We start from the raw sequence: 144,179 nt of genomic DNA on the forward strand, positions 1-144,179 counted from the left end.
CAGTAGGTACTAAAGTGTTAGTTTTCTTCCTGTCACTTATGGTTTTGAAGATCTGGGAATAAAGAGCTGCAGTGAAAATCACTTTTTTCTTTCACTTTTGAAATAAAAGGGAGGCATTTAGTTTCCCAATTCTGTTTCACTTGCATGAAGCAGCTACCTTTCCAGCAACAGGTAATTCTTTAGTTATACTAACATTACTTTTAGAAAAATGAATCTTGTGTTACTGATATGCGGACTTAATCTCTTTGGCATCTTTGAAAGGAAATAAAATTACATTTAAAAATATTAAACACATAAGAAACAAGCCAGCCAGGTAATGCCCCAATGAATCCTGAAAATTTATTACTTGGGAGAATATCAGATATTGATCTTTTGTTTTACAGCTCATGATAATAATCAGAAAACATACATTTTGAAGTGAGAGTCAAAAGAAAAGAATAATTACATATAATACAGACTACAGATATTTTATTTGTACATACGCAAAGCAGTACTAAAAGCATACTTATGTGTCCACAAGTAGCGAACGTGGCAATTTTCTGTTTAAAGCTGCAGCAACTCAAATCCTTGTTGGGTCAATAAAGAAAGACAGGTTGAGCAATACATTTAGGGCTATCACCGTGTCTGGCTGTAAACCTATTTTTTAATCTTTCCCTTCCCCCCATATATATATATGTATATACTTTATTGCCTTTATATTTCTGCTGGTTTAATATAATTAGTATACTAAATAGTTATCTGCATTTATTTGGTTCTAAAAATATATAAAATGCATTGGAATAGAGCTCCTGCAGCTTTCAAGCAGCCACTGTCCCGGCATGGAAGCTATTCTGGAAATGTAAAGCAGCAATACTGAATAAATAGTGATTGTTTTGTCTTCTCCATACAGCTGATGGCCTTCACCCAAAACTTAAAAATACTGCAGCAAATAGTATAAACACGCAATTAAAAAAATGGATATAATATAAAAGTAACACGAGCAAAATTTTATACAATATGGACTAATAAAGACAACGTAGCAGGTAGAAGAGGGATGTGAACACAACACTGTTATTTACATATAAATTAAGGCCCAATTTTTCAGAGGCAATGCACACCGGGAACCGCCCATCTGCCCACGCGCCCGCCACACAACTGGAGTCAAGAGTTTTCGCTTTTCGGTTTTTATTTCCTCAATTCATTATTATAGTTTTAATTTGGAAAGATGTTCACAGAAAAGGTTTCAATAAAGTTTCTTTTTTCTAAAGACAGTTTTGCTCTTATTCACAAAGAAAATTTTCTTTTAATGCAGATAAAAAAATTATTTATGCTCCAGAAGCAAATGCTTATTTGCTCCTCTTGAACACTGTTAAAATTCACATTTCACACCATAAGCCTTATATTTTTACTGTAAGAGTCTTGTGTTAGCTCTGGTTTATGACTAATGACGACTAACTTGAACTATGGGAATTGAGGGTTAGTTTAGTGAGGACTTGGGGAAGCTGAAGCTTCACATGTAAATCCCCTGTGCATCAAGATGAAAAACAAATGCTAATGGACCAAAGTATCTTATAAGAACCACAAAAGGACTGTGGCAGCCCACAGCAGGCCATTCTATGTGGATGACAGATGCTCAAAGGGTCATATATACTAATGCTATTTCAAATTATTCCTTGGTAAAAAAATTATCTTCTAATGTATTTAATACTTGTAGGAAATCACAACAAAAGAATTTGCAGTACAGTAACAAAGAAGTTGTCACCTAATTTAGCCTTTAGAACCTGAATATTCCCCAGATTCAAAATTTTATATTTGGTATTTTTATATACCATTGCTGCCCCTCGCCCCCAATATATCCAAAGATGTGGCACTTAATCTAACTCATTTATATTCACAATGGATAAAAGTGATTAGGAACAACTAAAATATTTTAAAGATGTTCTAGAGAAATGAGTTTTCTTTGCACTATTTTAAAAAAAGACTTAGAAAATATTTCTTAGAGGTGTGCTTCTGGAAGTAATATAACTGATTAAAAAGTACAGCTGCTCATTGTATTCATCAAGTTCATGTTTATATACTCTTCTCATCTAGGAAATAGTATTTTTATATGTAATTAGATCATAAACTCAGATGAAGTTGTCAGAGAGGTTACCTGTGATACAAGGCTGGGGAACCCAAGACCACTAAGGTGGAAGGGCGCTGCCAGTCTCTAGTTATTAATGCTGATAAGAATTTACATCAACAGATTTGGGTACTGACTTATGTTTCTCATGGCATGCCACGCTGAATATATCTTTAGTTTCACACTTTGATTTAAACAGAATGCGATCAGTTTATAAAAATATTTTTCTTTGTGAATAAGACCACGACTTCTCTGAGTAACAGTAACAAAATGACTCAGTACAGGATGGAACCCTTTGAAAATAAGGCGTATGTCAGGCATCCATACATCATTATTGTCACAAAATCTACAAATTACTTTGATTTTTTAATTCTCATAATTTTTAATCATATGTAGATATGAAATATCTATTATAAATTGAGAGCAGATGTGTATAAATTGAGAGCAAAAATGATTCTTATTTAGGTAAAAATCATTTACTTCTCAAGTTATTTGCAAAATAGTAACAATGGCAAGTCAACTCAATAACTCCAAGAATCCAAAGAAAGTAATACCTTTAGTTGAAGTCTGCCATTTAGCTGAACTAGAAAAGGCAACTCTGCATTATCACTTTCAGTTGTCTAGAAGCTTCTATGTATTTTCATAGCCATTCTTATAACTTTCCATTGGAAACCTAAATATAGCAGCATTCTCAGCATTCATTAAAGCAAAAATAAGTCAAATGTGTTAAAACATCCAAAGTTGCCCTCATGCATAAGCTACAACTTACATCTTTTATTGTTACCATGGCATTAATATACTAATCCACCATTACTCTGTTGCATGGAATACAGAGAATGTATTTTTCTGTGAATTAAAAACTATTAATTTCAGAAAAAGCTCTTAATTAAGTTGTACCAAATTCTGATCAGAGGGAATGTAAAAATGGCTCAGAGGTATCTGACCATATCCATTTAGATATTGTGAGTCTTATTAGTTAAATCACTACTCATGGGAGGGGTGCTGACTCATTTTTGGTGTTATAAATAAGAAAATATGTGTACAAATGGAGATTAACGTCCTATAAAAGTCAAGCTCAAAAATGAAAACAAACACTGAATTTAACTTTATGTCCTTGGTAAAAAGTACCTAACTCCAACCTACTTTCTTGCTATTTAAGTGATTGGAGAGATCGCAATAGTCCATAATGTACAGAGCAAATAGTGTGCAAGTAACTAACACCTTACCCGTGGGTGCTGACACCAAAAGACCACACAAATGAAGTGGGTTATTTAAAAAATACATCACTTAAAACAACCTTCCTAAACTAGACTGCCCTGGTCCTCAGATACCTCTAACTTATACATATGGCGACTCTGAGGATCCACGCGAGGAAAACCATAAGGCAGGGCAGAATGTATCAGGAACCCCGCGCCTGTCTGGGTAGATGTTCAGCATTCACATCTCCGTTCAACAGTGTTGGAAGCACTGCAAACCATTTAAACATATAATTTACGTCATGAAAATACTCCTGTTCTGGTATGTAGTCATTCAAATACTGAAAATATTGTAAAGAAAAGATTAAACCCCAGATTAAAAAGAAAAGCTGAATTATTTCACCCAACTAAGCAATGGCTAGGACAAGTTCACAAAGTAAATGTACGTGGGCTCTTTCGGAGTCAGCTTCGACGGCGGAGCACCCGATGACACTTGCGTAGTTGTAAAATCAGCAATGCACGCTGGAGTCTGGCCACATGCACACACAGTCATAATCACACAGTATGTAAGTATTAATAAAAAACAGTAAAACATCAACATTCACACAGTAATTGATTACATGGAATAAATTAAACTAAGCCAGTCACATACTTCTCTTCAATCTTAAGTCACGGTTTTTTTATGTATACACACAGTTTAATACTTCTCTAAAGCTCTCAAAATGCTACAAATAAAAACGAAGGCTTTGCATTACAGCTGCTGGATAAAAATGTCAACACTGTTGATGTGTGGAAACAGTTTCTTTGTTCTTTAGCATCAGTGCACAAGGTATGGCTCCGAGTGGTATGCAATTTAGGACAGAAAAAGATATGGTGGCTTGTGAAATACATCTCTGTTCGTCATTGGCACAAAACAAAGAAAGAATTTTTACTGTCCGTGGTACCTTTATTGGGTCTCTCTCCTAAAGACGTTATACATATATGCCTTCGGGATTGAAACCAGATGAAATAGGATTCTGCAGGATCCGAAGGTTACTGGGGAGCTGCCGAGACGAACCAGGCCGCTTCAGGGACCCAGACTGGAAGGCTGCCTCTAAACAGGAAATAGAGTCATCGGATGTACTCATCAGCTTGAGTACTTAGCAATAGGAAAAATTAGAACTTTTCTTGCCCTAAGGAACATACAGTGACAATTACAATCCCCTGTGGGTCCGGGGGTGACAGAAGAAGGCTAACTCTGCTTGACACTCTCAGCTGATAAACCGAGTTTTCAGTGATTTGAACAGTTAATGATCTTTCCAGAAGGTAAGCAATTTGCTTCTTTCTTGGTTGTTCATACCACATTCATATACTGATTTAGAAGTGTCTTTTATTTATTTATTTATTTAAATTTTATTTTTGTTTAAAATATTACAGATGTCCCTTTTTCTCCCCAATGACCTGTTCCCCCCCGTTCCTTCCCCCTCCCCAGTCCCTCTCCCCACCATTGTCCGTGTCCTTGGGTTGTGCATATATGCATATAAATTCTTTGGTTACTCTCTCCCCCTCTACCCACCCGCCCTCCTCCATCCCTCTGACATTCATCAGTCTCATCTATGCTTCCATGTCACTGAATCTATTCTGTTCATCAGTTTATTACGTTCTTTAGATTCCCCGTATAAGTGAGATCATGTGATATTTTTCTTTACACCATGGAGTACTACGCAGCTGTAAAGAAGAAGAATCTCGTACCCTTTGGGACAGTATGGATGGACCTGGAGAATATTATGCTAAGTGAAATAAGCTAGAAGTGTCTTTTAAATATCAGCTCAAATTAATTAATTTTAGGAGAGGAAGAAGGGACATTAGGAACAGACAGAAGCTAAAACTCAAATAGACTATGACTCATGCAATCTTCAGGAAAATGATATAAGATTTGGTGATTTCATGCTCATTTAAGTAAACAAATAACTTAAATATTATTGCTTTTCCCCAGAAACAGTGAGTACATCAAAATTTTTTTTAAATGCCCCAAGAGAATTAGCTTTGAATTGTTAGACTAACACTTTTACTGAATGCCAGAAGTCTATGTAAAGTTAACTGGTGAGAATAAAGTTGAAAAAAGAAAAAAAAAAAAAAGCAGATTTCTCAACATCTTACCCCTTTCTAGGTCTGCATGTGAGGCCTCTACTTCAATAGGCTCCGCTGGCAAAACGGTTACTTTTGTCCCTGTCTGCTGGATAAACTGCTGGAGATTGACCTGCCGCAGCTCTTTAGTCAACTGCTCCAGTTCTTGTTCTTTGTCCTAGAAAGAAGTTACAATTTTTTTTAAATTTGAGGATTTGGGATTGGCCAGCCATCCTGGTGACAGTCCATCAGCTGCAGGGCTGAATGTGGGATACTCGTCTCACAGGAGAGAATTTAACAAGTCTGGGTAACAGCCATACAAGGGGCTAAAGAGGTCACTTTCTGTGTGCATGGGCCCAAAAATAAGCAAACAAAAGACAGGCTAGCCTGGCCCCTTAAATGTGATGATTTCCTTTGTTAGGAATATATTATGCACCTGATGAAATAAATACATGTCTATAAATATTCATCAATAAAATACTAGTTTCCATCCATTCCAGTGCTTACAGTAATCTTGCTAAGCTGTTAACAATTAAATTTCCCTGTTATCCCCTTCATAACTGACTGCAAAATGAATAGTCCTTTGGTCCATGAGATGCAGAGTTCTTGCTTTCTGTAAACTGTTTAAGTTCTCATGAGATCTGTTACTGAAATTTATAGGATAGCAAGAGGAAAGCACGATTCCCACAGGATTCTCACTATGGGGTTTTTAAATCTTTGGAGAAGACAGTTTTGAGAATTGCAGAGCCCTAAAGAAGAGAGATCAAGTTTGGACAGCTGGAAGAGTCTGAAAGCAAGGAGAGGCATTCTGTGATTTAAATGGATTTTCTCTCCTTCCTCTCCTTTTCTGTACTCGAAGAAAAAGTGTCAAGGCCCCACCTAGGCAGGGTGTGTCTGAGGGTTTGGAAGCAGCAGGAAAGACAACCATAGGGAAAGAGTGGTTGTTTACTTGCTTTGAGGGTAGGGGGTACTTGGAGGTATGTTGCTAGTTTGACTATTAGGTATCTTTCACTAGGTAGTGGGATTTACTAGCAATGACTGTCATAAATTAGTGTTTCCTGTAAGTAATACTGTCTTTTCAAAGGCAACACAATTTCCAATTGTACCCTTGAAGTGTCAAAATGAATTCAAATAGTAAAATACTGACAAATCAGAGGTTAGCAACCTTCTATTGAGAAATTACTGATTTTCAAAATTGGAGGGGGGAGAGCAGTTTCATCTCTCACGACATATAGTTAATGATGGAGAAATCACATGAGATCTTCCTGAAACCTTAGCTTTTTCGGCTTCTGGAATGGTTCATACTCTAAGGCAGCTCTTCTCAAACTGCAGTGTCACAGGTACTGACTGGAGATCTTGTTATAACGTGGACTGTGAACTTCTAGCCAGTGTGCCCGAAGCCTCATGACCGCACTCTGGGCAGCAAGCTTCCATGCCTGCACTGTCCAGTACGGGACGCACTAGACACGCGACGCCGAGCACCTGAAACGTGGCCAGCTGTGACTAAAAGCCACCTTACGTTTACTTAATAGTTGTAAACAGCTTTATGGAATATTATTTAATCTTAATTAGTTTAAATTTAAGTAGCCTGTTATGATCAACTGTGTGTCTTTCTCATATCAACTCCCGTAACATCACCACATTGCCTTTTCAAGAATGGGTATCCAAGAATGTAAGTTGAGTGATCAGGGTATATGTGATGATCTATAAATGTTCTTATACTCCAACTGCAGAGAGGGAGAAAAATCAGAGAGAAGGCTTTGTGCCCCCTCCTCAGGAAGCAAAGGAGGTAACCTGGAGAGGGGAAAAGGGAACGGGACTGTTTCCGTACAGATGAGCAGCCAACTAGCCTTTCGATCCTCGGTAATCCAATCCTTGGTAATCTCTTTCAGCCTCGGGTTTCCCTATCTCTAAAAGAAGGTCACATTCACTATGGCATCCTTAGTGTCCATCCCAGCTGAGATTCCCTTCTCCTATATCGGGATTACCTAAGGCGGCAGCCGCCACAGTAAGACAGCCCCTTCCCTGGAGCAAGGATCAGCAGGGCTTTAGCGCTCACCTTTGTTTTGGTCTCACACCTGAGCTTGATTGTAAATCACAAGATTTCTAAAAAAGTTATACACTAAGGCAGGTGTCTAACTTTAAATGTAAGAGAAAATGGCTAGTCATTAGAGATGTCAAAAATATATTAATTCTTTTTCAATAGATGAAACACATGTACTTACCTGCAATCGCTTGGTGGCTTGTCCAAGAGATCTTTCCACAGCTTTAATGCCATTTTCCAGCCTCAGGCTCTGCTGGCCTTGAATGTCAATTTCCCCTTTGACCTTTCCGATCTTTCCTTTAACTTCTTCTTCATTGACCTGTGCCTCCTGGACTTCCCGTTGCAATTTTTCTGCCTCCAGACCGCTTTCCATAGTCTGGATCTGAGCCAAATAGTCCTTTAATTTGCTCTCACACTCTGTTATTTTCTGTCTTATTTCTTGAAGTTGATCCTTCAGCTGTTTTTCATTTTCCTGTTCAATCTGTAATTCATTTTCCCAAAATTCCTCCTCTTCAATTTCTACATCATTCCTTTTGATCTTTTGCTCCAGGCGGACAATTTCCTCTTCAAGGTTAGAACTGTATTTTTGCTCCCAAAACTGTATCTCTATTTCATTTGACTTCAGCTCTTTCTCAATGGACTGAAGCTTCTCTGTCTGCAAACGGATCAGTTTCTTTAATTCGTCTGCTGTCGTTCGGCAGTTATTTAGCACCTTTTGCTTAAATTCAGTTTCTTTGCCTTTTCCAAAAATGTCCATTAATCCTTTGGCGCCTCCTGTAAATGTTAATGATTTCCTCTTAGGTTCTCTGCGTTTGATTGATTTGTCAACCTGAGGCCTCAGTTTGGCTAAGGGGGGCAAACTCTGCCTGTATAAAGTTCTTTCAGGAATTCGCGCCACGCTGTCGGAAGTGGGCCGCTCACTGAGAGAGGGCCCCGTCCGACGTAAAATAAGCTGCACGTCACTAGCATACTGCCCCCATTTGTTTAAGGATATGATGGGATTTTCATGAGGTGCCAAATGTCTCTCAGTGTCTCTCCATTTTTCTATCAGAGTGTACCTTCCAGTTCGACCTAGACAAGAAAAGATAACAATATACTGTCACATGCGATAGCTAAAAGAATGATATAAATGATGCTATTTGATAGTCTTCTTGATTAGCATCAAGGTCTGATCCATGCCGCCTGTGAAACTTTCACTTGAAGACACTGAACTCTTTGAGATGTGTAACAACACAAACTCACAGGATGTGAACTGCATATACTCTTCAGACTTGCTTAGAAATTCAACTTTATACTTGAAACTTCAGTGAGAATCTTATACTCTTGTCAAGTACCTGATGGCCTAGACCTTCTTGCTCGGAGCAAGACCTCCCTCTGAAACAAAGGAGGACACTAGGATGCCCCCTGGAAGCCGGGAGGGCTGCTCCCAGGAACCAGGTAGCACTCCAAAACCTGAATAAACTTCCACTTTGTAATCCTCTGCTTTCTCTACTCATTAGGACTTGGGGAGGTTGGAGGCCCATTTCTCCACCTCAAAGGAGACAGGAAGCCAGTGGGGAACCTGCTGCTCAGCTAACAGGCAGCTGGACAGGTCTTTCCTGTCTCCCCACGAGGCCTTGGCAAACCCATAGTTTCCACAGCTGGTGTCTTCCTGCACACCTGTGGCAAATAAAATAAATCACCTCACTAAAAACAACCCTTCAAAATAATTTCACATAAAAAAGAGGGGCCTGAAGAAAAGTTTTGTTCCATTTTGATAGTAATAGCTTCAAAGATCCCTCTAAAATATTTAAAAGGCAAAAATAGTATTAAAAGCAAAAACAGAATAAACTCACATTTAAATTAAAAAAAAACACACTGAACCTAACTAGTAATTATGGAAGATTAAGTTTCAGAAGACAATATAATGCCATTAGCATGAATATACTTCCTCAATATTTCCATTTAAGGTGAGTGGTTCAGATGGATTACATGAATTTTGTTAAGGTTGTCCATCAGATGACACCTGAAACTAATATAATGTTATATGTTAATTATATCTCAATGAAAAGAAGTGTCCATTAGTAGTTAATGTTATGAGAAAGAAAAAAACTGACCCTGCTACCTAGCAATTATAATACTTGCATATATAGCTACTGACTGATTTTCCCTGCCTTCTTTTTCAATTTCATGAGCTTCTAAACCAACAGAAGCATTTTCTCAATTACTGTGTCACTAAGTAGAGATCTGGATATGTAACTATGAACACCCATGGATGCAATTCTGAAGCAGCACATGAGGAATGATACTGCTTTGAGCACATGCAATGTGCTCTGTTAAGGGAACCTGAAAAGTTGGAGAGTTGGGGGCAAACACACTGGAGACTTAATTCTGGGTAAATTACTTACTGGAAGCAGCAGAATTTTACTTCTATATGAGGAGAGTAGCAGAGCCTCACAGGTTATAATAGAGTCAAGTGCGGTAAAGCACGTACCACGACACCTGGCCCATAGCAGGTGCTCAGTACATGGCAGCCTTTATTAAAGACACTGTTGCATAATGAAAGGGCTGACCAGGGACCTCCTTTAAATAGGGATAATCTGACTTTAACAAAATCCTGAAGCAACTTTCAGCAACTCCCAACCCTGTAAAGCTACACAGGAGCAGAAGGAAAAACTTTGGAGTAGGAAGGCCTGTATTCAGATCTGCCTCGGCCATCCATTTACATGATTTGCACAATTTATTACATTTCCTTCCGTTTCCTCATCAACAAGGTGAGTGTATTTTCTTACTTGACAGTGTTGCTGTGAGAGTCAAGTGAGATGTCAAATATAAAAATGTTTTGTAAAACTGAAAAGTGCTACACAAATATTAGGTTATTCTCAAAATACCTGGGCAAACAAAGGGAATGAAAAGAAAGCCTTAGCATATTGATTGGTTTGTAACAATTTTCAGGTTAAAAATTACTGGAATCACCCCAAGAAAAGCCACATGACAAATGTGCAAGGAACACACTGCTTCAATGATCACAGCACTTTGTGTTCCTGGCTCTGCTGCTTTTTAACTACTTTTAGGATCCACTCCTGCCGCTGGACCTCTGGGTCCGCATCGGTCACAGGAGGGGTTAGACTAGGCCTATCTAATTCGGTCAGGCCAATGAAGTGTCTTTAAAAAGAAAACTGAATCGTTAAACTATTCAAGCTAAATTAAAAGTTTTAAAGACTCGAATACAGTCATAATTAAACATAAACCTGACTTTTCCAATGCTTAATGGTACTGTTGCCCTTTGAGAATGTCTTGGTAGAAGATTATTTAGAATTACTTTTACTGCCAGTTTTTCCCTTTTGTTAAATAATGCACATTTAGTACAATTAAGAAAAAAAAGAAAAGAAAGAGAAAAGATTCCATCCAGTAATATAAAAAAGGTTTTTAAAAAGGTAAATGAATAGCTTTGATTTTATTATAGAAATTGAGTTTTAGATAGTTTATGTAAGAATTAAATCCCATAATCATTGTTTCTAATACCTATATTTGGCAAGACTCTACAGATCCTATTTGATTTAGATAAATTCAAATTTCTCCTGAAAAGCTCCCTTTAGAGCATTTTATTAAATGGATACATTTAGTTCTACCTTGCATACTACCTTGATGTAGCCTTAAAACTAATAAAAAGGAATATCTATCTATTATCTATCTATCATCTATCTATCTATCTATCTATCTATCTATCTATCTATCTATCTATCTATCTATCTATCTATCATCTATCTATATCATCTTTCATCTATCATCTATCTGTGCCATTTGCAATTGAAGCCGTTTTGGCACCTAGCACTGTGTGTCACATTACGTAATGGTAAATAAAATACTGACTAGCCCTGGCCGGTGGCTCAGTTGGTTGGAGCACTGTCCCATACACAAAAAAGGTTGTGGGTTTGATTCCCGGTCAGGGCACATACCTAGTTTGGGTTTGTTTCCTGGTCCGGGCATGTATGGGAGGCAACCAATCCATTTTCTCTCTCACATCGATGTTTCTCTCTCTCTCTCCCCCCCCATCCCTTTCTCTCTCTCTCTCAAATCAATAAAAACATCCTCAGGTGAGGAATATATACACACTCACCCATATCTATCTATCATCTATCTATCTATCATCTATCATCTATTTATCTATCTATCTATCATCATCAATATCTATCATCTATCTATCATCTATCATCGATATCTATCTATCTATCTATCATCTATCATCGATATCTATCTATCTATCATCTATCTATCTGTCATCTATCTATCATCTATCTATCTATCTATCTATCTATCTATCTATCTATCTATCTATCTATCTATCTATCTATCTATCATCTATCTATCTATCATCTTATACTTCTTTAAGAGAAGGAAGCAGGGGGGCGGAGAGGGAGATGTGAGAAGCACTGGCCGGTTGCCTCCGCACTGCCCTAGAAACTTTTATTAAGTACCTACATTAGGCAAAGCAAGGGTGCAAGAAAGGTAAACAAGCAGGGCACCCCTACTTTGGAGGGGTCTCCAGAGAAGAGGAAGAAGGGTTAGGTACCAAACCCAGAGAGCTCAGTGTAAGATGCGTCTGGAAGCCGACTCCGCTGGGGCAGCTGAGTGCAACACGCGCCTCGGGGAGGAGCGTGCTCGCCTCGGGGCCTCGCCCTGCCCCTGTTCCCACTGAAGGCGGGCGCTCGCCTCGGGGCCCCGGCCCTGCCCCTGTGCCCACTGAAGGCGGGCGCTCGCCTCGGGGCCTCGCCCTGCCCCTGTTCCCACTGAAGGTGGGCGCTCGCCTCGGGGCCTCGCCCTGCCCCTGTGCCCACTGAAGGTGGGCGCTTGCCTCGGGCCCTGGCCCTGCCCCTGTTCCCACTGAAGGTGGGCGCTTGCCTCGGGCCCCGGCCCTGCCCCTGTTCCCACTGAAGGCGGGCGCTCGCCTCGGGCCCTGGCCCTGCCCCTGTTCCCACTGAAGGTGGGCGCTCGCCTCGGGGCCTCGCCCTGCCCCTGTGCCCACTGAAGGTGGGCGCTTGCCTCGGGCCCCGGCCCTGCCCCTGTTCCCACTGAAGGCGGGCGCTCGCCTCGGGGCCCTCGCCCTGCCCCTGTTCCCACTGAAGGCGGGCGCTCGCCTCGGGGCCCCGGCCCTGCCCCTGTTCCCACTGAAGGTGGGCGCTCGCCTCGGGCCCTGGCCCTGCCCCTGTTCCCACTGAAGGCGGGCGCTCGCCTCGGGCCCTGGCCCTGCCCCTGTTCCCACTGAAGGCGGGCGCTCGCCTCGGGCCCTGGCCCTGCCCCTGTTCCCACTGAAGGTGGGCGCTCGCCTCGGGGCCTCGCCCTGCCCCTGTTCCCACTGAAGGCGGGCGCTCGCCTCGGGCCCTGGCCCTGCCCCTGTTCCCACTGAAGGCGGGCGCTCGCCTCGGGGCCTCGCCCTGCCCCTGTTCCCACTGAAGGCGGGCGCTCGCCTCGGGGCCTCGCCCTGCCCCTGTGCCCACTGAAGGCGGGCGCTCGCCTCGGGGCCCCGGCCCTGCCCCTGTTCCCACTGAAGGCGGGCGCTCGCCTCGGGGCCCCGGCCCTGCCCCTGTGCCCACTGAAGGCAGGCGCTCGCCTCGGGGCCCCGGCCCTGCCCCTGTGCCCACTGAAGGCGGGCGCTCGCCTCGGGGCCCCGGCCCTGCCCCTGTGCCCACTGAAGGCGGGCGCTCGCCTCGGGGCCTCGCCCTGCCCCTGTTCCCACTGAAGGCGGGCGCTCGCCTCGGGCCCCGGCCCTGCCCCTGTGCCCACTGAAGGCGGGCGCTCGCCTCGGGGCCTCGCCCTGCCCCTGTGCCCACTGAAGGCGGGCGCTCGCCTCGGGCCCCGGCCCTGCCCCTGTGCCCACTGAAGGCGGGCACTCGCCTCGGGGCCTCGCCCTGCCCCTGTTCCCACTGAAGGCGGGCGCTCGCCTCGGGGCCTCGCCCTGCCCCTGTTCCCACTGAAGGCGGGCGCTCGCCTCGGGGCCTCGCCCTGCCCCTGTTCCCACTGAAGGCGGGCGCTCGCCTCGGGGCCTCGCCCTGCCCCTGTTCCCACTGAAGGCGGGCGCTCGCCTCGGGGCCTCGCCCTGCCCCTGTGCCCACTGAAGGCGGGCGCTCGCCTCGGGGCCCTGGCCCTGCCCCTGTGCCCACTGAAGGCGGGCGCTCGCCTCGGGCCCCGGCCCTGCCCCTGTGCCCACTGAAGGCGGGCGCTCGCCTCGGGGCCTCGCCCTGCCCCTGTGCCCACTGAAGGCGGGCGCTCGCCTCGGGCCCCGGCCCTGCCCCTGTGCCCACTGAAGGCGGGCGCTCGCCTCGGGCCCTGGCCCTGCCCCTGTTCCCACTGAAGGCGGGCGCTCGCCTCGGGGCCTCGCCCTGCCCCTGTGCCCACTGAAGGCGGGCGCTCGCCTCGGGGCCCCGGCCCTGCCCCTGTGCCCACTGAAGGCGGGCGCTCGCCTCGGGCCCCGGCCCTGCCCCTGTGCCCACTGAAGGCGGGCGCTCGCCTCGGGCCCCGGCCCTGCCCCTGTGCCCACTGAAGGCGGGCGCTCGCCTCGGGCCCCGGCCCTGCCCCTGTGCCCACTGAAGGCGGGCGCTCGCCTCGGGGCCTCGCCCTGCCCCTGTTCCCACTGAAGGCGGGCGCTCGCCTCGGGGCCTCGCCCTGCCCCTGTTCCCACTGAAGGCGGGCGCTCGCCTCGGGCCCCGGCCCTGCCCCTGTGCCCACTGAAGGCGGGCGCTCGCCTCGGGCCCTCACCCTGCCCCTGTGCCCACTGAAGGCAGGCGCTCGCCTCGCGGCCCCGGCCCTGGCCCTGTTCCCACTGAAGGCGGGCACTCGCCTCGGGGCCTCGCCCTGCCCCTGTGCCCACTGAAGGCGGGCGCTCGCCTCGGGCCCCGGCCCTGGCCCATGTTCCCACGGAACGCGGGCGCTCGCCTCCCTCGAAGGCGCTCCGGGACCGGAGGCTATGTGTGAACACAGGACAGTTCCGAGTCATCACCACCTTAAATGACACTAGGCACCAAAGGGCTGTGAAGCAGAAACCCTTCCCTCAGCCCCCCAGCCTCTTCCTCCCCTTTTCCTCTCCAATCTCTTGTTAGCTACACACTGGAGGGCGAGAGGGGAAAGAGAGGGGGGCACTGATGTGAGGGGGAAGCACGGGATGCCTCTCGCACTGGCCCCACCGAGGGCTGAACCCGAAACCTGGGCATGTGCTCTGAGTGGGAGGCAAACCTGCTGCTTTGGGGGTGTGTGTGTGTGTGTGTGTGTGCATATATATATGTGTATATATATATATATATAGCTACCATGAGTTGGCCTTAAACCCAAGAAACCAGTCTACAAGTTGCTTCACTAAATTTTTTAGAAACGTGCAGCCAGTCCATACTCTGCTAACAGCATAGCTAAACTTTTACTGGGTTAAGCCACAGAAATTCTGGGGTGGTTTGTTACAACAGCAATTTTCCCTAATTAATAAACCCTCTATTATTTCTTATAGTAGAAAATAGGTCAAATAGTATAAAAGTTTCATCTACTGTTTAGACTGAATACCAGTAACTCTCATTATGAGGCAGATAAATATTTAAGCGTTTATCAGAAGCATAGTGCATTTGATGTGGAGACAATCTCATGGCAGAATAGAAGCAAGGATCCACAGCCCTGGGCTGGCTGCCAGTTGAGTCATCTCTTAGATGAATTCTGAATTCAATGAAGTATTTATGATATAGAAAAAGAGTGCTGAGCCAAGTTTGGAGAAATATAAAACATCCATATTCAAGCTGTCAACTTTTCAAAACAGGTCTGGACTGAGTTCTTAAGGAAGCAAAAAATGGGGAACAGATTCCGTTAAAACTTCTTTTTAGCTTGCTCACAGACAAGTACACTCCTTAGTCCAAATGAATAAACTCACACCTGGTACTTCTGGGCATTTTCCCCTTGAAATTCTGTGTAGAGAATGTAGTTACCACATGAAGAGATGTAGCTTGCCACACTCCTCAAGTACCCCGACTTTTGTTTTTGTTCATTTGTTTTTACTACTGCTCGTGGCTTGATTCTCAAATATAACAAAGTTAGGTTTGACACTTGCTAATCCTAGTTTTCACTAAGCAGGGAAAACACACACACACACACCCTGAATATTTTAATTCAAATAAATTATGTGAAACTCTTCAAAGGGACAAATATTAAAGTTAGTTGCAAAGAATATGAAATAAAATGAAATACCTTAATTCTCCCCTCTTTAATAAATAAGCTTAAGTCCATAATACAGTATTAGTCCCAACTGCAGGAACATTTTGTTAGATGTGAAAGCCTGGGATTTTCAGCACTGTTTGAGACAGGAGTGTGCTATACAGTATTTAAGGCAAAACCAAAAGAAAGCCTCTGTCTCTGTATAGGGCATTGCCAGCTTCTAACAGTGCATCTGCCACAGTGCAGGCGGCACAACTGTCTGTACAAAATGTTAAGCTGACCTGTTTCAATCCTGAGCTAATCTGACATGCTTTCGATATAAACCAGTATGACACAAAATAAACTTTTGATAAGAAGCTCAAACACAAAGAGGCACCGAGCACCTAGCATGGTGCTGAACACAGTTTCCTCTTAATACATATTTGCTGAATAATGGATTTAAGATGCAAATATGAACTTGAACCCACACTGTTGGCTTTTCCAATGCAGGTGTTTATGCCTTCATCATGTTTCAAAAGGATTTAACTTAAAGCAACTAAAAACACACATGAAATGTGATAAAGATAAACTGGGAGTAAATAAGAAGAAAAGCTGCAAAAGGGTAACTGAGTAAGATAGAGCCAGTAAGCACATACTTAACAACTTTGTCTTCATTATATAATAAGATTTAAAAAGTACACATTATCTTTCTAGTGAAGAAGCATGTTATTTAATTTGTTGCACTTTCTTTTCTAAAAGTATAAAGAAAAAACAATAAATAGGATTTTTCCTAATGAGGGTTCTGGAACTAGGACTCTAGGTTTTGACATCTTTAGTTCCCAAAATTATTGTTTAGGATAAACAGCAGAAGAGAAGACAGCACAGACCCTAGACTCAAGATTAGTATAATATGGGGGGAAACAGAAACCAGAGTCTTTACAGATTTACCTAAGCACAGGGAACAGTAAGAAGTAAAAGTGTGCTTGTGAGATGTCTCATGAAACCAAATGAACAAACACCACTAGAGATCTATATTTAGAACAAACGAACAAACCACAACAGGACCCATAAACCATTTTATCTCAGACACCCCGGGATTTCACTTACCTATCGCTTGAGCTAAGGCTATTACGACCTCTTGGCAAGTTGTGACTTCGGTGACCCCACAAACAATCCTCTGAACTCCATCCACCCATACTTTAAGTTCCATGGTGTACCAGCCAGTCACCCAAGGGCCCTGAGACTGGTCATGAAAGGTGTCAGGTCATGTCTGACTATGGAAACACGGAGAAGGCAGTCTGTGTAGTCAGCTAAAAAGAGGAAAACACATAGTTAATGGAGTGAATCTTAGTATTTCTTCTAGTATGTAAATATTACACAAATTTAAATATGTGATAATCTTGTCATTAATGACCATGTGCTTATTTTACAGGACCGAATTCTGCTGCATGAATGCAACTACATCCACCTGTCACAACATTGTTTCATAACACTACTGTTTTCATTATTATAATTGTAATGATAAAGTCACTCTCTATTGGGTAAATAAATCTCATTTACTTGACTAAGCCCTATTGCTCAACATATAAGCTGTTTCTTTTTTTAAAAAAATTATTTCATTAGAATCATTCCTGAGGTTAAAGAGAAATACAAAAAAAGCTTTTGTCATTTTAGGAATCATATGTAATTGAACCAGTTTCTACAGCCCTGGCAGCATTTGTAGAGGTATCTGCACAACTCCACTGCACTCCTTGGCTCCCTGTGGCCCCTCTTCTCTTCCCTGAAGGGCCGAGCGTGCCGTCTTCACCACTCAAACCCCAACACCAAGCGCAGCATAAGGCTCAGGGGGGCACAGAGAGTACCGGCTGCAGGAAATGAAATCCTTTGATGGCTGACAACTTTCCTATATAAGTCTTTTTCTCACTGATTTAATTAGGGTTTGATAATTTCTTTAAATTCTAAGTTATTCCAATAATATAAACCTTAACCTTTTGTTACACCTGCTGTGCTCCCTGTGTTTGATTTTTCTGTTCAGCTGCACTGTGTGCCAGGCAGAGCTTCCACATTCTCCTACAGCCAGATCAAATGCCTTGATTCCTCTATTCATTAGTGTTGTTATGCGCTTGCTAAAGATCAGTTACACACAACTCCTTTTCCTGTGGATTTTGAAAATCTCAGCTCTTCCTGCATTAAATCTGTCATCAACTATGATTTGTTTGTCCATTGTCCTTGTGATCGTCCTGTTTCTTTGCTGTTTTTTAAAAAAGTTAAAGTTTACAAGGTGTAATAAACACTGTTTAATTAGAAAGAACATGAATTTGTTTAGGGGTTTACAACAGAACCGGTGTTGTGAGATTAATGACTTATTAAGAAGCTTATTTTAAAAACCCTAAATTTTTTTCTTGTAAAATAGTATTGACGACAAACAGTAGCTTAGTCCTTGTACATTCTCGTAAAGGTCCTAAGACAGTTCTAGGCCACCTGGCCACCTGGGTAGATGAGTCAGAATACATGTGAGTTGAAGGAGAATAAACCTAATAATACTCCTACTTTCTCCGGGGAAGTCACAAAAATAGTTCTTGCATCCTGAAAACAAGGGAAAGGCCCGGCCGAGTGGTATTTCGCAGCAGGCCACAAGCTCTGCACTGCTAGGTGGCTCCTAACCCCATGGAGCAGAGAGAGGCCCGCTGCCTGGGACAGGCTGGTGCCCGCAACTGCGCCTCGCCATGAAGTCCTGTGAGCTGTTAGTTTCGGGGGAAAGGGGGTTCTGAAGCCAAAGAATTGTAAGAAACGCAGTAAACAGAGTCAAACAAGTTTCTTTACGTGGAGATTTCTCTGAGCCTTTAGTAGGCTGGTGTGCACTCTACACGTCAGGTAAGAGGTTTATACACTACTGTCCCCAGTCCGTTTAGAGGACATTTAAGGAACGGAAACAGAAGAGTTCCGACTTAAAATTTGTTACCTTCTCTGCTAGGCACTCTACTAAAATTAGAATATGTACCATTCTTTCTTGGAATAAAATTAAGATTAAAAAATGGCCAAACAATATATATCGTATTAAATTAATATATTAAAATTAAATTATTTTATTAAAATAAATAAAACAACTGAATTTAAAAAAAACTCAGCTGCATTAAAATCTATTGAATATCTAGTCCCTTATTTGTCATTAAACTTGGGAAATCTAACAAGAAAGACATCAGATCTCATTAAAAGTCTCCCTTCCCCACAAGAGACCTGTCATTTCACAGAAACTTATGAGGCTCATCTTTATTTTCTATACAGGTTTTCGTGTGCTACCAGATACTTTCCCATCTAAATTATCACTGTTTCACCTTGAGCTTTTAATCATTAAGTGAACACAAACAAACACGAAACACACGTCCGTCTGTTACTTATCACAGAGAACAGTGACGTGGGAAACACGGCGTGAAGAGCACTGCCTAGTTAATACAAACGTGCAGGGCATTTAACCACCTGATCAGAGACTTCCTCCCACGGGTCATCGCAGACAAGACCAATGTCTGCTGTTTGGTTTTAACACCACAAGCACCTTTCAACCCTGAATGGTTAAGGACGGTAGGAAATGCCTTCATGGATCAGATCAATGAACCACACGGTCCCAAATTTTATTCCTAGGAGGGCCAGTTTTTAGTACATGGCTTCTGCCAAGGTTGGGGCTGTACTAACAATCATCCCTAGCTTCCTTAAAAATCAGGGTGTCATTCATGAGAATGGTCATTTAAAGAATCTATCTTCCCAGCAGTGGCCCCTAGAACTCCCTTCTAGGAGCTGCCACCCTGCTCTTTCCTTCAAGACCCTCCAAAGTCCAACTCCTAAAGTTCTATTCCCAGCTCCAGAACTAGGCTAGAGGGAAAAATCAAATCCTACATTGTAGGTAACTGTGATGGACTGGTCATCGTTGGAACTAAAGGCTCAGGGGGAAAAAAGGCTTTGGAATCTCAGTTGGAATTTCGCATAATTTTTTCCATGGAAACAGTGACGCAGGTAGAAGTAAGGTTCTACTGTAAGGATATTAATATAGGTGAGTTAGTGTTTTCATTATGAAGTTTCTATATTCAAACTACTATTATTTTAATAATTTTGATAATGAAGAAATAGGTTTATTAAGTAACATGCTACTGCTGAACAAGTGTTCTTTAGCTAAGAACCACTTATTATCTTAAAAGCCTATTGGGATTAAGCACCTGCATTTGGGGAGACAGAGAGAAGGAGACCAAGAGAGGGAGTGAGAGAAACATCAATCAATTGCCTCCCATATGCACCCCAACTGCACGATTAAATGTGCAACCTGGGTATCTACCCTGACTGGGAATGGAACCTGCGACCTTTCAGTGTACAGGATGACACTCCAACCAACTGAGCCACACCAGCCAGTGCCCAAAATGAATTCTCGACAACGGAAGTCCCGTGAGATGTGCATGGGAAGATAAGATTCCACAGTCCAACAATTTGGGAAACATTTCCTAACACTGTCTCTGGGAGACAGTGCACAGCAAGATAAAGGTTCTGAGCCCATAGTGGAGAAACTAACTGATCTTTGTTAAACTTACAGTGACTTAGCATGGGGGGTGGGGTGTGAAAAGGGGGCACAATGCCAATAAAATACCCTGCTGAACTACAGGACACAAATTACCAACTTCTGAAAAATATGCCTATATATAAAATGAGATTTCTGCCAGCCCTTTAATGTATTTTGAGTCATCTAGAGGTGGTGATGGACACAACTGTTTAAAACTTTAGTAGGAACAATATAGAACAAAGGAGAAAATTTAATAGAACCCAAACTTTTCTCTCTCTTAAATGAAGTCTTGACTGCTATGACTGCCTGAGCCAACTCCTAAGGATGGGTTTTATATTTTTCTTTTTAGAGACTCATCTAAATCATAGGATTTTTTCTTTGATAGTACGATTTGTTTGTTTTTTAATGCTCGCCTGAGGATATGTTGTTTTTTATTGATTTTGAGAGAGAGAGAGAGAGAGAGAGAGAGAGAGAGAGGGAGAGAGAGAGAGAAACACTGATGTGAAAGAAAAACACTGACCAGTTGCCTTCCTTATGTGACCAAACCAGGAATCAAGTCCATGACCTTTCAGTGTAGGGGATGATGCTCCGACCAACTGAGCCACCCAGCCAAGGCTGATAGCATGTTTTAAAAGTTCAAAGCTAAGCAATCTCTGCATATTAATTACTAAATCCAATAAACCCATGCCTTTTCCTCTACTCTTCATCATCCTCAGGTCACAGTATTCAAACACATGCAACAATTTAACATTTTCCAAATATTACATGATCAAGTGACCATTCTGCAATTATGGCAAGGAACGGCATGAGTACTTGCTAGTGCTAAGCACGGTATACTGTGTCTCATTTATTCACCACAACACAACAAATGAGACACAAGACACAAGCAAGTTAGGTGGTATTAACCTCATGTTAAAGATGAGAGAAGTGACTCTCAGAGAGCTTAAATAAGTCTCCCAAGGTCAAAAACCTAGTAATTTAGGGACATATATTCAAAACTGGGATGAATAAAGAAACTAAATAATAAATAAAGCAGGCTTCTCCAAAAGGATTCACTGTTCTCAAATAAATGTTTTCAAAATGTCCCAAGTTACACTAAGAAATCTCGTTTATCACCCGCTGGAAATATATTTCTATCAATAACGATCAGGCAACATGCACCAACCTGCCATTGCAGGACAAAGACAAGAGGTAACCCAACTAAATTATGGTAAGAAACTACAGTTTTAACTCAGATGCACATGCCAGCAAAATGAGTGTCTAATGGTCGGGCTCATTTTTCAGCATCAACAAATTATTCCTCTAATTTTGGAAGATTACATCCTTATTTACTTTTATAGAAATGTTTGCATATTTATGATAAATTTTAACTCTTGCCTTAAATACAAAGCAAAGATTTTGGGCATTTTCTTTAAGTTCACAAAACATCACTAAAAACTACTTCCTTGAATAAGCTATTTTTTTTCCAAGGGAACATTGATTAGCAGAAACAGCATGCACCAAGTTCAAATTCTGAGTCTACTACTTTCTGTGACTCAATTCGAGATGCATAACTTTTCAAGTGGCAATTATAAAAAACAGAATGTCTTTTTTTTTTAAAAATATACCTAGTACAGATGGGGCTTGGCAAAAAGTATGAATTCAACAAAAGCTAGTTCTGTGTATGGAAATGAAAATGGGCAAAGGACCGGAATAGACACTTCTCCAAAGAGGACATACAGATGGCCAAGAGACACATGAGAAAATGCTCAAGGTCACTAATCATCAGAGAGATGCAAATTAAAACCACAATGAGGTATCACCTCACACCTGTCAGAATGGCTCCATCAACAAATCCATAAACAACATGTGTTGGCGAGGGTGTGGAGAAAGGGAAGCCCTAGTGCACTGCTGGTGGGAATGCAGACTGGTGCAGCCACTATGGAAAACAGTATGGAGGTTCCTCAAAAAATTAAAAATGGAGCTGCCTTTTGACCCAGTGATCCCACTCCTAGGAATGTATCCTAAGAATCCTGAAACACCAATCAGAAAGAATATATGCACCCCTATGTTCATAGCAGCACAGTTTATAACAGCTAAGATCTGGAAACAGCTCAAGTACCCATCAGTAGCTGAGTGGATAAAAAAGGTGTGGGGCATTCACACCATGGAATACTACGCAACTGTAAAGAAGAAGGATCTCTTACACTTTGGAACAGTATGGATGGACCTGGAGAATATTATGCCAAACGAAATAAGCCAGGCAGAGAAAGACAAATATCACATGATCTCACTTATATGTGGAATCTAAAGAACATAACAAACTGATGAACAAAATAGATTCAGTGACACAGAAGCATGGAACAGGCTGACAAATCTCAGAGGGAAAGTGGGGGTGGGTGAGGAGAGAGTAACCAAAGAATTTATATGCATACAGGCATAACCCATGGACACAGACAATAGTGTGGTGAAGGCTTAGGGAGGGAGAGGGGGTCAAGGGGGGGGAAAAAGGGTCATCTGTAGTATTTTCAAAAAAAAGGGAAAAAAAGGAAATACACAAAAGAAAAAGAAAAAGGAAAGTTATATTTAATAACTTTTAAATATTATAAACTTTTTTTACTGAAGGAAAAATCAATAGAAAAGCAAATTTTTAGAAATGCTACTGTTATTTTAATAAGAACATCTGAAAATAAAGACATTTTATTGTGTCATGTGCCTAGGAACAGCCAACACTCAGTTTTTAAATGGAGACTGGAAATGATAATAGGGAATAGCATCCATATTAAAAAATTTCAATTGCATCTAGTATAAATAAACATGGTACAGATCAAGTTAAAGTTATTGGTATTAAAATATTGATCCTTCTATTAAGCACTACCTTTAAACAACAAACTTTTAAAATGAATTTAACTAGTAACTTTAGTTTTTTATTTAGCATCAAATTTAGTGCTACAAGAGCCATTACCTTTGGTTGAGCTTCTTATTTAAAGCCCATCTCCAGATAGCTTATTGACAATTACAGTATATTTTTCTAAATCATATATAATGTTAAACCCATAACCAGACTTAGAAATGGAGACTTTCCCCATACCCAGGAGTGTTACCAACAGGTCATAAAACAATATCAAAACCTTTTAGAAATACAGTATTTTGCCAGGATGGTACTTATTTCTGAACTAACACTTTGAATAAATTTTGACCTGTCAATTATAGCTCTGAGGAAAAATACAGAATTAATATGTAATAAATGTAATTTAAAAAGCAGGATCTTTACAATTACTATATTAGAAAACAGAGAGATAACTAAGGCCAGTCTCAAAAGCAAGCTCAGCTTCAAAATAATTCCTTTTACCAGTCTAATATACTAATTGACACCAGCAAAGAGTCATTTCTTCCCCTTTTGCTCCCCCACTATGGTAACCATTTGTAAAATCATTCTAACACCTCATGGTAACACAAGAATATGTTTATTAGCCCAGCTAGTGTGGCTCAGTGGTTGAGCATTGACCTATGATCCAGGAGATCACGGTTCAGATTCCTGGTCAGGGCACATCCTGGGTTGCGGGCTCGATCCCCAGTCAGGGGCATGCAGGAGGCAGCCGATCAATGACTCTCATCACTGATGTTTCTCTCTCTCCCTCTGCCTTCCTCTCTCTGAAATCAATAAAGACATATTAAAAAAAAAGAATATGTTTATTAAATTGACTTCTTCTTTGACGTCTAGCTGGCAGAACACCAATAAAGCAAGTGATTTGCTTCAGAATTAAAGCCTGCAACATCATACCTTGGAAAGACTAGAAAAGAAGACACGGAGAAGCCAGAGAGCCATGGGTAGTAGGTGTGAAGGGATGTCACAAAAATGATGGAAAGGAACTGAGACCAACACAGAAACATACAAGTCAGTCTAGGTCAAGGACTCCAAAGGCCCTTACAGCCCTCACATAAGCCAATTCCTGATGGTTGCAATCTCTCTAGGGGCAGTAGCCTGGGTCGACTGAAACTGGAAGGCCACCATTCCACAACACAGCTGCCACTAATCTTGGCACACACATTTGCTCTTGTTCCTTCCTTTCTGCCGTCCCAGCCTTGCCATATTCTTCTTCCCATGACACAGGTCTACAAATATCACCAAAAAATACATTTTGCTCTACTGGGTTTTAAAGAAGCTGCGGATTCCTCACACCTACAGATGCCAGAGGGATGGGCACATGGAGGTACTTTCTTCAGGCATGTAAAAGTTGCTCATTTTAAAGAGTTTACTGAAACAAAAATGGGTAAGATATCTTGCTTTCAGAGCTAGCAACCTACTGGCCATCAACTAGCAGAGTCAATCTTTGGAATACTGTAATATTAACAGATTATTCTGAAATCTGAAATTAAATGACTAAGCTTTACATATATTGAAATAAATTAAGTGCCCAGTATAAATGTTACTGAGGGAGTGGCTCCTGTAAAGAACTCTAGTTAAAATAGACTATAAAATGGGGGTGACACTAATATAAGAACATTAGCATAAAAAACCTGTATGTGGTCTGTTCTTGTTAACTTTCTTAAACGTTTATGGTAGGTGGAACAGTAGGGGACCTTGCAACTTAATTTTACTGGCACAAAATCTCTTAAGAAATAAAAATAAAAAATAAAAATAAAAATAACAGACCACTGGGTTCCATTTCTTGCTTAGAGTACTATAAAAAGCCATCTGCTTTGCAATTATATCTTCTGCTAGGGTCCAGACTACTTTTTGGCCCTTCAGAAATAGTTGAAGGCATGTGTGTAGTGCCAAGTTCTGTGATGGTTTAACTGCTGATAAAGCTCCCAGGACTGGGATAAGAGGCCACATTTTCAAAGTCTTAGCATGAAAAGTCCTGAACTCTGGCATCAAGTAAGTCATGCTTTCTGCTACATGTGCTATTTTATGCTCTCTTTCACAACTGTTAGAAAATTGGCAGTGAGCAAATAATGGTATAATGTGCTTCTACTAAAAACTTGGTATTTAAAAGATAGATTTAAGTACAAGTAGATTTGTTATATTTCTCCTAAAGCAGATATACTTTCACACCTTCATTGTAAATCAACACTTCAAAGGGAAACACGTCCTTGTTTTTTACTGAATCTAGCCAGTAAAAATAGTAAATAGCTAACACTTATTGAACTCTGACTATGTGATAAATGCAAAGCTAACTGTTTACATATATATATATTAGTATTTTTATGTAATCTTTTCTATACCCATCTGTAGCTCTATGTGACATGAATTATTATGAGACAAATGAGGAAACTGAGGTATAGAGAAATCAGTAATTCGTATAAAGTTACTGTGCCAGCAAGAGGCAGATCCAAATCTGGTAATGCTCATAACCACTAAAAAGTTTCTTATCTTTATAAGATAAAGTTACTGGTAAAGTTTGCAAGGACATTGGGATCACCAATCCTGGCTCAGGAGAGAAACTAATCAAGCAGATGTGGCCGTGGGAGCTATAAATTCCAATAGTACTAAGCTAAATAATATATTTGACCGAACTGTTGCCACAGAACTGGGATGAAGCAAAGAGCAGATGTTCCATAATCAAATCAGACTTAATAAGGCATTCATGGCCCCTGAGGTTCTTGCTGGCATAGAGCTTGGACCTGAATCCAAATGTTATCGGACCATCAGTGTCTGTGTCCTTTCTATATGACAATAGGCTGTCTGCAAGGCAGAAGCATTTCTTCTCCAAATCTGAATTATGTGGGCTACTTCATTAGTGATTTTATATCCATTTGAGTGACGGCAAGTTATGTTCAATGCCTTATAGACACCATTCAGGCATAATGAATCTATTTCCTGATTTTAATATTTATGGTATTCTGCAATGGAACCCACCATTTTACTTAATAGAGGATAGAAAGAAATGTATTTTTCATCTATGAAGTCAAGATCACCACAGACTTCTCATTCATAGTATCATAAATATCGATCCCATCAATTCTGACACACAATTTTTATAGTTACGATTACATGTATAAACTTTTCAACAAAACATTTTTTTTTTTACTTATAGCTACAAGAGCGACTTCAAATAGTCAAACTTTATATACCAAAACATGTTCCTTTGCAGGTATATATTTCTAAGCTAAATTAATAGGTAAACATTTCAAAGCCAAAATAAAATCATTTTGGGGAGGAAATAGTAATAAAATAAATTTACTAGTACAGGAAAATTTTAGCTCCTTGGGTCAAAGGGGTTATCAGACTCTAAAACTTCTGACTTTAATTTTAAGATTTAATTAACACAGTAAATAAAGTAGAACAGTTTAAATGTTTTTAAAAAAGATTTCATTACTATACTTATTCAGTGGATAAAGTACTGAATGCTTTACGAGTAGGAAAGCCAGAAATTATATTTGGCAAAAGTAAAGATGCATAATCCCTAAGATTCCTGGTTAAACTGGAGCTATTTTAATTCATAGAAAACTGGTGGCTCTCTCTGTGGAGCACACTCCCTTCTTTCCCAGGGGCGTGCTCTCCCCACCGTCAGCACGCCCAAACCTCTCCTCCCTTTTTCATCTCTCAGGGCCCATCTCTCTCTCTCTCCCCACCCCAAGCTCCAAGGGCCCTGCTTTTGCTATAACTTGTTTCCTGAGCCCATTTCTTCTGCAGCTCGCGTCTGCTACCTCTGTGACTTTCTAAATAAAAAAAATAAAAAACAAAAAAAGGATCCTTTCAAACAACTTGAAAAGGTAGTTTCTTCCCCTTTAATCTTTAAGACTCAAGAATAATTTTGCTTATTCTACTTATTTCCTGAAGAAAATCTAAGTAATTAAATCCCTAGATGAGATGCAAAAATAGATGCGTCTTTTGGTGATATTTTAAAGTAATAGGTATTTTCCATTGTAATAAAATTTTAACAGAGAGGTTACTCAGTGTAATAAAACAAATAATGCTATTGTTCCAAGCTGCCATGCTTTGTTACTCACTCTATCATTAGTGGTCACTCTCTTTAGATACTGTGTGAGCTCTGCGTTTAGTTGGGGCCATTGTGGGCTTCAAATAATTTTGAAAGTGTTGCACCGTTTAGTGGGCATTCAGTATTACTGAAGAAGATAGATACTAAGTTTGAGATGTGTACTGTGAAAGTTCAGGGCAAAAGACCTGATTATTTCTTGCAAATATCATCAGTGATGCTGACTAAAGTGATACTCCACTTGACAATATCCTATTTATAGAACTGGGTTTAGGCCTAGTCCCTGCCCTTTACAGAAACTACAGCACCAGGTGAAGATGGCTCTGACCGGTCATCAGCAGTCAGGCTGAATGAGGAACGCTGAACACCCAACCTAGAGCACACGAATAAATATAAAAGGCTCAGCTGCAGGGTACAGCTCCTGAAGCAATTAACTTTAAAAATCCCAATACACTTTCCAAATCAAACTGCTTGCTTAAGGGGGAAAAACCCCTATTTTTTGTTGTTTAAATTTCTTTGCATTTCATTAGTGTATCTGATTTCCACCATGTGTTTATATTTTACCAAGTCCTACGTTTTCAGAGTAGAGAGCAAAGCTCAAGCACTGGTAATCCAGTGATAATCCTGGCAAAGGTCACCTGCAGAAGTATCAACCCACTCAATGAAAGGGTCAAAAAACATGGCCAAGAGCTACTCCAGAGGCCACTAAAACCTGCCCTGCGCTCCCCTCTCAGTGAGAAGGAAAGTAGTGGCCAGGTAATAAGTCACTGCTTAGATAGAAGGGAGCTGGGGATGACACTAAAATAGTGTGCACTTCTAGGGTATAAGAAAATTGGATTTTTAAAGAAATGTTTTAATTGAAACATAACATACTACAAAAAACTCAAAAAATTTAAGTGTGATGAATTCACAGAGCAACCACACCCGCCTAATCATATCCAAGATTAAGAAGAACCCCTCTCCTAGTCCCAACCCTTTCCCTGAGAGGCAACCATCACTCTGACCTCCATCGTCACAGACCGGTTGCGCCTGTTTCTGAATTTTGTATAAATGGATGCTGGCGTAGGAAACGATGTCTGGTTTTTTTGGTGCAACAGTGTTTGCTGAGCTTCGCTGCTGCTGCTGTGCACAGCAGCGGTTCATTGGTTCTCACTGCAGTAGAGTTGTCCATTGTATAAATACACCACAATTTATGCATCTATCTACTGGTGACGGGCATTCAGGCTGTTCCCAGTTTGGGGCTCTTCCAAACAATCCCACTCTGAGCACTTGGGGCGGAGGGTGCAGCTGCTGCATTCCCCATTGCCTGCCAGCTGACCCAGCCCCTGCCTTCCCATCCTGCCTCTCTCCCCTTGTGTATCCAGTTTGTCCGTTACTGCTAGAGATAAGTCTTCCCTAAATACAGATTTGACTCCACACCCCTGCTCAGGATCCTCCAATGGCACCCAGTGCCTCCAGGATAAAACCCAAACTCCTCCTCGGTCACTGAGGTACGTACGACCCCTCGATCACCTTGCCACTCTCGCAGCCGCCCTCCACGCTCATGTCAAGGCATTTCAGGTCTGTATGTGGCATTCTCCCCACCTCTCTGTGCCGCATGTGCTGTCCCCTTCCTTGGACAATGCTTCTGACTCTTGCACAGCCTTCGCACTCACTCCAGCCTCCATCCAGGCATCTTTCCCCAATCTCCTGGCCCCTCTTCTGACCTGGAGGTGGCCACTCCCCGTGCTTCCAGCCCACTGTGTTCTTGTTTTATCGTGGCAACTCTCAAAGTCCTTATCTGCCTAACCCCTCTGATTCCCACACGACTGCCTGAAGCCCTCAGCACAGGAGCTGACATATGCCACACTGTATGTGTTTGCTGAATAACAGGTGCTAACCGCACAGGGCAGAAACTGGTAGGTTACATTTAACCGGGGCGGGGGAAGACACACACAGAAGCAACGCAAAAGTGTCAGTGTGAACCCAGAGGTGGGAAAACTCGCATTGAAGTACTTCAAGTTCAGTAAAGCCCTGCAGGATTGATTTAAACTCCTGGAATAAATGTTAAATCTTATCATAAGAGATGTTACTGTAAATATTATACCACACTGGAAAATTCTTCAGTATATCCCAAGGCAATACCTGAAGACGGGATACTATTGTTCTAATCTACATTTGTGATTTTCATGTGATCATAAATAAAATGTTTAACCGAAATAACTTTTATGGATATTAACTTTTAAATGTCCAATGAAAGGAAATGTTCAAGTAAATTGTACTTATGAAAAAGTTGATAGGAAAACGACTGCGAAACATAATGTCTAATGTTCAGGAACTGGAAAAAATTCAGAGGAGTATAAAATTCTCCTAACACAGCTTTTTTTTGACATTTTATCACGTAAGCAAACTTTTGCCTTCCTAAAAACAAATTAATCAAAATAGGCTAAATGTCACCAGTCAAGGAAGACATGCTCCACCCTACAAACTCAGAGGATTTTAGTAAAAAGAATGTAAGGGATCTAATGAAATCAAAACAACAGAACTGACGAAGTTAAACAGCACAGCCTTCTCAAGCTATTTTGAGTTTCCGGTTTATAAACTGCCTACCTAAATAACTTGTCTAAGATTATGAAGAGCATATATATGCATACACACACAGGCACACATACATACACCTGTGGTTAATGTTCTCTCCCATTTCAAAGCTTGGGAACACACAGAGTAAGCACAACATACGCTTTTTGCCCAACTGTTCCTGCAAATATGTAATTTGTTTTCTCAGTCAACAAGTTCTCAAATTGCTGTTTAGCTCCTTTAGGTGGGGAAAAAATAAACTAGCTTTCCTGATTTATAACTATATTGTTCCAGAAAAGAGTGAAGTTAAATTTCATTTCATTTTTAAAACTAGACTCTAAAAGTTCTATTTACAATAACCAGCAATTCATTTTCTTAGTATAATTTGGCCACAAATAAAAAGTTACTAATTAAGTTTTGGATATATAAAACAATGCAAATTAAAAGAAAATATTCATTCTAGTTCTGTATCAATACATTTAGTGCTCAGAAAACAATAAAAAGTCACAGTCCACTGAAGAGTCAGCAGTTACCTTACTTATAAAATGGGAATCAAAGATTCAAGGCCTAAGAAATTTACTGAGGAGGGGGACAGGGAGAGGGACATTTAAAGAGGTTTCAGCAAAGTGGAATGAGATTGATGTTTTCATAACTGAGAGGATATCTATCTACAGACAGTTAACTAAAGCACTAGCAGAAGCATAAACTTGGGCTCTTTTTGGAAGTTTTTCCACTGCTCAAAACTTACCTAGCAGCAGAATGACTGAGAATGAAGTTGCTAATATTTTTTTTAAATTTAAATCCAAGCAACCAATTATTTGTACTATTTGTAGCTACTGAACCCTGCCCCCCCAAAATCTTAAGAAGATAAACAATATCCTAATTTCCTAAATATCAAGCATACTAACATATTAAAGTTATGATTCAACAACTAAAAAAGCAAAAACAATGAGAATACTACCAAAAACAAAACAAAAAAGCCACTGTTTAAAAAAATTCAATACTCAAATAAATTTGTGGAATGATCAAAGTCAAGAAAATAAAATTATGATTTAATTTTAAATACACAATGTAATTCACATGCTCTCTGTTAATCACTGTACCACCACGGTCATGCATTCAGCAACACCTGTGATTAAAAAGGAAAAAGCCTCACACATAACAAATATTTTTCCTTTCTATAGTTACTTATTAAATTTAGGCAAATCTCTTGATTTCCCTAAATGATGCCGTTAGTTATACCTTTTACTTAAATAAATCACTCAAAAATTAAGTAAGGAGCACAAGCAAAAGTCATCGCCTCAACTCCAAGTCACAGAGTGATTCCTTCAAAGGTAATAGGGAGCCCGGCCGGGCGTGGCTCAGCGGTTGAGCGTCGACCTGGGATCCAGGGGATCAGGGTTCGATTCCCGGTCAGGGCACATGCCCGGGTTGTGGGCTCGATCAATGACTCTCTCATCATTGATGTTTCTCTCTCTCTCTCTCTCCTTTCCTCTCTCTGAAATCAATAAAGATATATTTAAAAAAAAAAAAAAAAGGTAATAGGGAAAGAACATTGACATGAAAATCGTCAATTACTAGGACTGTTTACACACCATGAAGTTTCCACACAGTGGGCAATGGGTTGTAGTGTGAGAATCATTACAACTCTGAAATAGCACTATTTTTCACCCTGAAATATTCAAATAGTGTTGACAAGTGTACGGTAACAGAAAATTAGGCAAAGCAGTTATCACTATGATTTGTAACAATCCCTTCTCACCACCACTATAAAAATAAAACAAAGGAGTAATTTATCAGGCCAATAAACTCATTGTGACGACACTAAAGTCAAATTAAATAAAACCAGCAAAGATAAAGCAATGTCCTGGTTTTGTGCACGGGGAGTTGAGGCTTCACTGAGCACTAATTATATCTGGTTGGAAATGAAGCAAGTTGAATGTGTTCCATTTTAAATGGTGGTTTTCTGTTGTTGTTTTCTTAAGGCAAGAACATTTTAAAGAACAAAGAATTTTGAATTATTTTCCCAAATTAATCTTGGGAATTAAAGAGTAGGCTATAAAAGTAATTATTTTTCTAATGTGCCCTGGGTAACAATGATGAAGGTATACACTGAAGATGCATTTAAAAGCCAAGTGCCTAGCTCTATAGTTTTCCAACATACCTCAGAAGCTGGGGTTCCAAACACAAAGTATAAAAACACATAAATAATGCCCTGGCCGATGTGGCTCAGGCGGGTGGGCATCGTCCCACACATCAAAAGGTTGCTGGTTCAATTCCTGGTCAGGGCACATGCTCGGGTTTCAGGCTCGATCCCCGGTGGGGGCATGCAGGGGGGCAGCCGATGGGATTGCTGTTTCGCTCTCACATCACTGTTTCTCTCTCTCTCTCCCTCCCTCTCTCTGTAAAAATCAATAAAAACATAAGTAAGTACGCAGCATCTAGGGTGCTCACAGTTGCAAGTGTAAAATACTTTCAGGAAACTGTCAAAACCACCTATTTTACTTTATTCATGTTTGTGGTCTTCACTGCATTTTTTAAACAATATTTCCAAAAGAACTGGGGATGCTTTCCTTTGAGACTTTGATTTTGAAACAAAGCTTCGCTTTAAGAATAAAGGTAAAAAACAGGAAAACATTATTCAGAAAGCAAACTATTCTATTAGTGACATTAGTTTACCCAAAGCACATATGCCTTGTACAAATTGTTTACAGACAATCACAAATCCATATGGTAACTGATAGAAAGAAAATACACTAAAGAGAAAGTGAGATCGTAAGGATATTGTATGTCACAGGCACTCAAGCTCAGTCCACGAATTGAGCTGAGCTTGGTTTAACGCATATCTGCTTTTCTCTATTTTAAAACAACTTTTAAGCTGTTTCACACTCAGCCTGGCTGGGGCATTGTTTTTCCTTTGGTCTTTGATTCTTGGGAAACAAAGCACGTTGGGGTTGGGGTGAACTTTAGGGGCAGCTCTTCATTTCAGAAGGCAGCCACTCTGAAGCCCATTCCCCGCATCTCGTAGGCATGTGCGTGAATGCGTGCACATGCGCCCCCCAGCAAAATGAAGAGGGGCCGCTGAAGTAGCCTTGACGGTCCACCCACCGTACAAGGGCTGTCCATGCTATGAAATATATTTGCTTTCGAAAACAATTACCTAAATTTACTGTGCCAAACTTATTTCAATGCTAATCTGATCGCTGGTTATAAAAGTCTAATAAAAAACAAGAAAATTATTTAATGAAATATAACTTGGTAATAAAATGTTTAAAAATGGGGTGAAGATTTAACAAAAGATGTAATAAAATGGAATCTTGATAGTAAAAAATTATACATTTACTCATATACTTAACATTTTAAAAAAAATAAGTGCTCATTTTATGGGGGAGAACATCAGAGAGGATTGAAACGATGAGAATATAAAGCCATCCATAACCTCATTCCTCTAACCATAAGGTTCAAACTCAGTCTAAATAGCAAATATCCTGACAACCAAGAAACCCAGTTCATTTCCCCATCCATCCATCCATCCATCCATCCATCCATCCATCCATCCATCCATCCATCCACCCACCCACTCATTCATTCCCTCACTCTTAACAGTGGTGCCTCAGTTTTCGAATGTCTCCGCTGATGAACATTTCGGTTTACAAACACCATAAACCCGAAGTCAATGCTTTGGTTTCCGAACATGCCTCGGAAGTCCAACATGCCACAGGCTTCCGCTGAGGGCAAGGTCCTGAGGCCCAGCTGTTGGCTGTGGATCCCTCGGTTTCCGAACGTTTCAGAACTCGAATGGTCTCCCGGAACAGATCACATTAGCAAACCGGGGTACCACTGTGTGTATCTGGGCCTCTCTTGCTTAAGTCCATGAGTGTTCTCGCTGACTTTAGGTGAAAGCCCGTGTTCCTATCACTGCCCATCACCTCAGCCCCTTCCTCAACCCCCCCCCCCCCCCCCCCCCCGTGTGCGAGGCAGCCAGGTCTCCCTGGCCCACTCGCACCGCCTTCTCGGCTCAGAACATCTTCCCCCTTCCTGTCACTGCGCCAGGCTAGCCCCGGGCATCCTGCTGGCCTCTGCTTGATGAGCTGGTGATGGGGAGGAGGCACCAGCAGATGCCCAGAGCTTCCTCTACGCCAAGCATGAATGCTAACTTAAAATAACTCACTGAAGAAATACTGTCATGCCCATTTTACAAATGAGAATGTAGAGGCTTTGAAAGGTTAATTAATGTGCTGCAATACAGCTAGTACAAGAGGGACCTGGGATTTGAACTGAGTCTGGCTCTAGTCCTTGCTCTTAGTCTTTACCTGGAGGTGGCAAAAAGCCCACAGGAACCAGGTCGATTTGCATATTGAATGCAAAGAAAAGTTTTCACCATCACAAAGAAATGTCCTTTAAAAAAACACCACATGGCCCTTTGGGTTTCTTTCTTTCACTTTCACCTTATCTCTATCAAAAAAACCAACAGCCCTTCATGCTATTCATTTTCCCTCCAAAATAAAAATTGGGCTATTTATATTAATGTCATTTTGCTAAAGAAAACGTTCATATTCTAGAAAATTTTAATGTGCTTTAGGGTGAAAGTGTGAGATACCTTACTGAGCGTGAAGAAGGAATATAGTGGGAAAAATATAAAGGATATGGAAAAGCTCACCATTCTTGTCATTTTATAATGTAAAAACCAAAAACGCTATAAATACTTTGTGATTTTTCTGTTGCAATATGAAAGATAACAAGTTTTACTTTTGAAGCTCTAAGTAAAACTTGATATTTACATGAGTAGATACCAAATTCTTTTGATCAAAGGATGTCCAACATATTCTGTATCAGCCTGAGACCTGAGCCACACATTTTTAGTAAAAATCTGATCTCCAACTGATCCCATTCTTCCTCATTACAGACTATTTGGGGTTAAACCAAATTATTTTCTTTTTTTAAAAAACATGTCTTTATTGATTTCAGAGAGAGGAAGAGAGAAGGAGAGAGAGATAAAAACATCAACGACGAGAAAGTCATTGATGGGCTGCCTCCTGAAGGAATTGAGCCCGCAACCCGGCACGTAACCTGACCGGGAACTGAACCATGACCTTCTGGTTCATGGGTTTATGCTCAACCACTTAGCTACGTTGGCCAGGCTAACCCCAATTCTTTAGCAACATTTAAATTGTCCTTACTTTTTACCTTAAAGGAAAGTGAAATTTCAAGGATGGCTGAAGTATCTCACTCATTAAATTTCTAACACACGTCTGCTTTAAAGTAAGATCACACAGAGGAAGTGCTCTCTGTAGCACATCTGTGGTAAGCAGCTCTGCTAACTGATTATGTCATATTTTAGTTTGGGTTGTAAAAGATTCCAGATGTTTACTCTAACGGCTTTTGTAGACACGCGCGATTCATGTTTGACACAATCAGTGGTGTTAGAACAGGACCAATGTGTGTACAGATGCTGTTTAATTGTGTTGGCACCCCAGGCATTTCAAACAGCAACAGAATTTCTCAGCTGGTACTCCCATTACTAATTGTTTTATATAATTATAGAGTGGTGACGAAGTTGGGCATTGCACATGCTAATGAAATCTATCTACTTCCTTTTACTTTGAACAGATTTGGAGGTTTTTATGAATTAAAATTCTCTTATACTATACACTGCAGGCAAATACAAATGCTGTCAGGAAATATTTTCTTCGAAATTCTTTGCTGAACACCAATGTAGCAATTTCCATATCCTTTTTAATTATTGTTCTCCTTTCAAAAAACTCATCCATCCCAAGGGACCCTTGGACTCAGCCATGAAAGTTCCCCGCGAGCCCTAGAACCTGCCTTTGGGATACACCACTCTACACACAGCGCTAGAAGTCTGTTTGGAAGGAACATTCCAAAGTGCCTCACCTAGATGGTTCCGCACAACCTGCTGTGAACCTAACAGCACGCCGGCATGGAGAATTGTTTTATATTAATGACTCAAATTTCAAAACCCCACTTCTTCTTAGGAAAAATGAAGCAATGATATAAATATTTTTCCACATTTTTTCTAAGACACATTTAAAAGTTTCATATGTGAAAATAAATGAGTAAATCACTACAAAAATGGCTGGGCTGGGCTACTAAAGCACTACAGACTATCACAGAGGAAGGATCTTTTCAATGAAGCAAGCTCAATGGAAAAATTCCTAATCCAGCTTTCCAGACATAAGATTTCCCAACTTCCCAAGACCTTATGTTAGTCACTAGCTCTCCTGGGATATGGGAAGTTTCCTTCGTGTGCTGTAGGCTGCTGCTATCATAGACATAAATTTAAACTATACACACAGAAATACACATTTCATTAAAACAGCATATGACGAGAAGCAATATATTTTGGTAAATTTATTTGGAACACATATGTAAAACATATAAAAGATACTGAAGCATCTTTTCCGATTTCTTGACTTTCTCTATATAAGAAATGTTTGCAATAATGATAGGAATTGTGTGGTTTTCCATGCATAGCTGATGTTGAAATCTCCACTAAGTGCTCTTCTCTGCAGCTCTCCCACCCCCACTCTGATCACTCAGACTCCACTGAACAAGCACCTTTTGGAAGCACTCATTTTCCAGACTTTTCTTTTAAAATCTCTCAATCCACTGACTGCCACTTTCACTGCCAATAGTTTAAAACCTTTCTTATCTCAGGCATACTTTTATAACTGCGACGCCACTCTGCATCCACCTGGCACACTGCCTTCCCCACCAACACCCACCTTCCCCTCAGCCTGCCTCAGAGCCAGCTTGTACCTCCATTACACACCTGACAGAGGTTTAACCAAAAGGGTTAATCCAGCTCAAGAACTCTATATTGTCTTCATACTGTCATGAAGGGAAAGGATGGGTCTCAAGTGTAACACAGAGCCAAAATATACTGATAATCCAAGTAAGTGATACAGTTAAAAAACACACAACTAAACCTAGCATCTTAAAGTGTTGAAATTTTAAAGGCTTGGTAGTAAACGAAATCAAAGGAACCCAGAAACCTAGCACAATGACACTCCCCAAATTCACATCTGAGGTACAGAAATTATAATGCTAGCAAAATCAAAATAATACGGAAAGGAGCCTAGCACTGTAAAATGCTTCATTAATGTAGTGGCAGAAATATCATAGTCCCAAACGCCTCAAAAAATGGAAGAAAAAGCCTGCAAGTAAATTAACTGGGGACCTAGCTACTGGCTGTGAAAGAAAGCTTCCTGCATTGCTTTGTCAGGTCAAGAATCTTCATTTATTCTGAAAGCAGCACCAGTCAAGCCGGTCAGAAGTCAGGTATTTAAGACGTGCCCCTGTATCTCCTACTGCTCCAACTCACTATCTCTATGACCATGCTGCAGGGGTCAGCAGGCTATGGCCTGCTGCCTGTTTTTGTGAATAAAGGTTTATGGGAACACAGTCATGCTCATTCATTTGCCTACTGTCTGTGGCTGCTACACGTTACAGCGTAAGAGCTGAGTAGTTACAACAGAGACAATGTGGCCAGCAGAGCCTAAAACACTGACTGCCGGCCCTCTACAGGAACCCTGACGATGCCCTGGCTGCACACTCGAGGTGAGAAGCGCAGGCATAAGAGGCAGCGGGTAGGCCATTTTTCCTCTCTTCACATTAAAGAGCGTAAAGGATTTTCTAACAGTATGTTTCAATAGCGAATATTTTTGGTAAGAATAGGAAACAAGTCATTAAAACACAATTTTTTTTTATTTTTAAAAGTCTGTAAACACAGAACTTGAATGTATGCTTTCTGCATACTCCACAGTATTAATATTAGAGAGAATATCTATACTTTATAGATTCACCTCCATGGTACTATTTAATACTTTGTAGAAACACACTTGTGAATATTGAGTAATTAGTACATTGTTTCCGTAACCAACTATTGGAATCTGTACTTTTACTATGGGACATTGAAATACCATGTTTCTATGGAAATAATATATTAAAGTAGTGTATCATATATATGTTTTAAAATAACATGTCTTAGATTATCAGTAGAATAATGGTAAATGGTCGAAGAAATATAATAATTAAGCACAGTTTGGCCTTTGACTGTTTTGCTTTCTTTATGCCATAGTTTTGGTATGTTTTGTGATACACAATTAACCTTAAAAACTAACCATTTGTCTGTAGAGAATGTGTGAGGAGATGTTTCTTGAGTCTTCACTTTATTCCAGACATTAATCTGGGGCTGCTTATCTATTAAAATCTAACTGTAGGAAAAAAGAGGAAATCAAAGACACCTATTTGGTTTACGAAAGAAATGGAATATTACTCATTAGATTTATACACTTTTCTACTCCGTTTAGAGTAACATGGGGATTTCTGTTTCATACCAAACACCTCAGCAAAAATGTCTATGGCATGAGTGATAACTCTGCAGAGCATCACTGAAAATAATTATTCTGTGTATGACAGACAAAAACTCAGCATTTTAGATGACAAAAGCATAGAACCCATCTTATCTAGACAGGTGGCTTATAAAAGTCATCCTACTGAACCTCATAGAAAGTTCTTTGAAAACAAGTATTATTATGCAGAATGAATTAATTTCTGTTTCTTACAGTTCCTCTTCTCAGGATTATGAAGCATGAGAAACAATGCACATTTAAACTGTCACAGAAGCCCCGCGGGTGGCTCAGCTGGTTGGAGCATAGTTCCCATACACCAAAAGGATGCAGGTTTGATCCTGTCTAGGGCGAGTATGGGAGGTAACCAATTGGTGTTTCTCACATCGATGTTTCTTTCTTTCTCCCTCTTTCTCTCTCTTAAAAAAATCGATGAAAAACATATCCTTGGGTGAGGATTTATGTAGTAATAATAATAATAAAAATAAAACTGTCACAGAAAAATCTGAAAACCATGACTCCTGGACAAAACAGGTTTTTTCCTCCTGAATAAAGCATGGTTTTGATGATGACGGGAAACTACTAAGAATTATTTTATCATTTAGTGTAACTCTACTAATTACTATAACACTTGTCAATTACATATTAGAAAATAAATGGATTACATCAATGTAATATTGGTTAGAGGGTTGATTCAAAGATAAATAGTAGCCAGAACTATATGTCAGACAGCATAGTTTGAGAATAGCTTCTTTAACCAGTAGGTAAAACTGTTTTTCTAATTAGAATGATCACTAATAAGAACAATGATTTAAACTAAAAGTTTTAAGTTTTAATAATATAAAAGAGTCCCAAGAAGACAGTTGTGTTAAGAATTACGTATTCTGTTAAGAAAATATTTGGATCTTGAATTAAGGCCAATCATAAATACAGGACACAGCTGATGAGTAGCAAAAGATGCAGCTTTTAAACAAGATGGCAAAAGACATTGATTTACTTGGAATGAGTATATGGGACATTATAAAAAAATGACAAAGCATGAACATATGTACACAATTTGAGCAGAGATGAGATAATTAAAGTTTTATGTCTCTTGAATTTGGGGCTTATCGTTTCAGCCACCAGAGGTCACCCCTTCCCCAGAGAGATGAAAAGCAGGGTCTGTGAAGCACTTGTCACTTACTGTGTATGTGTTACAAGGATACAACAAAACCCCCATGTGTTTATAATCTTCTTTCTCCACCCAAACTATATTTAAAAATGCACCCCCCCTTTCCTTTAATGCAGACATATAGGTAACGGAAAACAGGAGAGCTGAAAACAGCTTGAGAGGCTAAAATGATGTATCAACAGTTGAGTCAAGCAGGGAGGGATGGGTAGAGGGAATGTAGAGTCCTGGAGAAGAGATTTGTGGAACAGCTACCATGCTGCTGCGATAATGAAGAGAACTGGATGAAAGAGGTTTCAGGAATTTTTACTGTGTATTATAAATACAACCATTCCTGGACAACTTTCAGCTAAAGGCTGCAGTAAAGATTTATATTGCTTTTTAAATTAGCTTTGCACTTAAGTTTTGTGTACCAAATCTGGCTTTAAGGAAAAGGCAAATTAGCCAGGGCTCCTTCAGGGTTCAACATATATATCTGCAATTAAATTGAAAAGAAAGAGACCCTTAACTCACCAAAGTATCTTGAACAAAACATTTGGTCAGTAAAAACACTCCTCCTCACTCATCCCAGCTCACATATAATACAAGGAGCTGACAACCAAAAGTTTCAATCTCTTGTTTCAATTCTATTAAGTAAGGAATGGCCCAATTCTCTCCACTTACTGCCACTCTACTGCAGCCAAGGATGGAAGTAAAAGTCAAGTGTTACAGTAGCTTTTCATCACTTTACGTGGATTACACTTTAGCATAGGCCCTTTATAATGACCCAGGGGTTTAGAACCTTCCAACGCACATCTCTCATTTCATGCAGCACCTAGGAAATCCCAGAGACACGGGTAGTTAGCCCAGCAGAAGTCTTTTAGCAGTCTGTGAAATACCTGTTTAGAAAATGTTGTTTTGTACTCCAACATATTGGCAAATAAGGCTATTGGACATTATTACATCTTTTGGATACCTAACAATTTTCTTTCTCAACTACAAAGGCAAAATGTGTTCATTACGGAATGTTTGGCAAATGGAGAAAGGCAACAAGAAAATGAAATTACTTATAATCCCACAGAATATGAGGAAAGAGAATAAAGTTCTGAATGAAACACATTTTTTAAATATGCAAAAAATTAAATTTACATATGGCTTCAAAATTCTGATAGTTATAATTCATCTCCATTCAGCTCACAAAATCTACTAGAATCTGTCCTCCCTACACCAACGAAATCCTTCCAACAAGGTCACCAAGAATCTCATGCTTGGTGGGCTGGATTTGCATACCCGGTTTACTCTGTCCTGTACCCCCTCCGACGTCTCTGCAAGCGCTGGCACGGCTGACGTTCCTCTGCAAACGCTCTCCTGTCCTGATTTCTTACATCCTATTTCCGTGGCTCGTCCATCCACCTGGTCGTTCTACACCGGTCACCAACGTGGGCTGTTCTTGTTCAGGTTAACATTAACTACTGAATTTCTGGCTCTGTCTTTTAAGCCACTCATTTACACCCCTCCCCTAGTGATCAAAGTAATTCTCACAGTATCAACTACTAGCTACATGTTGATAGGCTTAACACACAATAGGTGCTTAATAAATGTTTAACTTTATTAATGACTTAATGACATTCAAACCTGATCTCTAGGAACTTCTCAGCTCCAAGACCAGAACCACACGGCAGAAGCCTATTATCCACTGCAGTTGAGAATGGTAAATGGCTGGATAATTGTAAAAGTGAGTTAAGCAGTGAATCATAATAAAATGATAAATAATTATCCTACACATTTAGCTCCAATCACATTAAATGTCCAATCACTTGCCAACATGTTTAGAGTCAAGGGCATTATATAATGTAATGGGCCAATTCACCGGGAAGATATAACGATTACACATGCACTGAAAATCTCAGCATCTAAACGCATGAAGCAGGCGTTGACAGAACTGAAGGGAGAAACAGATAACAGTGCAATGAGAGCAGGGGACTTGGATATCCCCTGTTCCACAACAGATCACCTCGTCGATGAAAAAGGAAACCGAGAATCTGAACATTATAGACCACATGGACCTAAAGGCATATAAGAACATTCTACCCAACAAACAATAGTAGAATAAATATTTCTCAAGTGCACATGGAACATTCTCCAGGATAGATCACATGTTAAGTCACAAAAAGTCGTAAATTGTAGATTGGAGTCATAACAAGTATCTTTTCTAACCACAATGGAACGAAACTAGAGATCAATAGCAGAAGGAAAACTGGAAAATCCACAAGTACGTGGACATAAAATAGACCTCTCTTAACAACGGGTGGGTCAAAAAGCAAAAGGAAATTAGACAATATCTTCAGACAAATGAAAACACAATATATCAAAATATATTAATGCAGCAAAACTAGTAAGTACTAAGAGGGATGTTTATAATGATATAAACCTACATTTAAAAAGTTTCAAATAAACAACCTAACTTTTACACCTCAAAGAACTAGAAAAAGAATAAACTAGGTACAAAGTTAGCAGAAGGAAGGAACTAATAAACATTAGGACAGAAATAGAGAACAGAAAAACATTAGGAAAAACGTAATAGTTTTTTTTTAAAGTTAACAAAGTTGACAAAACTTTAGCTAGACTAAGCAAAAAAGAGAAATGACTCAAATAAAATTAGAAATAAAGAGGAGATATAACAACTGTTACCAACTGTTACAAAGGATCAAAGACTACTATAAACAATTACGTCAACAACTGGAAAACCCAGAAAATATAAATGAATTCCTAGAAATGTATAACCTACCAAGACTGAATCATGAGGAAATAGAAAATCCAAACAGACCAATAATGAGTAAGAAAATGGAATCAGTAATAAAAAATTTTCCAACAAAGAAAACCTAAGCACTAGATGATTTCAATGGTGAATTCTACCAAACACTTAAAGAATTAATGCCCATCCTTCTCAAATGCTTACAAAAAAACTGAAGAGGAGGGAACACATCCAAGCTAATTTTACAAGGCCAGCATGACCCTGATACCAAAGTCAGACAAAAATAGTGCAAGAGAAGAAAATTATAGGCCAATGTCCACGATGAAAGTAGATACAAAAACCCTCAACATTATACTAGCAAATCAAATTCAAAAGCATCACACACGCCATGACCAGGTGGGATTTGTTCCTGGGATGCAAGGATGGTTCGAAATACAAACATCAATAAATATGGCATATTACAGAAGTGAGGGATAAAAACCACATGAAGTAATAGATGTAAAAAAGCATTTGACAAAATTCAACACCCTTTCATGTTAAAAACTCTTAACAAACTAGGAATAGAAGAAAATTACCTCCACTTATAAAGATCACATATGAAAGCCTGCATCTAACATCAGGCTCAATAGGGAAAAGTTGAAAGCTTCTCCTCTAAGATGAGGAACGAGGTAAGAATTTTACTCTTGTCACTTCTATTCAACATGGTACTGGAAATCCTGGCTAGAGCAATTAGGCAACGGGAAAAAAAGGTATTTTTTTTTTTTAAGAAGTAAAACTATCTGTGTGCAGATGATATGATCTAGTATGTACAAAACTCCTAAAGAAGACACACACACACACACACACACAGAGTTAGAAATAAATTCAGTGAAGTTGTAGGATACAAAACTAACTTAGAAAAATCAGTTGTGTCTCTGTATACTGACAATGATCTATTTGCAAAAGAAATTAAGAAAACAATCCTATTTACAATGGCATCAAAAAGAATAAAATACTTAGGAATAAACTTAACCACGGAGATGAAAGGCTTATACATGGAAAACAACAAAGCACTGATGAAAGAAATTAAAAATACACACAATAATGGAAAGGCATCCCATGTTCGTGTACTGGCAGGCTTAGTATTCTTAAAACGTCCAAACTAACAAAAGTGATCTACAGATTCAATGCAATCTCTACCAAAATCTCAAGATCTGGATAAAACAAACCTAAAATTCATACAAATAATCATGAATAGACAAAAAAATCTTGAGAGAAAACAAAGCTGAAGGCATCATCACACTTTGTATTTCAAATAAAATTGGACCCTTATCTCATACCATACACAACAATCAACTCAAAATGAATTAAAAGCTTGTATGTAAGGCCCCAAACTGTAAAAGTCCTAGAAGATAACACAAGGAAAATGTTTCTTGACATTAGGCTTGGCAATAATTTCTTGGATATGACATCTGAATGACAGGTAACAAAAGCAAAAATAGACAAGTTGGAGACATCAAACTAAAAAGCTTCTGCATAAGAGGTAAAAGTCAACTAAGTGGGGGGGGGCAACCTACAAAATGGGAGACATTTGCAAACTATATATATATATATATATATATATATATATATATATATGTATATAATCTCACTCATGCATATTCTTATTAATTTTAGAGAAAGGAAGGGAGGGAGGGGGAGAGAGAGATAACACCAACTTGTTGTCTTCTGTATGTGTTCCAACTGGGGATCGAACCCCCCAACCTAGGTATGTGCCTTGACTGGAAATTGGAAATTGAAAATTGAACCTGCAACCTTTTGGGATACGAGATGATGCTCCAACTGAGCCACACTGGCCAGGCACAAACCATATATCTGATAAAGGCTTAACACTCAATACACAGTGGTGCCTCGGTTTTCAAACGGGACCCCCTTGACGAACATTTCGGTTTACCGACGTCATACACCTGAAGGAAACGCTTCGGGTTTTGAACCCGCCTCGGGAGTCGAACATGCCACAGGCTTCCGCTGAGGGCAAGGTCCTGGGGCGCAGCTGTGGGCTGTGGATCCCTCGGTTTTCCAGCGTTTCAGAACTGGAACGGTCTCCTGGAGTGGATCACATTCGAAAAACGAGGCACCGCTGTATCAGGAACTCTTACCACTTTGCAAATAAACAAAAACAAAAATGGGCAAGGGACTTGAATAGATAATTTTTCAAAGATAATATACAAATGAGCAAATCGTATGAAAACAAGTTAAACATCACTAATCATCAGGGAAATATAAAACCACAATGAGATATCATCTAATAACTGTTAGAAAGGTTGTTATAAACAAATAAACACGACACAAAATAAGTGTTGGTGACAATGCGGAGTAAATGGAACCCTTGTGCACTATGGTGGGTGCAGTGCTGTAAAACGGTGCAGTCGCTTAAAAAACGGTATGGAAGTTCCTCCAAAAATTAAAAACAGAACTACCATATGACCCAGTAACACTACTTCTAGGTATTTATCCAAAATAACTGAAATCAGGATCCCAAAGAGGTATTTTTACTCCAATGTCCATTGCAGCAATATAACCAAGAACTGAAAATAACCCAACTGTCCATAGATTAATAGATAAAAAACATAATATATGTATGTAATCAAAAATTATTCTGCCATAAAAAAGAAAGAAATCCTGTCATACGCTACAACATGAATGAATCAGAAAGACATTATGTTAAGTGAAAAAAGCCAGTCACAGAAGGGCAAATACTGCCTGATTCCATTTATGTGAGGCACATTTAACAGTCCAACTCACAGAAGCTGAAAGTAAAGTAGTGATTGCCAGGCGATGGGGGAGGGGAAAGTGGGGAGTTGTCCTTCAATAGGTATAAAATTTCAGTCATGCAAGATGAAAAAATTCTAGAGATCTGTTGCGTAACATTGTGCTTATATTGTTAACAATACTATAACATACACTTGGAAGTTTGTTAGTGTAGTTGTCATGTTACTTTAAAAAAATTTTATTTTAATTTTTTAAAAAACTTCCTTTAGAATTACTTGCACGGAGAATCTGTTAGCAACAGATTCTTCCAAATTTTGTTGATGTGGAAGTCCAAAATCAGTTTCAATTTTGAGCCCAAATCAAAGCATCATCAGGGGCGCGCTTCTTCGGAAGGTTCCGGAGAGCACCCTTCCTGGTTTCTTCAGGCTGCGGGCAGCCCCAGGCAGTCCTTGGCCTGCGACCAGAGCGCTGCAATCTCTCCTCCCCAGCTCCATTACCTCAGCATCGTCTGTCTCAGACACTCCCTCTGTCTCCCTCTTGTAAGGACAGAGATGATTGTATCAGGGCCCATCCAGATAATCCAGGAAAAAAATCTAAGATCCTTTTTTTATATCTTTTGCCATATAAGGTAACATTTACTCTTTTACCATGTAACATGACAAGAATATACTTGTGATATGCACCAAATGAGATCCCTACATTCACTTTTTTTGCTGTTATGTCTTAGACAAATGCCATAAAGCTGCAAATTTTAAACTACAGCCCTGAGGCACCTCCAGAGACACAATTTAAAGATCATCATCAAACAATGGATATCGAGAAAATTAAATTCCCCTTTATAAGAGAATTAAAAAAAATTATGGTTAAAAACGTGATATTAAAGTCTAAAGTACACTTTACTTAATCCAAACATTCCTTTAAAAGAACAATACTCAGGGCATGTCTGCAAAATTATCTTTTTCTACAATCAGGAAACTTTTTAAAATTCAAGACATCTTTTGAAATAATTTAGTAACACACACACTCACACTCTTCTACATTAAGCCCATGCATGAAAAACATTTATATTATTTAATCTGCTCTGGGAGGCAAAAGTTTGGGTTTTGTTGCACTAAAGCCATTTCTGAGAGTTATGACTATAAAGCAAAGAGACTGCATTTTTCTTTGATATATAATTGCATACTTCACATGCATATGGGTGCTGCACCATTAGTGTAGGCAATTTGAGAAATTATACTTATTCGTATTTTGCTAATTCTCAAACTATATTTGGAATTTTTTTTAGAAATTTCTTCTATGTCAGTTTACTATACACCAAAGTGTCTTATTTTTAATGGCCCTGCTTTCTTCAAAAAGTTTTAGTTTAGCACTCCTAAACTCACTCATAATTATTATTCACTGAACTTGAGTTACCTCTTATTTTTAAAAAGTAAACTTACCCCATGTCCCATGTGACATATTTTTGCAATTACTAAGATTGTTTTAAAAGAACACACCACAACAGAGAAAATGCTGCTCAATTCGAGTGAAAGGCTAGCACCAATGCTGGTGCACTGTAAACTGTGACCAATTTTGTCAAGAAGATCTGCTGGTCATACTGGAGACACTGTCCAAGGCATAGTTGTGACCACAACATAAAAACCCGAGCTGACCAGCTCTCCAGTCACCAGTCCATCCCTGTCGCAAGGGCAACACCATGTCACCACTATGGCCAAGCCAAACCAGGGAGAAGACAACAGTCTCACTTTGCCATGATGCAAGAAAAGTTCAGATTCTCAAGAATTTAGTCAAGTTCTTAAGAGAAAAAAAGACTTAGTGGGCAATTTTGGATATATTTACTCAAACCATTCATGAAGTAGTTATTCTAAATAACTTAACTGACTACACAGGGGCCAACATCAGAGAGCAGATCTGGGACTGGATCTGATTTTCCAAATTCAGTGAAAGGGTCTTCCGGTAGGTAGATCAATACCCTTGGTTTGGCCCAGGATCCATTCAATGCCCACTCTCCTCTGGGGGTGGGTAGAACTAGAGCAATGCTGGTCCACCTACAGCTACTTTCTGCTGGTTCTCCCATATTCCCCAATTTCTGCTCAGTGATTTCAAGTTTTAAATAATTTTAAGTGTTCCATACATCTTTATGATTCTCCAAGAAATTAAAGCCATGTTCTCTGGTTGGCTACTCATGCTGAGATACATACTTTGTTTTAGAAACTTTTCTTGCTTTTAGGTTGAGTCTTTTTTAGCTCATGAATTTTATTTGTCAATAAGTCACATTAAAGCAGAATGTTATAAAATTTCAGTCTAGTTATATAATGTCAAGAATTTTTAAATAAGTTTTTAGAGCTATTTTCGAAGTACCTGAAGCAAGAATGAAGTCTTCAAAGGCGGCTGACAATGACCTATGTAACATTTCGTGGATGTTTGTATTCTAGCGGATACAGGCAAGCAGCATGATGAAATGAAGCAACTCTTACTTAAAAATAATAAAAATCAGCTTTTATAGCGACATTCTTGAGTACTCTCCTCAAGAGTAAAGATGTGCTCTATAGCATTAATACATTACATTAGAAGTTAAATAAACCCATATGTCTAACAATCCACATGCCTTTTACAGACATTTTAGTAGACGTGAAATCAAGCGACCTCACAGACGACTATCATAGTCCATGGAAAAGGGAAAATGGCTTTTGTCACGGATGATCTAACAGGTTGTGTTATTACTGCTTCTAAATTCCAAATTAATCCTTTTGGCCTGCCTGCTCTATGGAAATGGATCTGGGTCCTCAAATACCTTTTCTTTCATGATTGCACCATGTCAAGAGAGGGCACTGGAGAGACACACCAGAGAAGGCCAAAGGGGGTTTCGCTCCTTGGTGGGTGTGTTTCTGCAGCAGCAGCTCCCATGGCAGGGCGCGGACGGCCTCCCCAGTGTGCAGGTCTTGCAGAAATGCAGTCTCTCCAGTGCCCAGCTCCTGCGCTGGAGAGGCCGGTATGATGGGCAGCTTCCCCAGCGCCAGCTCTGGGTGGTTTTATGGTTTCGTGCTTCCGGTAAGATACTTCCACAGCAAGTTCCAGGGGGTGGATTTCGGGTAAGTTCCATCAAGGAGGCACCATAGTGACTTCTCTGCCACCCAGGGAACCATAGCCAGGTTCTCTGCAACAAGGTGTGAATCTCAGTTCCGAGAGGCTTTTTCTTTGAGTATTCTACCTCAGCCTTAGTTAGGGTAGTAGCTATTAAGAGAATACCTTGTTATCTGCTATCTGTATCCTCTAGAAGTCTCTATCTCATCAATCTCTTACTTACGGCCCTCTGTTATATTTACATTCCTTCATATTAGACTTTCCCTGTTCAAATGACCATGCAATGCAGTTCCTCTCTCCCGATAAGACCCAAACTTGTCCAGCAATAGAAAGCTTTATTTTACAATTCTTCTTTGTGTACCTTGGAATAAAATATCTCTACTAACAATTAACAATACTGATGTAATAAAAAGACAAAAGCAATGAGAAAAAAAGCTTTTTTGTTAAAAATATTTTATTTATCTAATCCTATATGGATTTTCACTCCCAGATGAACCAAAGAAAAACAAGTAGGAATGTTTTCTCAGTTAATATTATTCATCTATATGGAAAAAAATTCCAGCTGAAATATTAAAATTGTGAATTCATTACTTTCATGAAAAAATACCTGTTGTGCATTGTGCACAGCAGAGAAAGTTTTTAAAAAATCAAGTAAATTTTATAAACCACTAGAAATTAAAAGAGAAAGGTATTAACAAATGAGCTTCAGATAATATTTTCATTATCTATCCTGTCTTGTTAATGTGAGTAAATTATATAAATGAACATCTATATAATAGGACAAATACAAATCAAATAGCATGAAGCAAAAAAATGGGAAAGGAAATATTTCCACACCTCATTAAATGGGCTGACATAAACAACTGCCAACAGCTTCATAAGCAACTTAAGTTCTAAAAAAAGGCTGTTAATTTTATATATTATCTTTATAACTACCTAAAGCAATTTTATCATTCAGTATAAAACCTGCACATGACTTTGGAATTTGTAAAGCTCTTTCTCACAGACCATTTTATGTAGATAACAGTGTTGGTTTTTTAAAAATTCCTCCTAAAATGAACCATCAGAAAGAAAATTAAGATACTTCCATTTATGATTGCATCAAAAAGAATAAAATACCTAGGAATAAATTTAACCAAAGAGTTGAAAGACCTGTACATTGAAAACTGTAAGACACTAATGAAAAATTTAGGAAGACAGAAATAAATGAAAATAAATTAGAATAATTAATATTGTTAAAATGCTCATATTATCCAAAACAATCTACAAATTCAATGCTATGCCTATGAGAATCCTAATGGCATTTTTCACAAAAATAGAACAAACAATCCTAAAATTTGCATGGACTGACAAAAGACCCTGAATAGCCACAGCAATACTGAGAAAACAAGAAGAAAGCTGGCGGCATCATAATCTCTGATTTCAAACTATACTACAAAGCTATAGTAAGCAAAACAGTATGGTACTGGCACAAAACCAGACAGATCATTGGAACAGAATGGGGAGCCCAGAAATAAACCCCCACATATATGGTCAATTAATTAAGACAAAGGAGCCCAGAATATACAATGAGGAAAAGACAGTCTGTTCAATAAATGGTGTTGGGAAAACTGGATAGCCACATGCAAAAGAATGAAACTAGACTATAGCATATACAAAAATTAACTCAAAATGGATTAAAGACTTGAATGTAGGACCTGAGGTCATAAAACTAGAAGAAAACAGGCGGGAAGCTCTTTGACCTTGGTCATAGTGATGGATTTTTTGGAACCGGCTCCAAAAGCAAAGGCAACAAAAGCAAAAATAAATAATTGGGACTATATCAAACTAAAAAGTTTCTTCACAGCAAAGAAAACCATCAACAAAATGAAAAGGCAACCTACTGGATGGGAGAAAATATTTTCAAATCGTATATCTGATAAGGGGTCAATATCCAAATACTCAGACAACTCAACAGCAAAGAGCCAAACAATCCAATAAAAAAAAAAAAAATGGGCCAAGAATCTGAATAGACATTTTTCCAAAGAAGACATATAGATGGCCAGCAGGTCCATGAAAAGATGCTCAACATCACTAATCATCAAGGAAATGCAAATCAAAACCACAATGAGATTACACACCTGTTAGAATGGTTACTATCAAAAAGGTAAAAAATAACAAGTGCTGATGAGACTATGGAGGAAAGGGAGCCCCTGTGCACTGTTGGTGGGAATGTAAGTTGGTGCAGCCACTATGGAGAACAGTGTGGTGGTTCCTAAAAAAAAAAAAAAAAGAAAAGAAATACTGTATGATCCAGCAATTCCACTTCTGGTTATTTACCCGAAGAAGGTAAAAACAGTAACTCAAAAAGATAAATGCACACCCATGTTATCATTATTTATAATAGCCAAGACATGGAAACCACCTAAGTGTTAATTCATGGATGAATGCATAAAGAAAATGTGGTTGCCAGAGGTAGGGGGTGGGCAAAATGGGTTAAGGGGGTCAAAATGTATAAACTTCAATTATAGAATAAATAAGTCATGGTGATGTAATATACAGCATGGTGACTATAGTCAATAATACTGTATTGCACATGTGAAAGTTGCTAACAGAGTAGATTTTTTTTTTTAAATGTATCTTTATTGATTTCAGAGAGAGGAAGGGGGGAGAGAGAGAGAAACATCAGCGATGAGACAGTCACTGATCAGCTGCCTCCTGCACGCCCCCCAGTGGGGATCGAGCCCGCAACCTGGGCATGTGCCCTGACCGGGAATCGAACCGTGATCTCCTGGATCCTAGGTTGATGCTCAACAGCTGAGCCACGCCCGTCCAGGCTAACAGAGTAGGTCTTAAAAGTCCTCATCACAAGAAAAAAAAAAATTGTAACTATGTAAGGAAACAGAGGTTAACTAGACTTATTGTGGTGATCATTTCTCAATAAATACAAATAGAGAATTATGTCATACACATGAAACTAATATAATGTTATGTGGCAATTATACTTCAATAAAATATTAATATGTAAAAAACACCTTCCTTCTCCCACACCCCCACCCATGCCATCCCTCATATTCCAAACTGTGACTTTCTAGAACAGACAGCAAGGATACCAAATCAGATTAATTAAGGTTACATTATAAGAAAAATCCTGGACATGTGAGCTATGGTCCAAAATTGCTGAGAGATTTTAAAATGCCAGGTGAGGAAGAAGCTAATCCTTAATCTAAAGGACCAATATAAATGGATCAAAGAAAAAGCACCAGTTAGACTTTAGAACCAGGAAGATTCATTATACAATCCAAAAATAAAACAAAACAAAAGTACCAACCAATTAATCCATCAAACAAACCCCCACAACAGCCCTTAATCACTTCCAGGCTTTTAAAAGTTTAAAACAAATGAAAATGAATACATTTTCTATGTGTTTCAAGGGAAAAGAGGCTCTTCCTGCCTCTAGTTAAACTCTTTAGTTGAAGGTTCTGATGCTCCAATTTTGGAGAATACGACTGCTTGACAGGCAAAATATAGGGTGAAAAAATAGATAATAGTAATTTGGTAACAAATTATAAACTCCAACCGGCCACTAGCACGTCCAAGTAATCATTAGTCAGAGTTAGTGGGTCTGTGGTCTCAGTGTTATAGAGAAGCACTGTCTCCTGTGTTCAAAGTATAAATAGCTAGGACCTTACCTTATCGATAAAGAAAAAAGAGAAACGTATTACTAAGAACAAACAGAGTGACTATAGAAACACACTACTAATGAGTTCTTTCTCTTAATTTTATTTATTTTTCCAAAAAGCACATTCAAATCAGCATTTCTTTCAATGCAATAATAGGTCATTTAACATTAGGTATTATATAATTTCTTCTCCTAACTACCATCAGTACAAGAATACATAAGGAAAGTTTTCATTTCTTTTCAAACTGAGATAAGTAACAAAGTATAATGTTACTTAACTTTAAAGATACACACAAAATATACGCAATTTTCCATGATCTCACACGTTCATTTGGATTAAATCTCACCTCAATCTCTTTGCTGGTCAGTGGCATATCTATGGAAATATATTTTGATATAAGTTATTTTTCTGTTTCTCAGTTTTGTGCCTCAGATTTCAAAGGGATAAAAAGGAAGAGCACATTTATTTTCCAGAAATTTCAACACTAAGGAGCAGGCAGGAACGGCAATTTATTATTATAGATATGACTGCTCTTTGGCTCAAACACTCTAACCCTGAATCCTGTGCCAAGATGTTCTTCAACGGTCCTACAACAGTGGGTGGAGCCCTTTACATCAACCGGTCAAGAGGAAACACTGGAACATTTATTTGACCATATGTGATATTTTATAAAAATGCTATCTTCAGTTGAAGTAGCAGTAAGGTAGGTCTGAAAGGAAAAAGGACTGAGATAAATAAATGAATAAATAAATAAACCGAATCCTAACAAGTTTTTATTCCCACAATTGCAGCCATAACAACAGCTTTAAATTTAATTCTTAAAGGATTAGTATTTTGATCTATGATAAAAATTTAATGAAGACTTCACAGCCAGTTTCTGGTCTCTGTATAAAAAAAATCAAATTTCATTATAACACTCTATGAGCACCGTCAAAATTTTTTATTTCAAATATCCATTTGAGAAAATGTTCAAATAAATAAATATTATAAATCAGTAATCAACCTGCCTAAGATTTTTTTGACATGGAGGTGACTTTTATATCCTATTTAAAATAGAATTTAATCTGCATTAAATTCAATTATCCAGACCAATCAAGATTTCTATAGAAAAATACTGCATGCCTGTTTCTGATATAGAACATGCAATAATTTACATTATTTATTATTTTCCAAAAGCAAATTGGCCCAATTTCAACACACACTGGAATTTAGAAGAAAGTTAATACAGATACATTTACAGTCAAGGATAGCAGATATGTTTTATCTTGCCTAGTACGTGACTGATTACAGATGCCAAGAACGCAGCGCTGAAAAGGATTATTGGTATTATCAGCATGAACACACCATGATCAATTAATCATGTCTGCCATGGGCACAGGTGCCATATACATGACATATTTTACCATCCCTAGTATGGGAGCTATTGGCCAGGCAGCCTTGAATTCAAATCCCGATGTTACCATTTAATATTTAGACAAATTACTAGTTTCCTTGGCTGTAAAATGGGAATAATAATCCTTAAGTTTGTCAGAGCTAAATAACAATAACCATGAAGACTTAAAAACAACCTGACATGAAATAATTACTTAATAAAAAGTAGCTATTGCTAGTATTACCACAGGACTTCGAGTGTTTCGGAACTCATTTGTGACCGACCACTGAATATGATCTTGACACAGGCAGGTCCCTGCCAAAGTTTGCTGCTTAGTGAGTGAGCTCTCAGCAAGTCATGGGACACATGGCACCAGCCAGCTGGGGCTGCATCTGCTGAGCCGGGGCACTGGCAGCTCAAGCAGGCCACGGACACAACCCCACGAAGCAATAAAGGTCCACTCTCAAACTCCTGAACCAGTGCTACAGGTCTGAGGTTTGTCCATGCAGCAGAGAAATGTGCCATTTGCTTAGAGTGAGGTTTAGAAAAATAATGGTTTCAAAATAGAACCACTTTATTCTTCCTGAGACCACTCACCCACCTAGCAAGTATAGGACAAAAACTGGTAATTACACTCTGTAGAGAATTTCAGGGTCTTAATCTAGGCCTACTCAACACTAGCCACATTGAAAGAAAACAGACTTCTATCAACATGAAATCACTTTAGTGACAAAATATACATGTAATGGGGAAAAAAAACCCAACCTTTAAAAGTTAAAGTTAGTTTAAAAATGCTTATACACATAACCAGGAAGAATGAACAATACAGCCAGAAGGAAACTACATCTTTTTATTAAAAATGCGAAGTTTTCAATAGTTAACAAGTGTCAAATCTTAGGATATTATTTGAAGTTCTAACTCGATGGATATAATTTCTAATGAACAAGTGGCTTGGCTACTAGTCCGGGTCCTATTGCATGATTTTAGTGAGCTAAGTGAATCTGACTGGGAAGCAAAAAAACTGGAAGGACACAGGATTTCAAGAGTCAGCAGACCTGGGTTCACTGCTAATTTTAACCGTGTAACCCTGACCTCCCTTAAACTCAGGCAGGGTCATTTCTTCATCTGTACAACACTGATAAGAATATTTTTCTCTTCAGTTTGCTTTTGAGCATCAACCTACACTCACCTATTTAAGAGTTTTATGAGCACTAAAGTGCTGTCCCACCAGGTGGCTCTCACTAAAGAAGCCACATTTTCCCATGGTTTATAAAGTATACTTGAATTACCGGAAACGAGAGAGAAGCTGGGAGGGAAGTCCTGTGGGCACACCACATGAGAACTCTGCCCTTTTTATTGGGTAAAAAACTGGGCCAAGCTCCCTGAGGACGAGCGCATGCCAACAAAGAACCCCATGGGTAACATGCTGCTGACTACATGGAAATTTCATCTTCTTTTTTTTACTCTGGGAGATACAATTTCTTTCATTTTTTTGATTCTATAAATTTGGGTGGAGGGACAGAGCACCAAGACAGAATACACAGCTGTTAAAGCTCCCATGGAAGGAAAGATGGACACAGGATGCTCAAGAAAAAACAAATGTGGAGACTAACCACAGTCCCCACCAACTTTTAAAAATTCAACTCACATGATTAGTAATAATATATAATACATGAGCACAGTTCCGTTTGGTTGTCAAGAGCAATATACTGGTGAGAGGCCAGACAGGGAGATTCCTCTTATTCTTCTGTCCTCAGAGACACATGAAGCCATTTACAGCCACCAAAAAAAAGGGTGAATAACTACAATTCACGTAATCAACACTAAGATATTCACTGGCAGTTATAATGTTATTTGGGGAAGAAGAGATTTGGTTTTCTCACTTTTTAAAAAAAATTTTTTTTCCTAATATATCTTTATTGATTTGAGAGAGAGGAAAGGACAGGGAAAGACAGAAGCATCAATGATGAGAGAGTCACTGATCGGTTGCCTCCTGCATGCCCCCGACTGGGGATCGAGCCCGCAACCCGGACATGTGCCCTGACCGAGAATCGAACCCCGATTGCCTGGATCCTAAGTCGACGCTCAACCGCTGAGCCACGCCCGGCTGGGAGGTTTTCTCACTTTTAAAATATTAAATGCCTGACAGCTTTTCAAAGAGTCATTTCTAATACTTGGTACTTACCATATACCAGGAACTGTTCTAGGTGCTTTGCATGTACTATTTTATTTAATTCTCATAATAATCTCAAGGGATAGGCCCCATTATTATCCCTACTCTTAGAAAAAGAAACCATGGCAAAGAGAAGTTCTAAACTGTGCCCAAGATCACACGCCCTCTAGGGGGAAGTCAAGATCTGAATCAAGGCAGTCTGCAACCAACGCTTAAACCCTGAACTAACTCTCTACCATCTAATAAAACAAATAATTATACAGGATATATTTTATACTTGTTTCAGAAGCTTTAACTAGGTTATCACTGAAGTTCATGCGTCAGTCTCTATTAATTAATCAGTCACGTCGTCACATTTACTTGATGGACTCAGGTGTCTCTGGGATTGAAGGTGAAGAGGAAGACGGGGCCTGGAAGAGTAACTGACACTATCAGAAGTCACACTGCTCGTCAGGAAGAGGGCAGCTATTCCGGGAAACATCTGGCTAATCTTTTTGGAAAAGAGGTTCTGAGGAAATTCTCAAGGGGCCTCTTGATTATGGAGTACTGACCAAAGTCAAGTCTACCGTTTTCAGTGGGGACTTCTTTCCATGGGCATGCGGCCGAGTCAGCTCTTAGAAATAGGGCTGACACAAACCAAAATGTCATCAGGCTGCATCCTAAAGAAACTGCAATAAAAACTTCTGTCTTACTGCTACCAGATTCATTCATATGGGGCTGCAATATATAAAGATATAAATTATGCAGGGAAACACCAAGATATAAAAACTAGGATCATTACTTCATCTGTAATTAGTCATGGACTCCTTGCCATTCCAATTTTCACTGTGAGCCACTTGGAAATAAAGAAAATTTCCCCACTTTTAAGTTCAATAGTCTCTTCCGCAGTCTCATAATTGTCAACCTTTCTAATTACAAGAGGATCGCTGGCCCTATCTCTAACCACCTCCATCCCCTCTAAGTGTGTCTGCTGCTTGCCCCTCGAGACACCTCCTCTTGATGGAAGTCCTTCAGATCCGTCTTTGTACATCGCTCCCCGCTGTTCCTTCAGGTGACTACTTATCTTGTACACAATCACATCTGCACCATCTCTACACGTTTTATCCTAAATGTTCTTCAGATGAGAATCTGTCCACTCAAATAGCGTGGTCAAGACATCCGTGATTCTCTGTTACACCTTTGCCACTGCAGCTCCCTCTGAGGACCATGTCCACCATCCCAGACACAAAGCCCCGAGAATTCTCTGGGTTCTGTGGATGCTGCTGGAGGCTTCTGGTTTCTGAGGTACAAAGATGGCTAATTCCTCAGGAGATCTCAGGAGATCTTGGGCAGAACAAGAAGTTCAGTTCTTAGGGGCCCACAAAATAAGCGATAACCACCTCTGGATTCCAAAGAGGGAAAGACATGATGGTACCAGGGCCCTTAAAACACTTAAAAGTGACAAAAGTACTCATCTGGAGAGGGGCAGTTTCTAGTCTGGTATTCATACGTAGGACTGAGCCTAACCAGTCTCCCTTTTATCTCCCAGTTCCCTCCCCCCTGCTTCTTAGGTATCCAGAAGTCCCTCATTGTTACCCTCTGCCTGGTCATCCAAAGGCCCAGCCCACCATTCCCTGCTCTGCCCCATCACTAACGGTGCAATGCTGCAGCCCAGGACGTTTTTCTTCTTCACCAAGTCTTCCTCATGTTCGCTAACTAACCAAAGTACATTAAATTAGTCTCTAATTGGTAACATAAAAAGAGATAATTAGGGCAAGAGAGCTTTCCTACTGTCCCTTAAAAAAACGACAGCACCCATTCTCAGGGCCAGGGGGATCGGGGTGCAGCAAGCTGGGGTACCTAGGGTGTAAATGTAAGGAGGCTCCCTTCTCAAATGCCACCACTGGACTTGCAGGACTCAGAGTGAGTGCCCCGTACGCCCTGTGGGCGCCTCGCTCCCTTATCCTAAGGACCTGCGCCATTCTGCTTACAAGTCCAGGGGCTAAAATGGGCCCAGTGCACAGGACGGGAAAACTGCAGCTGCTTCCGAGCTGCTGCCTACGGAGAAGCAATCGGTTCTACTCTACCTTCTATTTTTCCACTAATTTCTAATTTAGTTTCTGGCTAAAATCTAAGCCCTTGGCTGGTGCCTGACCAACTTTCCTCAAACAGAAAAGGAACAAACACTGGAGACTGAGAAAGTCTCCTGTCCCTGGGCCTCAAAATCCACGTATCAGCTATTTCAGGCTACGTGACGCCAGGTGCCTGGAGAGCCAGTGATGTGGTCACAGGCGCCCCTCGTATCAGCTCCAGCATCTCCGCTCTACCCCACTGACTGCTGTGCTGGATTAGGGAAGGAAGGAAGGAGCATTATGACCCATCTTAAGACAAAAACAAAAGAGCTCCCTTCTGACTTTACTCCCTCTACCGGCTACCTCCCATTCCCTGTCCCCTTTTCATTTTCTCACCTCCCACCTCAACGGAGCTTATTTCCATCAGGCTCGCACCTCCATCGTGCCACTAAAGCCACTTTTGTCAGGGTCAACCAGTCACCTCCACGTTGCTAAATCTGAGCATCAATGCACATCCCTCCCCGTTCCTGATGCACTTTCTGCGTTCGGCTCCAGGACTGCATCCTCTTGGTTGTCCTCCAGCCTCACCGGTGTTCCTTCTCAATCTCCTATTCCTGGAGCTTTATTGATGTCTGAGCGTCCCCGATCTCCGTCACTGGTCCTCTGCTATTTTCCACTTATAGTTACTCCCTGATGATCTCATTCAACTTGATCATAACTTGAAATACCTGACAATTCCCATATTTATATTTCTGGCTCTCTCTGACTTTAGTCTCACTTTCAGATGTCTAAGTCAACCTTGCCATTTTGATGTCCAGTAGACACCTCAAACTCAACATGTCTTAAAAGGAACTCTAGATCTTATACCCCTGGTCTCTTATACCCACGCTTTTCATTTCAGTAAAAAATTACATTCAACTGTGGTTTTTCATTAGGTTTTTCATTCACTCCACTGTGTGGGGCTGTCCTGTGCATGACAGAATGCCTGGCACCTGGCACCCATTCATCAAGTGCCAGGAGCATCCCTTCAACTACTGTGACAACCAAAAATGCCCTCACAAATTTCCCAGACACCTGATGGTGGAACCACTCTTGCTTAGAAAGACTGCTCTAGAAATGAAGTCTACGATCCTACAGCAAGTCTTGACTCTGTAGTTTTATCAAAAGAAGTGTGGTCAACATACGGAAAAACACAAAGTGCCATCCACCGTGAGTGTGGAATTCCAATTCATTCAGGAATATCCCAGCATATCCATCGGTTCTCAGCCCAGAAAACCCCCTTGTCTTAATGTGTTGAGGAGCTTGGCTTTCTTGTGAGATGAGGGTAGAGTCATGATAGCCGGCAGCTACGCCTTATACATACCTTGAAACCTTGGGAATTCTGCTGCTATGGAAATCCATTTTGCAGTAGAAAATCAGATGAGAAAGTACCAGTAGATAGGAAAGAACACTGGACTGACTGGAAAGAATGAGAGTTGTAATTCAAGCTCTGAGAATAAAGAGATATATTCACCTATTGGACTGATCTTTCTCTACTTGCTTAGGCAGTGGGACCACAAAGATGAGAAGAGTTTTTGCCCTAAAGACTATGTCTAGAGGAAGTAAATCAGTCTCCAACTCAGTCTTGGTTTCTTTACCATCAAAGCCAAATCTCCAAAGTGCTTTTCAAGTGAAAAATAAAATTACAATTTTATGTATATGCTTGAAATATGTGGTGGTGTAGCATCGGGAAAATACAAAATGAAGCAGGCAAGACAGTCCTAGAGCTCAGGTGAAGTTACCCACATGACATTATTTTATTTTTCACATCAGGATATAAATATTACTATATAAAATTACTGTTTTGTTAACAGTAAAAATCACAACTTACATTTCTACTTCTTGGTGTAATAGAAAGATTGAGAGTGTACATTCAAATGATCTTTGGGAGCAAAATGGAATAAAAATAACAGTTAATATCAGCCTGTTTTTCTAAAAGCATTATTTGCTGTACCCCCCCCACCCCAAAAGCAATCTTTAATTATTTCTCCCTTTACACAATTCATATTCTGACAAGGCAAAATATGCAAAAAATTGTCTAGTGACTAGAGCAGCTCACAGGAGAAAATATTAACAAACTGAATGGAACATTGAATCAACTTGCTGGAAACAGTATAGCTTTTAATGTTACCTATTTATATCTAATTTTACAAGGAAGAACATTTTAAAGTAGCAATATCTTCTTGAACATGAGAATATGTTACATATTTAATTTCTTGAGATTATACACAAATTATCAAGAATAAAAAGCATGAGTTACTTTTCTGCTTAGAGATATCTGAAGTTAGGTTACTCCCAATCATTAATACTTCTACTTATCCTCCAACTAGAACTTTGTCTACTTCTAAATAATTTTGATCCTTTCAATTAATTACCATAAATCCCAGAGCCCCTAAAAGAGTGTTCCTATAAAACTAGAATAAGAATCCTGTCTTTTAAGTTAGTCATCTCCTTCCCATCTACACTCGTGTTCACACCCAGCTGCACTTATTTGTCCCCAGACACATCATGCCCTATGCGCCTTTCTAGGCTTTGCATATACTGAGTGCCAGGCTGTTCTAGAAGGCCTTTTCCCCACTCCCTAAAAACCTACTCACCTTTAGACACTTGGCTCAAGCAATATCCATAAGCAGCCTTCCTTAACCTCTACACAGTTAAAGTGCTCCCACAGCACCTTCTTCATTCCACTATTGCATAATTTATGACATGACTATACTTATTTACTACCTGTCTCGCTCGCAGTAGATTCTCTGTAAGCCTAAAAACTGGGCAATGTCTGGTGTGAACACAAATTTGCTAATGAAGGGAACTATGGAAGGTAATGTTTGATCCTTTCACAAATGATCCAAACCTTGAGGCCTATTACTTCCTCCAGTTTTGTAATATTAGAAGTTATTTACAAATTATAAGAAAAACACATTTGGTATGTATATTATCAATTATTCTATCAATTTTCAAGGTTCAGCTAGATTCTCCCCCCCCAAGGAAGTAAAATACCTCTGTGGCTGATGCATAGAACACATGCCCTTGATTCACACAGTCTATTAGATGCATAGGAAAATTCATACTTGAAATATTTACCAAAAAAAAATTCTCCTATTTAGACTATGACTCATCTAAAAAACAGGAAAGCACAAAAGAAAAAAAAACATACCACAGGAGAGTTTACAGGGACAAGTGGGTGCGGTTCAACCATATCATTCATACCTTTCAATGTCAAAAAATTCAAACAATGGAGATCAACCCTCCACTCTAAACTGAGGAACCACCTGTGCAGTTAGTTATGATCACCGCTTACAATATCTCGTCTGATGAACTATAAAGATACATTAAGGAAGTGTGGGAAGTAAGTACACAACACAGCAGAAACACCTATACATAAAACTTATCCAATAGCATAGCTGAAGTAATTTAGAGAGACAGACAAGAGAATTAACAGGTGTGCAGTTTCCAGATACATTAAACATAGGGACACAATGCTCTTTATCATTCCAGGGATGCATGATATAAACAGATGTATCACTTCCAGGAAGCACGATACCAAATGCACCGGTACAGACCATAGTCGAATGTGAATGGCAGCCAGGAATGCAGTCTGTTCAGCCCTGCCCAAGGACTCTAAGGATCCCCTTGTTATTAATTTCTGTGTATAGTCCATCACAAAAAAACACGTCTTTACAGTAAGTATATACTTGTCAAAAAGGCATAAAATGAAACCTCAGATATTTGTTTTTTTTAAAAACTGAATCCATTTTCAACTTTCTGAATATAAATATGTTTGTTTTAGAAAATCTATAATAATAATTTAGAGTTAACAAATATTATTATTTCCCTGTAGTTCTTGGAAATAATCATCATTAGCACTTTTGTATATTGCCTTCTTATTTATTTTCTATGTAAATATACTTTAAAAAATATATGGCAATATAAGGACATTATAATTCATATCATGCCCTTGTATTGTCACTTTTTAAGTTACTATACTTTTTCCATTTAATTAAATAGTTAAACTAGATAAATAGGTGGGTAAGTAAGTAGCTAGGTATGGTAGACGGACAGACAGATGCTATTACTGGCTGCAGAGCAGTCTACCTTCTAGTTGCATCATATGAGCATTCTTACTTCTCCCACTGCCAACATTAGGAATTACACAGGTCTGCTTGTGTTACATTTTATGTATGGGTCACACATATGGGTTATGTACATGTTTTTGAATCTTTAATAATATGATTGGTATACCAAATATAATATTTCTTTAAGTATTAAGGTTGAACAAATCTTTAGGCTACATCTGTTTACATTCCTTTTAAACTGTCTACCAAGCACTACAAATGAATTTCTAATTGGGCACTGAGTATTTCCTTACTAATTTGAAATAATTCTTTACATGTGGGTATTAACTCTTTATATATATATATTACATATAGAGAGAATACTTTTTGTGATCTGACATATACTAAATTTGATGTATTTTTAATGTAATTATATATATGAATCACTCTTTTTTAACCTCTGCTACTATATTTTACTTTATCTTTTCCTAAATCCAGCAGATGCTCATGGACATTCTCTTTTAGTATATTTATTACTATACTTTTTATATGATTTATAATGGCATTTTATCAATACAACATTTTTCCGAGCTTTCTATTCTCTTCCAAATATATGTCTATTTCATGAACATCATACAGTTTATAAAATCTAGCATTACAAGTTCTCCTTCATTATTCCTCTTTATATAAGCATTTTGTGGCTATTTTTTCTATAAAAATGAAATTCAGAATCACTGATATGTAAAAAATTACTTCTGAGATTTTGATTAAAATTATATTATACTTACAAATAAATGTGAAGAGAATGAAAATAATTAATGAATTGTCTTCGTATCTAGAAACAGTATCCACATCCTGGCAGTGAAGTTTAATAGTTTCCTTCCCACATGCCATTGACATTTCTTACAAAGTTTAATCCTCAGCATGCGTTTTGTTTCTACTATGAATGGGCTCTTTTTTCCTCATATTTTTGAACTGTTATTACTATGTAGGTCATATTACATTATTTAAATGGAACCTCACTACACTCTATTAGTTTCAGTTGATCGTCTTGGGATTTAGTATTATCTATAAATAATTTTAAACTTTCTAATACTTCTCTCTTTTAGTCCTCTTTTCCTAATATGCTAGCTTGATATTTCGGAGCTATTTTAGACAGTAGTGATGACAGCTGCTTATAGAAGATAAAATCCTACAGTTTCATCATTCTTAGTATTTTCATTACTGACAGCTTGATTCCAATTTTGTTTTAAAAAAGTACAGATACTTCTCATAAAATATTAACTGTAGAATTCTCTAAACAGTGAGATAACGAGTGATTTTATTTCCCTTCACATTTTGCCAGTAAATGGATTGTTTAGGTTTTCTAAATCTATCTTTACACTTTTTAAAATTTAAATTTTGTTGATTTGTGTTTTTAAAAGAATCACTCATTTGATTAGGATTCTCATACATATGTGGAAAAGCACCTACAAAAATATTATCACTTTTTATCTACAGATAACTATAGTTATATCCCATAACTTCTAATTTTGAATATTTTTATTAGACTAGCCACAAACTCTTCCAACTTATTTTCCAAGTTTCCTAAAGTGAATGGGCACACACGTCCTTACCTCCTATTTCTCTGAACATTCCTTACTTATGGAGAACATTTTTAACTGCAAATCTTCTTGATTAGCAAACAGTATTTTGCAAAAGGCAAGAGAGAAGCAAAAGATAAAAAGCTTTTTATTTAGGAAAAACGTTCTACTGTCCTTTGTGAAAGACGGCATACCTAAAAATAATGCCTGGATACAAATTTCTCAAAGTAAACTTAACTCTGCTAATAAAAACGATACCTCATCTTTTTTTATTAAAATACACTTGTGCTTTAAGACAACAGGACAAGAGGCCATCAAATAAAAATATTAACAATTTGATATTAGGAAAGTAAAAACATTCCCAGATCAACATTCCATGAAAACCAGATTCCAATATTCTTACTATTAAGACTTGCATTTAACAAATGTATGTGGCCATTTCTTCAAACCCCGTTTCTTTCTTCATTAAGTAACGAGTATACTGAACCTGTCTTACCATCTGAAATGAGCTGGAGATACATTATCAAAAAATGTCAACTTCAAATATAAACAGCTAAACTTTTCTTTTTCACTCTACCAGGGAAGTTTCAAAATGTTACAAAAATGCAAACCGCTGCCCATGTTCTAAAAACAGAAATGAAACAATTAGGTCACAATAGTTGGCTCCTCTCTTGGAAGAAGAAAAAAAAAAGATGACGAATGTGACTGGAATGTTTATTGTCACTGAGATTCTTCAGGCCCGGGTTCCAAGTACGAGGCAGGTTACTATGACAACTTAAGTTTCAGAAAACGTCCCCCCTCCTACCGAACTGTTTTCTCCATAAGATCATCTCAAGCCTCCTAAAACCTGTGCGCACGAATTACCTGTAACAATAAACGTCTCTTCACCACTTTTACTCAGGAATGCCCTAATCTAAAGCATGAAAACCAACTATAAGCATATAAAAAATAAATTCCATTAAGTCTACATGGGTCAGAAAACCCAACCTGAAAGCGCGCACATACACTGCTTAAAATATGAAATGTTGAGACTATTCTGAAACTGCTCCTCACTACCAAAGGCACAGTATATCACCCCCATCGGCTTCGCCCCGGAACTACGGGGATGACCTGCAAGGCCATTCTGAAAGAAGAGCACAGAGCTAAACCCTACTTACCATTATTTCCCCCTCACTAATGGTTTTATAGGAAGGTACCAGGAAAGGGGGGTGGGGAAGCCCTAGTACAAACAGAAAGAGAAGCAAATAAACAATCTGTAAAGTCTTATTTGTTTTACCCAATCTGTGGGGTTTTTTTAATAGAAAATATGGGCTTTAAAGTTTGCTCTCACAGTTCCAAATTTATAAACCTAACAAAGATGCCTTGCGATAAACTGTGAGTTACTCTCTATTATCATGCTTTAAAAGAATAATGGCTTGGGGAAATCTGCATCTTTATGGAGAAAATGTGATTTAGTAGAGATAATCTGATTGCATGGCATTAAAAATTAAAAGTAGCTCCATAAAAAAAAAAAAAAAACTTAAGTTCTTTTACAGTGTAGTAATACTGAGAATCGCAAGCTGGCTTTGCTCATCAAAGTTAGCATGACTAAAATGAGATGCCTCATTCAGAAAGACGGGGAACTCACATACCCTCCCCTTCTACGAGTAAGCTGGGTTACTTCAGTAACCAACACAGGCAAAAAGTTTTATAAGTTTCATGCATAGCTAGCTATACCCTAGCCCAGGAGCCTTCATTTATGTAAAACAAACAAAACTTAATTTAAAAAGGAAAACAAAGCAGTGTGTTAAAGGAGCCTCTTTGCACTTGAGGTCAATAATGAAAGTCATTGAATTTTTAGTGTACTGAGCCTTTGAGCAGAAACAGCAGAAAAAATAAAAACTGTTCAGCAGCAAACTCCAAGCAACTTACACATCTTCCATAAAAGAAACAAAATAATTAAATTATTCAAACTCAAATGTACAAAATCCCTTAACATTAAACTTGAACTATAGTTCCTTCTTGGTCTAACTTAACATATAAATCCTCTTAAACAGAAATAATTCATGTATAAAAGAAAGGTTTATGGAACAGCTTTATTGGCAATGGAAGCTAAAACTAAAATTTAAGTGTGTAATCATGGAGAGAACTTTAGTCAGTTTAGCTGCATAAGACATTTTTTTTCCTTATGCTTTTCCTCGAGACTACTACAAACAGTATGACGTTAAAAGGAGCAGGGCCCAACTAGGAATTTTCAGGTCTCACAGGGACATAATAAAATTGCCTTATTACAATAAGACTATCATTTACTCTCAACACATGTGGCCTTCTAGTCATGGTTTTTCCTAATCCACAAGCAATGTAGCAGAGCCCACAGAACAACTGAACCAGGGAGAATGTGGACTAGTGCTTTTAGGAATCCATTCCTTCCACATAGTCTAGTAATTACTGGAAGGTTCTACGGTTATACTTCTTTATTCCAGGGAGAAATTAACGTATGTGAGACCTTCGAAATTCATCAGCTAGGCAAAAATGCAAGCACATAACTTGCAAATGAGGGACTATAAGTAATTTATGAGAGAGCACGCTGGCTGGTGCCCTTACACAGTTTACTCACCTGTAAAATGTGAACAGTTATTTATAAGTAATTCACTTACTACAAACAAGGTCAAATTATTTTCCCTCTTGGGACCAATAAGTCACTCTAATGTTCAAGACGTAAGAGATAATGCACATCAGACATACAAACAGCAAGTGGGATATTCTCACCTCAAGGGATTTTGTGCCCCTCTTTACTTAATGGAGCCAATTCTTGGCACTACTAAAGAGATGGAAGCGCAAACTACAGGATATATTTCAGACTTATCAAAACCTAGCCTTTCACTTAGAAATATGTAAGTGTCTGCTTTAAAAGAGGCTGTCTGTCCATTTAAAGCATTAGTAGAATAGTATCCAGGAAGCCCTAGAGTGGTGATACAATCTGTAAAATTTTGCCTCAGACTCCAAATTTGGAACCCAAAGTAGTTTCATGATGCTAGTAGCGTCAATCCAATTTGAACCTAGGATTTACATTACAGTGGCAAAAAGATAAAATGTTGCCCAGCCAGTGTGGCTCAGTGCATTGAGCCTTGTCCCATGCACCAAGAGGTCGCAGGTTCAATTCCTGGTCGGGGGAGGGGAGGGACTTTCGGGCTCCATCCCCAGTAGGGGGCATGCAGGAAGCAACCGAAAGGTGATTCTCTCATGGATATTTCTATCTCTCTCTCCCTCTCCCTTCCTTGCTCTCTAAAAAAAATAAAAAATCAATAAAACTTTTTTTTTTAAAAAAGATACCATTGTTAACCACACTGACACTTTCCTAAATAAAAGGCTTACAAATGATGATTCTTAAGAGTTCAATAGGGAACACAATCTATAAAAGTCTCCCATACTTTAAAAAAAAAAAAGTGTTTTTAAAAACACATTATAGGGACTTAAAAAAAACCACATTTTTTTTAAGTCCCCATAAGTGATATTCTAGGATGCAGTAAGGAGTACAAATATACAGACTCACCTTGTCACGCTGGGATCCTCAAGCAGGAAGAGTGTGAGGTAGTCCTGAGGAAGGGCAGAGCACCAGGCACAGGCACCTGAAAAGGTACACAGTGTTCTTACAGGCCTGGCTAATTTTTATCTTAAAAATGCTAAATCACCCCGTTGCAACGTATAATCATTGAAGAGTAAAAATACGCAAGCTTTCGGCTTCAAACAGTTTTCCCAAGAAGACTTCTTCCTCCCCTTTCTGACCCTCCCCTTTAGTCATTTGAGCTGCAGTACTTGTGGAGTGGGTTTGTTTGGTTTGGTTTCAATTAGTATTTCTGTGCCTTTGAAAAAGGAATTTCAGTTGTTTCTTAAAAAGGTTACTTGGTGGGCCCATGGTGTTCTAGGAAAGACTGCGTGCCTTCTTCTCCTGACCAAGGCTCCCTGCAATACCACAATAATTTCTTGAAAGCAGTTTAACAGTTAGACATTTGGAAAATTGCCTAAGGTCAAGGCCTGAAAATGAAGCTGGAGGAGAGAGCTCAGGCTTTTGGTGCTAAAAAATAAAAACAAAAGCATGCTGCACTTTTCCTTGGTGAGTACAAATTACAACCACTGGCTAACTAAGAAAGAAGGTGACTTGGCACCAGTTTTTTGACCACTCTATGGCCTAATGCTGTGAGAATGTGAAACTGCCATGACGTTAGTTACAAAGAAAGCCTAGGAAAGAAATCTTGGCTACAAGGCGAGAATTGACGCAATTCTTATGTCTGCTACATTCAGACTATGCTCTTAACAGATGTTTCTGCATTTATTTATAGAAGGGTTTACTTTAGTAACAAGACCATCTTCCGTCAACCATATTTTTAATATACCAAGAAACTGAAGTACTTTTATTATGAAGAGAAAATGCCACCAAAAAAGTTACAATCAAATTCTTAGTTATGAAATAGTATGAAATATCAAATAAGAAATAGTGTAAGAAGAGCTCGAGGACCCCAAATCTGATGGAAGCTATCAGAAAATATATAAATTTCACACACAACTGAGGAAGGGAGACGTTAGACCAAAGTGTCCCCTTCCATACCTGGGTTCTCCCTGCTCAGCTACTCTAACCGTGAATGGAGACATTGTCCCCAAATCTGGTAACTGGACTAACACTTCATATAACTTAATAGTTTTTATAAAAATGCCATTCACTTCCGGATTATTTTTTACATAGTGTTATAGCTGCAGTGCAAAGGTGCACTAGAGTGCATGCTCTCAAGTTTTACAAGAAAAAGAGACTAGCAGTCACATTAAAACTGTTTCTAATGAAAATGAAAAGGCTTTAAGCCAACTAGATAAATCACAGAATTCCTGTTTTATCCTCTTAGATGGGTTAGAGCCTTCTGGCTTCAATGGACTGACTTATCTCCTAAATAAGCCAGAGGAAAGACACATTTGAGGCTCATGTGCTGCTCAGTAAAAGGGGCTGTCCAGGGAGGGCGATGTCATGAGAGAAGCAATGAAGGGGCAACCCTGCTGGAAGAGAGGACTGGGTGGCGAGTTCAGAACCATGTGAGAAGACACAAAAGAGACTGACCACCTAACTCCCACCCTTGGGCCTGGAAACTATCTGGAATCCAGCCTATTTGGCAAAGGGATTCTTATTCAGTTAAATCAAAATCTCTTTTCCTACCCATCTTTTCTTCTTTAAAGCCTCACCTCTCTTTTTAGCTTTGTTTTCAAGGAAATCTTTTGGAAGTGGGAAGTGGGCAGTTGACAAGGAGTTTCTAAAATTGGCATAATCATCTTTTGTCCATGAAATAAAGTTCTTACTACCAGAGCCAGACCCTTAAAGGCCAAGGAGGTTATGACATCTATTGCCTCATATACAATTCAAAATGATACTGACACATATGCTGACATTAACATCTCTCCTTTTTAGATTTTTATAATTGTAAAATTCCGGATGAGTCAAGGCTCTTTGGGATAGGATGGGATGGGAAGTGTCCCAGTCCTGCCGGTATCCTGGGAATGTGCTTGGCTGCCTGTGGGAAATGCCGAACCTGACAAGAAGGGAGGGACTCGGGCTCTTGGACACGTGTCCTCACCTCTCAAGTTCCTGAGAGGCCTCAATTGTCTCCCATGCCAGACCTTACCAATTTTTTGTGTTGAACAAGCTCCAGTTTATCCTCCAAGAGTCAACTCAAATATCTCACACTCCCTGCAAACCTTCCCTTATCCAAACTGATTATTCCAGGTGTCTCCAAGAGACTGGCTAACAGTACTCACTGGCACTGTTTCCTAAATCCTCACAAGCCTATGAGGTAGGTAAGTTGTAATAAGAGAATGTCAGAAAACTAAATAGAAAGGTTGCCCGGCCGGGCGTGGCTCAGTGGTTGAGCGTTGACCTAGGATGCAGGCAATCGGGGTTCGATTTCTGGTCAGGGCACATGCCCGGGTTGCGGGCTTGATCCCCAGTTGGGGGCGTGCAGGAGGCAGCCGATCAATGACTCTCTCATCATTGCTGTTTCCCTCTCTCTCTCTCTCCCTCTCCCTTCCTCTCTCTGAAATCAATAAAGATATATTTTTTAAAAATATACAGAAAGGTTAAATAACTGGTCCAAGGTCATACAGCTATTAAATAGGAGAACCAGGAATTGAACTCAGGCAAATGGACTTCAGAGCCCATGATCTTAAACAATTGAGCTCGCCATTTCCAGTATGTATCTCCATTGTCATGTTTGCCTTTGCTTGAGGGCAGAGACATTTGCTACTGATACCGGCATTCACATTGCCCAGCACATAAGAGGCTTAATGAATTCACAGGGTTTTACAGTATAGCAGTGGGTTGTTCAGTGAAAACCTTGTCGCGCTAAATGATTCCTTCTATCTAGATATAATTCTCCCATGGCCACATGTCTGGAAGAGAGATATCTGTTACATAAGCAGTTGAAATGAATCATTAATGAGCATATACCAACATGCAAAATTTGGAGTAAACGGAAGGGGTAAAAATTGGAAACCTCTATACTCCAATAATTATATTACGATATTTCTGATAAAATTAAAAGTATTCACTGGACACTTCAAAATATGGGCTAAAGATAAGGCATTCTACTACTTTGGTAGCCAGCCTCTAAGACAGCCCCCAGAGATCCCCAGGCCTCCTGGTCTTCATACCATTGTGTATTCTCCTCCCACAATGAGCGAAGTTAACTTGCATAGCCAGTAGGATATCATGGAAAGAACATATGACTTCCAGGCTAGGTTATGAGAGGCAATGCAGCTTCCATCTTCCTCTCTTTGATCAACTGCTCATGTTATACGAACGTATCAGCAGCCCCACGAGGAGGTCCACATGGTAAGGAACTGAGGCCCCCTGCCAACAATCAGTTCAAATCTGCCAGGCATGTGAGTGAACCACCTCGGAAGTAGATCTTCCAGCCCCAGTCAAGTCTTCCCATAGACTACTTATGATTTAGAATGACATCTGGACTGCAACCTTATGAAAGACCCTGAGCCACAGCCAGTCACCTAGGGCATTCCTGGATTCCCGATGCAAATAAACTAGGTGAGATAAAAAATGTTTAGTTTAAGTCCCTAGGATCAAGGCAATCTGTTATGCAGCAACAGATAACTAATGAATTTATTGTCACCTCCTCCAAGTCTTTACTTAAATTAGTTTAAAGAATGCAAATAGAAGTTACTGATGTAAATGAACACAGTAACAGGTTATTGCAATTTTAATACACTGAACATAAGCAAAACAGAATGATTAAGAACTCAAGAGCAAAGTAAGTTACAGTTTCCAAGAGGTAGTGTCTTTTTTTCCTTTTTTTCACAAATGAAGTGAAGGATGCAGGCCTTTCATTTGCTTGTTAATGTCTCTTAATGACTACTGATGTGGTATATTCTCTTCTTTCAAATTAGGCCCAGCAGAATGGATAATCAATGGACAACACTGACATTTTCATTACTGTAGAAATCAGAAAAGAGCTTATTGCTCTGGTTGTTCAAATCTTTTAGGTCATATAAGAAAAAGTCTAAAGGTTTTGGAAGAAGCCAGCTACTCTCTACTCTGTGACCCTGAGATGTTCAAAAGTTAAAAAAGCGCAATCTTTTTTACTGAAAAGAAAAAAATCCATACAAATATTCAACTATAAATAAATATTCAACTGTAAATAAGATGTTACAGTACATTTTCAAAAGCAATATCCGTTTGCATCAATAAAATAAATTAAAATCGTGAATATTATGCAAATTTAAAATTCTCCTAAGCCCGGCCGGGCGTGGCTCAGCGGTTGAGCATCGACCTAGGATCCAGGCGATCGGGGTTCGATTCCCAGTCAGGGCACATGCCCAGGTTGCGGGCTCGATCAATGACTCTCTCATCACTGATGTTTCTATCTCTCTGTCTCCCTCTCCTTTCCTCTCTCTCAAATCAATAAAGATATATTTTTAAAAAAATAAATAAATAATAAAATAAAATAAAATTCTCCTAAATTTTTAGTTTTTCTAATAAGGAGTAGGAACAGTCAAGGGGTTTTTCCTTCTTTAACCTCAAAACTCAGAGACATTCTATATCTCTGAATATAATTCAGTTCTGCTAAAAGCAATATGCAATGCCAGTAAGAAAAATATCTTAGGTTTTACATATTCCCTATGAAATGTTAGAATAATAAAAGTTCTGTGGAAATCAATCCATTATGATGTTATCAGCTATATCAGTTTGCAAAGCAAAGGGCAACAGGAATAAAAAAGAATTATTCATATAATAATCATTCACCAAGTCCTTACTATATTTAAAATATAGTAGGGATTATAAAGGTAGATAAGATACGGGTTTCTTTCCACTAACTATGCAATACTTACGAGACACAGATAACACCTGTTCATAATAATACCAAATACACATTTGTAAGCACGAAAGAGAGGAAAAACGACAGCTGAGCGCCTATCCTGATGGAAGCCTTCATGAAGTAACTCTTTGCATTGGCATGTGGCTGTAAACTTTGAGCTTTTTTATATGAATGCTAAAAGTCCTAGTATACAGATGGCAAAGCTGAAGTTCAGAAAGACTGATCTGAACCCAGTTCCTGCCTTTGAAGTAATAGCAGGCACTCAGTAAGTGCGTGCCAGGAAACACGCTGCACAACTCAGACACTGTTCACAGCCCTGTGAAGGCAAATCCTACAATACTCATCTTGCAGATGAGGAAACTAAGTTTTCAGAAAGATCTGGTACCTTTCCAGGTTCACATGGCCAGCGAATGGTGGAACCCTGATTTGAACTCAGGTGTTTGCTTTTTTCTACCAGACTCCCATCCCTGGTTAGTTCACATAACCCACACTCTTTCCTGCACCTTTCCCTTTTGGGCTAATAAACTGACCCATAAACCATTGGAATTGAAATGCATTGTTAGTCTTATGATTTGTAATTAAATGCCATGCAGGAAATCAGGAGAGCAAAGGAGAATGATAAGACAAGCAAATAATACGATCAATTATTTTTAAATAGCCAAGCAATCATTTTTGTTTAGATCAGTTTGAAAAATGCATTTAATAAACTTTACTAGACAAGTTATCCATTGATTACTTGGATAGGGTCTCCTTTCCCTACCTAACACTTTAATATCGCATACACCAGGGAGCTGTGTTTCAGAGTTTTGATCAATATTCATCAAATTATCTAGGTGTCTTTATTGAAGATTACTCCAATTTGAGTCAACCAAAAGGACCACTATTAAGTACATATAGATTAAAGAACAAACATAAACATATTAATAGAAGCTGTGTTTCTCTACAGAACACACATGAGACAAATAGGACATTAGGACATCAAGCAAGCACTGACAAAGGAATAGTGTGATCTTTGGTGTGGTCCAGTGGTTAAGAAAGAACACATGGCTGGGCCAAAGTTTAAAGAGAAAACATTGAATTGATGGTAATGTTGGGAGGGAAAAAGACCTGAGGAATAGAAAAGGAAGTAGGTTCCTTCTGCAAAGGAGACATTATAAAGCTGTCTTTACTGTGGCTTGGAAAGTACAGGCTCTGTTGGAGGCACAGTGCATCTGCAGAAGAATTTAGGTAGGATGGGTACACCCCTGGAAGAGCTGCTTTCTAAGACCAGGGAAACGTCAAAAAGATAACTGTTTTTTAATTTAAATAAAGTAAACTACAAAGGTAATAAAATCGATAAAGTCGTAAATAGTCCAACAGATAGTTTCTCTAAACACAATAAAAGGATTCTCTGGAGGTATCGAGTGTTTTGTGTTACATATTAGATCCATTCCCCTGCTGTACCAGTGAATCCTGTCTCATTTCTTCTTTGCAGTCCCAGCACCTAGCACCAAATTTGGCACACTCAGTAACTGAGGATGAAGGGAAGGCCAGGAGGAGGATCTAGATAAAGCAGGAATCTGACATGCTACTTCCCAAGATGGCAATGCAGACAGGCAGCTAATACAAATTTCTCCTTTCCTTCTCCTCATACAAGGAAGGATTTATTGGGGGATAGGAGGACGATTTTTTAAATGAAAGAAAAAAATTTAATTAAAAAACAAACCTGTGGCTTTAAGTTGTATTTTTGTATTAACACAAATGAAATCCTAAATATTGATTTTGGTCACCACTCACCCTAGAAATTTTTCTAAATACTAAACATCGCTCTAGTTAACCTCTTCTCAGCTTATCAGATTTCATGAGCCTGCTTTCCTGCTGTCAATTAACCATGTTTCAATATTGCTACAAGACAGTAAGAAAAATCCCAACACTGCTGTAAAGACCTGGCGGCTCTGACTGGAAGGTTGTCTGCACGGATGTTTTAAAATTTCCCCCATTTTTTTTCCTAATGGTCTCAGAGAACTAATGTTAAAAAGACCTTACCAGAATGAAGAGTAAGTTCAAGTGTGCAAAAGGGATTCGTTTTTAAAATAACACTAATTACTTTCAAGTGACAATGATTTTCATTCTCTGTTTAAAACATGAGTTGATAGGCAAATTTCAGCATACATTAAAAAAGGGAAAAAATAGAGAGGGTAAAGAATCTTCTGCTTCTGAAGTTGAAAATTACTATAGTATGTTGGCTCATTCAAGTATGCTTTAAACAATTATCTAATTTCCTAAATTGAGCTGTTTCATAATGTATGTTAATCTTGAATAAATGTCCTCATTTCAGTTCAAAGAAAAGCATAAGCAATAAAGCTACGTTAAGTTGAGGAAAAGAGTACCCTTATCTTTAAACACTATTTACGCTAGGCACTGGTGCAGATTATACTTTACATATTTCTGGAACCTTATCATTTCCTGCCTTAGTGCCTAAACGAAGGAAACTCCTTAGATCATTTCTGGAGTTACCCAATTTTTTGTTTAGTTTGGTGTACTCTTTTCCCTTGCTGAGACATTACGATGTTGAATGTAATGCTGTGTTAATAATGTTCAGTTTGGCTGAGCAAAAGAGAGCCAAGAGGCAAGACTGAATAGTTCACATGATGTATTGTGGATTTCGGTCAGTTCATACCACATTCCAGTTCATACCAGTTCACTGCCTAGTAATGGCTCTAAAAGTCAACAGTCTACTCCTGACCCCCAGGTACAGGAAAAATGGCATAAACACATAAGGGCCAGTGTGTAAGAATAAATAAGAGGGGATAAAAAAGGGAAATGATTAAAGCAAACCAAAGGGGAATAAGTCAGAAATATGGGGAACACACAGAAGCCAATGGACATCTAATACTTGCACAATTTAGAGAGGAACTGCATTAAGAGGAGTGGTGAGCAGAGGTGCTCACAGAAGAGGCAAGCTGCCCTGGCATGAAGTGGAAACTGGCAGCGGCCTGCACATCACAGGCCCCAAAGGGCACATGGAACCCATGAGCTTCAGTGGTTCAGTTTACATATGTGTGGACCCTGAGAAAGAAGATACCTACACTAAGGGCTCCTGGTGGCTAACTGGGCTCAAAATAAAAACAAACAACAACAAAAACAGAGTCTAGCAGCCATTTCTGAATAGGGGCCTCTCACGCAAGTTACACTTCAGGGAAAAGCCTGCATTGAACTGCCTGCCTGCACTGTGTTCCTGCCATCCGAGCCAGCCCTTAGAAAGGAGTTCCAGAAATTATATTTCAACCAACAGGACTGAGGCATTCCCTGTCCAATTGGAGCCGTGCAGCTATATCCCCAGCAGCACCTTCAATGACAAATCAGGGCAGCTCCATTGTGACCAATCAGGACATTAAGGACCAAACTGAGGATTTGGAGTCCTCATTTGCATGAGGACAGACCAACCAGGGGCCCTGGGTGGGACTTCTCTCTATATAAGCCAACTCCCCTCAGCCTCTGGAAGTATAATTTCCCTTTCCACTGAAGACAGAAGACTGCACTTCCCCAGCTGGAGCTGAAACATGAAAGGAGTCTTGCTAAAAGCGGGCAGGTGGAGGGGGCAGACAGGTGCTGAGCAAGGCAGAGCAGCGCACACAGGAGCAGATGGAGCCGAGTAGGCCGCCTCACAGCCGTGCTGCTTCATAATTGAGCTGTAACACTACTGAGCTGTTCCACGGCCATGCTGTATCACAACTGAGCTATTTGCACTAAATCTAGTTCCTTCTTTATTACACCCCAAATGGGGGATTCCTGTTGGTTTTGAATTGGTGCCAGCAACCATCAGCTGACACAAGAAACATGAGTTCATTTACACTGTATGAAATCAGGGCTCCAAAAAGAAAACTGGCCTTGTTCTCTACACGTTCTGGAGGTAGCATAGACAAAGCAAACACCCTCATCCCAGCTCTGCTGGGAAGTGAATTTGGGACAGTCATAACCTCCTTGAGCCTCAGTTTCTTACCTGCAGAGCTCTTTGGAATAATTGCACCTGGTGTGTCTCTGTAATAACTGACACTGGCAACATCTCCAGGGCCCTGGGAGATGCAGGATCTTGCAGAAGGATGACTTGATTAATAAAAATAATCAAGGACACTCCTACCTTGGGATGCTGGGGAAACCAGACTGGATATAACTATCTTACCCTTTAAGACTGAGGGCAGGCTCTGCTACGAGGTCACAGAGACCAGGAGAATCACCTGCTACAAACCAGAGCTAGAAAAAAAATTTGTCTAAACACTTCATTTAATAGCATTTTCTATGTGCCAAGCCACTGTTCTATGCATTTTATGCAAATTAATTAATTCCTCATTTTCTAAGGAGGCAAGAGGCACAGGGTGACTAAATAGCCTATGACCCAGATCACCCAGCTAGTAAATGGCAAAGTCTGTATATGTGCCCAGCCCTGTCTACTGCAATCTGTGCTCCTAACCACTCGGCAACACTGCCTCTAACCAGGACTCACAGCTTGCAGTCCTGGCAGGAAGGTCTTCTCTCCCCAAAATATAATCTTTAGCTATCCCCTCCCTAAATTCCACATCTGTAAGATGGGAATAAGACCATTTCCTTCCCAATGAAAAAGAGTACTTTTATCTGAAAATGCCTAACAAACATACGAAAAGATGCTCTATACCATATATCATGAGGGAAATGCAAATTAAAAACAAGGAGATACTACACACCTATTAGAATGGCCAAAATCCAAAACACTAACACCACCAAATGTGGGTGAGACCGTGGAACAACAGGAAATCTCATTCACTGCTGGTGGGAATGCAAAATAAAACAGTTTGCCAGTTTCTTACAAAACTAAATATACTCTTTCCAGCAAGTGCGCTCCTTGGTATTTACCCAAAATATAGTATGGATCCTTGAAGCTGGGATTGCTATGCCTCCCTTACATACCACAAATCAAATCTGATACAGACATAAGAGTAGGTTAAAGTTCACAAGGAGAACGCCTTGTAAAACTATGACATAGAAATAATCAATCATGCTTTATATGCTGCTGACAAGGAAAACCCTGACTGCAACAGCAGAGATCTTTTAGGAAAAGCTGAGAGTCATTCTAAGGTGAAGACTGGTTTAGCCTTTGTTCGGCGATTAATTTTACAAGCAGCAGCAAGGTCATGCAGCATACCTGCCTGATTCCACCTCCATGAGAAAGGGACCAGCAACTAAAACAACATTAACATTATATAGGATGACCATGTACTTTATCACCCAGGAGGAAAGGTCCTATTATTAGGCCAGAACAACAGGAGTGAACCAGGACTGATCCAGTTACCAGGACAAGTGTCACCCTAACAACACACCTCTTTTTTCTTTTGATAAAGCAAGTGCCTCAGGGTCTCCTTATACTGACCATAAAAAGTATCCACTGCCTATTTTCTACTGGACAATATCTAAATTTACAGGATAATATGCTAGTAATATCCTTCAATAACCCCCAAATATTATGTTTAATATAATTTGTTAAAGCAGGTAGTCTGACATCCTTCATTTTTGAAATGAAAGTTTTAATAGATTTTAAATTATATAAAAATTCAATGCATTATCTCATGTCACAAATTTTTTTTAAAAAAATTAGCTTGAATTTAAATTATTCTTGCAAGGAGAGTGTCAAAACAGCCTGACAGCTGCATCTCCTTCTGTGCAAAAATGTAAATCAGGGCATTTGTAACTACTGCCCGTGCCTGCTCAGGAGTAGCTGGCTGAGGCTGCTAGGTAACAAGAAATCCTCTCTCACAAGCTTAAGAACTTAATACTACCCCCAGGAGCTAATAGGGAGACACTGCGATACAATCTGAAGCACACATCCACCTACTAGTAAGTGTTTTGTTTGGCCAACCTAGGGTTTTTGATGTTTTTAAAAGGATGGAAATCACCCCAAAAAATCCAGATATATGGCTTCTTTGGAAAAAAGCAAAACACAAAAAACCCCTAAAGATTTCCCAGAAGTTGGTCCACCCACATTTCCTAAGGGGAATCAGCTGGAGCTGAGTGGGGCCCGCCCCTTTAGCTGATTCAAGTACTCTCTAATTTGCCATACTCCTAACCACTCATCCTTCACACCCAACCCACTTCACCCCAGTGCCATCTGCCCTACTGTTGTGATGAGTTTGCAAACGCTGTCATAAAGCACTTGTAAATAAGCACACACACCCCCATATACACGGAAGGCTAAACATACCCATGACAAGGGCATTGTATACTCAGAGACTCTGGGGTTGTGGCTGATTGATCTGTCCAATGTGTCACCTCTTGCTCACTTGCTCTGCTCTCTTCATCTCTTTTTCTCCCAGTGTTGGCCTCATACTCTGAAATTAGCTCTTCCCACTGGGTTCTTATTAACTTTCTGAAGTTAAAAAATAACAGCTCTCTCCAAACCTATTTTTCTCATTCATAAAATGAGTAGATTTACCTTGCAGAGTTGTGAAGGTTAAACGAAAATGTGGGTGAAAGGACCTAGCACAGCCCTACACATATTATAACCACTTAGTTATTTAAGTCTGAACAAACTCTAACACAGAACAAATAGTGAGCTAGTGCAATAATAATAATAGTAACTTTGTTTATGGAATTTATTTTGAGTTTTTAAAAGTTACAATTTTCTTGCTTTTAAAGAATGGGTAACAAAACTATTACATACACAAGAAATAATAAATTCAGCTATATCACATAACTTAATAGAGAGAGGGCATCTGTAGCATGCAGGCAGTCACTGAGAAGGGGCCTGTAAGATTTCCAGCATTCTCTTGCTGATTTCCCTGTTCTCATTTAAGCAACAATTTCATTTCTTATAAGGTGCTTTCAATGAAAGGCACAGAAATGATTATGGAGGAAGGGTCTTTTCCACCCTATACAGGAGGCATAATAGATTGTGTTGATGTAAGAAAGTCCAAACCTGTAGAGAATTTTTATGAGTTTATTTGAGCCAAAATGAAGACAATGATGGAAAACAAGATCTTAAATGCTCCACAGAATGGCAGTTTGCAGACTCTTTTATGCATTTGGAATTAAGGAGGGAATTTAAGGAAGATTACACATAGGTTGGATTATAGGATAGTTAAGATTATGTGCTCTCTAGAGGATGGTTAGGCCTTCAAGGGTATTTATTACTTCTGGCATTTCAAAGGTTTGTTAACCTAGATGCACAAGAACAATGGACAGGGCTTACTTAAAACCTTTCACTAAAGAAGTTATAGGCCTGGGGCATGACTACCCACCATGACCTGGCGGGTTAGGAATTTATGATTTATTACAGTACCCCTTTTCATCCACAAGTTACAGCATTTATTTTTTTAAATGACTGTTTTTAAAGCCCAAATTACTGCCCATTTTGTTGTATATATATGTGTGCTTTTTCTTAAAATAGAGTATGTGAGGGAAGTCTTTGGTTTCCCTTCTCTAAATATAATGCTGCATGTAATTACATTATTAGTATTACAGCATCACGTTCCACCTAGCCAAAACAAATAGGAACAACAATAATCTGTTCACATTTGCAAATTAAATAGGACAAAGCCACTGGAGACTTTTAAAGACCCGCTATATCTGCTTAAATCAATTTTTAACCATGGGGAAAGGTACTTAGAAAATTTGATCAAAACAGAAGTAGAGTTGATGAAATCCAGCTTCTCATACCTATATTTTTTTAAACCACCACTCTGAATTTTGTCACTCTGAATCTCAGTTTAAGAGGTCACTTTCCTTAAGAGACCTTTCCTGATTCCTCCCTCCCACCTCCAACAATTAAACTGGCCACTGCCTTCCTGTGCCCTGACTCTACCTGCTATACACTTCCATACAGCACCAAAAACTACACGTGTTGTTGATTCATCTCCCCTACTAGCCTTGTAAAAATTCCTCAAGGGTGGGGACTATCTTTGTCCCCATCACCCAACACAGTACCCAACCTCTCTCCTCTACAGTGAAGCTTCAGCATGGAATGGTAGTTAAAATCAATAGTGGGCAAGCCACCCCTGGGTTAGAATCCTGGCTCTGCCCCACTCTTCCTACCCATGTGAGTTTGGGCAAATTATTCCGTGCCTCTGTTTTTGTATAGGTATAATGGGGCCTGAAAATAGTACAGACTTTACAAGGTTGTTGAGAGATTTAAATGAGTTAATACATGTAAAATGCTTAAGACCTGGAACAAGCACATCTCAATTTTATCAAAAATAGCAATGTAACTTCCCTAGATATCTCGACAGCCTAGATGTGTTTCAATATCAGTAATTTATTTTTGAGTCATTTCAGCATAACCACCCTGTGACATTCTGTGATGCTGTTTAGCTTAAGCAATAACTCTGATAGTAACGGGGTGCACTGTCCAGGGTGGAGCTAGTGGGCTCAAGCAGGATGCCCATACTTCAGAAGTGGTTACAAAAGACAAACGCTTTGGGCATACTTTGCTCATTACCTACTGGATGGATGTTCTTTGGTGCAATCAGCAGCTTGCAAATGAGCATGATGGATGTTAGAAATGGGATCACACTGGTGAAATTAAAGGATTCAAGCACATGGGCATGCTGAAATGTTTTAGAGACACTTTTGCCCTTGAACGAACAGAATATAAGAGTCTGGTGAAGCCTGAACCCCTGAGAGCAACTAAAAAAACCAGGAACCTCTCCCCTGCCCTCCTGTTGTGTGCTTCAAGTGTTCCTTGATATTGTGCATCAGAACACCTGAAACACAAAGACTGGAGCTTTCATCAAGCTTATTAGCCAGATTGTATCAACCCTTTTTTGGCTTCTGGCTAGGGAATGTTTATCTAAAAGTTATCTCTATGTGTGCACTAGTTTAGCGGAAACCTGCTTTCATTATTAACTAGAAGTGAGTTTGTAAGACAGCAGGTAACTGCCGCCTGCTTCAAGTTTCTTTGGTACGTACCATCACCTACCCACTCCCCAAAAAGACACCGAGGAGTTGGGCAAGACCAAACGGGCTGTGGAAGAATGGTCTGGACACCTGTCATAAGAGACAATGCACAGTCTTTCCATGACTTAAATTTGCATGGAGAATGTGAATGACATTTAGTTTACCACCCTCACAGGTTTGCTGTGACAACCAAATGATTTAAAAGATGTGAAAATGATCTGAAAACTGTAAGGCACCATGAATCATGTGCAATATGATTATAACCTTTGACTACACTTGAAACTAAAGAACGCTGGCCTTGCTGTCTTTTCTGTGCACCAGTTGTATCTACGCGCCTGTTTTTCAAGGCCCTCATTCTGTTGATTTTTGACCTCCCCAACATATACATGCACACACAGGTTTTATGCTTATTTTTAACACAGGTAACATAATTAATAGGATGCTGAATAGGAATGAAGATAGGAATGAGGAAGCATGGAGGTTTTCTGACCACCACTGCAGATACTCTTATTAGTCTGACTTCCAGGTACATAAGGGTATTATACCTGGGCCCTGACCAGATAGCTCAGTCTTTCCCTTCCCTTTCCTTCCCCCAGGCATGTTATCTTTGCCTTTCTCTCTCCTAAACTCAAAGAGCCCTTCGTTTGCTTCTGTAACTTGTCTCCTGAACCTACGCATCCCAGTTTGTTCATTCTACTACCCCTGTAACTTTCTACATAAACTTTCTCTTATAATTTAAAAAACAACAACAATGCATAATGCCTTGGAATGAAGTCCAAATTCCTCAGTGCCGCATTTAAGGCCCCTGCCACCTGGCCCCAGCCACACTTCTCTCTATTCCCGGCACTGAGTGATTCTAGATACCATTCTACCTCCCAATGGTTCTCTGCACATCCATGCTCCTGGGCTAGCCTCCACCATGGTCCTCCAGCTGAGGTGACTTCTTTCCAGTTCCAAAGCCACCGTGCCCCACTTTTATACCACTATCCACCAGTCATATTTTTGGGGGCCTTTGGTCCCTGATCAGGGTGCCCTATCTTCTAAATAAATCTCTACTTCCCACAGTTGTGACAAGTCCATCTTGTTACCTATCTTTCCATAATAGGGCTTCTGAAAGTTCAAGTTCTGCTTTGCTAACTAGATTGAAAGCTTCTTGAAAGGCAGAGGCCAGTTCCTATCTTTGTAAGACCATCAACAGCAGGTATAATTCCTTTGATAGAATATATGCTTAATTAATGACTGTGGACTGAACACAAACAAGGTGATCTCAATACGTTGTACTGGAAGACACAGAGCAGTACTCTAAGCCCCACTTAATTATAAAGCAATCTCAAATGTAAAATCTGAATAAGTAGAAATCTTGATTCGGAACAGAGACAGAACAACTGTGCTTCTCATACCCAATGAGCAAAAAGCTAAACAAACTTTAGGATAATGTGACATCCTTTCCCCCATGGGTGGGGGGAAGAATTATTCCACTCCTTGGTTCCTGCACTCCCCCCCCCCCCCCGCCAACTTTAGTGATATTAAGACTAGTAGTAGTTCACCAACCAACCCTGTTCTCCTTACAGGTTCAGGCTTTGTGCCCAGTTTTATCTGTATGGAGTACCCTCTCCGAAAACGCCTTTTCATTCTCAAGTCTTAGCTCAAGAGTGAATTTCCCTTTTAAACCTTCCCAGATTTCTGCTGGCAGACTTAGAAAGATGTTTCCAGAAGCACTCACTTCTGACCCCACCCCAGTAACCCACATCTACATTTTACCCATTATCACATTCCAAAAATTATTTCTTTAAATGCAGGGCCCAGATAAAAAGTATCTGGGAGATAAGGCTTTTAAAAAGAAGCTTTTTTTCATATCCAGCCCACAAGCAGTCAACAGATACTGTTTGAATAGAACAATGATGAGTGAAGGCGCCACTCAATCTACTAACATCATTTATCTACAAATAGCTCACCTCTCCCTACTGGGTTCACGATGAAGTGCTTACTCATCACTTTATTTGGAAGAGGTGGGCAAGCTCGGAGTGCATCCTCAGCAGTTTTCACTGCACCTGGGAATTATTCCCATAGAAACAATTCCAGCAATGAACAGGGTTACAGGCCGGCCCATCAAGCCCTACACTACTTAGTGGATCTAAAATAGTTAAAACTGCTGGTGATTTTAGGACTCTCGGAGCTAGAAAATATTAGTAAAAGATCCCCACGTTTTGTAGGCTTTTGTGATCTAGACTAAAATCCTAGGGCTCCCTTTTAGAGTAAATATCCTTGGAAAAAGACATTCGAAGTTCCAGACCACCATGGACTCTTGTGACATATTCACATTTTAAATCAGAGGCTTCTTTTGAATAGTGTTGTCTTTGTAGATTAGGTATTTCTCATGTGTCAGTGGGCTTTCTTCCTCCTTCCCTTTTCCTTCTGTTTCTACTTTTTCCATTGGTATGATCAGGAAAAATCGGTTTAATATCAGTCCAAATAAAACATAATAAACAAATATTTTGGGGGGGGGGGACCAATACACTACATTGATGTCTGTGCTCCAACCTCAGACATGGGCCCTTAGCACTGCCAAGCTCTCCCTCCATTCTCCCTGGGCCCCTTCTCACTGAGCACTTAGGGGCTGCCTGCCCAGAGCTTCTCTGCTTTGAGCTTCTCGAACCCCCACCTCAAAGCCATGTGCTTTCATTTACAGATAATCATCACCCCTCACTTCCTAGAGAAAATTAATGGCAACTGAACATAACTTACCTCCTTGAGCATCCTCCTCTCTAATTCCCATTTTTAAGTCAAGGATCTCACCATCTGGCAGACTTACTTACAGACTCACTATCTCAAGCAAATCCTCACGACCAGTGTTATCTAAGGATGATACCATTACACCCAGCTGATAAACGGATGAGCAAGCTGAGGATCAAAGGGACTGAAGGAGTGCCCAGTCCCATGACTACAAACCGACAGAACATACAGAATCTTGCTCTCCTGTGAGCTCCCACTGCACATCTATGCATCTGTTTCAGAACAGCCACCACTTATTCTCTTCAACGCGTGCCACGGTCCAGCTGAACTGGCCAACTCAATCTACTCAAGCTCTTTGCAAATAAACTTGCCTTTGCCTCTTGAAAAAAAAACACAATCTTTTTCTGATTATAAAATACATACTTTTGAAAACATTAAAAATATGAAAGCATAAGAGATGATCTATAATAATAAGAATGACCGATCTACAACTATAAACAATATGGATGAGTCAGACAATGCTGAGTGTGAAAAATCAGACATAGGAGTAGATGCTGTATGAGTCTATTTCCATGATGCCAAAACTGTGGAATGCCACCAGAAGTTGGGAACACGAGGGGACCTGTGGAACGCAGATAATGTTCTATTTCTTAACCTAGGCACTTGTTGCATAAGTATGGTCACAGTGTGAAAATTCAATGAAGTGTATAATTATGATAAGTACACACATATATGTACATACAGGGTGGGGCAAAAGTAGGTTTATAGTTGTATGTGAAACAGAGTTTTTATTCTTGTGTTGTTATTTATCAGTTATTTTTTTATACAAACAACTGTAAACCTACTTTTGCCCCACCCTATATACACATATACATAGGCATATACACATGCACATATGCATCGTATACTTGAAGTCAGATGCAATGTTTATATTTTGGTGTGTTTTCTTACTGGTGCTTAGCGCATCCTCATTGTTCAATAGTAAGCTTTCCAAAACCACAGACCATATCCCCCTCCTCTTGTCCTCCACAGAACCTACTCTTGAACATGGTAGGTACTTAATATTTGTTGAAGTGTTTTCAGAAGCCAAGTAAAGCTTCCATTCCTAACCATATAGAGTTCAGTATCACCTCAGTCATCCATGTAATATGAATGCTTTAGTCAGCTGTATTCCAAACTCTTTGTTTAGTCTGCACAGCTCAATGCTTAGAGGCAGTTTAGCAAGGTTCCCCTTGAGGGTATAAATACTAGCCAGCACAGTGAATTCATTCCACAACTAACAGTACCACACCCAAGGATCCAATGAGAATCAGACACATTCCTGCCATCAAAGAGCTAAAAGTTGGTAGACAATTAAATATGAATCCTGCTTCCCACAGTCTAGAAGGAAAGGCAACAGGAAACAAATCTTGACCCTTCCACTCCTGAGCTGTCAAATCACAACTGTCCAGATGGGAACAAATACTCGCCCCAGAGCCCAACTCTGGAAACTCTGCCTGGTAGGTGCCTTCACGCTCCTTAGTCTGCGGATGGACGTGTTTGCTGTATTTAAAATATGTTTTGAAGTATTTTACAAACATTAACCCCATCATATCTGATAATGCAAAAGTATAGCACTATTTAAAGTGGTAGTAAAAAAGAGACACACAATTATGATAGAAACAAAAGGAGAGCTTAAACAAATAGTTGTGAGTGATGAAAAATATTTTTCTTTTCTTTTTTTTTTTTTTCCTTTTGCATATGGAATACACTGGGAAGAACCGTGAAGGGCAAAAAATGAATGGGGCTGAGCGAGGGTGAAAAAAAGCTAACCTACACCTATAACCTATCAGTAATAATCAGCCAGAACAGAGAAAGGAGATCCTCAGACCTTTTTCCATTTTGAATATGCAACAGAATGATCAGGGCCAAAGGTGGAAACTTGGCCCAATGTTAGTTCAGGAGGCCAGGCTACTGTTCTAGAACAGAAAGCCTGAGCACAGCCAGGGCTGAGCCCACTGAGGCTTCTGCAATTCAAGATGAGGCGTGAACTTGGACACCAAGGGCTACTAAGGGGCTCCCCAGGGCTCCAAAGAGACCAGGAAGGAGCCACCTGCCTCAGGAGATTTTTCATGTAGACAAAGCTGCTCCACTTTAGAAAAAGATGCCCTACAGGACATCCAGCAGCAAGTGCAGAACTGGTTATAAAGCTTCAAAGAACCAACTTACACTCCTTGAACTGCATCGGGGGAATGCAAACTTAAAGTCCTCTTAGTCACTTTGAACTTGTGAACAAATGAGCTTAAGAAGAGCCTCTCAGAAGCTCACCTGTTTGAAGTAGAGAGCTCCTGAAATGAAAATGCAAAGGGAGAAGGGAAACATGCATGCATATGGGACAGGAAGAAGGCAAGGTGGACTCGGGAGGGAGTGAGTCCCTCCTTCAGGAAGAGGGGAGCCAGGCTGGGTTTTAGAGCTATAGAATATTTTGGAGGTAAGGGAGAGCTTGAACCATTTTTTTGTGTGTGACCAACAGCATGTTTAAATATTCAAGCATCAATGCATGAAAGAGCTTATTTAGTCTTGCTAGAGCCTGGCGCAGGAGGACAAGTAAGGGGAGAGAGCTGGAGGGCAGCCAAGCAGGGAGGCATGACAGCCACCTAGCCAGCCCAGGGTGGGGGACCAGCACCAGATTTCAGAGGGTCTGTGTGCTTGCTGTAAGAGTCTGAACTCAACCCTGCAGGCAGTGGCAAGCTAAGTTTTTAGCAAGTCAGTGACATGGTGAGATTTGTGCATCCAAGAGCTCATCTGGTGGTGTGTAAAAGATGCATTTCAGGTGGGGAGGCCGGTGAGGTGGCAACAATCTAAATGAGAGGCTAAATTAGAGTAACAAATGGCAGGAGAAATGGAAAAGACTTCCTCAGCTGTCCAAGAGGTAATATCAGAAGGTACAGATGAATTAGTCAAGGTGAGGTGGCACAGGGAGGGCAGGGTTAGGAGACAGGTGGATGATGGTGCCACCAATCCAGGCAGGAAATAAAGGAAGAAGCCAGGGGCTGCTGATCCTGAGGAACCGCTGCAGGGCTCAGTCGAGAGGGGTCCAGAGGTCAGAGCACTGTAGGAACAGAATTGGAAGCATCACCATACACACTGGAGTAAAAACAATGAAAGTGGGTGAGACCACTCATAACAGGAATTTGTATGTTCTCGGGATAGGACAGTTTTGAGAACTTAATGACAATGCTCAGGCCACACCTAGAATCCAGGAGATTGTGGTTCAATTCCCAGTCAGGGCACCTGCCCAGGCTGTGGCCTCGGTCCCCAGTCAGGGACGAGCAGGAGGCAGCTGATCAATGACTCGCATCACTGATGTTTCTTTCTCTCTCTCTCCCCCTCTCCCTTCTTCTCTCTGAAATCAGTAATATATATATATATATATTAAATGCTCAGGCCCCATAATGTACATTAACAAACAATATTTTGGGGAAAATATCAGGCAGCTTATAGGACTCCTGCTGTCCACATAGGACTGCGGGTTAAGAAATCCTGGGCTGGGAGCAGGGAGGGTATGTGGGAAAGGGTCTAAAGCAGGATTTCTCAAGCAGAATGCTGCTGGCAAATTGCAAGGGACAGGTCCTCACCCCTGGCCCAGCCCCTGCCCACTAAACACTGGAAATATCCACAACCTAGTCTCTGTGACAACCAAAAAACGTGCCCACATATTTCCAAATGTGTTTGAGAGCCTCTGGTCAAATAGGAGAGAAGGAGACAATAAAGTCTTAGAAAGATCAGCGATGGGACAAAAAGCAGATCTAAGCCTCCAGTCAACAGGCCAGTCCCGTATCCAAAATACACCCACCATGTGACCCTTCTCCCCACCTCCACCACTAGCACCTCATCTAAGCCATCCTCGCGTGAATTAACGCAATCATCTAACTGGTCTTCCTGCTTCTAGTCTTTTCTTGAAAGTCACCAAGGTGTACATTATATCCCAGGACTTATTTATCTTAAAACTCTATGTCTATCTTTTTACCCATTTCACCCATGCACCATCCCTCCCACCCACTATCTGCCTCTGGCAACCACCAATCTGTTCTCTGTATCTATGAGTTTGGTGGGTTTTTGTTTGTTTTTGAATGCACATATAAGTTAGATCACACACTATTTGTCTTTCTCTGACTTATGTCACTTAACATAATGCCCTCAAGGTCCATCCATGGTGTCGCAAATGGCAGTGTCTCCTTTTTTCCTGACTGAAAATACAAGTGTGTATACATACCCCATTCTCTCTATCAATCATCCACTGATAGATACTTAGGTTGTTTTCACGTCTTGGCTTCCTGCTTCTGTTCTTAATTCCCCTTGACAAGCCCTTTCCACAGGGCAGCAAAGTGTGGCTTTTCAATTTTACTGATTTTATTTAACAGGCTCTTTTATAAAACTATCTGCCATGCTCTGTTCTTTACAAATATTAACTCATGTAATCCTCACATCACTATGAAATAGATATCACTTTTATTCCCATTTTACCAATGAGGCAGAGAGAAGTTACACAACTACTCCATGGTCCCAGAGCCAGCAAATGTAGAGCTGGGATTTTAACCCAGGCAGCCAGCTCCAGAGTTCATGTTCTTGCCTAATACTCCATGTCACCCTCCAATTCATTCATTCCTCTAAGGCCTGCAACTGTCTTCTCACTCCAGAGTAAAAACCAAGATCCTTGGCACAGCCAGGACCTCTTCTACCTTACCTCCTGCTACTGCTCCATGACACCTCCCAACCTCACTGGTCTGACTGCTATGATGTGGGCACCCCTGTATGCACCTGCTCCAGGGCCTCTGCACTCACTACTGTCTCCTCTATCTGGAGTGTCTTCCTCCAGTCATAGAGGTAGCTCCTTCACTTCACTGGTTTCTATTTAAATGTGCTCTTGAGTGAGGACTTCCTGCCCATCCAATATCAAATAACACACTCCCACCACCAGCATTTTCAATTCTTCCACCTTGCTGCTTTTCGTTTTCTCCAAAGCATTTATTATCATATAAAAAAATGTAGAATCACTCATTCATTTATTATCTAACTCCCCTCAGAAGAGTGCATGTTCCATGAGAACAGCAATTTTGTGTGCTTTGATCTCTGCTATAGCCCTATGAATGGAAGGGCACTGTAGTTCATTTTTGGGTGAATGAATAAAGAATGATGACCAGAAGTCAAGAAGGAGAAGTTTCAACACAGAGGGAGACAGCCCAATAAAGTACAATGCCACAAAAAGGCTTCGGTTATATTAGGGGTGAAAAGTTTCCATTGATTTTGGCAATTAAGATATTGGCACATGCCCTAGCCAACTTTGCTCAGTGGTCAGAGCATCGGCCCGTGTACTGAAGGGTCTTGGTTCAATTCCGGTCAAGGGCGTGTACCTCAGTTGCAGGCTCGATTCCCAGCCCTGGCCAGGGCACATGTGGGAGGCAACCAATCGATGTGTCTCTTTCACATTGATGTTTCTCTCTCTCTCTCTCTTTTTCTCTCTCTCCTTCCACTCTGAAAAGCAATGGAAAAAATATCCTCAGGTGAGGATTAAAAAAATATATATATTGGCACCTATGGCAAGAAATGTGTCTTAAGAAATGGTATACCTGGCTAAGGAGTGAGTTGGCAGATAGAATAGTAGAAGCACTAAGCACAGACAGCTCCTGTAAGAAGATAGCTGATAAAGGAGACAGCTAAAAGGAGCAGCAATGTCAAGAGAGACTTGAACATATTCTTTCCAGATCAAGGGAAGGAGCCAAGGGAGGGTGAGATTGAAATTCAACACAGAGAAAGGATTACTGATGGAGAAAGGCCTTGGACATACCCAATTCCAGCTGTGGGGATGAAGATGTTCTTCCACGCTGACCAGCAAATGTTCTTCTTCCACCCCTGGATGCTCTACACTGACAGTGTTCTCTCCAACTCAGGTGCTTCTCAACCATGGGCCTGGGCAGACTGGAGGAGTTCGTACCCATCCTCTCCAAAGAGCACCAAGGCCTGCTCAGACTCCCAGTTGGGACAGACATGTATACTGAGCTCACTGGAATTGGGTGAGGGGGGAAGGCCTAACCCTTCACCGAGATACTTCATATACATTCATTTCCCTACATGGACACATGTAAACATCTCTTTTATTCCTAAACAGCCCTGAGGGATAAATTAGTAGCCCCATTTAAAGATCAGAAAACTTGAGGCTGGGTGAGCTTCATAATTTCTCCAAGGATACCCAGGTCCAGCCAGGTTTTTCACTGAAGTGAGCATTCTTTCCAATATATACAGTATGCCACTACTCAACAGACTGTGATAGAAGAGAGATCATCGAGACTAGAAAAATTAAAAAGAGGGAGTGATAGAGGTTGCGAGATTTTCAAAGAAACAGTGAAATAACTGTCATTCACAGGAAAGATAAGTAAAACTTAAAGAAAGGGATAAGTTGTATATGTCCCCTCATCACCAGATTTTATTATAAGTATAGTAAATAACAAAAAGAGAAAGCAAAAAGGAATGTTTGAATAGAAAAAGGATTCCATGAAGGCTATAGTACAGAAACTAGAAATTTTATTAAATGTGACAAAAACACATTCATTATCAAGTATTGAATTTAATTACGTTTCCTTTAGTATGTGCTACACAGCTAAGAATGTCAATTGATACAATAAAAAGAGACATAATAGGCAACTGAATGTTGACAAAGAGGTAAAGGCAATTCAGTGGAGAAAGAACAGTCTTTTTAACAAATAGTGCTGGAACAATTAGATTTTCATATGCAAAAAAATGAACTTTAATCAATAACCTATCCAATATAAAAAATTAACTCAATGGTCCAAATACCTTTAACAGACACCTTGCCAAAGATATATAGATGGCAAATAAGCATATGAAGAACCCAATATCGTATGTCATAATGGAAATGCAAATTAAAACAATGAGATATCACTACATACCTATGGGAATGGCCAAAATCCAAAACACTGACAACACCAAATGCTGATAAGACTGTGGAGCAACAGGAACTCTCATTCATTGCTGGTGGGAATGCAAATGGTATAGCCACTTTGGAACACAGTTTGGCAGTCTCTTACAAAACTAAACATACTTGTACCATATGATCCAGCAATTGTGCTCCTTGGTATTTACCCAAAGAAACTGAAAACTTATGTCCACACAAAAACCTGCATATGTATGCTTACTGCACCTTTATTCATAATTGCCCAAACTTGGAAGCAACCAAGATGTCCTTTGGTGGTGAATGGACAAATAAACGGTGGTACATACAGACAACGAAGTGTTATTCAGGGCAAAAATTAGCTATCAAGCCATGAAAAGACATGTAGGAAAGAAATATAAGTGCATATTACTAGGTGAAAGAACCAATCTCAAAAAGCTACATATTGTATGATTCCAATTATATGACATTCAGGAAAAGAAAAAACTATGGAAACAGTAAAAAGACTATGGTTGCCAGGGGTTAAGGAAAGAGGGATGAACAGGCAGAGTACAGAGGATTTTTAGGGCTGTACAACCACTCTGTATGATGCTACAAGGTGGATACATGTCATTATACTTTTGTCCAGACACACAGAATGTACAACAGCAAGAGCAAACTCTAATGAAAGATGGACTCTGAGTAATCATCATGTGTCAATGTGGGTTCAGCTGCAACAAATGTACCACTCTGGTGGGGAATGTTCATAATGGAGAAGGCTTTGCATGCATGGGGCACGGAGTACAAGGGCAATCTGTACCTTCTGCTCAATTTTGCTGTGCACCGAAAACTTCTCTAAAACATAAAGCCTCTTTTAAAAAATTAACTTAAAATGGATCATAGACGTAAATGCAAAACTTAAAACTATAAAACTTCCTGAAGGAAACATAGGAGAAAACCTTTGTGACCTTGGGTTAGGCAAAGATTTCTTAGACAAGACACCAAAAGCATAATGTATTTATAAAGAAAGTCATAAGTTGGACTTCATCAAAATTAAAAACTTCTCAACAGTCACTGTGAAGAGAATGAAAAAACAAGCCACAAGCTAGGAGAAAATCTTTATAAAGCATATATTTGATGAAGGACTTACTCAAAATATATAAAGAACTCTCAACATTCAACAATAAAGACAATCAACCCAATAAAAACATGGGCGAAAAACTTGGGCAGACCACCAAATGTATAAAGATAGCAAAAAATACATAAAAAGATGCTCGACTTCATTGGTCACTAGGGAAATGCAAATTAAAATCACAATAAAATATCGCTAATGACTAAAATGAAAAAACCTGACTATACTAAGTGCTGACAAGGATGTGAAGAAACTAGCATGCTTATACACTGCTGGTAGGGAAGTAAAATGATATAATCACTTTGGAAAACAGTTTCTGAAAAAGTTAAACATACAACTAACATGATCTAGCCATTTCAATCCTAGGTGCTTACCCAAGATAAATGAAAGTACATGTCTATACAAAGATTGCATGCAAATGTAGTAGGTTTATTTGAAAGAGCAAAAAATTAGAAACAACCCAAATGTCCATCAATAGGTACAAAGATAAACTGTTGTGTATATATAGCCATACAACAGAATACTATTCAGCAATGAGAAGAAATGAACCACTGCTACATACATCAATATGCATGAATCTCCAAATAATTATTCTGAGTGAAAGAAGCCAGACCAAAAAAAAAAAAAAAAGAATACATACTATACATGATTCCATTAATTTAAAATTCTAGAAAATGCAAACTACTCCTTATATATATTACATATACTATAATATATATACTCTTTACATATGTTTTTTATATATATGTTTTTATTGATGAGAGAGAGGAAGGGAGAGGGAGGGGAAGGGGGGAGAGGGGAAGAGAGGAAGAGAGGGAGGGAGGAAGGGACGGAGGGAAAAACATCAATGTGAGAGAGAAACATAGATTGCCTGCAACCAGGGCTTGTGCCCTAACTGGGAATTGAACCGGTGACCTTTTGGTGCATGGGATGATGCTCACCCAACTGAGCCATACTGACCTGAGCCAACTACTCTTATAGACAGAAAGCAAAGCTGTGATTTGGGGTGATGGGATGATGGAAAAGGAAGGGTTTATAAAGGGGAGTGGGGAAATTTGGGGAGTTTGCTGGACATGTTCACCTTTATTGTGGTGATGATTTCATATTTATATACATAGGTCAAAGCTTCTCAAATGATACACTTAAATGTGTTCAGTTTATTGCATATCATTTAATCTCAATAAAGCTATTTTTTGAAAAAGAAATATAAGGGGGAAAGTCATAATATTAAAAAAAGAAAATATAGTACAAATAAGCCATTTTAGGTTTCCTGACATCTAATGGCATCAGGTATTAGAATTTGCTTTAGAAATGGCCAAATTTTACCTTAAACATTGCAAAACATTCCCAATCTATCTTTCAAAAGTATTTCTACAGTACGGTTTCAGAGATTATAAATCTACTCAAATACTTTTAGCAAAAATAAGAGTAAGTGCTTACTTTTCTGTACAATACCTATCCATTAAGGGAACACTAATTTTTCAATGTGTATACTTACATCTGAAAGAATAATTTAATTTTAAGTAATTTTCCAATAATAAAATTTCTACAATTAACAATAAGAATGACTTAGCACTCAGAAGTCAATGACAGTTAACAAGAGTAACAAGGCACATCAACCCCATGCATAAAACCTGGTGGAAACTATCACAACTCTTCTCTTGTTACAAAAGTATCTGATTTCTTATGAAAACAGAGTAAAACATATGCTACTGAATAACAAAAATATTTTTTACCTTTCTTTTCTTTTTTGTTAGAAAAGATTTATTAATCAACAAGGCACCAACCAAGAAGATGGGAGATCTAATGGTGCCTCAAATCCATCTTGCACACTAGACTAGGTTAAGGGTTTTTAAGGGGTTGGGGGAACAGTGCTGGTGGGGCAAGTTTTAATTGAAGGAACTTGGCATTTATGATAAAAGGTGTCAGCCCTGGATCTTTCTGGAAAATGGACCCTTGGTTTCTGAAAGAGTTCCAGTGTTCAAGTTCTGGTTAGGTTTTGCATGGGGGTGGAGTGGGGCCATGACTTTGGTTCTGGATGCAGCTGGGGGTCAAATTTCTCTCCCAAAGTATTTTTCTAAATGCATAAAACTTGCACAGCACTAGAGATAATTGTAATAACCTCTGTGAAACATCTGAATGTGATAAAAAAAAAATTTGCAAAAAATAAGTCTTCTAAATCTTACAGCAAGGCTGAGAAACAGATAGTATCATTGGTGCTAAAAAGCTCCAGGCAACTTGTTCAAGGTCACCCAAAGTAACCACTAAGCATATGTACAAGAGGGAAAAAATAACAAGGGCTCCCAACCATAACTTTCTTCTCCAGAGTGGTGGATACTCATGATGCAAATGTCCTGGGGGCACGGAGGCCTACCACAAAGGCAAATCATATGGTTTGTCTCTCTTTGGCCCCACTCCCAATAGTTCTCTACAAATAAAGTCAAGTCTAAATAAGCACCAAGACAACGTAAAGGGTCTGGCTAGAGAGGACATCTCAATCTTGCCATACCTTCCTGACTAGAAAATAAAGGGTGGGGAAATGAGGGTGTCACAGGAACAATTTCCTTGAGTGAAGCAAATGTATGAAAAGCTTAAGGTTCCTTTTTGTGATTTCGAGCAGGTGAACTACTTACTCCCCTTTTGTGAGAACACTTTGCCCAGAGCTCAGCACATAACAGGAGCTTAGAAATGCTGCTTTCACCCTCCCTGTTCTCCTAACCCAAGGGCAAAGAGATTCTGGCTGGCAAAAACTCAGGGTCCAGACCACTCAGAGCAACAACTTTTTGGGGACATCCAGAGGTTGTGAGCAAAGATATAAATCCTGAAAGAACTAGAATCAACTGCCAAGTTCCCTGTATACTTAGTGACCTACAAGATACAAAACTAGAAAGTAATTGGGATTATCCTCTAAGGCTTTGGGGGAAAATTCTAAAAGGAAACTAAAGTCCTAAAAAACAAGTCAAAAGATAACGTGGGTGATTATGTAAGCAGTAGAGACTCAAAACATTAATAATAAAGACGGGTACTTCAGAGTTATAGTGCATCAAACTAATACTGTGTAAAGAGCAACCACATGATAAAAATACTCAAACAAAGCTTTAAACCTTCTTTGGCCTTGGAAAGTCATGAGACTTTTTTGGCTAAAACAAGAAATGCTTTAGTGAGAAAGGGAAAAAGGACTTCTGGACCTCTAGGTGGCTCCCATTTTTAAACTACTACAGTACTCCTCTACCTTAACTAAATGGTCAAGTAAAATCTATTTATTTATGCAAGTCACATCAACAGCTGGACGATACTAAACCTTAGAGTTAAAACTCTCATTTTTCCACCACAGTTTTCCCTACCTCCCTTTGAAATCTAGCACTGAACAATCAATAGCTGCTGACTGACATGTTACCACATGACATGTGTAAAATAATATGACACGGTAAGATTTTTTTTCTTTCAGTAATCCTGTACTGATAAAAAAAAAAAAAAAAAGCATAATTACTTTAATGATGTACTTAGAAAAAGAATTATCTACAAAAGAAAATCACAGGGTAACACTAATTGAAAGGTGTCTCGATTTATTATTACAAATTTTTTCATAGAGCCCAAATGCATTGATTTTACCTGATATATGCAAAGGTTGTTTCACATTATACATAAAACCAGTCTGGCTTTTCTATTATGAAAAGCAGATTTAACAGTGATAAGAAGACAATCAAAACTCAAATATTAAACTGATATTACTATCTTATTCATTATAACAATAACTATTTATTGAGCACCGACTGCACATGCGCACGCACACACACCAGACACACAATGCACTGGGTATAGACTGCTGAACAAACCAGGCATTATTGTTGCCTTCAAGGGCAAGAGAAAAACATTAAACAATGAAATAATATGTAATTCTAAATTGTGGAAAATATTAAGGGAAGTGATGATTATGCTATGAGGGAAAAAATAAAGGGGTTCCAAGTTACCTGATGCTAAGGGTGGCCTTATCAGAGAAGACTTTATAAAAGGATATTTGAACCAGCAGCCAGGACAAGAAATTACTCAGTGACATGGTCATAAAACAGAAAGGCCAACAACAAGAGCAACAGCCCTCAGGTGAGTCCGCTGGAAACTGCCAATGGGGCTGACAAGAGACGAAGACGGTGGGCAGGGGCCAAGTCATGCAGGACCTTGTAGGCTTGTGGAGGATTTTATATTTTATCCTAAGTGTAAATGTGTTTCCTAAGAGCTCTGAAGAGTTTAAGCAGCAAGTGACTTCTCTTTTTTCCTCGGGATGTGTGGGTAAAGGGACGGGAATGGGTGCAGAGTGAGTGCATGCAGGAGGCCTCTGCAGTGGGGAGGGGTAATGATAGCTTGAACTAGGGGAGTAACATAATGGAGACTGAAAAGCCAGACAGGTTTGAGAGAGCTTTCGCCAGAAAAGTGGGTAGAACTTTGTGACAAACTGGCTGGTTGGAGGGTGACAGAATGAAACAGAGAGTGACGGGAATTCCAGCCTTCTGGCCTGAGCCACTCTTTGGATGGATGAGATGAAAAACAGCAAAAACAACTGGAAAGGTTCGGTAATCAAGAGCAGTTCTGAAGACGTCTGAGACACTGCCATTCGTTGGCTAGGATGTGCCAGGCACTACATCAGGTGTTCTGCTTGTCCCAGCATCCCGATTAGTAGCAGTATCCCCATTTTACTGAAAGCAAACTGTAGATCACGGAAGCTGAAGTAGCGTGGCCAAGCTCATTCAGCTCGGAGTGACAAAGTCACACCTGCCACCCAAGGCTGGCCGGCTGGCTGTGGGGTAAGCATTCTTCCCACTATACAGAGTTCTTGGAAACTATCTCTACGCTTTGAATTTTGAAGACTATTTACGGCTGGAGCAAGCCAGCACCCAAGGAGAGTAAATAGGTAATACATTATTTTTTAAACCCAAATCCTCAGATTTAATGCATAATGGCTTCCTTTCCCACTCCCATCCCTACTCCATACCTGCAAAGAGTCCTGCAATCTTTTGGACGCTAGCAAGATATCTAGGACCTTAATGTTTTACCATAAATAGCAAAGCCGTTACGCCAGGAATCAACCATAACGAAAAGAGCAACAATAGCCAATAGCAAACAGTATTTTTACTCTCATTACATACACCAACATAAGACAGACCAATTAATGAGCAAGAACTCTGAAAAAGTAATCATTTCTCAAAATAACCAAGGCATTCAAGTCAAAAATGCAAGCTGTCCCGGAGGGAAGGCTACAAAAGCCAAGCACTGACATTCACATAAATAAAAAAACTGAAACCTTAAAAAAATTAGGTGCCCTGGGCACTGCCCCTCAGTTGGTGGGCGGATATCCCTGGCACTGAGAGGTGACAGGTCAGGGCACATGCCTGGGGTGGTGTGCTCAGTCCCCAGTAGGGGGCATGCAGGAGGCAGCCTGCTGATGTCTCACTCTCACACCCATGTTTCTCTCTCCCTCTCCCTTTTTCCTTCTCTAAAAATCAATAAAAAAATCTTAAAAAAAAAAAAAAATTAGGCAGAAAGAAATGACACCACTATGGCACAGAACTTAAAATCTGCAATTCCCAGATACCTCAACCAAATGCCAAATTCAGTAAACATGCACCCTAAAAACAACTTAAACATGCAGTCTTCTTTTAAACTGCTTTTCCCTGCACGTGGGCACTCTGGCCAACTGGAATGCCTTTCCTATGGGCACAGTCCCATGGTTTGTGCTCCCTTTCTCTCTCTCTGAGCTCTCTGAGGTCCCCTTCAAGCTATGGAAACCCAGAAATTAGGCTTGATCAATGAGCCTAGAAAGAATGAACTCAATACATTACTGCCAATTGCGTCTATTATTGAAAGTACTGGCCTGAGACGCTTAAAAGGAGAGAAAAAGAGGGAGAGGGTGATTTTTGAAAGGTTTTTATGATCCACATCACAAATGACATCTGGTTGGGTCTGATCCTTCAATGGGATAAATCATCAAATCATGTTCAGTCACATGTAATTTGTATGGCTTGGGGAGAGTTCCCCATGGAGATAAATAAAATTAAAAGTGCCATTAATAAGCCCGCTAAAAGATAAACACAACCACCCTCCTGAGTGGCAGCGCTGCGCCCTGCGTCCTGCCCCTGGGCCACCTCCCGGGGCAGAGGGCTAGCTGGCGGCCGCCGCCTCAACCCCGCCAAGGGCAGGACGCTGAGAGCCCGTCACGGAAGCTTCCCTCTTTCTGTTCCTTCATAACATGGTCGCTAACTCCTGGCCACCCAAGGATGAAAGAAAATAAAGAGGAAAACTACCTGAGGTCTCTACCAAAATGAGTCCTTAGTCCAACTGACCCGGAAAACAGAGGTCTGCACATGGTAAAAGGCGCTTCCTGGGGACACAACCATCTAACGAAGAGCTGCGGAGCCGCATTGCACTGGGAAAGCCATAAATGTTGGTCCCCGGGTCACCAGGCTGGAGTAATTTTTTTTTTCCAGTGCCGTGCTTTGATGTATTGACAGTGCTAACCCGACGGGTTTGAATCGGCTACGAAACGTGCCCTGCATATCTCTTTCCCTTCTAAATCCCTAAAGATCAGGGGCAACGCTGGCCCGCAATTATATCCGATGCTTGCACAGCTCAAGATGCCATTTGATGCTGAGAAAGTAGTGGTTTAGCAACACCAGGCGGCTCTGTGATGCTAAAATAACAACGCAACGCGGGATTGCAAACCAGGTACTGGGCTTGGAGGGCTCAGTGCCGCCCACGGACCCGCGTTCGGAGCTCAAGGTTCCTCCGGGGGCAGTCTTAAGTTTTCTGCGATTCACCCTCTCGGAGTTTCTGGTGTGCAAAACGGAATTACTTTGAAAGTCACCTCCTCTGGACCCCTCCCTGTACGTATCGGCGGCCAGGGGGAAGAGAGCCCGAGGAGGATTCTCCGTTCAGACAGAATTTAAAAACCTATAAACCAATCATTGTTTCAGAGGAGAAAACGAGCGTCTCAGCAAACCGCCACCCGGCGAGCGAGCCTCCGGTTTCCATTTGGAGGAGAAAATATGAGCGAAACCAGACATGCATTTCCCTTCCCAGCAAAAGTGGCCTCTAAACTCCCCTGCCAAGGGCACCGGAGGAAACGGCGCGGCAAGGAAGGGCTCGCACTTTTCAGGCGGACGCGCGCGGCGGGGAGGTGGTCGGGAGGAGCGGGGCAGAGCCGGCGGAGAGCCCGGCTGCGCGCAGGGGACCGACGCGGCGCTCCGGGCCAGGAGGGAGGGGTCCCGCGCGCAGCCTAGAAATCGCGGCCGCCGAGTAAAGTTAATGCTCAATACTCACTCAGTTTCGCAACTGCGCCGCCCCCGCAGGCCGCCCCGCGGGGCCGGCCGGGGCGCTGGGGACGCGGCGGCGCCCGGAGCCCGGCGGCCGCCCAGCGCCTGCCCCCGGCCGCGCCGCCCCGCGCGCCTCCTTCCGCGGGCTCCGCGGGCCGCGCGCCCCGCAGCCGAGGGAGGCCCGGGCGCGCCCTCCGCGCACCTCCCCGGCGGCGCTAGGTGAGTGCGGACGCCCCGGGCGGGGCTGCGGGAGTGTGCGAGCGCGCGGGCAGCGGCGGCGCGGCGGGCGGGAGGCGCCCCAGCACGGCCGCCGCGGCGGGCGGGAGGGCGAGGCTGGGCGAGGAGCCGGGCGGCGGGCGCGCCGCGGGGCACCGGCGAGCGCGGGCTGCGGAGTTGGCGGCCGGCTGGCTCCCGCGGCCGGTGTCTCTGGGCTGGGGGCCGGGCTGGGGGCCGGGCCGGGCGGCCGGCGGCTCCGCCCCTCCGCCGTGCGGCGGTCTGAGCGCGCGAGAGGAGCGGTGCGGGGGCGCCCCCCTCGGCCCGGCGCTCGGGTTACAGCCGCCGCTCGCCCGCCGCCCCGCCCGCGCCTCGCCGGGTCGCCGGCGCCGGGGGAGACCTTGTAACGGAACTGGGACGCCAGCGCTGCATTGTGGGAGCTCCGGCGGCGGCGGGGCGAGCGGCGGGCGGCTCGGGCCCACCGGGCGGGCTCGGCCGGCCCCCGGCCCCCGAGGCCTGTGCGCCCGGAGCCTGCGGGCGCGGGACCGGCGCCTCGCCCACTCGCAGCGAAGCAAAATCTTCCGTAGCCCGGGGCGACGCTGGTAAAGCTGCCCTTTCCGGTCACCCCGGAAAGTAGGCGGCTTTTCCCGCAGACCCTTTTGGGGGGGAAAAAAAAAAAAAACAGAAAAAAAAAAAAAGCCCTTCCAGCCCCCAAGGACTGGGTTTGAATTGAATTGCTTTCGTCTGGAGGGGCAGTGATTCAGCCACTCAGCAGCAGCAGTGACAGAGACAGGACTCACACGCGCTCTCAGCAAACACGGGAATGAATCAGACGTGAGTAACCAAGTTAGAAAGAGCCGGCTCCCATTCAGGACCCCTCGCCCCCTCCCCCCCCCCACACACCCCTTTAAATACAGCAGATAGCCGAGGAAGGAAACGGTGCTTTCATCTAGAAATGCAGATATGTATGTTCGCACTGGTATGTTTTCCCTATTCCACCTTCCTTTTCTTTTTTGGCATGCAGTGAGTCTAGCCCAGGACACAGTTCAGCCTTTGGTCCAGCTTGTGCTCACACTTGCCCACAACTCTGCAACAGCTATTAATTTGGAGGGAGTTGGGGTGAAGATAACGGGTGAGATGCAAGGAAGCTTTCCAATGATCAAATGCCCTTTTAAATTCTCTAGGTACTTTTTTATTCATCATCAAAACAAGGATATTAAATTTGAAGCACAGCTTGTTACAGCTCATCTTACTCAAGGCCCGATTTGTTTTGTTTGTGTTGAGTTTGGGTTTGTAGTAGGCCTTCTGTTTCTTCCCCTTGTTTTTTGACCTTTAGTTACTGCACAGCTCATTAGTTCCTCTACCTCGGAGGTTAACTGAGGAGAGAAATGGTGAGATTCAAATTTGGCTGATCAACATTTGGAGGATTTGGGGAGGAGAATGCTCTTTGATTCAAAAGTAAAAACCAAGGGAATTTTATTTCAAGATGTCTTTGTAGGGCATGGATCCTTTCCCCAGAGTTGTCCATCCTTAACGTTACCATTTTCTAAATTCTCATTGTCTTGTCAGCCTTCACTCCACTGAACATCAGTCACCACCTACTTGCCAAATCTAATGGAAAATTTTAATCCCCATCTTGTGCCCTTTTTGGCATTTGCAAACGTTGACTTCTCTCTCCTTCCTTCTTAGAACTTTTCTCCCCCCCCCCTTTTTTTTTCTTTTTGCTGTGATAGTCATCCCTCTTTTTCTTGAAACAGGGGTGAGTGATAGCAGGGAGGAGTGTGGCTCTTGTTAAACCAGGATTCTGGATCTTACCAAGTAGAAGAACCTTCCTAGAGTTTCTCTTGGTCACAGGGAGGGTCCTGACATCAATTTTATCAGGCATCCAGAGGTGAACAAGTTGGCTGACTCATGACAACCAACTTTCATGTGACCAGTGCATAAATCAAGATGAAATTTACTATGATTAAATAACCGTGCTCACTAGTAAGGAGAAGCGCTTACTAGGATCGAGGTACCTGGTGAGGTATCCCCACCTGTAAACCAGAGTGTGCCTTACCGAGATGGCTGTTGAAGTCAGTGAGTTTACCTGTATCCAGTCCTGGATAAACTCAGATAACTCTGTTCCCTACCTCAGCCCCATGCGGTTAACACATTCTTTCTTCAGCACATAGTTCAATTTGTTTTAAGCTTTCTTAGCTATAATCATATCCCTGGTAAGCCTTCCTGCGATCACACCAAATGTCCTTGACAGGAGTTGTAAACAACCTTTATTTCTGGTTTCTAATTATATTCCCAAAAAGTAACCTAACTAGAAATCAGTGAGTGTTCATGCACTTCAAGCCCTGTGGCATAATCAGATTTGAGTTTTAAGAGAACAGTCTGAGAGGTTAGATTCAGAATAGAGGAGACTACCACGGGAGAGACTCTGACTTTCGTGGAAAGCAGTGGGAATGAATGGGGGGACAGCACCTAGAGATACATAATTATGTGTAACCGGTTTCCTATTGCTAACTATAAACAAGTTACCATGAACTTAGTGGCTAAAAACAACATGAACGTGTTATCTTACAGTTGTGGAGGTCAGAAGTCCTAAAGCCAAGGTGTGGGCTGTGTTCTATCCGGAGGCTCTAGGGGAGAATCCATTGCCTTGCCTTTTCCAGTGTCTGGATGCCGTCTGCATTTCTCGGCTTGTGCCTGTTTCTGCTCTCTTCAAAGCCAACGACATAGCATCTTCAAATCTCTCTCTGTTTGTCACCTCTGCTTTATGATGAGGGGGCCATCTCTTTAGATAGGCAAAGAAAATGGGAATTTGATGTAGATACATTTCTAGCCCTCTGTGCTGTGAACGGAATTGAATTATTTGCAGGAAGAGATGCTGGTGTCTCTATTACTAGTCAAACCGTCAGTGGGATTTAACCGTAAGATTGCTGCAGTGATGACTCATTAGTTCAACTAAATCATGGATCCCCTCTGGTGACTTACATAACTGAAACCCAAGGTATTAACACATTGAGAAAACCAGGTTCACATCTGCAGCCCCTGGGTGTAAATCCCTTTCTCTGGAAATCCCTGGTAAGTCATATTGCCGAGTTTGAGAACTATATGTTTAGATAAGCATTTCCCAACACCCTGTAAGGTGAAGCACCACCCTGTAAGGTGGGACACTGGGAAGACAGTTGCTTCCATGCTTAAATATAGTCCATGGAACACAGCAGTGACTACAGTTTGGCCAGCCTAGAAGCTCATCAATAGGTCAGATCTATCCAGGGCAAAGTATTGGGAAATCCTTTCATAAGGACGTCCAAGAGAGAGACAAACATTGTGCCACAGCAAATAGATATGTGTGCTGGGAGGAATAAATTATGGACTTCTGCATACAACATCAGTTCCTTTATTATGTAGCCTCTCCTAACTTTCCTTTTCCCTACATCTTTCCCCACCCTGCTCCACCCAGACTACTTAACAGCTCCCTAACCTCTCAAACGGTGATTCAGGACCACTTCTCAGTTCTCTTACTACACTACCCTGAAATTGCTCCTTTACTTGTAGAGCCCTCACTATCCACCCTCAACCTCACCCTTACTCATTTCTTGAAGCCAGGGACTATGTGGTACTTACTGTATCCCCCATGCCTGACACTGGGTCTGGCTCAGACTGGGAACATAGCTGAAATAACGAACGAGTGAATGACCAAATAAATGGAATAAACTAATGCCACCTGCTCACCTGTTATACTTTTCTTTGATCTTCTTCCTTCTAACCCATTACTAGCTAAGATTTTCATTTTCTTCTTTAATTAAAAAACACACACAAAAAATAAGCTATGGTATTGTGCTAGGCTCCAGGATTACAAAAATGAATTTGACATCATTTCAACCTTCTATGAATTCAAGTTCATCTAAAGAAACATGTCCTAAAAGAGAAGGCAGATAATGCTAGTAGCCTATCCCATTCCCTTTCTTCCTTCTTTCTTAGTAACAGAAACCTGATTTTGTGCCCAGGGAAAATTTTTATTTCACAACCTTCCTTGCAGATAGGTGTTACAAAGTATAGCCCAATGGTATGTGGATGGAAGGTGTTGATAGGACTTGAGGAAAACTCCTTATTTGTGTGTCTGGTGGTGGGATACTGGCAGGGCAGACTCAAGCCCTATGCTTGCATGGAACTTGAGTGTGATAGCTGGAGTTACAGCAGCAATCTTGTGAAATCAAGACTCTCTTGAAGCCCAGTCATATGCTAAAATTTGTACAAAAGGGGTCATTTAGAGTGATTCAGCCTATCTTACCACGCCTTTATTTAGTCACTAGTAGTGATAAGTTTGGAAAGAAGAGAAAAAAATGACATCTATTCCCTTTGGTATATGTGTGTGTGGAAAGCAAGTAAATATGGTATTCTTTCTCATTCCTGATGAAAATCTTATATTTTCTTATATACTGTAGTTTTTCTTTTATACTGAAACACTACAAAGACCTATAAATATTGTGATTCATTTGACCAACATAAAGGGGCTTTTTAGAAACAACCAACAGTTCTCAGGTCTGTAGAAATTTTTTATGTAATGATAGTTTCTTCTTTAAAAAATGTTCAGTTACTAAATTATAAAGAACCCCTTAAAAGACCCTCCAATAATCTGATGGGGAAGGAGGATAATGATCAGTGTATTTTGTTTAACAATCAAGTACAGTATGGAAAGAAAAGAAAGCATAAACTATAAATGGAAACTACAACAGGTTCTGCCAAAAGGAATACAACCAAATATGTTCAGAAATAGGATTTAAAATATGATTGGATCTTTAGATAGATGATTTTTGGTAGGATAATCTCATAAAAATGAAACAGTCTTGGTTTTTTTATTGTAGGCTAGAAGAGTGGATTTAGTCAGCTGAAGTTAACTATAGGGGAGTCTACCAGAGCTTATACTAGGATCAGTATATTGGGGAAATCAATGAATGTAGTACCCGATGTTATTAATACATGGAGTAGAATCTGGTCTAACTGGCATTCTTTCAACCGGAATGCCACTCGCCAATGTCCCTACACTTCTGTAGTACTTTAATTGAGGTTTATCATGATGACCCTGATATGACTTCTGAATCATAGCAGAAAGATTAAATTATCTTCTGCTTTGCCTCTATGTATTTAATTATATTTTTATTAATTGCAAACTGGAAATCTGATCTGTTTAATAACACTGCTAGACTAACCAGAGCCTCCTTGTCAAGGACCCAGTCATCTGTAATAGAAGATTCTACAGTTCATGGGAAGAATATACAACTGATTAAAAATGTGAGATTTATACGATCATAGCAAGAATAATAATTGCAAAATAACTTAGAATCATTCAGCCACAAGAATTATCACAAAGGTATTGATTAATAGTAAATGCTACATAGCAAGGAAGGACCTAAGGATGTTAGGAAAATTTAGGCTAGATCCAGAGAGGCCGGGATGGAACAAGGGACCCTTGGGTGAAGGCCTGTCTGAGGCCTACTTGCCAGTCTCACCCTTTCTATTCTCCCACTAGCCATAGAAATACACTTATCTACCTCTCTTTCCTCTGCCAGTCTCTTTGCTGCCAACCAGGATATCTATCCCCGCTGGCCTCGTCTGGAGCTCTATTTACAGTCTATCTTCAAACAGCTTCTCTGCCTCTCTTCATATAACAAACATTCATCTTCAGCTTCTCTGACATTTTCTAGTAATTTAATAGTAAATATGATGGCAGCTGTGGGGAGAGGGAATAAAGTAAAAATCCTTCCAGTGCTATTCTCCTCCCCAAATTTAGCCCAACTAGCCAAGCTCAGCATGAGTGTTACTGGTGGGTATTTGGGAAAAACAGAGGCCACGTAGCTGATTCACCTGCATTCCTGGGCACCACCCAGAGACTGTTCTGGAAGGTTCTGGGTGAAGGTTCTGGGGTGGAAGTGAAGGAGGCAGACAGAGCTTCAGAGGAAATACAAGAATGGGCAAGTGGTACAGGAGCAAGGACAAGTCAGTGTGCATAGTGTTCCTCTAGCAAAATCAGGGACTTTCCTTCTTTTCCCTCCCCTGGCCCTTTAGCCCCAGACCGGCTGAAGACATCATTTTGGACAAATGCAAGAAAAGTTGACAAATGAGAATGGGTGTTGGGCAAGAGTGGTGAGATACTGGCTACTGAAGACTTTGAAGGAAGGGAGAAAAATCAAATTTTCTTTCTAATCTAGGAAAGAAAGAGATGTTCCCTACTCTAAGGCTGGGGTAGAAATGAATGCTTGCGAGAACTACTGATACTGAAATTGTAAATACTACCACTTTGGCCTGAATCAGAACGACATTTCCTGATAACTGTACTCAAATAAGCAAGAGGCTGGATGTGGCCTGCAGCAGCACAGCCCAGGTGAGTGCTGTGTGGCTCAATGGAAGGCAGGGGGTGGGCAGGTTAAGACATTGATAGTGTCGTCATCCCACGCCTGACACCTTCCGGGAGAGACCATTCCCGTCCTGCTGCTGCCCTTCAGCCTCTGAGGAGATCCCTGTCTTCCTGACCTATATGGGAGGTATGGCAGTCCATTTAAATAAAAGAACTTTAAAAGAACCCTAAGCTGCTTTTCTTAGAGAGATTGAAAGACACCAAGACAGACCTTGGTTCAAGTCCCAACTCCGCTTCTCACTACCTGGGTGATGTGTTGTTCAAGTACTCAGACTTTAGTTTTCTTATCTGAGAAAAAAAAGGGGGGTGGGGGAAGAGAGGATAATATTAGCAGCACATAAAGAATTATTGTGATTCACTGGCCTCGTGTGGAAAGCCTTCACTACAGTGCCTGGTACATGTCATCATCTTCAGGCTGGTAGGTGACAAGGTACTTTTCAGCAAAGCCAATAATTATAATTGTCTGTTTCAGTATACTCTGTGGCAGGCACTGTTCTAAATGCTGTTCATGTATTAAATTTTAAATACAACACCTGTACCAAGTAGATACTCTTATATACCCATTTTATAGATTAGGAAGTCGCAGCACAGAGAGATTAAGTAATTTAGTCAAGGTTCCATCATTAGATAGTAGCAGAGCAGGGATTCAAACCCAGGAAATCTGCTTCAAAGCCTGCATTCTTTTTTTTCTTTTTAAAATATATCTTTATTGATTTCAGAGAGAGGAAAGGAGAGGGAGAAAGAGAGATAGAAACATCAATGATGAGAGAGTCATTGATCGAGCCCACAACCCGGGCATGTGCCCTGACTGGGAATCAAACCCTGATCTCCTGGATCCTAGGTCGATGCTCAACCGCTGAGCCATGCCCAGCCAGGCCAAAGCCTGCATTCTTTACCACTGCAGTTAATAAAAAGTGAGGCAAGAATAAAAAATAACAGAGAATGAAGCATGGAATTGGCTCAGGTTCAAGGTGAAAAGATTAGAATGAGATCGCAGATTGTGATCTGGTTTCGGCAGGTTCCTTTCCCCTGGTATCTAGAGTGTGCGGAGGGTGTGGGATGGGAAGTGAGGACAGGGCAGGCCCAGCAGCATCAGTGCCCCCTCATTATGGACTGTACACAGCAAAATAAGTTACCCTTCTATTTTAGAATGATTGATGTTTCCAAGTTAATTTACAAGCAAATTGGGAAAGTAACCCACAGAGGACTGTGACTAAGATAACTATGTGCATTTTATTTTTTATTTTTTTAAAAATTGATTTTAGAGAGAGGAAGGGAGAGAGAGGAAGAAACATCAATTTGTTGTTCCACTTATTTATGCATTCATTGCTTGCTTCTTGTATCTGCCTTGACTGAAGATCAAACCTGCAACCTTGGTGTTTTGGGGCAGCGCTCTAACCAACTGAGCAACCTGGCCCCGGCCAGCTATGTGCATTTTAAATGAATTCCTGGTATTCGGTCTTCTACCAGATAAGGGACAATCCTAGGAAGTGAGCCAGCAGGAGCTAGTTCTGCTTCAATGAACTTTGTGACCCAGGGCAAGCCCCTTTGCCTTCCTTGACCTCTCTAAGATGGGAGCATGATTTGTCAGTGGTTCTTTGAACCCCAGCATTAACTGGCAGATCTGGCTGCCTAATGGGAGTCCCCCTTTCCCTTCCACTGTTCCCTGTGTGTCCCTATGTGTGGTTTTTCCAAAAGGCCACATTTCCAGGTGGGGCTGCATTGTTCTTGTGGCAAGGGCTTATAAAATTACCTCAAATGTCACATCTAAGCTCTAACATTCTAAATAGATGAATCATCAATTAAAATACTGGGTGTCATTGAAAGAGAAGAGACATGGCAAAGTAGGCTTGCTCCAGCTCCTAATAATGACCCACACAGCAATTCAACAACCAACTTAAAAATCCAGAAAAAGATGTAGGTGAGGCTTTAAGATAGGTTTGCACTAGGAACATAATCAGTGAATATAATTCTATTATGCATTTTTACTTTATTTTATGACTTCACTCCTTACATTCATTTTAGATATCAATTTGTGAGCATCAGTTCCCAAAAAAGTCATTATTCAGAGAATTCTATGTGCCACTGGAGCTTTATAACAAATAAATGAACAAAGGGTGGCTACCCTAGGAAGAAAGAGCCTCACGTTACTTGTTGCCCTCAAAACTGGGAAGTCCATGTACTAATAGGGGTCATGACAGAATGCCGAAGTGAAGAGAAAACTGCATAATACTTCAGTGATTCTAGACACAAGTAGATAATCAGTTCAGCCCTGGGTAGTTTCAAGAGAGTAAACTAAGAAAAGGAAATCTTGTTCTCCTCAGGGCAAAGATGTTTTTGTTTTAATTTTAGCACCTGGTGTTCCCTAGGGAAGTGTTTGCTAAAACAAAAACACTTTTATTAGTATCTGAGTGTTAGAAATTAATCAAAGATATAGTAGCATGTCAGAATCCCTTCTCTTATAATAAGCAATCATGATTGTACTGTTGAGGTCCTTGTAGGTAAGGGCTCTAATTCTATCTGGCTTTTTAGGAGCAAATAAAGTGATAAAAAGGAGTTACTAGGAAAAAGTTAAGTAAATGCAAAATGATACATGGGAACCTAAAATTCTAGACCTTGGCAGTGCACACCCAAGCCTGAGGGCTGTGCAGCAAATGGAAACCAGCGGAGGTCCTGGCAGGTGACTCTACTCTCTTTCCAAGGCTGGACTCAGAAAATGGAAGAAGTGATTTGGATGAGGAACTACTTTGTACATAAATATTTATTTTACTGTGAGATCTCAAGGACATCCTTAGGTCGTATTTTAGAGATAATGCAGAATTCACATGAGTGATTCAGATCTCTAAAATTGAGAGAGAATAGATAATTTCCTAATTTTTTAATATAGGCAGAAGAGAAGATGCGTTGGAAGGTAACTTGGATGTGAAAGAAGTTTAAAAGGCTTCAAGTACTGGGTTATAATCCTCCTAGCACATGGATGACATCTTAGAGTTTTTTTCTGTTTTATCTTTTTTTAAAAAATATTTATTGATTTTAGAGAGAGAGGAAGGGAGAGGGAGAGAAAGAGAAACATCGATTGGCTGCCTCCCATACACACCACTACTCCTGTCACCCCTACCCCCAGAATCAAACCACTACTCCCGTCACCCCCACCCCCGGAATCAAACCGGCAACCTTCAGGTGCATAGGATGATGCTCAGCCAACTGAGCCACACTGGCCAGGGCTCTGGGCTCTGTTTTTTTCAAACCTACCCTTCAGCAGCAGTAGTCAGTTCAGTAGTTACTATGCACGTAAGGTGCTTGAGTGAGTCTTTTTTGTTAGAGAAAGGAAAAGCAAATTGATACACTTTCCAGAGCTCTCTTCAGAGACCTGAGCCTGATTAAGGACAATTATAAAAAAGATAGACTATTTGCAAATGAAACATTTAAATCTCATGCTGTCTTGTCAGTTTTTAACCCTTCTTTCTCCTGGCTACTCTACCCCCACCCTTGATGGCAAGAAGACAGAGCAGCTCTAAATGGCTCCAGGCAAACTGTGAAGTGTGTGGATTAGCATCTAGAGTGGGGATGGTGGTGCCCGCTTCCAGGCAATTTATTTAATCTCTTTGGACCTCAGTTTCTTCATGCGTAAAAAGGGTTGTTGATGAGTTTTTACCAAATACAGTGTCTGAAAGATTAACTGTGTCTGACCTAGAGTAGGCCTCAGTTCAAATTAGCTCTAGCCCTTAATCTTCCCACTGAATCAGAAATTTTGGGTTGGAGGCCTTATTGTTTAGGCCAGAGATGCTTTCCTTTATATGGTGTCAGATGGTGGGACAAGGAGTGGGGAGTGAGACCAGAAATCCCTACCTCTCGGTTAGTAGCAGAGAAAAGAGGGAACTCCATGCCCTGGCAATGATTCAGAAGTCAGTACCAGTACCAGTTGCAGCTCTGAGCTCCCAGGTGGGTGAATATTAGACAGAAAAGTTTCTCCATGTCCAGTTGTGTCTGTTTTTGGTCCATTCTGCTGATAAATACCCTCACTTAGACGTTATTACTGCAGATGAAAAGACTGGTAAGTCAGGTTTGTGTAATGTTGGAGCTTTAAAAAAAAAAAATCAGTGTTTTATTTAAAATCTGACCCAAGCTTGGCATTATTCTAAATGAGAATTCTGTGTGGCCGGGCAAGGGTTTCTTGGTGTTGACTTTGAATACTTGTTTGTCACTTTGTGAAGTTGGCTTAGCACTGTCAGATTGTATAGGAAACCTTTTTAAGAGTCACAGGGCAGCTTTTCAAAAGCCCTTTAGATGTGGACATGGAATTTCACTGGCCTCACCCCAATCCAAGTGGCCTCTAACAGAAAGAACCAGAGCAGCTGGGAGGGGCAGTACTTCATAGGCCTGAAGCAGTGTGCTCTATCTTCGAGTAATCCAAGACTGCCAAGAAAACTTTCTGTCATAGTGCAAGTGAAGCTGAAAAAATCTGAATTATAGCCCATCGAGCTACAGGGGGTCATCTCCTCCAATCCCTTCAATTTCCAGTTGAAGAATCAAATCCAGAGATGTCTAGGGACCTGCTCAAGATAATGCAACTAATTAGGCTCAGATTTAAGACTCAAGACAGAATAGAGAAAAAAAATTATATTTAAACTTTACATAATTTCTCTCCCTTGCCTCATCAACTTTGATCTCTCTGCAAAATAGTTAACACAGCAATTAGCTGGAATAAGAGAAATTTGTGAGTGAAATTGTGCTGACATGCTTGGGATTGTATTAATATTCTCTAAAACCACAAAGTGCACTTATTAAAGAGTTTGCAGCCAATTTGAGAATTTATGTTTAATTTCAAAGGGTGCTTTCATTTTCAGAAGTTAAAGCAATCTTTGTTCCCTGTTAGGCTTTAAAGGCTGGGCTCTCGAAACCCAGGGCGATGGTTCATTGTTGCTGGTGCCACCATTAGACCCAGTACTACTTGGAAAGCAATTCGAGGCAATTTTAGAGGAGCTCAGTGCCATGCCTCTGTGATTATAGTACGTGCAGTTGTCAAGTGAGAGAAACCAGTATTCCTTGGTGACTTCCACAATCAGTGGGCTGTGAGCAGTCAGTCAGATGCACAGAGAACAGCCCTCCACTTCAGACACAGGACTCGCCCCCAGATCAAGCTGCTCAAAATTGCCTTTTTACTCAAGATCAAGCACCTTCAGAAGTCATGTTGTAAGTAGTAGGGGAACCGTTAAGTTGTACTTGAGTGGAACAGTTAGAAAGAAGAAAACAAATGTGTAGTTGAAAGATGCAAGGAGCTAATACTGGGTATATTTATAGGGCCCCTGTTTGGATGTATCTTTTCTGCCATGGAGATTCTTCTAATTTGCATTTTGGTATGTTTTCCCTTTCTTAATTTTATGGGTTTTGTTTTTTGTTTTTAAATCCTTACCCAAGGATATTTTCTTCCGTTGCTTTTCAGAGACAGTGAAAGGGGGAGAGAGAGAGGGAGAGGGGAGAGGGGAGAGGGGAGAGGGAGAGACCAGGGCTGGGGATCGAGCCTGCAACCAAGGTATGTGCCCTTGACCGGAATAGAATCCAAGACCCTTCAGTCCCTGAGCCAGTGCTCTAACCACTGAGCCAAAGTGGCTAGGGCCCTTTTCTTAATTTTAAACCATGAACTTTTCTTATGCTAATTTAAAAAAAAAAAAATAGAGGTCAGTCACTCCCTAAATTCCTCTCGGCTGGTGAACATTCTCTCTCTCCACGTGGTCACTTGCTGCCTCTTCTAATCTGAGACACTCACTGCAGTCAGCAATCAAATTCCTGGAGGTTGGAGCATGGAAAACTCAATCCCAAACCATTCTCATCTTTTCCCATAAAAGATCATGCATATCTTAGTCTTGATTTCTTTTCCCCTGCTAATGTCTTTCTACAAATACTTGTAGATGTGAGCACATGAGACTTTTACTCCCTTCCCTTACGTTTCCTGTGGGGGAAAAAGGGGTTCTATAGGAAGTAACCTCATAGAATAATCTGATCGTAAATTCCTAACTGAGCAGGTCTTGGTGGGTAGTCAGACTTAGGCACCTAACTTCTTTACTGAAAGGTTTATGTTTGCCTTAAGCAAGGCCTGTCCATTGTGTCTGTGCATCTAGGTTAACACACCTTTGAAGTGCCCCCTTCCGGGCCCCTCCTTGTAATACCTGCCCATCCTTTCAGACCCCCCCTTCCAAAGTGTGCAAGAGAGCACACGTAACCTTAACTATCCTGTAACCCGATTGCATCTCGCTTTCTCCCACTTACATGCAATCTTTTTTACATTCCCTCCTTAATCTCAAATGCATAAAAGAAACTGCAAACTGTTATTTTTAAAAAAACAACACATTTATCTCAGTCTACTGAGATCTTGCTTCGGGGCATTTCTCTATTTGGCTCAAATAAATTTTTATTAAAACATTCTCTCCAGGTCTGGACCTTCTTATGTTGACACCCCCAAACCTTTCCTGGTTATTTGTAGAATCCTCTCCTCCTACACCACTCTGCTCGTTATTTTCTCCCTCCCATTTCATTCCCCCAAATCTATAGGTAACCCATGGCTGAGCAGCGTTTTCATTTTGCCTGTGATAAACCCTGAAGAAGGAAAAGGCAAATCCACACATTTTGGTGTGTGTTCGACGTAAAGAACCACGGCCAGGAGATGCTGGAAGTCCACTTTGACTTCACATTAAAGTATTTGTTTCCCCCCCTCCCCTTCCATATCCTTCTCTAGTTAAACTTAATTTCCTTATTAAAAATATTTTAAAAAATTACTTCTAGCCAACAGTTCCGTTTTGAGTGCTGCAGCGCAGTATTGTCCACTGTTTTTCATCGCAGAGGTCCCGCAGGAGGTAAATGAGCCCCTTTGAAATCATATTGGAACCTGGCCATTTTTATAACATTCTTTTTATGAGAAAATGAATTCCCAGTTTTTAGAACATGATTTATTTTAAGTTGGGTATTTCCTCTGTGTGTTTGGTAACAAAAATCTTTTTGATGTGGTGACATAAAGTCAGAGACCTGCCTTGGTTTTTACCTTGTTGCATATTTTCATAATAGAAAGAAATTAATCCATTTATTCCTCATGTTTTTTGTGTGTTTGTATAACCATCTAGAGACCTTGCAATGCATATTGTTGGCCATGTATAATTTTCCACAATCAGAGAGCATATAGAGACTGTAGTTGCCCACTGTTTCTGACTTTCCCCTCCCCTGGGCACAGGGACAGGCTGTGTTTCCCAGCCTCCCGTGTAGCTGGGTGTGGCTGAGTACAAGTGATCTGAGGAACTTCTGCCTTATCTTGCGTATCCCTGGCCCAAGACTCCCTCTCTTTCCCCGACGAAGCCAGCTGGAATGGTGACGGCCAGAGCAACCCTGCAAGCCAACCGCTGATGGCAGAGCCGCTGCCAGCCTGGGCTCCGATGACTGGAGCAGAACTGCCCACCCGGCTGGAACGCTTCTCCTGGACTGTAACCTGGGAGACAAATAAACTCATTGTTCTTCGAGCCACTGCATTTGGGGTCTGTCTGTCTTACGATAATAGCTTAGTCTATTCAATAATACTACTACAAAAATTATTTTACAAGGTTTCCTATTGTGAGGTGTTTTACCTCAGTATATTAAATAACCAAACCATAGAAGCAAAAAAGTAATTTTCTTCAGAAAATAAAACTCTACACTCTTCAGCTGTTTTCCTTTGATTCTGACAGTGAATTTCCCTATACATTAAGACATTGATAAAGCTAATTTAGTCTTCCATTCAAACATGAAAATCTGTTTACCAAAGGGTTGTTATTTGAAAAGGGTAGTATGCTTTGGCCACACACACACACACACACACACACGTATATACAGGAGCACATTTCTTTGCTAGAGCACCCTGTGATAATCCCATTTTAATTAGGAGCAAATTCTGTTTCTGATCAAATGTACTCTCAGGAAACAAGATTCTTCAGGGGTCACTCTTATTATAATACAATAATGAAAGAAGCATAAAGCAAAGTTAACATGTAATTTCAGAAAAAAAGCATAAGTTGAGTTGAGGGTAGAATCACACACGCACCTGTTCGTGGCTTGTTTTTTACGCCCACAACTGTCGTCATGCCTTATGGTGCTTCTTTACTGAATATTTTTGTTTGTGTTTGTTGGTTTGCTTTGTTTTCCTCACAAAGCAAAATAACACGTATAATTTAGGCTTTTTGTAAAGTTTTTTCATTAGGATAGATACTAAAGTATGGAAGTTAAAATAAGTAGTGCCAAACTGGCTTGTGGCTACAAAACAAACGTGGGCTCAGGACCGATGAGGATGATTTCCTTACAATTCTAAAATTGGAGAGGTAGGAAAAGAAGTTATAAAGGAACCTAAGCCCTTCATAGCCTCCTGAAAGCGAAGTGACTATTACAGTATTCTTAGAGCTCTGTGGGAGTTCAAGAAGATGCAGATTAAGAGGAAAAAGTAGGCATCAGCTACAGGAAAATAACCCACTCCCACACCATATTTGAACTAATAGCAAATGCATCTCGCTTTTTGCTTTTTCTTTATTTTTTTTAATGCAGTACGGGGCTTTCACTCTCTTCGCCAGTGCTGAAATTATGACAGTTGTTATCTAGATCTTCATTGTGCGTATGAAGATTTCTGCCTCACCCTATGGAACTTCGCCTTAGTAAACATTGTTTCTGGCAGCCTGACTAAGCTACGCTGAAGCATTGTAACCGGGGGGACTGCAGTGTTATACGGATTGTAGATCTGAAAAGAACCTCGGTAGGTTTTCTGCGTTGAAAGATATAAACCACATATGATTGCCAATTAGCTGCTGTGTGACAATTCATCTAGAGTCTTGGTCCAAAAAAATCCAGAGAACTGAGTTCTATTGCTGGAGTTAGCGCTTCTTAACTCTGACAAATCCCAGCTGGGCCTCAGCTCCCTTCCCTGAGAATGGGAATACTGTAGCGATGTGTTTTCCTCAAGCCCACCCTACAGGAAGTCTGTGCCTTCAGGAAATGGCACAGCACACAGCTCTTTATTTTAAAATAAAAATAAAGACAGTCTTGAAGAGGAAACTGCCACAATGGGGAGGGAGGAGTGAATGGCTGAGGAACATGTAACTGGGACAGGAATCAGCAAACTGGACTCCGAGGGTCAAAGCCAGCCTGCTGCCCATTTTATTTTAAGAATGACTTTAATTTTTATATATATTTTTTTAGTCCAAAGAAGAATACTATTTTTTAATACATGAAAAGTATATGAAATTCAAATATCAATGCCCATAAGTAAAGTTTTATTGAATGAGCCATGCTCATTCATTTACACACTGTACCTGCCTTCACACAACAACAGCAGGGTTTAGTAGTCATAACAGAGGCCATATGGCCTGCAAAGCCTAAAATATTTACTATCTGTCCTTTCTAGAAATAGTGTTACGACCCTTTCTCTAGAATATCCAAGGTAGAAATGTCCAGTGGGATTTAGGGTTTGGAATGCTCCACAAGAAGCAGTCTTTTAAAATGTGCAAGTTGGTGAAGTCAAGAAAGAGCAATGAGGTTTGGAGAAAGCACCTGGTGGAAGATCCCCTTTGACAGCTGGGAGAGGAAGGAATCCCTGAAGGAAGCAAAGAAGGCGCAGTGAGAGCAGCTATGTTTCCCAAACGCCGAGCAAGGAGCGAGTCCAAGATAAGTTGGTTGGTACGAGCAGGCGTCAGATCAGGTAAACTGAGTAATAAAGCAGTTCATTGGACTTGGTGATTAGAGCTTATGGGTGGCCTCCGAGAAAACCACTTCTGTGAAACCGTGTGGCGTTAGCCAGTTTTCAAGAGGTCCTGCAGCAAACAGATTTACCCTGGAAAGGAAACCAGGAAGATGATCATCTGAAGAGGCTGCAAAACCAAGGGAAGTTGACTCTTGTTTGCTTGTTTGTTGTTTTTTTAGGCAAGTACTGAGAGTGTTTATAGGCCTAACCAAAGCACAGAGACAAGAAAAGACAGAGACAGCTGGGCAAACTCCGGGAAAAGGAACAGAGAAGAGGTTGAAGGGATGACTAGATGTTGAGTATGGAAGGGGCAAAGCTCCCTCTGAAGCAGTAAGGAAGAAAGAAAAAAGCAGAAGCACAGAAAATTTGAAGGGGGAGGCACAACAGGGTGTAACGACAGAGATGACAAGGTCACCCACATCAAACAAGGGAGCCGGGATTATGATGGGGCGTTTCAGGAGGGTAAACCAATGACTGTCCTGCATGAAGCTGTATAGTCCACTGACAGGTAGGACTGTTGAAAAAAAAGTATTTGATACAGTTTTGTAATCTTTCCTAAAATTTTTGGTAGCCTAGGTGTTAGAAATAGGAAAGAAAGTTGAGATCACCAGGGGCTGAGATTACTAGGAGATTACTCAAGAAAAGCTAAGGGGTGGAATAAGTGTTCAAGAAGATAGTGTTTAAATAACTTCTCCAAACTGCTTGGTATGGCAAGAGACACCAGAAGAACCTTGATCAGCTAGGATTTTAAAAAACACAGACAAATGAGACCAAAATGCCGTTTCTGTAAGATGGAGTACAAAGGAGAGAAATCAATGAAGATAAAATGAAAAGGGACCCCTGTTTATCACCACCACCAAATTTAAGATCTTGGAGTATTCAAAATAGGACCATATGCTTTATCCTGGAAAGCTCAGGACTTTTTTTTTGTTTTTTTTTTTGTTTTTTTTAAAACAACAGAAATTTACTTTCTTACAGTTCTAGAGATCGGGAGTCCAAGATCAAGGTGCCAGCAGGGCTGATGTCTGGCAAGAGGACAGCCGCCTCCTTGCTGTGTGCTCACATGACCTTTCCTTGGTGTACACACGAGAGAGAGTCTCGGGACAGGCTTTTGTTTCATGGCTGCCTCCCAGGGTCCTGTAGGTGGAAGGTGATCATAGACCAGATAAGTGGTGTCTGAGCTGTTACCAATGGGACCAGATCACAAAGAATATCCTTAGCCAGAGAATCCTAACTTCGCCCTAAGGCTGAAACCGAGTCGTCCTTTGGAGTAGAGCTGAACAATGAGTCAACTCATTGACTCTGGCTCACTGGGCTCCCTTCCCTTCCCTTCCAGGGAAACAATTTGAATGAATAATAGCTGTGAAATACTCCCTTGAGAACAAGACTCCTATACACTAATAAAATACTAAATGCTTTCATTACAACTTAAGTGAATGATTTGCTTGCCCTCCCCCCAAGTGCCTCGTAATGAATGGCACGAGAATCACATTTTTCCAAAACGTTACACATTAATACTAATTTGCTGTAAAATCATGAATGTCTACCAGTCTGTTGATTAAAAATTAATTTGCATAAACATTTGAGGAATGGTGGGAGGGAAATTAATAAATACCAGAACCATCCAATTATTTGAAGTACCTAGGCATTAAAATTTACTAAAGGATCATTTCAAGTGTATTTAACAAATTAAATAGTAATATTTTGGGGTCATTTGAAATGAAAAACATCTTTTTTTTTCAGCTCCCATTTTACCTCTTCTCCCCTTATCCCTGCCCCCCCCCAATTCCTGCTGCCCCTAAATATTCCTTCAGAGATTCAGCAAATATAGAATGTAAAAGATTCACATACTCCTGGTCTTCATGACACAAAAATACTAGCTCTCCCACAGAGAAACAAATTGGATGACAATTTTAGGATAATTGAATTGCTTGATGCTTTTCAAGTTGTTGGGAAACCAGTGCTGTGAAACCGATTTTTTTTCTTCAGTGCTACCTGTAGTTTCCTGTGATAAGAGATTTTCTGTTTACCCATTAAAAACAAAACACAGAGCCAAGATTTGCAGATCTGTGAGTGGGTTTGTTATACAATGATTGTGAAAAAGAACCACCTAGTGAACTAAATGAAAACAAACTGAGTTGCCTGAATTTTCAGTAAATCAGGCATAATAATTAGGAGTGGACCAAAAAAAAAAAAAAAAAATCTATACAAATGAAACTTGTAGATCCTAATTTTAAATCATTTAAGGGTAAAATAGTTATTTTTGTGTCCCTTTTTGGATGGAGATTGGGACTTTCAGGTATGGAACAATTGATAATGACACTAAATGAAATGATTGGTCATCACAAAAGAGACTAAAGTACAAACAGAAAAGTCTCTGGCGGAGACAAACCACGGGACTCAACAGAAATGCAATGATTTAAGCTTCTGGTTCTTGAACTTGAACGTGCCCTCAGAAGCACCTGCGTGGTTTGTTAAAACACAAATTGCTGGACTCCACCCCCAGAGTTTCTGATTCAGTAGATCTGAGGGGGAGTGAGGAGGGGGCTGCGAATTTCCATTTCCAACAAATTCCCAGAAGATGCTGATGCTGTGGGGCCTGGCACCATATTTTAAGTACCAAGTTTAGGTTAATTTAGGGCAGTGCCTAGAGACAGAAAGGTTTAATAAGGAACCGTTGAAGACAGTGAGAAAAGCTAGAAGATAACTTACTGGAGTAAGCTAAAGGGAAGAAAGAATTAAGATTAAATTAAACTTAAAATAATAGCAAGGGAAGGTAAACTTTAATTGAAAGCAAAGGCCTGTCTGCACCAGGCACCTTCCGCTCACAGTCCTGCCAGGTTGATAAAATGATAGCAGCCAGAAGAGGAACCAGAAGATGCTCAGAAACTTGGCAAATGTGAGTGGATGGTGATGCCTGTAGTACAATGACTTTCCAAGGACAACACAGTTAACAAGTGGGCCTGATTCTAAGCCACTTAAGAAGCAGTCAAGGAACAGGACAGATGGAGGTCAGAATACCATACTTATTACTGATTAAGGCTGGGCCGGATAACGGGGCTTCGGGGTGCGGCAGCCGTGGGTTTCCTAATCCTGCAGCCCAGAAATAGGCGGACTTATTCATCAGTTCGGGCCCGCTGGACACGTGTCCTCCCGCGGGGCTCCCCTGCTACAGCTTAGCGTGGAGGGGAGGACGCGAACATTCGCATGACTGCAGGCGCTCCTCAGGAAGGAAAGGATGGCAGTCCTGCTTACTCTTCTCAGATTTCCCAATCAAAGAATTTGCTCCTTATGCCCTGAGGCAGAGTGTGATTAAAGAGTGGCGAGGCCAGGAATGCTACAGAGCCTGAGGTCTCTCCAGACACAAGAAACACCAGGAGCCAGGAACAGAGAACCTCCCTGACACGTGGGAGAACCTAGGGTAAAAGCAGACGGTTTCGCTCTACAGCCTGCGGGATTCTGCTGCTTCTAGAAAGAAAACATGCCGAGGCTGGGGAAAAGGGAATGGTATTTTAAAAGCTAAGATTCTTTGAAATCTTACCGTTTGGCTAAGTGAACTAAGTCAGTCAGAGAAAGACAAATACCATATGATTTCACTTATATGTGGAATCTGAAGAACAATGCATGTGAACGAACAAAACAGAAACCAACTCAGAGATACAGAGAACAGACTGGTGGTTGCCACAGGGGAGGGAGGTTGGGGGACTGGGCGAAAAAAGTGAAGGGGTTAAAAACTATAAGTTGGTAGGTACAAAATAGTCGTGGGGATATGAAGTACAGCATAGAAAATATAGTCAATAATACTGTAATAACTACAGTGGGTAATGGAAATATTGGGGGGAACACTTTGTAAAGTAGATGGTTGTCTGAGCACTATGCTGTACCCCTGAGATAAATGCAAAATAATATTGAATGTAAACTGTAATTGAAAAAAATTACTTTAAAAAAGCTAGGATTCTTACTAAAGAATCCTAGGAAGACTCAAGATGAAGGAAGTGCATGCTGTATTTCAGTAACACAGTAACTTGAATCCCTGGTGCTCAACAACTTTTCACTGCCTGTAAGATTCGGTGTTGGAACTGGGGCTGGCTGGTGGCTGAGTCAGGAACCCAAGGAGAGGCGGTTTGATCTAAATTTCCTACAGGGCTTCCCAGCCTGTTCCTCTCTGCCTGTGGCTGTTTTGAGGCCAGAGGGCACAATAGCTAGTTTTCATTTTTCGTATATTGATATTCATTAGTTTGTTCCTTAAAACTATGGCTCGAATTGGCATTTGGACACGCTCAGAAAGGAAAAGAGGAACCAAAGAGCAAGAGAGTTCTACCCAAACAGGATGTGTGGCCAGGTGAATATTTCCAGGGGTCCAACCTGCTACGAGCGAGTCCCAACTCACCCCATCACCACGGGTTTTCTCTCCATTTCCCACACACTTCAAGAGGCTCTTCAGTTCCCATTGCCCTCCAGTGGGAGTTTCACCTGCAGTACACACTCCCACGTGCAAAGGATGGAGGGGAGGGTGCCTCGCGGAGAGCTCTCACCATTTAATTTTCCAATGTCCTCAGGCTCCGTAGAGCGCCTCTGTGAGACAATGAAGAGTTCTTTAAATTGGGCTGTGTTGAAATGCCTTAGAGGCACATTTTGAAGCTGATATTTTGATTATATACCATCAACCGCTGCCACTTCTATGTACTTAAATTGAGTGCCTTACACTTAGTTCTAAAGCCTTAAGGATTTCATCACAACAGGTGAAGTTTTACGTACGCCGTGAATTTTTGTTGTTGCTGTTTAAGGAAAAATGTTTGAATTCTGAGATTCTTTGCTGGGAACACAGACGAGGAGCCAGAAGATGCCCAGCAATTCAGTAAATATGAGTGGCTGAAGATGAAAACAGGAAAACGGTATCTGAACTGACTGAAGTACAAAAGCCCTAGATCCTTCACGCATTTTTAAAGTTGCTGTAGGCGTTCCAGTTTTACTTGGTAAGCCAGAGGGTTTCTATTGGGATATTACCTTACAGTTCAGGTGATCAGAATACTTAAACCTGAACTCAAACCTATAGTTGGTCAACACTTTTAGCTGAAAACAAAAGAGAAACTAACCCCTTTAATATAGCTTCTAGAAGTTCCAAACACCTATATAAAATTCTTAGCACTTTGAAAAAATCAGTAGATTTACAAGTATTGATTACCATAAATCTGTCTTCCTGATTATTTTCTTAAAGTTAGTAAAATGTCTTCAAAATTTTATTCTCCTCAATACTCACTGAGGTTAGTGAGTGTTCAGTCTAGTTTATAAATGCTCATTTAAACACAGAGCTAGGAAGAAAATGAGATCAAGCTTCTAGTCTACATTCCGCCATAAACCAGTGGCATGATCTTGGGCAACCCAGTTTTCTCATGTGTAAAACACCTATTGTTTAGCACTCAGAGTTACCTATAAAGCTACAATGAGAACACATATACAAAGCACTGAAGTTTGAAGTGTTACATGAATTTTAAGTAATATTACTGTTCTAAGTGGATGAATAGCATAAACTGAAGATGTTTAGCTCAGTAAGGCAGAAGTGGTGAACCACAAGCGTCTTCTGATATTTGAAGGATTGCTCAGTTGATCTATAGACAGACTTTGAAAGCTGGTGGAAATTACTGTCCAGAAGTTTTCAATGCAACGTAAAAAAGAACCGCCTGCCACAGTGGAGCGGATGCCTTCGTTAAAGAGAGATCCAACTGTCCATCATGGTGTATACGCTGAGTTCCTCTACTGACTATGAGAGATGCCTTTTATGACATTAGCTGTTCTAATTTAGTATTGGAACAAAAGATCTCTAAAATCCTTTCCACCTTTCAGAGCCTTTGTTCCTATGTTCATCTGACAAACCAATCAGTGAATTTTGCGGCACTTGATTTCATGGACTATGTTTATACGACATGATGTAATCAAGTGGGAAAATATATTCACTTAGATGTACCTTAAAGAGCAAAATGCGTTCTCCAGAGAACAGTGTATTATGAGGGCCATATGCTCCATAGATATTCCTTAATCCTCCTAGGACTGCCTTCACCGAGCAATACGTTACTGTCATATTCTTGGCCATAGACAATCATTTGATATCAGCAATAAAAATCCAGTGGAAGATAGTATATACTATGTTACACTATATATTATTCTTTTCTCCCCATGAGAAACACTTTTCAAATTTAAAGTCAAGGAAAGCCTTTCCTTTTCTGAGGAACTAGGATATTTCCTTACTCCAATGACAAAGTATTGTAATTTTGTGTGCCCATTGTTTTGGTTGCCAGGAAGCTCAAGACAGAATTGAAAGAATGGCGGCAACTCTGACATCGCTCAGGGCTGGCATGTTTACATTGTCTCCTTTTCCTTTGGTCTGAATTTTCTTTTTCTTTTATAACATTTTGAACTGTTAAGATGGGGGGAAAAAAAGATCATATTTTAAAAATAGACACTGGAGATATCTTCAGTTGATTTTGCTAAAAAGACTTTCATGCAGTCCTTTCTTTAGCCAACCTTGCTACTTACACACACACACACACACACACACACACACACACACACACACACACACACTATAGTCTTTTCTTCTTTTCAATATATGCAGAAAACAAATTTTAAAGAACACAGTAAAATTATTCTCAGCTTCGAAGGGTTTGATAATCAAATAAATCTGATGACTATGTTCTGGTTAGAGATGATGCCATGTTTACCAAAAGATCGGGATAATCTCATTTCTTGGTCTTTAAGGGTTATTTACTCCTAAAGTAAAATATATTACTTTACAGCCATCACCAAGTGTTGGCCAAGACAGTGAAGGACTGACGAGTCTTCTGCTGCTGATGGCAAATGTGAATTTGAAGTTCCAAGATTCATAGTCTCTGCCAGCTTTTCTTGCCATCTTACTTATTCAAATTTTATTGCCACCCTCCTACCTGCATTCTTAGGAGAGCACTTCACCCTGTCGTGAAAAAGCCTCCTCTTGCCTCGTTAAGCTCCCTTGGAGCCAGCTCCTCGAGGTCTGGCCTTCAACTCCATGACTGCTCTTGCTCCGGAAAGCGGGCACCTCCTTTGCGCCCAGACCTGCCGCGGACCTACCGGGAACATTTCTGTATCATTTTGAATACCATGTTCTATATGCCCTCTGTCGTAAGAAACTCAACTCCTTTGAAAAGAAGTTATCTTAGAACGATTAAACAAACAGACAGACTAATAAATAAGTCCACCCAATCCTCTCGTGTTCAATTATACAGCTCTTGGCATATGGTTGAATTTTAAATCTAGGGGCTAGATATACAGTTACTGACTACGTGTTATTTTATTTAAATTGTTCTAACTCTGATGTGTGTGTAAGTACTGGCATTATTATTATTATTTTTAAATATGGAAGTTATTTAGCAGGTCAATAAACTCAGTTTTTCTGTTGTTGGGTCTACTTAAGAATAGGATACCTAATTTTATAGGTGATTTCCTATTTTTGCCCCATCCCCATACAAATTTTTGCCTTTATGATATATTATGTTTTTTAAAATTACATGAAGCCTTTTAAGAAGTGTCAGTGCAAGGTTTACAAAGATTTTTGACTCTATTTAAAATTATATCATTTTAAGGTATGACAATCATAAGTGTAACAATTAAAAATGACAGTGTAAGTAGCTTGCTTTCTTCTTTCTTGTTTGCTTTCTTATTTGCTAAATCGTTTTGCAAATGATATTTTAACTGCCCCTGCTACTGTCATGTTTCTTGGGGCATGTAGGTTTCTTGTCTCTTATGTCTTATAAAGATTTCAGAAAAGGGATTCAGATGGACCTAATGGCCATTCATGAACCAAACGCAGACGAGGTTAGCTTCCCTTCATCAAATTTGGGAGGGGGAATTTGAATCCTCTCAGTGATATTTAAAAACACAAAGGCAGCAAGGTTGCATAATTAATTCCGGGTTTATTTTGGTGATTTTTCCCCAGTGGTAAAGTTTATAATTACTCTTCTAAACGGAAACAATTTTCTCTTTGTAGTTAATATATGGGGAGATACTTTGAAACTAGGTAAATTATGCTGCTTCTCATCAAACTTGAACCTAGTTTTAGTACTCATTGATAATTTTTTACTTCGATCATTTTTTTTCTGTATTTATTAGTTGGCATTCTACTCTAAAGGAGCCCGTCTTTCCCTCGTTCTTTCCTTCTTCCTCCCTCCCTCTATCCCTCCCTCCCTCCCTCCCTCCCTCCCTCCCTCCCTCCCTCCCTCTTGCTTGCTTTCTTTCTTTCTTTCTTTTGCTTTCTTTCTTCTTTCCTTCTTTCTTTCACCATAGACTCATGGATTCTTATATTATTCAATAATCCATTACTATCACCATTTATTTTGCTGCTCAAATTGTCCTAGATTGGCCAGTGGGAGCCCCAGTGGTTCGTGTCATTTTCATATACCCCATCATTTTCTGAGCAACCCTTTACTTTCTTGTGGAATAAGATGTTCCGGGCTCACTGTGTACTTTTCTCTGCTCCAGCCCTGAAATCAGCTATTTCTTCAAGCAGCTGTATTTTCTCTTAATGGGGAATGGTACCAAGATTTGGGTGCTAGGTGTGCTCATGTTACTGGCATGTCATTGTTTCTAGGCCCTCTCATAAGAAGGAAAAATAGATAGATGGATGATAGATAGGTACATAGATAGATAGATAGATAGATAGATAGATAGATAGATAGATAGATAGATAGATACATAGATACATAGATACATAGATACATAGATAGATACATAGATACATAGATAGATACATAGGTAGGTAGATACATAGATCGATCCTGCTGGACCATGATAGCTCTAATTCCAGTCCAACACCACAAACTACTTTATAGTCCAGCAGAGCCTAATGGATACAAATATGAGCCACACATGTAACGATTAACTTTCTAGTTACAATGTTTAAAAAAGTAAAAAGAAACAATTGAAATTGATTTTAATATTATACTTAGTCAACCAACTATATTTAAAAATTTATCATTTCAAAATATAATCAATATAAAAAGTACTGAGGTTTTTTTACTTTTTTTTTTTTTTTGTACCAGGTCTTCCTAATCTAGTGTGTATTTGATGCCTACATCACATCCTCAATCTGGGCTAGCCCCATTTCAAGGGTTCAGAAGCCACATGTGGCTAATAGTTACCATATTGGACAGCACGGGTTTGTCTTCTTCCTTTCTGTATTTGTTACCCATTCATCAGCAGTGAGAAACCCGGCTCCCATTATTTTCAAAAGGCTAGAATTTTGCTCAAGCCTAGAATACACAGGAGGTAGCCTCAGAATGGCTAACTTAAACCGCTGAAAAAAAGCAAACGTACTAATGAAATTGTAACGCTTGTTTTCATTTAGATCAAGAGCATACAGAAGGCCATAAATGTTACGAGCTATTCAGTGAGTTTTAATCAGTGCATATATCTGTGTAATCCGCATCTCTAGCACTTTTATCAAGCCAGAAATTTCCCTTTGGGCTTCCTCCTAGACAGTCCTCTGCACCTTCCAGAGGCAACAAATCTGACTTTTTTCATCATGGAGTAGATTTTCCTCTTCTAGAACTTCACGTAAGTGTAAACAAGGTATTTTCTATTTTGTGCATGTCTGGCTTCTGTAATGTCTGCAAGAGTCATCCATGTTGTTGCATGTATCAGTAGTTTATTCCTTTTTATCACTGAAGAGTATTGCATTATATAAACACAATTTGTTTATCCATTTCACTGTTAATAGATATTTGAGTTATGTCTGGTTTGGGCTAATATGTATAAAGCTGCTAAGAACGCCTTTATTCTAGTTTCTGTGTGGACACATGTTTTCATTTGTCTTGGGTAAATGCCTGGGAGTGGAATTACTACATCAGAGGGTAGATATAATGATTTTCTTTTATATGGTTAAATAATGTTAATATTTCATGTTATTATGTGCTGAAACCATTGATGACACTTTTGTCTACATTTTGACTTTAAAAGCTAATTAATGGCATTTATATCAGTATGGCAGCTTTTCATGCTGGGTCAAGTAGCATGTCAGGATAACATTTTCTACTTTCCAAGTCCATTACCATTTGCTGTTTCCTGCTTTTGGACTTCCTCTTGCCCCACCTTTCCCCTTGTACTGACTGTCTCTCATCCTTCAGCCTCACCTCAGGCTACCCTCCTCCTCCTGGAAGCCCACCCTGACCTTCCCAGTCTGGGTGAGATGACCCAGTAAGAGCTCCTTCATTCCCTCTTGTCATGATCTGTGTCATCCAGCATGTAAACATTGCCGCACGTGTCCATCTTATGTTTTCCGTTGTAAGCTCCTTGAGAACACGAATGGTTTCTCATTTTCTTGGCACACCTATTGCCTAAGCATGTTTGGCATAGTAGCTCCTTGGCAAATGTTGGTTGAATGATTACTTAAAAATGAAGTAATTTATTCAATGTCTATAGTGAGTTAAAGGAAGAACAAGAATTTGAACTAAGTTTTGTTTTGAAATTCATTGTTTTCCTCTCAATTTGGGGGGTTAAGCATTTTGTTTAAACTAAAACAGAAGAAATAGATTTTTCATACTTGGTTTAGATAAAGAGAGAAACAGGTAAATCCCTAAAGGTTATATGTGAGCATCATCCCAGAGAAAAATAGTGGGCCAGAGGTGCTATCATTGGATTCCCATGTGCGTGAACCGTAGAAACTGTGGGCCCAGGACCTCAAGAGAGCCTGAGAAGCTGAGGCAGGTAAAAGGTGAGATTTAGGACCCATGGGGACGGGATCTCTGGGGACACTGGGCCTCTTCCCTGGGGCTGATCTTCCTTAATGAGGACAGAGTCCTGATCAGTCACAGCAACTCATACAATTTTACCCATGATCTACATTTGAGGTCCCTTGGGCAGACTTTTCATTATCTATGGTGATGGGTTGATCAACTAATTCCATGCCTGGGTTGTGCTAGAGGGGAAAAGAGCTGCAAGATCTATAACAGTATTTATAGACAGACATGTGCAGACAATAATATCATTGTCAGTCGCTGTCAAACAAAACAAACTTTATTGTCGTTTTTCTTCCATAGCCATTGTTCTAAGTGATATTTCAGGCTTTTAAAAGCTGAGACAGTACAGTATTCAGTATTCTTTAGTTCCTGTTGAGATTGAAATGGAATTCTAGCTGTCCAGGGTTGTAGAACGGGACCTAAAAACAAACAAAATAAACCCCCCCAAACGCTACACATGACATCAAAGTTCTTAATCAATTCACATTCTGTCATCTAACTTTTATTTATCACATTTTTTTAGACATCAATAGGATGGACTGAGGTGAAAAGATTAAGTATGAATTGGTAGTTAGAAAATAGTCACAAGATGTAAAGTATAGCATAGGGGATATGGTCAATAATGATTGTAATAACTATGTATGGTGCAGGGTGGATGTGAAATGTATCAGGATGATCACTTAGTAAGTCATAGAATGTCTGATCACTGGGTTATACACCTGAAACTAATATAATATTGTATGTCAGCTGTAATTAAAAAATAAAATTATTTAAAGTCAAAAATTAAAAAAAAATAAAGAAAAAAAAACACAAAAAAACACCAAACTCACAGAAAAAGAGATCAGATGTGTGGTTATCAGAGGTGGGGGTATGTGAGGGGAAATTGGAGAAAGGTGGTTAAAATGGATAAATTTTTAGTTATAAGATAAATAAATACTAGGGATGCAGTGTACATATGATGACTATAGTTAACCCTGCTGCATTATGTATAGAAAAGTTGTCAAGAGAGTAGATTTTAAGAGATCTCATCACAGGGAAAAATTATTATTATTTTTATTATATCCATATGAGATGATAAATGTTAACTAAACTTATTGTGGTAATCATATCACAATATATGTAAATCAGACCATCATGCTGTATACTGTAAATTTGTACAGTGATGCATGTCAATTATTTCTCAATAAAATTGGAAAAAAAGGGAAGGTAATTTTGAAAGCATTGTGGGGTTATGCCAAAGAAAGTTCTTACTAACATTCTTAAGTCCTTTATACCTTAATTTTATCAAGCCTATTAATTCTCAAGTTTGACTAAAACCCCATTATACATTTCAGTGCCCTATTCTTCACTTACTGAGTATTTCTGGAGGAGTCCACTCTGTGCATTATTTATCTAATCTCTGCTGAACCCTTGATGCACTTTGGTAGTGTTTTCATTTGATTAAATCGGATCTCTATTTGATTTTCTAACAAATTTGCCATTGTTTATGATCCCTCTATCACATCACATAGAAGATAGGGAGTCAGAGACATTTGGATGAGTCCCTCGAGGACTACCGAAGGGCGAAGGGTGGGGCATGAAGCTGGAGGGCACACCTCAGGGATCATTTACTAGTAGGGACCCATCATTATAGCCTAGAGGCAAGATCAAAATCTCAACTTCAAACTCAGGACCAGATGGAGAGCTGGAATTAACAATTAATAGCAAGATTATCTAAAAAGTACCCTAATATTTGGAATTTAAACAACATCCTAAATAATCTACATGTGAAAAAGGAAATCACAAGAAATTTAGAAAATATTTTGAACTGAATGAAAATGAGCATATGACATGTAAAAACTTGTGGGATGAAGCCAAAGGAGTGTTTAGAGACAAATGTATAAATGCTTATATTAAATAAGAAAAAAGTTGTCAAATTAATCATCTTAAGAAACTAGAGGCCCTGGCCTGGTGGCTCAGTTGATTAGAGCATCGTTCTGATACACCAAGTTTGCGGTTCAATCTCTGGTCAGGGCACATACAAGAATCAATCAATGAATGCATAAATAAGTGGAACAACAAATCTCTCTCTCTCTCTCTCTCTCTCTCTCTCTCTCTCTCTCTCTCTCCTGTCTCTAAAATTAAAAAATAAATAAATAAACTAGGTAAAGAAGAGTAAATTTAACTCAAAATAAGTAGAAGGAAGAAAATAATGAAGATACAAGCAGAAATCAATAAAAGAATAAACAGAAAAACAACAAAGAAAATTAATGAAATTAAAAGCTAGTTCTTTGAAAAGATCAATAAAATTGATAAAACTTTATACAAACTGAACAGGAAGGAAAAAGAAAAGAGAGAGAGAGAGAGAACACTGATGACCAATATCTCAAATGAAATGGGGAAACTCACATTTTAGATCCAACTTATTTAATTATAGTTCTTACACATTTAATCAATCTATCCTTAATTTTGGATTCCATCAGCACCAACATTTAAAGGATAGTAAGGGTTTATTATTAACAACTTATTGGAAATTAACAAATCCCTAAAGACAAACTGTAAAGCTCACTCAAGAAAAAATAGAGTAAACAAACAGCCCTATATCTATAAAAGTAACTAACTTTGTAGTCATTTAGCTGAGTCCACACTAGATTTGTTTGATTCTAAAGCCATTGTGCAATTAGGTGGTCAAAGTTGTTCAACAAAAACTCTCCTACCATCTACCTATTTATCTTTAAATGTCTCCATGAACCCGTCTAACCAGTTTTCTATCCCACTTGATTCTGAGAATAAAGTGATCCTAGTCACTGATTTCCAATTATACTTGGTTTTGCTCACGCAAGCAGATGAGTTAATTCTGAAATAAGAATGGGATAAATCACAGAAAACTTCATAGAGGAAATAAAATTTTATTTGTATATTAAAGGATACAGATTAGAGTACATGAGGAAAAGGTAGGAAAGGTTTCCCAGTTGTAGCGCCATGCCACAGCATTCTTGATGGATTTCCAGAATGGCCTCCATTCACTGGAAGGGTTACAGAAGAGACTACAGCCTGGAATGCTTAACTTCTCTACCCAGATAGCTGTTAGAAGCCAAGATCAAGTTGAAACTAACTAAATGCCCAAGAAACGTAATTGTTTGGGGAAAGTTTTATTTTCCTCTAAGGATACAAATAAACATTTGGTCAGAGCAAAGGTTTGAGAAAGATATTTTAAAAGTTATCAGGGGACTGAAGAACAAATTCTGTCATGGAAAAATGACTAGCTTGGAAAGAAGAATAAAAAAGTATCTTCTAACTAACACAGAAGTAGAAATAGTGGGGTTACCTGAGGTCAGTACTAGATTGGGGTTTATTTAAAATTTTTATAAATAAGTGAAAACTTCTAATTAAAAAATGATATAATATTTTTTTCCAGGTGGAAAGATGCCGGGTACACAGGGAAAATCTCAGAGGCTGAGTTAATGAACAGGAAAGTGGCAAATGAGCTTCCTGAAAAACATAGGTTATCACACATTTATGTAAAAAAGTCAAACTATATTTATAAATGATGAGTTTCCACATTCAGTCACACTAAAAATAATTCGGCAGCCATTGTAGACTATTACTATTCTCCTGTTTTTAAAAAGAAAAATTAAATAAATATAAAAGGAGAGGAAGGGGGAGACATTTTTGTGTGCGTGCTTGTGAAAATATTTCAATGCCATTTGAATTGTTCCTCAAGTTCTAATCAATATCACCAGGCGTTATAAATGGCCTGGAAATGATATAGTGTCACATTAGGCTCACAACTCCAATTACAGAAATACGGAGTCATCATTTTAGTAAACCCAGCAAAGACTTTGAGGAGATGGCAGTGGTGAGGCACAGGTTGTAATTTGTAATTACATCTGTGAGAAGAGTCACATGTTCCGTCTTCTTGATTTCAGTCAGTGTGAAATAATTCTGTGTTCCAGACTGCAGTGTATTCAAAGTTCTGTTTAAAAAGTTCATGCAGAATTGCCACTTCCCTATAAGAAAAAAATCTGCTCCTGATGCTATGCTTCCCTCTGGCAGGCCATAAACGGACACCCTGGATATCAGAATAGCTAATAAGTAGAACAACTTAAAAATAGCTCCTCACAAATCAAACTGGAACCAATGTGAGCTCCACCTAGCAGTCATCAAAACCTATGCTTGCCCAGATCGTATAACACACATTGAAGCTCTGAGTGTATCCTATTAACAAATTCAGGTTTGATTCTCTCTGTGGGCTCTCGTACGGCAGTTAGGACATGAAAATGGCTTTACAGATTCAAGAAAACTATGTAGAATAACAAAGAATATTTAACCCGCATTTCCCTTGTGCAATCTGATAGCCGTACTTTTTCTTCGGTCGAGGCCTCAGACACCTCAGAGCAACACTTAGGTCAGCACAACAATCCTCTCTAGATTTTCTTTCAGCTCTTCTTTTTCAGCAGCCTGTACGTTTATGAAGTTATGAAAAGAAAAAAACCAAAATGGACTGGAAAATCGCTGTCCTGGCTGCTGCTTCAGAGAGACCCATGCTGCGGTCGGGCAGGAAAAAAAGCAAATGTTCTCGGGGCTGGTGGGGGGCAAGGAGATTAAATCGTGAAAACACATGCAGGTGACACAATTCTTCATTTTCCCCACCGAGCTCCGAGGGGACCACGGTGCAGGTGCCCCGCTCCTGACTCCGAATCGCTTCGCCCCCCCCCACTGAGGACGTCTGCTTCTCTTAGTGCGGGAAAGTTCTTAAGGCAAGAGTCTGAGCGGTTTTCATCTCGTAGGAAACAAAGGCTGAATTTATTAAGTTCCAATAGGCACACACGACATGCTGCTGACGTCAGTGGCCTCAAGCTGATGGCCTCCAAAGAACCTCCGATCTGGTCCCCCACAGCACCCATAAAAAATATTTGATCCTGAGCGAGCGGCCTTGTTCTGGGAAGAGAGATAATCTATCTTTATGAAGCAAGTGGCTCATATTTCTGACTTCACTCTTTATCTCACTTACACAATTGTCTGTGATGAAATTTCTTAGGAGAGATCTCCAAGCTGGTACGGTCAGGGATAAGCATCTTCGAACAGGGGAATGTGCCCAGGGCTTGGTGTGAGAACTGCAGGTGCGTGCTGCTCCGGGGTGCGGCCCGGAGAAGCTCTCTGACGTATATCTCCTCCTTTGGAGCCGGCAGTAAGGACAAGAGCAAACCTACTGGCCTGGTGGCTTTCCATCCTGAAGACGGAAAGGGCTGCGTTGGAAAAGGCTCTGTAATCTGTAAAGCACCCCACTGACGCTCATTATTGTGATTGTTTCCTGTATTTGATAATGATGCGCATGCCATTGTTATTTCCCAGGCGGTTTTCAGCCGGCCCCAGAGTGGCTTCGGGATTGTTTGAAGTGGACAAGGGCAGGCGTTTTATCGCCTGCTCTGCCTTCTCCCCACGCACTGTAAGGCTCTTGGCCGGTGTCCAGTCATTGTTCCAAGAGCCGGGGCGGTTTCTCTTTGGAGTCCTGCAGCAGCAACCTAAGCTCAGATTTCCCTCGGACTCTGCCGCCCGCCTTCAGTGGCATCACTAAGCCATGCTGAAGTGGTTAAGCATTTGAGTATTTGTGCATCTGGGTTTTGCTTGATCTTCAGAACTATTTGTACACTGAGTTTTTGCACATAGGCCCCGAGATGGAGGTTGGCGTGTGGGAAGCTAACTGGAGAGAGCTAAGGAACACCCATTAGGGAGTGAGGGACAAGAGAAGAGTTGGCATCTTTTCAGAGGGGACAGAAGAAAACTTGAGCTGTGATGCAGCTGCCTCGGGAGGTCCCTTGCAGAGTTCCAGAGCTGGAGTGGCCCGTCCTGAACGGAGGCGAGGGTGCAGGGTCTTTGCCTTCAGGGCAGGCAGTCACTGGCTGTGGGCTGCCCCAGGAGAGCAGGGCAGCTCCCTTTGAACTGAGGGCAGTTGCTGGGCAGAAGTCAGCTGCGAGCTGTCAGCGGGCAGCTCCCTAGCAGCAGAGGGAATGAGAGGCTCAGCCTGCGGGGGGATCTGGACAGTGCGCCCTGTACCCACTACAGACTCTCAGAGTCGCGGGGAAGTGAAGGTAGCATTTTAAGAAAGGAGGCCCCTGCTTTGTTTCTCTGCCTTGGAAAGGCAGATGATGTTGTGGAGAATGACATGTATATATGGTTGGGGGTGGTGAGCAGGGGTGAGGGGGAGAATGTTCACCTGCTCACCCCCCTTCCCATCACCCCCTTGGCTCATTCTATGGCCATATTACTAAAGCCCTTGCAGACAGAACTCAGGTGGACTCAGACTGGTCAGCCCCCTGAGAAGGATAGGACCGAAGGGCAATCACTCCCTCTCCCTCTCGCCAGAAGAACATTTCTTGCCCATTCTCTGGGATATTAAAGCAATATGTCCCTCTGAATGGAAGTGGGCTTGATGTAAAATCCGTAGCTCAGGTAAGTTTTATATTATCCCTGAAATGGTGCGATGATAAAGAAACAAAAATATGTTCCTATAGACCTCTTTCTCTCCTGCATGGAATTATTGCCCCATTACTTCCCCCCCACTGACCCCGCCTGTGTGTGTGTGTGTGTGTGTGTGTGTGTGTATTTTGGGGGAAACATAGAGATTTGTTATATCTATAGCAATATTTATCGTGTATTGGAACCCTCCTATATGGCAGATGCTTTATGTATATTATTGCTCAGTATCTCAGTAACCCTACACAGTATATATTATTCACACTGTTTTACGGAACGGGAAATTGTTGCTCAAAGAGTTTATGTAAATTGCCCATGATCCACAGCCCGTAAGGGATAGAGGTTTGAAGCTCTCACTGCAGATCCCAAATCCACATTGGCTCTCTGGGAAAAGGGGTTTGAAGTTTCTTGCACCTCGTTTAGGGTGTCTTGGGGTAGATGTTGTCCTTAAGGGGAAGGAGAGTGTGTTTAGATGTGGCTAAGTAGGGCTGTACTTCAGTCCCGGCCACACTTCTCCTACCACGCTCTTTAGGCGTCCGGTGAGTGATGGCAGGGGCTAACTGCTTACACATCCCCAGTAGCGCCCAAAGTCTTTATGTGGCTAGAAAGCTTTAATAACCGGTTTTTGCCTTTCTAGAAAGAGCCTCTAATCTTCCTGGTAGAAAGTGGTGAATTTTTCTCATAGCTAGTATGGGCTTCAATTATAATACAATAGTTAGTTTTTTATTTGTTGTAAGACCTTGAGTAGGAATAGTCAGTGTTTAATTGCATAATGTCCTAGTCCAAATTCAAAAAAGTGTGCCTTTAAGTGTTGATAGGATTTGTCCATCACATCTAACATCGAAGCTGGTAAATTTACCCAAAGACTTAAGGCTTCTTCGCGCTGGTTTTTAATGGGAACCATCTGAAGAGAATGCTCTTACCCAAGCGACTGCTCCTCACGGTGAAAATGTTCAGGGTTAGTGCCTTGCAATTAGAGAAGGGCCCTAACCTGCACCACCAGCTTCCATGTTGGGAGCAAAATCCAAGTGGGTACAAGTATATCAGTCCTTCTCTTGGAGCAGGAGTGGGTCAAGATCTGCTCTCTCCCATCTCTCCAGAGTCTTCCCAAAGGCCTTTCTTCCACGGGTTATGGAAGTGTGGTCTCTGACATGTCCAGCACACAGCCTGTGATCTTTTATTTATTTTTATTTTTTATTATTATTTTTAAACCCTACCAGGTTTTAGAAAATGAAGCCAGGTTGTCAAAATTTAAACAGGCTAAGAGTGTCTGTGCAGGTTAAGGCCTTTATTTAAGGCATTGAGTTACTGAAAGATTAGCCTTGGCTGAAACACTAAATGGCCGTAGAAGAAATCTGAGAAACAGCATTTAATAATATTAAAGACTTGAAGAGACAGGAACTGACTCATGAGGGAAAAAGTATTGAGGAAAAGGGTCAGTGAGCTGAAGGCTTAGAGACATGTTAGGATCCGTCCTGGAGGGAAAAGGGGGAAATAGAAATGTGTCCATTTTTACTGTAGTCGGGTGTGTGTTTTTTCTTCTTACATCAGTGGTACACAGATGGCTAAAGACTGCCTACAGGTAACTTCAGTAACTGACTAGCCTGTGCAGCTTTCTGAACTGTGACCACAGGAAGATGAGAGTATCCAGTTAGGTTATTATTTGGTAAAAGATTATAACAGAACCTTTGGAGCCAGCATGATCCAATACAGCACAACAGGACAAACACTCCCCGAGGCACACACCCGAGGAAAGGAAGCCACAGGCAGTTTCTTCTGTGTCAGAGAGGCCTCAATAAACTACACCATGAAGAGTGATTTCCTTCAGCAAAAATGCCACAGGCATTAGCCGACAAGTTAGGACATGAAGACTCAGGGCTGTGAAATATTATTAATCCCATATAATGGTTATTCTTATGAAGAAAGGTCAATGTTACAATAATAAAACTCCTGTGCCACTGACAGTGTTGCCCAGGGTTCAACCAACAATCTCCCAGTATGCTGTGAACGTGTGGGAGTTCTGAAAGGGGGACAACTCCAGAACAGAGAGGCTGGCTGTCTTACCTGAGGGCTCACAACAGGAGTCCCGCCAGCAACTGGTCCTTAGTATCCTGATCGTAATTATTTGAATCCCCCTTTCTGATTCAAGGCCCATGATTTTCCTCCCAGCATGAAAAGAACTGGTTTAACCCTCCCTCCACTCCTCTCTTCTTTTTCAAGTTCAACTCAAGCCTCATTACCTTCTTTCTCAATCACTACATCCCACATCTCACCTCTTTTTTTTTTTTTAAAGATTTTTAAGGGATTTTTAGAGAGAGGGGAAGGGGGAGGGAGAGAGAGAGAAACATCGATGTGAATGCAGAACATCAGTCAGCTGCCTCCTGCATGCCCCCACCGGGGATCAAGGCCGAAACCAAGGCCTGTGCCCTGACCAGGGACCGGACCAGCGACCTTTCAGTGCACAGGATGATGCCCGCCCAACCGAGCAGAACTGCCCAGGGCAACTCTGGCATCTTTTATAACCCGCCACACTTGTTGCCTATACTTTTCTGTGCATTTGAAAAATATCAAATTGCCATGAAGTTCATCTTGATTTTTAAGATATATGTCTCTCTTTGAATGGAAGAAATAGGGAGTGTGTCATACTCTAACACTATTTTTATACTTTTTCTGTTTTAAACCAAACTTACGACATAATGCTGAACTCAAAACAGGCAGTCAGCAAATACATGGGAATGAATGAATGAATAAAATAGTGTGTTTATTAGAAATTGCCAAATTATTAGCAACAATAACCTGTTAACAGTGACTTAAAAAAAGACAGAAATTCATTTTCTTTCACATAAAAAAAGGTCTGCACACAGGTGGTTTGGGGTTAGTTGTAATTATACAATATTTTCAATGCCCCCAGGCTCCTTCCAGGTTTCTGTTTCACTATCCTCAGCATGCAGAGACTTTTCTTAAAGGTTTCCTCACAGTTGTAAAATTTCTGCTGAAGCTCTCGGTCACGTCTTAGCTAAAGACATGAAGAGGGAAGAAGGGGGAAGGCCCCAGGGCACACCTCCCAGATGAGTCAACTCCCTTGAAAGAGCTTTCTGGGACACCTAAGCAGATGACTACTGCATGTATCACATTGGCTACCTCTATCGGTAAGGCTCTGAAAAATGTCATCTTTGGCCATGTGTATTGTCATGCTAATGAAAATTAGACTCTTTTAGTGAGGGAGAAAGATGTGGAGGAGGCAATTGCCAATATCTGCCAGAAGCAGTGGTTAAGGTTGCTTCCTGATTGGGATTCAGTCTCTTGATATACGTGTAAGATTAGAGGCTCTCTCAATATATAATATAATGCATCTGTGCAGGGGGAAAATCAAGGCTTTGGAATCTAGACAAGGAAATGTGAAAAGAAGTCACACTGATGGAACTGATGAGTCAAGGAACTGGAGATGTCAAGACAGGAGAAATAGGGTGTTGTGGGAATAAAGCCAGACAGAAGGCACTGGAGCTCTTGGTGATGTTGACAAGCAGATACCATGGTAAAGGCATGAGCGAGCTAGGAAGATAGGCAGCTGTGGTCCAAGGATGGAATATGGGACTTACGTTTCCAGAGGCTCAGCTGTTTCAGAGAGTGAGGGACACACATCAGGGCCTGATTTTCAAAGTAGAGTGAAGCTAAAGGTCATTAGAATGGGAAAGATTTACAAGTTCCCATGGCATCGAATTATATCTATTAAATGAGCTTTTCATATTTCTTAGCTGTGCCAAACACAAATGGATTTTCTTTTTGTTGTAAAAACAATATAACTGCATTTTGGAAAACAGGGGGAAAGGGGGCAGAATCCTCGCATTCCCACCATCCACACAACTCCTTTCTGAATTGGTGCATTGCCTTCCACGTGATGTACATGATTATAACCATAGCTTACTTATGATCATCTATACTTTTACTTTAACATTAACATTTAACATAATATAAGCATTTTTGATGTTGTAACATCACTATTATAGTTAATTGATGAGTTCTTAATAAGTGTTTCAAATGACAACTTGGGGATACTCCAGATCACACATCAAGACTGTGTTTCTAAAGACTCATTAACACAGAATTCACCATCAAAAACACAGGCTCAAGATTTTGAGTGAGTTTCAATTTTTCAAATTTTATTACACCTTTAATTCTAATTTGAACAATGAGAATTTTTCTTCATGTGTCCTTTGATCCATTTTTTTCCAGAGAAAATTTGCAGGGGTTCATCAATAAAGTAAAATAAATTCTCACTCCACTAAATCATCCAGTCTTTCAGCAAACTTAAATCTTTTCCAACCCAGAAGGAAACCAGAGATGCCCTTTGGCCCCAGGTAGAGAAATGAGAACCAATGAAAGTTTATAACTTCCTCATGTTGTAAGAATAAATAGAATATCTTCTTAGTGTGCTTCTAAGGGAAGCCCTGGGCCTGGAGATGGAGGAAGACCCATCTAATGTAATCCTTGCAGTTACTAGAGACTGACCTTCATTTATACTCTGAACAAATTTATGTTACTTTCTCTAACTGCAAATGGTTGAGGCATGCAGCTGGCAAAAAAGAAGAATGATGTTTTGCAATATCAAGATAAGAGCAATGGGAATATTATGGGTCTCTAACAGTAAGACAAAAATGAGTCCTGTCCCTCTTCTGATAATTTGGTTGCAATCCTCTTGTTTGGTTTCACAAAAACGAGGATCTTGATCTTTGATCTGGAGAATCCCAAAACTGTAATTTGAAACACTTACTAGAACCCATTGTTTAATTATAATAGCTACGCTACAACATGAAAAACGCTTACTTTAGAAGGTTACATTAAAATAAAAGGGTAGACGTTAGAAACTAAGACCAAGTTCACATCACAAAGGGCTTTATTTGCCACATTGAAGATGTGAACTTTTTCTGCTAAGTGATGCGGCAGCTGAATGAATAGCTTCAAGCAGACCAAGGCATATGAAAAACTGTTTTAAAAGCTGGTAGGAGAGAAGACGGTGGCACTCAGCCACCGTACGTTCATTTCAACAGATGTGCCCGCCTTATTCACTCCCCCTGCTGTCCCACAGCTGTTCCATTCTCGGATCATCTGCTGCTCTTCTGCTAATTCATCTGCTTCCCTGACCTCTGATAAAGTGCGGGGCTCTCTCCCGCCTCCTCCCGTGGTTCTTGGATCACACTGCTCCTCCTACTCGTCACGCTTCACCGTGGCCATTGTACCCCTGCCTCCTGCACTAGAGTAGGAGGCCCTTGAAGGCAGGGGCCAGATCTCAACCATCTTTTTCTCCCTAGTGTCTGACATATTTTAGTTGCCTAGGAAAATTTTTTTAAAGTGATATCCCTCTGACACTGGGCCCCCTTTAGCATCCACGATTGAGCTCATTTCCCATCAACCTTGTTGAACGAATTCTCAACACCACAGAGCACCCCTCCTTCACCCCCATTCACCTTTCCAACCCAGGGCAATAGGGCTCCTACCCTCTCCGCGTCCCAGAGGCACCTTGGAAAGGCCCACAGTGATTCCCATTTTGCCAAACCCCATAAACACTTCCCAGCACTGGAAGTATCTAAAATAGCCCATGCCGTTGACACTGGGGACTGCTCTTTGTCCCTAAATCCGCCCCCCCCCCCCAGGGACTACTCCCTCTCTAACTCTTTGTGCCCTGTAAACTCTTCTCTGCTTGCCCTTCCCCAAGGTTTGGTCCTTAGTCCGCTACTCTTCTTATTTTCCACACTCAAAGCAGGAAACTTCCACAGTGCCACATCCCCGAGGTTTTATCCATCACTTACATTCTAATAAAGTCTCCAAACTATATCCAGCCCTTGCCTCTCATGTGCACTTCAGATTTAAATATCCAACTGCCCAGCGGACAAATAAACGTACCTATTTCATGATCTCCTGAAGCACAAGTGCAAACCTGAATTAGCCATCTGGTCTCTAGACTTTCCTCACCACAGTCAGCTCACCTCTGAATTTCTCGTGCTTTAGCAACACCACCCAAGGCCCAGTCAGCTGCCAGCCATCTCAGGGTCTTCTTTCTTCTTTGTTCCCCCACGACTGATGCACTTATCCTCAGTATGGCTCTGCACCCTAAATCCTCCACTAAGCACAGAGACCCTCTGAAGCACAAATTCCCCCTTGTTTTTCCTTCTTTTAAACCCTTGAATGGCTTCCTGTCCTCTAGGATTAAGAAAACAGTCCTTAGCACGGCGCAGCAGGCTCAGCGGGCGCCATCTCCATCTCCGTCTCACCTGCTCCCACTCTCTGCTTTGCACTTTTGTGCTCTAGTAACCTTGAACTACTCGCGGTTCCACCTCACTTCTTTGTTTTGTCTGTGGTCGTCTCACTGCCTAGAATGCTCTGTAGCCCTCGTTTGCCTTGATAATCGTAATCATCACCAAAAGCTGCCCTCAGTATCACTTCCTTCAGGATGATTTTGCCAGCTCCCCGGGGCTGGTTAGGGGCTTAGTTCTGGAGTCATTCCATTTCGATTCAAACCCTGCTCCAAATCTTATTAGCTGAGCGACCTTAGCCAAGTTACTAACCCCCTCCAATCATGAGTCCCCCAACCGAAAAATGGGCGTAAAGGTAGAATTTAATTTACGAGGTTGTTAGAGGATTAAATGAGATGCACAGTTCCTGCCATGTGGTAAAATCTCAAGAAATGCTTTATCAGGTGACTATAATTCTTCTGCAATATGTCATACCCATTTTCATATCACCAGAGCTGGGGGGTGCTTTGCATTTCATAGGTACTCAATACATACTTGTTGAGCTGAACCAACTTGAATGAATTAATGAATGAACTAGAGAAGATTTATGTATGGTTAGCATAATAAGAGTATACGGTTGAGCCAAACAAAACAACAGTCTTAGTTAAATGCTTTATCCTGTTAGGCGTGGAAAGAGGCTGGTATATTTGGTGTGCTGGGTGCTGTGGAGTGCTGCTCAGACCCACCCCTCAGAATGGAAGCATCACGCCTTCAGCTGCTGGGAGTATGGTGGGAGACTCCTTGCAGCTGAGTGTCCCTTCTCTGGTGACTGCACTGGGCCGGAAAGAGTCACTTTGCCTAAACATGATGTGTCTGCCTGCATCTAAAGACTGGTTGGTGCAGGGGACTAATAATGTCTGACCTTGCTCCAACACGGGACAATTTTGCAGGGCCATTCCAGCTCCAGTTTGTCACAGGACTGGGTGAGGCTTTGTTGGGACTCCACTGCAGCCCAATTGCTTCCTCTTCCCAATCCTACTTCCTTCACATCTGTACAGATGTTGACCCCAAGAGCACACCCTGAAACATCCTGTGTGCATCGGCAACATTTTGTGAAGGATGAGAGGCCAACAAATTACATTTTAGATACAATGTATATGAGTTGTATATTAAAATGACACCAAAATAGAAGATGAGATGATTATTATTATTTTGAGGGGTAATAGGATTTAGAAGGGGGTGCCAAAGATAGAAGTGGCTGCTTACAGCAACTTTAATTCCTGGCTCACCCTGTACCTCGAATATTGTAAATTGTGTTTTTTTTAGGCTCTGTGCCCATGTACATGTATTTTCCATCACTTGGGTCCTACTGGGAAATTTGCAAGGAAAGTGAAAGAAATCCTGAAGGCTCCCCTACCTATGACATGCTCTTGGGGAAATTGGTAAACCCTGTATTTTGATCCCCTCGCAGGCAGTGATTAAGTACTGAACTTCATTTTTATTAATAGAAAAAGGCCTGTGATATTAGAAGCAATATATTCCCTGTCCATAATATGTTAGAATTTCACTTTAAGATGATTTGTTCTAGAGAAAGATCCATTGAATAACTAAAGGTAAGAGGTTTTAATTATTAAACTTGCCACAAGGGTCTAGCTCAGCTTAAATTAATTATTAGCATGGATGGCCAGGAGAGGTGTTTTTTTTAAACTATAGGGTATACCATAGTTTCTCTTTATAAATTATGAAGGAAACAGATATACATTTCACTGCATAAAACACATGTGCATAAAAAAATGAAACAATATAGAATTATATAAATTAAAAAGTGGGGTCCTCCACCATCTCACTCCCCAGAATGCCGCTCCTCTGAAAGTGTCACCATGAAGGGGCTGGTGTATATCTGGGAGACTATATCTTGCATATATTTATATTTATAATAAAACTATGAAAATAGCACAAAAGCATGGATAGTGAAACTAACTGTCACATTTCTTAAGCTAATATAGATAGATAAGAAAACCTCTATTCTCTCACTCATCCTTCTGCTCAGTTAAAATCTCCTGTGTACATAACCCAGGAGTCTAAGTTATTGCCAGGATATTGACCATTTTCTTTTTGCTTCATTCCCAAAACGATTTCCCGGGAGAACACCCATGGAACAGTATGTTTCTTTGGAAGTTCAGCTTCTTTTGAGAATGGTGATAATTCATCATATTGCAACCTAGTTAAAAAGACTTATTTCCCCTCTTTTAATATTCTAAATTCCCCTATTCACGTCACACCTAAATTTGCATCTTCCATTAGTTCACATCACTTCCAATTTAATAACAGCAGAGAATTAGAAAGTTTCTTCTTCCCAGACCATTGCCAGTATTTTTTTCAGTTCATTGGTACCTTTCAAAACTTACATTCTCTCCCATCCCAATACCAACTGTGTTTCCTGTGTAAATGACAGTAGAAGGCCTCAGTCATTACTGCAAACATGATTAAGAAAGAACTCCAGATTTTGCAGTTTGTAAACCATAAAATATACTACCATTGAAAATAATACCCATTTCCTTGAGAATTCTAAAGCATAGAAAGTCTGAACATAAAAGATTAGAAATCATCCAATCTCATTTTACTGAAGATGAATTTTAAACAGCACAGCAGAGTAATCTAATATGTAAACATAAAATGTGTCAGAACTATGAGTGGCTTAGATTCAAATGCATTTAGAAACAAGAATCTAGACAGAAATATCTAGATAAATAGGTTCAACAATTTGATGACAAGACTGAGCCCTTTGCATTAAGAAAGCAAATGTTATTGCTGCTTTTAAACATTTCCAGCAAACTGGACAGAAACCAGCCAGTCTTAAATAATGCCAGTTCTGTGAGGAAACTTTTTTTAAAAAGGTTTAGCCATAGCTAGATTTTTCTAGAGTTATCCATTTAGATTTTTCAAGTTTAAATAAAAATATATGGTCCTTAATTATAGACAGCCCTTGTTTTTCTTCTAAGATACAAAGGAATAAGTTATATGTGTGTTTCCTTACTCATAATAAAATATCTATAAACACCAAATTGTTCTATCTACAGTACTGACTATAAGGAGGATATTTTCCCAGTTTTTAATGAGTCATTTGCAAGTCTTTAAATACTTGCTTTGGAATTAGCCTTGTTATTGAAGCCCCTCCTTTAGAATGAGTGGGATTTCACTTCAAAGAAGAGCATTCTCTGGGGTGCTGAAACACACGTGCTTTTTCTCTGCACTGGAGAAAACGCTGCAATGCCAACCAACAACTAAAGGATGCAACTATGATAGGAATTTAAATGCAAACTGAATTTGTAAAATAAAACTGAAAAGCATCAACATACTGAAAGCTTAATGTACAATACAGTATAACTCATGAGAGGAGGAAACACAAAGCTGCCATGAGTCTGAGAAGCAGTGTCTCTGAGATACCAGAACTGATAAACAACCCTTTACTTCACGCATCCTACCGGCCCAGAACTTTTATCTGAAAGTGGTCATCCTTCTTAAAACAAAGGAGATGGCAGTCAGGAAGGTGGGTTGTGATCTGCAGAATAAAGTGCAGATTTCTCAATTGCCACCATACCTTTGTAACCAGATACCATTCATTTTTTTTTAGTCTATTATAATAAGCATACTTGAGCCAGTCAAGCACGAACTTTCATACAATAAATGTTTTGAATGCAGTGGCTATTCAACCTTGCCTATTATTTACTCATACCTAATGCAGTTGACCATGCCCGATTTAATGGAGAACATTCCCCAGCAGTAGCTATCAGCACAGCCGCTCCTGGGACAACCCACAATAAGCCTGGCTGCTGCCCCAGAGACCCAAGGCTGAAAGAATGGTGATTTTTACATCAATATTCTGCAGAAATTTCCTGGCACTGTGAGGTTAAAGTCTCAAAACACCCAGAAAAAAACCCAGTAAGTACTCCTGAAACAATGCTGGAAAGGGGCTAATAAACTCCCCCGGATTAACACCAAAGACTAATGCAAATGAATTTAATCCCCTTCATGTTCAGGGAGAAATTAAAACTAATGAATTATATATGCAGTTCTTATTTTGTTGCAATTTTCTTTTGCAAATATTTCGATAATCTTGCATTGTCAACATTATTGGAAAGCTACTTTCTAGCTATTTTGAACATGTTTCCCTACACTTAGAATTTTGACGATGACGGCATGAATTGGTTTTCAAGATTCTGAACTTTGTCCTTCGTAAAATTTTGATTTTAGGAAATAGACAAAAACGTTTTGGGGTGTGTGTGTGTGTGTGTGTGTGTGTGTGTGTGTGTAGGTTTGTATCACAGCTAATAGCTTTTGAAATAGAAAATAAACTTTTATTTTTGCCACAAACTTATTGAAAGTTGTTTTCTGTTGTTTTGAAAAATATATACTAACCATAACATTTTATAAGAAAGCAAAAGAGATTAGGAGTTTTTAGACTTTCAATCCAATACCAAAGTATTCACAGGACAATGAGAAATATGTTCTCATAGTAAATATTTTCTGTTATTTTTTTATAGCCAAATGTTTCAATAATATGTTTCAAATTCTGGAATCACTCCCACTCATCTGAAGTCTAAATATATATTTGTCAAGCGATTAATTTATTGACACATTGGTGGATTATATATATGCAGTTGGATGCATTAACTTTCCACTGGTAATAAGCAAAGGATTCAGGAAAGGATGAGCTCATTTTTGTGAAGAGGTTGCCCTGATGCAGTATAGATTTGAATTTAGTCTTGGGCCCTGACTTTGAACTATGGAGGAAGATATTTTTGGTTTTGTAATGTAGCTTGAAGTAAAGGCAGAATACATTCCTTTTCTACCACCATATAAAAAAAATTGATATCTTTGATAACAGCAGTTCTGGGATTGGTTGATTTGTTGGGTTAAATTTCTTAATCCAGGTTCAGAGGGACCAGAGATTACATTATCTAGAAAGCTTAATGGAAAGCTGGGAGATAAGATTTTCCCCCAGAGTGTGCATAAATACTATACCTAATAAAATATTCAATGTAGGGGCATTTCAGCCAAGTTTCACTAGACATTGCATTCCTCGTTGGAATGCATGGCTGTGGATGGGTTCATCTGAGTTTGCAGGGATTCTCTGGAAGCCTCAGCATACCAGTGCTAGCCTCGAGATAAGAAACTGCACTGCCTGGAATTACTCTATTTGCAACAGTGAGGTCATATAAAGGAGCTTTTTTAAAAATGTAAGATACCAATAATGCTCTCCTCTCCCACCCTTCCTTTTCTTCTGCTTTCTTCTTCATTTTTTTAAAACATAAATCCTTCCCTAGAGCAACCAAGGGGATGGTAAACAGTCTCCACCATTTATTAACTCGTTAAGTGCTACCGACATGGACTTGGGGGTGGTCTAAAAGGCCTGGTAGCAGAGCTCTCTGTGTGCTTTTCAAAAATGAATTTCTCACCACACACTTCACGTAAGATGGCCCTGAAAAATCTAATGGGGGCAGCCTCCCCACAATATGACACCTTGTCCCTCCCAGTTAACTAAAGACTGGAAATTATTTCCTCTACAGCTCATGGGACAGTGGCCTAACTAGGAGGTTTCCCCAGGAGTCAGAGCACTCGGGCCATGCTGGGACTGCCACAGGGCCCATGCTCTCTGGCATTATCCAGGACATTCCTCTCATGCCTAGTGTTAAGGAATTGGGCTGCTTTTCTTTTCAGTTACTGCTCTCCGGGGTCATCTGACTAATCCAATATAGTTTGGAGAATAAAACTAGACTTGGAGAAATATCAATCTTCTATAGAACATTTTGTTAAGTTCTTACCTCTTCTGGAAGGTGAGCTGTAATGAACAATATTCTAAAAGGGAAAATAGTGTTTAAAAAGGAGGCAGGGAGCCCAGCCGGCGCGGCTCAGCGGTTGAGCATCGACCTATGCTCCAGGAGATTGCAGTTCAATTCCCGGTCAGGGAATACGCCTGGTTGAGGGCTTGATCCCCAGTGGGGGGTGTGCAGGAGGCAGTCGATCAATGACTCTCTCATCATTGATGTTTCTCTCTCTCTCCCTCTCCCTTCCTCTCCCTGAAATCAATAAAGATATATTTTTTTTAAAAAGGGGGGGCAAGGAAGGGCTTTTCTCAGTTTAAGAATAAAAATGAGCCCTGGCTGGTATGGCTCAGTTGGTTGGATGTCATCCCATGCTCCAAAAGGTTGCCAGTTCGATTCCCTGTTGGGGCACATGCCCGGGTTGCAGGCTTGATCCCTCAGGGGATGTGCAGGGGGCAGCCAATAGATATTTTGCTCTCACATCAATGTTTCTCCCTCTCCCTTCTCCTCTTTCTAAAAATCTTTTTTTTTTTT

General features: G+C 40.5%; 1 protein-coding gene and 1 long non-coding RNA gene across 5 annotated transcripts; one reads left to right on the forward strand and one right to left on the reverse strand.

Annotated features, from left to right (window-relative positions):
- Positions 1–314: 314 nt before the first annotated feature.
- On the reverse strand, positions 315–98,070 carry RASSF8 (Ras association domain family member 8). 2 transcript variants are annotated; one of them, XM_087814751.1, is made up of 6 exons: positions 98,006–98,055; positions 66,188–66,263; positions 16,700–16,902; positions 7,629–8,518; positions 5,437–5,581; positions 315–4,390 (listed from the first exon to the last, which is right to left on the reverse strand). In XM_087814751.1, the coding sequence occupies exons 3-6, from the start codon at positions 16,800–16,802 to the stop codon at positions 4,269–4,271; spliced, it is 1,260 nt and encodes a 419-aa protein (XP_087670877.1). In that variant the 5' UTR covers positions 16,803–16,902; positions 66,188–66,263; positions 98,006–98,055; the 3' UTR covers positions 315–4,268. The 2 variants fall into 2 exon arrangements, with proteins under 2 accessions (XP_087670877.1, XP_087670878.1); XM_087814752.1 differs by lacking the exon at positions 66,188–66,263 and having other exon boundaries at positions 98,006–98,070.
- A 3,459-nt stretch (positions 98,071–101,529) lies between these two features.
- On the forward strand, positions 101,530–112,128 carry LOC148093888 (uncharacterized). Of its 3 annotated transcripts, XR_015714072.1 has the most exons (5): positions 101,530–104,590; positions 109,500–109,816; positions 109,925–109,980; positions 111,173–111,316; positions 111,404–112,128. It is a non-coding gene; the product is annotated as an uncharacterized LOC148093888 (long non-coding RNA). The 3 variants fall into 3 exon arrangements; XR_015714070.1 differs by having other exon boundaries at positions 101,531–104,590; positions 111,173–112,128; XR_015714071.1 differs by lacking the exon at positions 109,500–109,816 and having other exon boundaries at positions 101,532–104,590; positions 111,173–112,128.
- The last annotated feature ends 32,051 nt before the right edge of the window (positions 112,129–144,179 follow it).

Source organism: Miniopterus natalensis, chromosome 2 (genome assembly GCF_054644295.1).
Source record: "Miniopterus natalensis isolate mMinNat1 chromosome 2, mMinNat1.hap1, whole genome shotgun sequence".
NCBI classification, from domain to species: Eukaryota; Metazoa; Chordata; class Mammalia; order Chiroptera; family Miniopteridae; genus Miniopterus; species Miniopterus natalensis.

What these genes read in the sequence shown, in the direction of transcription:
- RASSF8 (XM_087814752.1), bottom strand. Translation starts at nt 16,802, where the DNA reads ATGGAACTTAAAGTATGGGTGGATGGAGTTCAGAGGATTGTTTGTGGG. An exon ending in AGCCTTAGCTCAAGCGATAG is followed by an intron (nt 8,519 to 16,699) that starts GTAAGTGAAATC and finishes TTTCTTGTCTAG; the next exon opens with GTCGAACTGGAAGGTACACT. An exon ending in ACATGCAGACCTAGAAAGGG is followed by an intron (nt 4,391 to 5,436) that starts GTAAGATGTTGA and finishes TTTCCTGTTTAG; the next exon opens with AGGCAGCCTTCCAGTCTGGG.